Below are 144,179 nucleotides of genomic sequence, written 5' to 3' on the forward strand. Positions count from 1 at the left end.
AAAAGAACGACATAATGCCATTTGCAGCAATATGGATGGAACTAGAGACTCTCATACTGAGTGAAATGAGTCAGAAAGAGAAAGATAAATACCATATTATATCACTTATAACTGGAATCTAATATCCAGCACAAATGAATATCTCCACAGAAAAGAAAATCATGGAATTGGAGAATAGACTTATGGCTGCCTGGGGGGAGAGGGAGGGAGTGGGAGGGTTTGGGAGTTTGGGGTTATTGGATGCAAACTATTGCCCTCGGAATGAATTTACAATGAGATCCTGCTGTGTGGCATTGAAAATTATGTCTAGATACTTGCATCGCAACAGAACCATGGGAGGAAAAAGAATGTATACATGTGTGTGTAACTTGGTTTCCATGTTGTACAGCAGGAAAAAAATAAAAATAAAAATAAAAAAAAGTTCCAGTCATGGAGTTCCCATCGTGGCTCAGTGGTTAACAAATCTGACTAGGAACCATGAGGTTGCAGGTTTGATCCTTGGCCTTGCTCAGTGGGTTAAGGATCCGGCGTTGCCATGAGCTGTGGTGTAGGTTGCAGACGTGGTTCAGATCCCGCGTTGCTGTGGCTCTGACATAGGCCTGCGGCTTTAGCTCTGATTAGACCCCTAGCCTGGAAATCTCTGTATGCTGTGGGTGCGGCCCTAGATAAAAAAGGAAAAAAAAAAAAGTTCCAGTCATATTCTTTGAGATACTTCTCAAAATCTTTTAGGTGGGATGGAGGTATCCTCAGATATTTTCAGCCCCGTTTACAGGATCTAAATAGGTTATTTTGGCGAATGTTAATTACATCTGTTACTTAACCTCATCCCTTTCTGGATGTGCTTAAATGTCACCCTCTACATACTGACTGCAATATATGACTCTGGAATACCTAAACACCAAAATTTTGTCCTATCCATTCTTCTCTTCCCTGTCTCCTTACTCTAATGCACGCACATGTACGCATGCACGCGCGTGTACACACACACACAGTTTCTGGAACTTTCTGGATAGTTTCACTTCTGTAATTCTTTTGGATTGTTTGGATTTGGGCAAAACTGAATTTTCACCTCTTGGTAAATGTCAATACAAACAAGATTTAGCTTGTTTAATGCTCCCAGCCAACCTTGAATTAGTATATGAAACAGGCACATTTGCTATGTTCTGATTTTCTCCTACTTAGTACAGAACATTTAAGATCCCTATGATGCTCTGTAGCTTTCAGAAAAATATGAGCTATTCCTTCAACTTTGGCAGGCACGACAGCCATGAGGAAACTGCCAGCATCTGCTTGACAATTTAAAGGGTAGAAAATGGAGCCCATAAATTTGACAAGCTCTTTATGTTCCATGCATGAGGGTTGATGATAAACAAATCTTGATTAAATGCTTATTTGTCCTGTTACTGGCTTTCAGAAGAGGAAAATATTTAATTCCCTCTGATTGTAGACTACTCTTCTTGGGACTCCTGCCTCCCTTTATCAACACAGGGCAGATTTGATTCAATATTTAATGTGTAAACACATGGCTCAGTCTCATGGGTGACCAATTCTGGTCACCAGGCCTCAGCTGAGTGCAGCATCTCCATTCAACAGAGGTCTTTGTATTAGTTTACAAAGGTTGAGGGACTTGAATACAATTTTTTTTCTCTTTTGCTACATGCTATTTTTTCTATTAAGTAAATGACTTAGATCATATTCAGGTTACCTCGGAATACATGATATAATAGTATTTTACTTGTAGGCCAAAAAAAAAAAAAAAAAAAAAAAAAAGATCCTGAGAAAGCTTATCTGGTGCTACCTTCTTGCTTAAAATATTAATTGGTGGTGCCTCATGACTTACAGGATAAAGATTAAACTCATTTACTTATATTCATGTTTCTCCACCATCTGCCCCCAAGAAACCTCTCCAATTTTATCATCACTATTTGCTATTACAAAATGATCCCTGAATATTAATTTCTACCTCCTTCTCTTCCTCTCTTCTTCTTGCTCTCTTTTCCCACCTTCGAACCCTCTTTCCTTTCTTTCTTTTTTCCCTCCCTCCCTCATTCCTCCTTCCCTTTGCTTCTTGCCAGCACACGCTCACTGGGCACCTATAGTGTGATGAACTCTGCTTGGTGTGAGGGGAAGATGAAGTCAGCAGCACAGCTCCCAGGGGAGATGGACATAGCAGTGATACTTAAGTATTTGTAGTAGTGGATGAATCACCCAACTTTGCTTGAGGAGGTCAAAGAAGTCTTCAGGGAAATGAGGACTTATACCCTGTGCTTTGATGCATAGTCAGGGCTCACCAGGTAGACAAAGCCAAGGCATTTATTGTTGGCAGAGGCATAGCACGAATGGAAGAACAGGGGTAAGAAACACTACATCTTTCCTCCCTCCCTTCCTCCCTGCTTCCATCTCTATCTGCTGAATGCCCATGACCTAATAAGCACTGCTCTAGTACCGGAAAATCCAGCACTAAAAAAGAAAGATGATATCCCTGCCCTAGGGCAATTTTCCTGCTAGTGATGGAATGGCACATGATTTGCTGAGACCAGCATGTCCCAAAAATGTATCCAGGGCACCCTTGTCCCATGAGACATTTCATATAATGTTCGAGAAATGTTGCATTCTGAATGCTCTCTCCTAATGGTGATTCGCAATGTGCAATTTCACAGTTAAGGCCCTAAGTCCTACATCAAGAAACCTGTTATCTTCATTTACTCAGCATTTCCCAAATGTGTTTAACCAGGGGAGTCTTGTTTTGAGTTATAGTTATCATCACACAAAGCTAGTTTTCTAAAGGAGTCTCTGCAGGAGACGTGCGAGTGTTCCATTCTCCCAACCTCTGCCTATCAGTTTCCTATTTTGATAATGATGCTGCATAAAAACAGTCACAAAACCACAGTGCCAAGCAACAGTAAGATCTTAGTGCCCTCATGACTGGGGTGGTTGGCTAGGTAGCTCTGCTGACCTTGGATGAGCTGGCTTCTAGGTCTGAGGTCTGCCTGCTTCTTGGCTGGGACAAATGGGGTGAAATTGGCTTTGCCCTGCTGCTCTCTCAGTCTCCAGCAGACTACCTGGGCATATCTTCCTGGTGGTTGGTGCCTGAGGTGTAAAAGGCAAGCTCAACTATGACAGCCAATTTGTCAAGCCCCTGCTTTGTCAAGTCTTCTAATGTCTCCATGTCCAAAGCAAGCCATGTGGCTTAGTCCAGAATCAAAATAGCCAGGGAAGGGGAGGTGGGCCCCCGCAAGTTACAGGACAAAGGGTGAGGATACAGGGGTGGGGGGAAGAATTGGGGGCCACTTTAGTAATAGGCCACACCTACTTATGGCCTCAGCTCAAGTATCACCTCTCAGGAAGCCTCTTTCTTTCTTATCTTTTTGGCCATGCCCATGGCATGTGGATGGTGAAGTTCTGGGCCAGGGATCAGATCAAACCTGTGCCACAGCAGTGACAAGGCCAGATCCTTAACTGCCAGGCCACCAGGGAAATCCAAGGAAGCCTTTCTCTGACTTCCTCAGATCTACACCCATTTTTTTTCTTTCTGAGATTCTCCACTGCACCCCCAGTCTTCGCTGCAAAGTTTAGTATTCTCTGGAACTCTCTTGAATTCTCAGCTTGCTTCACAGTGGCTTCTCCAATTAGATGACAAATCCTTTGAGGGTAAAGACCATATTTTATACCTCATTTTATTTGCCAGACCACCTATCACAGTGCTAGGCACACAGGGGACATTTACTAAAGACTAACTGAGGTCAGAAGTCTTAAAGATGCACAGAAACCAGGGCCCCAGGTCAGGCTGCTGCTTGGGGGCTACCCCTGAATGCCCCATGCCACCCTGGTGCTACCACCCAGGTCTGTGTCCAACTACAGGCCTGGGCCAGCTCCAGGGGGTTGGCTCCTGCGTCAAAGAAACACCAGGAGGGTCACGCTGCAGAGCCGGAAGTGGCTCCTGACAGTGCTGCTTCGTTCTTGTTGTGTTCTCAGCCCTCGCCAGGACTCTAACCACTTCCCCTGAACTTCAGACCCCTCCGGAACCTCCCCTCTCTTGTGGTGGTGGTCCTCCTCAATTCAGGTCACTCAGCTCATTCCTTCCTGTCTCACTGTGGGCTTCTTGTCTCACTGTGGCCTCTTCCCCGGACGCCTGCTCTCGGTCTCCTTCCCAGGCTCACCTGAGAGCTGGGTAGAAATGCAGACTCTCTGCAAACAGACTCTGCAATTTACCCAGATCCCTGGAGGCCCAGCCAAGGCTGGGAAGCAGCAGCAGCAGGTCACATCTCCCCAGCACTCCAGGTCTGTGACTTGGGCAAGTCACTTCACTTCTCTGTTTTCTCACTTGCAAATGGAGGGGGTTGGACAAATTGATCTCCCTGACCTCAAGTTCCATGTGTTTAACTGTGCTGTGGTAATATGGATTAATTTGTTTCCTTGTCAGATAAGTGCAAAGGTGTGGAGAGTGGCAGGAAATTCTATTCTACAAAAATCCAGAACTTTGAGAGCTGGAAGGAACTTCACTGAATATCTCCTCTAGCTTTCTCTTGTTTTAGAGAAAAGGAAACAGGGAGCACAACCACTCAGGGACAAGCCCCACTAAGGAGAAAGTCTGTCTTCTACTGTCTGGACCCTCGCTGCACAAAGCCTGGTCCCCAGACCAGCAGCATCACTGTCATCTGGGCATGTGTGAGGCATGCAGATTCTTGGGCCCCAGCCCAGAACTTCTGAGTCAGAATATGCATTTACCAAGCTCCCCAGGTGATCCGTGTGCACAGCAAATTTGGAGAGTATGGGACTCAATGATGCGGTCATTGGGAATTCTTGAAGACAAACCAGGCTCAGAACAGAAGGGTCATTTCACAAGCAATAAGAAGAGCACTGGCCCTCAAAGCCAAGAAGCCTGGATCTGACTCTCAACTTGCCACTTTCAGCCTTGTGATTCTCAGGAAGTTACTTAAGCCTCCCTAAGCTTCAGTGTCCTCTCCTGTACTTGGTATGTCATCCAGCCCTTGGGGAGTACTTAGGATATGTGAGCACAACAGGGCCTAGTGATTAGAAGCACAGATTCTGCTGCCAGACTGCCTGAATTTTTAATCCTCACTAGCTGTGTGACCTTCAGCACATCACTTAACTGCTCTGTGCCCTAGATTTCCCCATCTACGAAATGGGACTAACAATAGGGTTGTGATGACACTTTCATGGGCTAATATTTGTAAATTAGAGAGTGTCTGGCATATAGTAGGAGCGAAAGGTCTGTCAAAATTATAATATTGTTATTTTACAGAGTTGGTGAGAGGAGGAAAGGCAGGCCCACATGAATATTTTTAAGCTTCAATCAGAGAGCTGTCTTTTTCTCCCTCATATAAAGGAAGTCGAGGAGTAGACAGCCCAGCCCCATGCTGGCTCTCTGGTATCGTCAGGACCCAGACGCCTGTCTTTTTGCTTTGCTATCCTCATCATGCAGACTCTATCCTTGTGATTGAGGATGGCTTCTGCAGCTCAAAGTCTCATACTCAGGTATTGGGGTAGAGAATGAAGAAGAGGATCTCTATTAGTCACATATCGCTACTTAACAAGTCACGTGAAAACTTAGGGGTTGGAAATAACAAGCATTTATCATCTTGGCTTCTATTTTATCTCACGGATGTTATCATCTCACAGTTCTGTTATCTCACAGTTTCCCACAATTGGGAGCAGCTTAGTTGGGTAGCTGCAGTCACCTCAAGGCTCAGCTCAGGAGGGTCTGCTTCCAAGCCCCACTCACGCGGTGGTGGCAGGGTCCAGAGTCACCATCCACACTCACTTACGTGGGCCTCTCCACGGGACTACCTCACGACTTGGCGGCTAGTTTCTCCCATTAGAATTCCAGCCTGTGCTCAAGCAGAGGGAGTTGTACAAGGGCCTGAATACCAGGAGGTGGCCATCACGGGCACCATCTTGGAGGCTGCCTCCCACCGGCTCTTCCTAGTGACCCAGCTTCCTGGCTAGAACTTAGGCATATGGCCACATCAAGTTGCATGAGAGGCTAGGGAATATCATCTTTCACTTAGATGCATTTGTACCCTGACTGAAAATCTGTTTCATTATGAAAGAAGAAAGAAGGAATGGCTAGTTTGTGCTCCATGGCCTGTCTATAGAGTGGTGGGTTTCAAGTCTGGACTCCAGACTGTCACCATATGGAAACTGGTTACAAATACAAATGTTTGAGTCCTACCCCAGACCGGATGACTCAGAAACTCAGGGGTAGAGCCCAGTCATCTGAACAGGCTCTCCAGGGGATTCCAGCACATGCTTGAATGTGAGAACCACTGCTATAGAGGACAAATTAGCTACCATACATATGGATGTTTTAATAAAACATGCAGTTCATTTACAAGAACCCACAACTTGGGGTTGTCTTTAGTCAGTGTCAGTCATGAACTGGGAGGCTTTTAAAGATGAGCTGGGTACTATCTAATAATTTAATCACAATTCACTTCATTGATTCCATCTTGAGATAACAATTTTATCAGGGATCAGCTCCATTGTACAGAGCAAGGAAAGGGATCCTGAATGAACTTTCCTTTATGATGAGCAAAGAACTACAGGTTGTCAGTGCCTGAAAATTCCATACATAAATACTAGAATCATAACAGGTTATGTAATGGACTCCTTAATTAATTACTTCCTGCAAAGCTGAATGTGTTACTCAAAATGCAGGAATGGGAGCTATGGTCTGAATGTTTGTGTCCTGCTCCACATCCATACCTTGGAAGCTAAGCCCAAGTTGATGGTATTAGGAGGTGGAGCTTTTGGAAGGTGATTAGTCATGAAGGCAGAGCCCTCATGAATGGCATTTGTGCTCCTATAGAAGAGACCAGAGAAAACTCCCTTGCCTCTTCCTCCAAGCAAGGTTACAGCTAGAAGGCCCCGTCTATGAATAGGAACTGGTCTTTCACCAGACAATGAATCTGCTGATGCCTTAAGTTTGGACTTCCCAGCATCCAGAACTGTGAGAAATAAATTTCTGTTGTTTATAAGCCACCTGGTCTCTGGTACGTTGTTGTAGGCGCCCAAGTGGTCTGAGGCACTGGAAGGTAGCTGCATGGGATGGAAAAAAGGACATGGAGGCTGTGGCCTAATTCTATTTGTCCAGGCACCCAAATTTCAGTAAGATTTGGGACCTCCGAGCTCCATTTTTTTCTCCTAAAATGGGGATGGTAATAGCTGCAGCTTTATTTGGCAGATGAGAGTAGATTCTCTGAGATCCTCTATGTGAAGCACAGAACTCAGCCCCTGGCACATCCAACATTGTGATGTGGTTTATCTTCTTTATCTGAATAGTGTGTAGAGACAAGATAGGTAGTCCTAGTACTTTGAAGTAGTTTCAGAACCTACAAGGAAATCAAATCTCTAAATTTGGTTCTAATTTCCTTGAAAATCTGTATTTTCTTTTGTTTTATTTCATTTCTCCTCATTATGCCAGTCTACATCAAGTTACATGATTCTTGTTCCATTTGGTGTTTATTGTCAATCTTCATTTTTTCCTTATTGTTGTTACACTCTTCTTTTGCAAATGGATTTTTCTGTGTAAACACTCTGGTTCTTTTGTTGGTTTTGTTCGGTTTGGGGTTTTTGGCTCTCCTTTTAATTAAATATTCCAGACAACATTTTGCTTCTGAAGACTTGAGGGAGATCAGTAAGAATCCATCATTTCAGGTGTATATCTACCACAGGAAGTAATATGACCTTGTGGTGAGATGACACTGCTGAAAACAATGCCATCTTTCTATTCCTCGTGTGTGTGTGCAGTGTGTATGTGTAGTTCTAGGTGCTTGCATTATGACCCCCACTTCTCTCCCCACCCAATTCTCTTCTAGCAAAATGGACCACACACTCTTCAGCCTCCTTGTTTGAAATGCCCGCCACTGCAAGCCCCCCCAGCAACCTCACTCCAACCCACGAAGGGCACTATTCTTTTTGCTGAACACAAAGCCTCTTCTCTCAGAGTGGGACTAGGTGGCGGTGCAGAGGTGCTGGAGGAAGTTCAACAGTGAACACTAGCAGGCCTTTTGAAGGCACTGGGCCCCTTGTAGGTGCATCCTCTGGAGGAGAAAGGGCCTCTCCTTAAGGGCTGTGTGGTATGTTGTTCTTTTTAGGTTTTCTTTGTGGCTTAGTTTGTGGAATAGAAAGTTGTCAGGTGACCCCATGGAGCAGTCAGTCCTGCGACCAGTTGTGGTGTATCAGCGTGGGATCTGATGACAGGGTCTAGTCAGGGGACAGAAGCCACACCCATTATTTGAACAGTAAGGGTTTCTATGAGGACATAGTTAACTAGGTATAAAGTTGGTAACCGAAAGAGAGAAAGGAGAATTCTAAGATGTCACTGAGGTAGCAACTGTGGGCAGCAGCTCCCACCCTTGAGGCCAAGGGGGCCAAGGAAGAAGCTGGAAATAGGAAAGGCTAGAGTCTTGGAGGAGGGGCACTGCCCACTGGGGCCGACATCTCCAACTTCAGAGGAGGGGCTTGTGGGGCCAAGCTCAGACCCCTGAGGAGGGGGCATCTTGCTGGCAGAGCACAATTGGCAAGACAAAAATGTAGCTTGCAGCATCCCAGCTCCAGTGTCACAGATCAGAGCATGGAAGCGCAGGCTTGGGGCTGAGATAATACACAAATAACTGGACTAAAGCTCAAATAACTGGCCCACGTCCTTCAAGACAATTGAGCACATCTTAAGACAGGATGACTCAACATTTGGGGGCATATGAGTCCCCTGGGCCTAAGTTTCTGCATCCCTGACAAGCTCCCAGCAATGCTCACGTTTGAGCAGAGAGATCCCTAGGGGGCCTTGAAGAACCCAGCACCTGTGCCTTCCTGTTGGGCATGGAGAGCAGCCCTTTACAGGACTCCTTGCTAGTCAGTTGTGTCCTTGCACCACCCGTGGGGCAGGCATGTGGCGTTCCCTCCTTTCCCACCTTCCTTATTCTGGGGCTTTCTCATTTCTTTCCTCTGTATCAAATTTGCCAGGACTCTGCTGGCTGATGGGGATTCAAAGAAGTCCCAGGTGAAAACTTGGCTTCTTCTAAATGGTATTAACCATTTAACATGAGCCATTTCATGCCAGGAAGGGGCCCGTTTGGGCTCATCTCAGGTGATTCCTCCTATGTACTCGAAGTTGATACAGAACATCTACACTGCAATTTCCTGTTCAAGAGACGAGGAAGAATCCCAAACTTATACCCGGTCTCCACAGAGGTTCTCAATATCATATCAATCTTTTCCTAAGGGGATTATCTTACCAAATTAGTTTGAGGAGAAAGTAGATTGTCCTCCAACAGCTTGAATTCTAAAACAAAACTTCATAAATTGAAGGTATAACAGCGTGGTGGTGGCCATAGCCCCAAGTGGAAACCTGGAAACAGGTTTCTTGAGGAAATGATAGCCAAAGAAGGGACTCAAAGCAGCCGTGGCCAACACCAGCTCTTGGCAGCTTGCTATGGGATCTCAGTAGCTCCATAGCTGGACCTAGCTCCTCAATTCCCGCTGAAGTGGGTACTTGATGCTGGCTATATGCTTCTATATCAAAAGGACACTCTCACAAGAGAGGGGATGCAAGGGCCAGCAGGCAGTTAAAAATATTGTGATTCAGATGACTCAAGGTGCAAAATGGATACTTCTTGCCTAGGTCATTTATGCTTTTCATCATGGTGTCCACAGAAAAACTTTCCTCCTCGCATCTCAGGTTATAGTATTTTAATATCTTCCTCCATTCACATATGAGGAGTGTTACTTTACATAGGATCACCATGGCCTTCTGAGATAGGAGCAAGAAGAACTTTTCGTGGACTGATGTTATAAATGAGAGGATTGGACGGAGAGATGTTAAATGACTTCTCAGGGTCCCAAGGTGGCAAAATTGTGATCTAGTCCCTGGCTAGAGAGACAAGTGCTCCAAAGACCCTGGAAATATGGCTGCTCAATTCTGGGGCCCATTGTTTTATACCAGGTCAGCAAACTTGTTCTATAAAGGGCTCAACAGTAAATATTTTTGACTTCATGGGCCATATGGTCTCAGTCACAACTACTCATCTGTGCTGTTGTGACATGAAAGCAGCCATAGACAGTGTGTAAACAAATACGCTTGGCTGTCTTCCAACCAAACTTTATTTCTGAAAACAGGCAGAGGGCTGAATTTGGCCAGAAGGCTGTAGTTTGCCAACTCCTGCTTTATACCAATGGCAAACGTGGAAAGCATAATCTGCAGACCTGATTTAATTCTTATACGAACAAAAAAGAACATGAAAGAGAAAGGAACATGGAAGGTGCTGGGGAGAACTTCCGGGTGGGAATAAGAGAGCTGGATGAGAAGGAGGAAGACGAGATAGATGGAGGATGTCAATGGAAGGAAGGAGACAACAGATGAAAAGAAAAAGAAAGAATAGGTACTAAAACAATTTCAAATTTTTGGAGACCCATAAAAGAGAGTTTTGAGTTTATCCAGGGCCGAGTGAAAGCCAATAAAATTTTTACCATAGTTTTTCCATGTGAGATGAATTCACTTTCCTCAAACCATTTATTTTCAAATGACAAACAGAGCAGGGCACAATGAAGTTTGCGATATCAAATCACTGTCAAGTTATGCCTCTGTAAAAAGAATTGTCCAGCCGACTCTGTCAGCTGGCTAACAACAATTTAGAAATACCTAATTTATGACCAGGAATGATGAAATCTAGAAAATATTTCCTAGGAAAGAAATATGTTTTAGCTGCCCGATAGCAAAACAAGTCCTTTGTTGTTAATGCACTGATGCTATGACGTCTTTACTTTCTCAGAGATTAAAGAGATTTTTTTGTAGATGTCAAGTGCCTGGTATTGAAGCTTTCAGAAGGTTTTGGAGACAATTCTTACTGTTTTGCAAACATATCCTCCTTCTACGTACTCTGAAAGATGATTTCAGATCTCTTTAAAGAAGCTTTCTTCTTCAAACTTTCCTTATTGGCTTTATTGCTTTCCAATGCCAGCAAGAATACTATCTGAGCCAGCAGCACAAAGACTTAAAAACATTTGAAGAAGCAATTTGAATTGCTACTTTAGAGAGTATGTTTTTTTTAAAAAACAGGCACCTAGGGGCTGGGAAATTGCATGACTATGGATAGGGAGCCAAATCAAACATGACACTTATCATGACTGCACTGTTTTTTACTCCTTTACTTTTGAATTCTGGAGTACTCCTCCACTTTTGAATCCATGTGGCCAGAAGTCCTGTGGGTGCCTTCTTTTGCTAGGGGCAGTGGTGTGCAGTGCTTATGGGCATAGACACCCTTGGCTTGATTTCCACCCAGCTCTGGCACTTGTTGGGTGGGCAATGTTAGAACAGTTAATTTGCCTGTGGCTCACCCTTTCCATCTATAAAATGGGCATGGTGATATCAGGCTCTACCTTAAAGAGTCTTTTCAAAGATGGGCACTTAGGAGGATGCCTACAGAAAACACTCAGTATATTACTATTATAATTAATGAGGTATAGAGAAAAATCACAGAGTAAGGTTTTCTTTTGAAAGTGTGTCACCTCTGGAACAGTGTGTGTATGTGTGTGCATATTATTCAACCAGGCTATTAAATGTTGGCAATATATAGTTTTACAATGTACACATTTATGCAAATTGTCATGACAATTTTTGTGCAGAGGTGATATTGTAGCTAATGAGGTTCTAATCAAAGCACAATTATTGGAGTTCCAGCTGTGGCACAATGGGATCAGTGGTGTCTCTGCAGCACCAGGACACAGGTTCAATCCCCGGCCCAGTGCAGTGGGTTAAAGGATCTGGCATTGCCATCAGGCAGTCAAAAAAGAAGAAGAAAAAAAAGCACAATTATCATTGATTGAAAGCTGCCATGATTATCAATGTATTTGTAGGTGAGATTGATTGTACTTAAAATTTAGCCCAGATGTTTCCTCTTAGCTCTAGACTCCTTTTGGATATTAAAGGTACCTCGAACTCAACATAGCCCAAGCTAAACTCAAACTTAGTTCAGTTTCAGCATAACTTAACTTAGTGAAGGCATCATCTATCCAGTTTTGTAAACCAGAAACTTGGAGTCATCTTTGACCCTTCCTTATTTCTCCCTGGATCTAACCCATAATTTTGCCAATTTTACTTCCTAGATATCTCTCACATGTGGGTATATCTTTCCATTACCATTATGGAGAACCACTGTAATCCAAGCTACAAATATCTCATAGACTACTGTGTTAGCCTCCAAGTTGGCTTACATCCACCCGTTCTTTTCCCCAGGAAATTTTTCTTAAAATCCAGATTCAGTTTTATTCTTGTAGCTGACATCCACTTAATCAACCTGCTCGATTTACCAGTGCTTGCCACTGATACCCTCTGTAAAAATACACAGTCCATGGCCACAGCGCACTGCTGGCTCATTGCTAGTAGACTACTTTACAGGATGCTCATATATTTCTGCTCCTACCCATTGAGTTCTACGTTTACTAACCTGTTTTTGTCAGTTTTTGAAATAATTACCTAATTTAATGAAGTATTATGTAAGTTGATGAAACATGAACACATTCATATTTCAGAGAATTTTTTCCCTCTGAAAACTAGGTTGGATGCTTTGGGAAGTCTTAATAAAGACAGATTGCTATAAAGAAAATTGTTCAATTAAGTACAAGTGTGAAATCTGCAAAAGATCTCCTGACATAAAACTCTAGAATAATTCTGCACTCAGAATTCTTTACAAGCGTATTTTAGTTCTTTCTTAAAAGAAACTAAATTGGAAAGTTGTAGTCAACACATTATGGATAAGAAAGAGGCCAAGGAAAGACATTCATCTAAACTCTACTTAAGGACAAAGTCTTGGCTCTTCATGGATAGAATGATGAGTGAATGTATATTTCAAATAAAATGTTAAAGGTATGCATGTGCCATTTTAAATGATTCTTGCGGAACTTTTTCAACCAACTGCTTAATTTTCTGTATGGATTACATAGCATAACTTGAACTTTAAATATTTGAATTCTTCTCTTTTTATCTCAGATTATACATCATATTCCTTAAAATGGCTGATAAGTTCTGGCCTAGATGAAGTGGAACCTCAAGGTCATCTTAAGAGTTGCCTCCCCCTCCCCTTATCTGGAACTAGCCAGTGCCACCTTCTTTCACAGGGACTTTCCATGTGCTGCTCCCTCTGCCCAGAAAACTCACCCCTTCCCTCTTCATCTCTCAGATCATTCCTTGATCTTTCTGAGGAGATCAGATTTTGTGCTGTTTTCTTTTCTTTTTTTTTTTTTACCTCACTTAATGCTTCATCATTACTTTCGGCACAGCTGTGATTTTACATTTATCTTGTGGTTTCTTGACTAGTATCTGCTGTATTAGTTTCCTAGGCTGCCAGAACAAATTGCCACATTCTTGGTGGCTTTAAAAAAACAGAAATTTGTTCTCTCACAGTTCTGGAGGCCAAAGAGGCTTTCACTTCTCAAAGCAATGTGTTAACAGGGCCACAATGACTCTGAAGGCTCTTAGGACAGTGATTGGATTTTGATCTTATTTGGAGAAACTTACCTAAATTGTATCTTCAAAGGCCCCCTTTACCCCCGATAAGGTCATACTCACAAATTCAAGGTAGCCATATCTTTTGGGGACCACTATTCAACTCACTAGATCTACCTACCCCACTAGATTCTAAGTTTCACAGTGGCAGAAATTATTTCTCTCTGCCTATTGCAATGACTGACACCTAATAGGTACTCAATAAATATTTGTTTGAATGAATAAATGGATCTGTGTGGTCTCTAAGGTGATTAAAATTATTAATCAGTTAAATGTAAGTTTTGGACTACTGAAACGCTAACGCTAAGATAGACATGCTGACCACATTTTAAAGTAGACAGAACTCATTCATTTCTCGAAGAAATCCTATTGCTCCCCAAAGTTGGTACCTGCCATTCTGTAAATGTACTAAACCCTTTTTTCAAATGAACTGACCACCTATTTCACAATCTTTTAAAATAAAGCTTTAGGAGTTCCCGTCGTGGCGCAGTGGTTAACGAATCCGACTAGGAACCATGAGGTTGCGGGTTCGGTCCCTGCCCTTGCTCAGTGGGTTAACGATCCGGCGTTGCGTGAGCTGTGGTGTAGGTTGCAGACGCGGCTCGGATCCCGCGTTGCTGTGGCTCTGGTGTAGGCCGGTGGCTACAGCTTCGATTCGACCCCTAGCCTGGGAACCTCCATATGCCGCGGGAGTGGCCCAAGAAATAGCAACAACAACAACAGCAACAACAAAAAAAAGACAAAAAGACTAAAATAAAGCTTTAAAATCCAAGATCTAATTCCTTCTGGTTTATCATTATTCTTTTACAAATTTAAACAGCCTAGTTAGCACTTAGTGACAAACAGATAACTATGGGGATAATAGGAGAAAAGGAGTGACAGCAGGCAATGGTAACAGCTAGGAACCATGGTATAAATATAAATACCCCAAAGCAAATGTCCTTTAAATATAGTATCATAGAGTTATCCATTTCTGAAGAGCATTATTGCTTATTATGACTTTTAGAACTTCTAATAATAAATGGGAGTTTAGTTAGGACAAAGGGAAAAAAATCCTAAACAACCCCCCAAAACATCCCCATCCCAAAAGTTTGAAGTTCAGGCTGCCCATTTTATTAAAGTTTTTGTCTTGAGTTAAATGTGGCACAGCCAGGGTGTTTTTGGCATTGAATTTATACATCTTACAATTATAAAAAAAGTGTATTTATTCTATAAGCTGTACCTAGATTTCCATAAATTACTCAACATTCTAGAATTTAAGAGAACAAAAAGGGAGCTGGCATAATAAATTGATTCTGAGCAGCTACCTTTTGGTATATACACATGTAATGAGTGCGCTGATTTAGGATTTGGGTAAAAGTACCAAAGAACTGCTTGGGAACCTAGTGTACAGATCAAGAATGCTTGTGAAAATTCCACTTAAAAGAGACACATGCACCCGCATGTTCATTGCAGCACTATTCACAATAGCCAAGACATGGAAACAACCCAAATGTCCATCGACAGATGTTTGGATTCGGAAGATGTGGTGTATATATACACAATGGAATACTACTCAGCCATAAAAAAGAATGACATAATGCCATCTGCAGCAACATGGATGGAACTAGAGAATCTCATACTGAGTGAAATGAGCCAGAAAGACAAAGACAAATACCATATGATATCACTTATAACTGGAATCTAATATCCAGCACAAATGAACATCTCCACAGAAAAGAAAATCATGGACTTGGAGAAAAGACTGGTGGCTGCCTGATGGGAGGGGGAGGGAGTGGGAGGGATCAGGAGCTTGGCTTATCAGACACAACTTAGAATAGATATACAAGGAGATCCTGCTGAATAGCATTGAGAACTTTGTCTAGATACTCATGTTGCAAGAGAACAAAGGGTGGGGGAAAAATGTAATTGTAATGTATACATGTAAGGATAACCTGACCCCCTTGCTATACAGTGGGAAAATAAAAAAATTAAAAAAAAAAAGAATGCTTGTGAAACTGCCCAGGCCATTAAGGTTATGCATATTCGAAGCCACAAAATATCTGAAAGATGTCACTGTACAGAAGCAATGTGTCCCATTCTGTAGTTACAATAGTGGAGTTGGTAGGTGTGTGCAGGCCAGTGGGGCTGGGCACAGGGTTGGTGGCCCAAAAAAGAGTGCTGAATTTTTATTGCACATGCTCAAAAATGCAGAAAGTGGAGTTCCCGTCGTGGTGCAGTGGTTAACGAATCCGACTAGGAACCATGAGGTTGCGGGTTTGGTCCCTGCCCTTGCTCAGTGGGTTAACGATCCGGTGTTGCCGTGAGCTGTGGTGTAGGTTGCAGACGCGGCTCAGATCCTGCGTTGCTGTGGCTGTGGTGTAGGCCGGTGGCTACAGCTCCGATTCGACCCCTAGCCTGGGAACCTCCATATGCCGCAGGAGTGGCCCAAGAAATAGCAAAAAAAAAAAAAAAAAAAAAAAAATGCAGAAAGTAATGCTGAACCAAGGGCTTAGATGTAGATTCCCTGGTCACTGAGCACATCCAGATGAACAAAGCCCCCAAGACGCAGTGTAGGACTTATAGAGCTCATGGTTGTATCAACCCTTACATGAGTTCTCCCTAACACATTGAGATGACCCTTACTGAAAAAGAGCAGATTGTTCCTAAGCCAGAAGAGGAGGGTGAACAGAAGAGGAAGGTGAACAGAAGAAAGAGATATCCCAGAAGAAACTGAAGAAACAAAAACTTATGGCCCTGGAATAAATTTCATAAAAATAAATGCAAATAAAAGCAAAAAAGAGAGAGAGAGAGCGCGCAAGAGAGAGCTAGCATAAATAGTAGCAGTATCATTATTGACCCTTTCATAAAGTAGGTCCCTGTCAGGTGAGGTTAAACCTGACCAAAAGTCAGTCACTGGATCAAGGAGTCCTGTCCTCTTCCTGATGAGAAGCAACTATCAATTTCTATGAAGTCGTTTGGCTAAAGTACATGGGAATGGGCTGTTAGCCTCATTTTCATCCCCAAGAGCTACAGAGAGGAGGAGCTTGGAAACCAACGAGGAAAGGCTGTAATATGCATTAGCAGATAATGACAAGAGCAATTTACCACTGATTAAGCATCTAGAAGGTCCTAGGCACCTATATTAGAGCAAGTTTTCATAACCACCTGGTATGGTAGAGATTCCTAGACTCAATTTATAAACAGGGAAAATAAAATTCAGAGAGGTTAAGAAACTGGCTCTAAGTCACACAGCTAGCAAATACCTCTTAACACTGGAACACAGCTGGTCTTGCCTCCAAAGCCACATGTTTTCTATTTTACCAGAGTGCCTTCCAGAAAAGGAAAAGGGCTCTCTAAGGAAAAGGGCTAGCCCGTGAGTGACTTATTGCTAAGACAGCCTCAGATAGCCCTGGGTTTCTTGCCTCTCAAACAGATATTTGCACCACAGGACCTATGTGGTGATATACCAGGATAAAATCACATAATATACCTGATGCATCTTTAATGTCAAGTCATTCATGATACATATTTGTATAAAAATCAAAAACTTAACATGAAACAAGAGATTCAAAATATATTTCCTGCTTTTGGAAACTGCTTTGGGCTAATCATCAGATGCCAGGTATGGGAGAAAAAAAAGAAATCACACTCACCCTTCTCTACATTTTAGAAGGGCTTCTATTGGAAAGGTGGAGAACTACTGCAATAGTCTGGGAAAAGTTAGTTGTGTGGGTATATCAGTCATATCAGTCAGTGCTTGGTCAGGAAGACAGAGTCCATTCTAGATCTTTCAGAGGGAATTTAGTACAGGAAATGGTTTACAAAAGTTTTGCCAAGGCACAAGGAGCATGAGGGGAAGGTGAGGACACTTGAGAGTAGTAACTGCAGGAAGCTACCCTAAAGACTGGGGGAACCATTGATAGAACTGGAGGAACAAAAGGGAAGAGGTGGTGTTATCAGAGCTCAGGGGTATGCTTGTCACTGAAATTGTTCAAACACTCTGATGCTTTTGGAATCCTAGTCATTCCAAAGGCCATTGGAGCCTGTAGCTGCCCCTGATGTCAGATCTGCTACTTTCACTGTAGCCCTCAGTCAGTTGCTAGCAGCCACCAGCAACTGCCCACCTCCACAGCTGCTGGGAAGACAGAAGGCCATCTACTGTGCCAGAGATACCAGCAGAAGCAGGAGAAAGAATACCTCTTCCTTTTTTTCACTTTCCAGTCTTCTATCAGTCTCTCCCATTGGCAGAACCCAACCAGAGACCAATAGGCAAGGGAGTCTGGGAAATGTAGTTTTCAGGTTTCCAATCACTTCCAAGAAAGAATGAGTGAAGAAGCGTGGGAGTGGTGCAATCAGTCAATTGATCAGCCATGGCCTTTTATGTTATTACCAGTCTAATGTATTTCCATGAGGGCTTACCTTCCATTTACTTCCCAAGGAAGTTAAAGAATATGTCTCATTTGAGAGAGGTAAATACCAGTACTCCTTGATTACCCAAATCTCTTTGGTTTCAGTGAGAATTTAGATGACAAGTTCAGATAGTGAGGGATACCATTTGTTCTTTTTAAAGTGACAAGCTTTTATTCTATGTTCTAGTGTCAAGCCTCACACATAGAGGTGTGGAAGTGCCAAAGCCATCCAATGGGTTCACATCTAGGTCCAGCAAGCAATTACAGTTAATATGTACTCTGCAAAAAACTCAAACTTTCGATGGGCCAGTATCTTCTTTTTGGTAAATGATGTGTACTGCAGCATCCCCTCCCTTTTTTGCATTTGCATCACTTCTTCCCCCCACCAGCTTTACTGAGATATAGTTGACATATAACATTGTATAAGATGTACAATGTAGTGATTTGACACACATTACATACAGTTGACCCTTGGACAACTGGGATTAATCTACATATAATTTACAGTTGGCTCTCCGTATTCGAGGTTCCACTTCTGAGGATTCAACCAACCATGGACCATATAGTACTGTAGCATTTACTGCTGAAAAATATCTGCATATAAGTAGACCTGTGCAGTTCAAACCCTCATTGTTCAAGGGTCAATTGTACTGTGAGAGGATTACCACAACAAGGTCAATTAATGCATCCAAATCCATCACCTCACATAATTACCATTTTTTTTGATGGTGAGAAATTTTCAGGTAGACTCTCTTAGCAACTTTCAGTTAAATGGATCACTGCGCTCTACAGCCCCCCCATTTATAGTTTTGCAATACACACATACATTAGAGGCTTTGAGACGTTCTGCAGCAGATAACCTAATTTGACCTCATCTTATTGGATCCTGGAAGCCTCTTTTCACTAACAGCTGGCAGGGGCCCTGTGACCTGCTGCCATGGGGAAGCACCACCAGGGAGGCCTGTCTCAGCCAAATGGTGATGTGTCCAAATTTTGTTTCAGGGAAGCATAAAGTTAGCTCTGCATTTTATTCCTTGGCTCCAGCTCTCCTTGCTTTGTAATATTGGGAAATTATTTTTCAACTTCTGAGCCTTAATTTTTTTTCATCTACAAAAAGGGGTAACTAATATCTAAAGCCTACATGAGATTACATGAAAACTCTATAGTAAAGTGTAAAGTACCACACAGACTGAGGATTCTAGGCTCCTCTAAGGTCTATCTGAGGTCCCTAATTGAGAAGGCTGCCCTGGAGGCTTCTCTGCAGCAGCCCCTCTTGGGCACAGACTCCACTGTGGAGCCCTTTCTTCAGCTTCCTGGGATTCAACGCTTATCTGGGGCTTATCACTCTCTTCCAGCTCCAGCTCTCAGGTGAATCCTGATAGCTCTAAGTGACTTACCTACTTATCTGACTCTCTTCTCTGTTCCCCTCTGAACCATCCTAGACACTGTTGCTACACACATCATTCTATAAGAGATCTATGATCTTTTCAGCACCCATTCGTTTTTTTCTTTTTTGTCTTTTTTGCTATTTCTTGGGCTGCTGCCGCGGCATATGGAAGTTCCCAGACCAGGGTTCCAATCGGAGCTGTAGCTGCCAGCCTACACCAGAGCCACAGCAATGCGGGATCCGAGCCGAGTCTGCAACCTACACCACAGCTCACGGCAACACCGGATCATTAACCCACTGAGCAAGGGCAGGGACTGAACCCGCAACCTCATGGTTCCTAGTTGGATTCATTAACCACTGCACTACGATGGGAAGTCCCCATTCTTTTTTTTTTTTTTGCTTTTTAGGGCCACACCTGTGGCATATGGAGGTTCCCAGGTTAGGGGTCTAATCGGAGCTACAGCTGCTGGCCTACACCACAGCCCCAGCCATGCCAGATGCGAGTTGTGTCTGCGACCTACACCACAGCTCATGGCAATGCCAGAGCCTCAATCCACGGAGCGAGGCCAAGGATCGAACCCAGAATCTCATGGTTCCCAGTTGGATTTGTTTCCACTGCGCCACGACGGGAACTGCAATTTTTCTTTTTTTGATCTTGATTTTTTCCCATTATAGCTGGTTTACAGTGTCCAGCACCTATTCTTAAAGTAGCACTTTCATTGACTTCCTTTTGACATCAAGTCCAACTTTCCTTAAGTAGGCAATCAAGACCCCTTTCTAATTTCATCTGCCCCTCACTTCCAGCACCAAAGTTCTAGTCATACAGTCCATCCCTTGTTCTCTACTAAAACTCTAAGAGACCTGAGTTTAGATTCTGACAGAGCCACTTATGAGCTATGTGACCTTGGACATATTACTCAACCTCTCTGTGCCTCAGTTTTTCTCTTGTGTAAAAAGGGATAACCGTAATACTTATTTTATGGGATTGCTTTTTAGGATCACATGAGGTAACAAATACTAAGTTTTTAGGACTGTGCCTGGCATTGTTAATTGGTCAAGAAATGTCAGCTATTTACTATGACTATTTTCATTACTAGTAGAACCTTATAATTTTCTTTCTCTTCTGTTGCTTCTTCATCTGGGGATGCCCTTCTTCTTAGCCTCACCATTTAAAATCTTACTCATTTGTTTTAAATGTAACTTTTAGCAAATTATTTTAGCTCTCTCAGCCACCATCTCTTCATCTATAAAATGGAGAAAGTCACATATGCTTCATGTCATATATACTCATATATACTATCCATCTCCATTTTGATAATCCCTGAATACTACAATCTCCTGAGACTGTACCTCATTTTTGGTATTTCTCATATCACAGTCTCATTATAACTTGCCTTGTACATGTGTAGATTGGAGACTTCTTAAATGTAAACTGCTATTTTCAGCTGGCAAGGCAGCAGAGGGAGTTTGCTGAATTGAGCTGAAACATAAATTCATAACACAGGTTTAGTTGGTAATGTAGCTTAGTGTATTTTATTTGTATGTTTCTTTATCCCAGGAAAGGAATATCCAAAGGTGAAATTTCAGCCCTCACTGAATAGGTGATCAGTGCTATTCAAAGGGTGGTTCCCAGACCAGCAGCAACAGTAATAACTGGGGGCTTGTTAGAGCTGCCACATCTTGGGCTCTGCCCCAGACCTGCTGAATCAGATTCTCTGGGGGTGGGTAGAAATCTGTGTTTTGACAAGCTGCTAAAGTCTTATTCAAGCTAAAGTCTAAGAAGCACTGGTATAGACAGTTTGAAGGAAGAAATCTTAATTTTCTACATTTGACACTTTACAGAGGAGTGCTTATTTGTAACACCTATTTAATCAAAGGCAATTTATTTCTAGCAAAGTAAATCATGTGTTCAAATAGGCATTTTTTTTTTTAAGAATTCGACAGAATTTTCTCTAGTTCCCCAAGGTGTTTAGAGCAGTAATTTTTATTAGTTTATTTTTGTCTGTGGAAAATTTTAATTTCTAAAAGAAAAAGAGAAAAAAGTTTAAGAGAAAAAAGCCCACAAGACCTCTGGTACTTTGTTAATCGAGTCTATAAAAGTGTTTTTGCAAGAAGGTGTGACTCTATCCTCTTTAAAAGGGTTCTCCCAAACTGTTAAAAGGGAGGAAATATCTTAGGTTCTCTCTTTTGCTTTAAAGGCTTTATCCTTCCATATTGAAATGGGGATTATATATTGACGACGGTAATGGTTTGAGGCTGGAACCTGGTATAAATGTCGTCTTCTCGGCTGTGGGAATAAACACTTCAGAGCTTAGATACTAATTATTGTCACACGAAAAGCAGGGAGACATATTGTGACTTCTCAGGCTGTCAGAAAGCCCTTCTTCTTGCAAATGGCAGCACTTCACAGAGAATTTTACATGGTACAGTTTATAATTTCCATGGGTGATCTGTTATTTTAAAATACCAACAGGAAGATTAAGAATGTGTTGACACAAAAGCGGCAACAACCAATGCCCTTTGGCCCTCCTAAACCTGAACCAGAAAGCTCCCTCGCCTTTTAAGGAAAATTATAATCTGCCAAAATAGAAAAAAGGGTTATGAAAGGATTATGTTCTATAATAAGTTTAGGACAATCCAGAATTTTCCTCGAGCAATTGCAGACTGCAGCGTGATTTGTTTACATGTGTTGGTCCTGACTGGGTAATTTGGGCATAGGTTGTTTCTAATAAAAGAGTAGGACAAAGGAAGGCTAGCTCTGGAAATATTTTTGCCCCAAAGTTTGATCTGTTTCTGAATTCTGGACCTTTTGGGGAGGGTGGGTGTCTCATCCTTCAGTGGATTTCCAATGGAATAAATTATACAAGGCTTTATGAAACATGTATGACCTAAGGATGTTGGACTTCACTGAGCAGACAGAACTAAGTGGGATTAAATGAATTAATATTTGTAAAGCACATTGCATAATGCCTGGCACACAGCAAGTGCTATATAAATGTTTGGCAAATAAACGAGAAGCTCTACTTTGAACTAAGGAAGGTTTTGTTTGTGCTGGAGGAAGATTTTGGATTAGAAAATAAACGGATCTTGGGATCTCGAAAGAACGGGTATACTGGGGTTCAGACTGTAGAGGTTATTGGTTCACTTGGCACCAATAACCTTTTCCTGCTCATGAATGCCACATATGCCCAATTTTGATCTGAAATTCTCTGTGACAATGTAGAAGATCAGAAAGCACATCACATTTGTGGTCTCATTCTAGATAGCACTGCCACTTATCAGTTTAGGACCTTGGGAAAATCATTTCACCTTTCCTGGTTCCTCATCTTTCTTAGATGTAGAGGCTCCTAGGAAATAACATGTGCCAAAGAGCTTTGTGAACATGAAATCACTATTCATATGGATAGTTTTATCCTTAGATGTTCATTTCCAGCACAACTGCGGGGGGCAGCCCACATAGTTGCTGAGTCACTGGGGTTGAATGGCTAAGAGTTAACAGACTTCCCAGAGGAGTGTGAGTGTGGGGGGCGGGGGGGTGCACCATAGCAGGAGTATCAGGAAACTCCCTTTGGGTGAAATGGCATGGAGGGAGGGAAGGGAATTCATCAATTACTATCATTAAAAGGTAGTAAGATATCAGAAGGGTTTTCTAAAATACTTCATAAGTATTTTCTCCACTCATAATAAAGAAAGTTAATGGAAATCATTGATTGTAAGTGTCACTGCTCTTGTCTACCTAGCGTCCATTCTACCTTCTTTCATAATGGAACCCTGAGTTTTCTTAGCCTCGTGTCCCAGGGGAAGCTAATTCCATCTACATCTTCAGGGATAGCCTAGTTCATTGAAGATTATTCCCCTTCCCTTTAAATTGACATGTGACCTAATCTGTCCAGTGAGATAAAGGAAAGCCTACTGGGAATCTTCTGGAAAAAGTTTCCTCACTCCCAAGAGGGAGTCACAAAAGAGATAGTTTCTCTTCTTCTGAGTTGCTGTGCCTGGAGGAGATGACTGGAACTGCTGCAGTCATCTTGCTGCTTGCCTGAGAATGAAGCCAACACCCAGGATGTTGGAATAGAGAGGTGGGCGGGGAGTGTATGTGGGGGTGAAGTTGAAGACACTGTGAGCCGAAATCACCCCAACTGACACAGAACTTCCGATCTGTTATCTCAGTCATCACAGCCATCTTTGAGGTAGGTGGCATTATCCCCACTGTATGGGTTGAGGAAACCAAGAGGTTAAATTGCTGAGGGTCACCTAACATGTAGGTGGAACATTTAGAACTCAAATAGAGATCTGTTCAACTTCAAAGGCTGCACTCAGGTTGTTGTTGTGGTCTCCTAAACCTTGCCTCAGATGAAAAATGGTCAACAGACAACATATTTACTGTGGCCATGAAACTAGCAGAGCCTGAGAGTTAGACGGCCTGAGTTTTTTTTTTTTTCAATGTTGGCTTTGCTGCCCAACATTTGACCTTTCTGGACCTCCATTTCATCATGTGTAAGACAGTTGGACCAGATGTTTACTGAGGTTCTTTTTTGGCTCTAAGATCTTTCGAAATGCTTGGTAAACCACAGGGAGGGATAAGAGAAAACAAATAACATACATTTGGTATCTTGAGAAAGGGCGCTGGGCAGGATTTCCCCTCTCAGCCTGAGGTTCAGGGTGACAACACATCAGTGATGTTGCTGAAGAACAACAGAAGGTTCCATATGGTACTAAAAAAAGGACACGCTTAAATCAGATAAAAGTTCTTGCTATGACAAGAAGGACAAAGCTAAGAAGAGACCAGTCGAGGGCCATTTTCTCAAGGGTCATCTTCAGAAATCCAGCCAGTTTGATTGCTGAGTTCCTGATGAGAAGTTAGCTTCTGGGGGGCATTTCTGAGTGCCTGTCTTTCACTTCTTATTCCAACAGTGCTTAAAACAGGGCAGGGCATGGTATATCAGGCACTATTAAATACTTGTGTTCCCTTATTATTGCTAGAAAAATTATTTCTGTGATAGTATCACCAACAGTAATAGTCATGCTGCTTAAAGAATCTTTAGCCACGAATCATCAGGGAGGGATCCCTTACAGGAGATAGGGAAGGCCCCCATCTGGGTTTAAGAAAGAAGCTGGACTCTTATAGAATGTGTGTAGGTCAAATCAAGGCCCTTCTCTACCTACATAATTTCCTAGGGCTTCCATAATAAAGTTCCACATATTAAGTGGCTTAAAAGAACAGGAAGTTATTATTTCATGGTTTCGGAGGTTAGAAGTCCAAAATCAAGGTGTTGGCAGGGCTATGATCCCTCTGAAACCTGTAGGGGAGAATCCTTCCTTGCCACTTTTAACTTCTGGTGGTTTGCTAGCAATCCTTAGCATTCCCTGGCTTGCAGATGTATCACTCCAAAATCTGCTTCCATATGGCCATGTTCTCCCTGTGTGTGTTAAGGACACCAGTCATACTGGACTAAGGGTGCACCCTACTCCATTATGACCTTATTTTAGTTAATTACATCTGCAGTGATCCTATTTCCACATACAATCTCATTGTGAGATGTTAGAAGTTAGGAATTCAACATATCTTTTGGAAAGACACAGTTTAACCCATGACAAAACCTATCAAAGCAAAGTTCTAACCCTACCTAATCAAGTTCCTGCTATATGAGGCAGCATATTTGCCTACTTGGCTTGCTTTTCTTCTTCAAACCACTTTTTATGTTTCTTTTTTTTTTTTTTTTTTTGTCTTTTGTCTTTTTGGTTGTTGTTGTTGTTATTGTTGCTATTTCTTGGGCCGCTCCCGCGGCATATGGAGTTTCCCAGGCTAGGGGTTGAATCGGAGCTGTAGCTACCGGCCTACGCCAGAGCCACAGCCACGGGGATCCGAGCCTCGTCTGCAACCTACACCACAGCTCACGGCAACGCCGGATCGTTAATCCACTAAGCAAGGGCAGGGACCGAACCCGCAACCTCATGGTTCCTAGTCGGATTCATTAACCACTGCGCCACGACGGGAACTCCCAAACCACTTTTTATGTTTCTTGAAAACGAATTCTGCCTGCAAAAAATTTGGGGGGTTGGAGGAGTAGGAGGAAATGGATGTTCCTGGAGCAGCAGCCAAAGGATGTGATTCCTCAAGACCAGCACCTCTCAAACTTAAGTATGGACACAAATTTCCTGAGGAGCTTGTTCAAAAGCAGATCCAGTGCAGTAGGTCTGGAGTGGGGCCTGAGATTCCCCAAGTGTAACAAGTTCCCAGGTGATGTTGATGCTGCTGGCTCCCAGAGTATCAAATCTCCAGATCTAGGAGTTCCCATTGTGGCTCAGTGGTTAACAAATCCAACTAGGAATCGTGAGGTTGCCAGTTTGATCCCTGGTCTCACTCAGTGGGTTGGGGATCCGGTGTTGCCATGAGCTGTGGTGTGGGTTGCAGATGCAGCTCAGACCCTGCGTTGCTGTGGCTGTGGCGTAGGCCGGCAGCTACAGCTCCAATTTGACCTCTAGCCTGGGAACCTCCATATGCCATCAATGCAGCCCTAGAAAAGACAAAAAGACAAAAAAAAAAAAAAAGCTTCAGATCTAGATGAGATAGTGGTCCCATCTACTTAGTCCAAAAAACTAAAAATCATCATTCTTGGGAGATTTCCAAACTGCAGCTATACACCTCAATGTTCATAGCAGCATTATTTATAATTGCCAAGGTATGAAAGTAACCTAAACGTCCCTTGACAGATGAATGGATAAACAAAATGAGGTGTGTATACACAATGGAATATGACTCAGCCATGAAAAAGAATTAAATCTTGACATTTGCAGCAACATAGATGGACTTGGAGGGCATTATGCTGAGTGAAGTAAGTCAGACAGATAAAGACAAATATTGCATGATATCACTTACATTCAGAATCTAAAAATTACAACTCATGAATAAAACAACAACAAAAAAAGCAGAGTCATAAATATAGAGAACAAATTAGTGCTTACCAGTGGGAAGAGGGCAGGGAGGAGGGACAAGGTAGGGGTAGGGGATAAAAAAGGGATTATTTATTATGGGCTTATACGAAATCATGTGTGTGAAACTTGAAAACCGTCAAGTGCTACAGAATTTAAAGAATCATTCAGTTAAAAAAATGAAAAATAAAAAAACTCTCAGAAAAAAACTTCAACTGTGTATTAGCCAGAAAAAGCTCCAGTAAACTAAATCAGAGTATTCCAGAATGAGAAAGAACAATTCAGTGACGTTTTTTCACATGAGAGTGAAGTCAGAAACATCTGTGCACATTCATCTGGATGGAAAGAGTGTTTTCTAATCCCTGGACTTTGGTGAACCCTGGAGATGTGCATGTCAGGAACCATGATTCGGAGGGACAGACTGACTTCAAGGTTTAGGGAAACCAAGCAACTTCCTGTCTCGGTGTGCCAGAAAAACTGCAATTGAAGAAGTTTTAGGCCAACTTTGACAAGGACTGCCCACTTCCTGCTTCGAGAACTCAAATGGCAAGATTTTCTTGAGTCTCAATTCTGGTGGAGGCTTAGCCTCAGGGCCCACCCAGATGCTCTCTGAAGGCCACATCTGTGGCTTTGCTCCCACCCACATCTGTGACCCTCCTCACTTGCTGCTTCCCTCAGACTCTCAATGACTCCCAGACGCTCCCCAGCCATGCTGGTCAGGGCCTAGCCCAGCATGTAGAAGAACCAGGTGAATGAGCCAGGGTATATCCCTTGGAGGGTCCAGCCTCTGGATGAACTTGTGCAGAGCAGGTTCCAAAGAAGTGCAATCCGTTTGTAATGTCAGGGGCTGGCAAATTTGTTTTCCAAATTCAATAATGACCTGATTATTTCCAGCTCGAAAACACCCATGCATTATTGGCTCTCTGACAATACTTAGTTGGAAGTTTCTAGGAAGATAGCTTTCTGAGTGTTCAGCGTGGTGCAACTTTTTGGTCAGAATGTTAGTTTACATGGTCAGTATCATGACTACAGGATTTGTAATAAGCACCAACTCTTTCAGACTATAAATTTCTGTAACACCTTCTTATAGTTGAAAGAGGGGGAGAAAAAGAATAGCACAGAGAGTTTTGGTTACCGAATGCTGAGTAACAAACTACCCTAGAACTTAGTGGTTTAAAGCAATAGATATTTTACTTGCTCATGATTTTGTGAGTCAGGAATCTGGAGAGGCATAGTCGGGATAGCTTGTCTCTGTTCTGTAATGTCTGGGTCCTCAGCTTGGTGGCTTGAATGACTGGGAACTAGCTGAGATGGCTCAGTTGGACTCATGCATCTGGGCTCTTAGCTCTTTGCCATGTGACTTCTCCATATGGCTGGCTAGCTATGCCATCCCATAGTGGTTTCAGAATAGTCAAACTTCTTTTTTTCTTTTGCTTTTTAGGGCCGCACCTGCAGCATATGGATGTTCTCAGGCTAGGGGTCCAATTGGAGCTACAGCTGCCAGCCTCAGCCACGGTCACAGCAACGCCAGATCCGAGCAGTATCTGTGACCTACACCACAGCTCATGGCAAGGCCGGATCCTTAACCCACTGAGCGAGGCCAGGGATTGAACCTGCATCCTCATGGTTACTACTTTGGTTCCTGACCACTGAGCCACAATGGGAACTCCTCAGAATACACAAACTTCTTAACTCCATAGATGGCTCCCTCGCTGCCCCCATAGTGGAAGCTGCCAAGCCTCTCAAAGGCTTGGCACAGAACAAGCAAACTGTCAGTTCCAGCATGTTCTACTGGTTCAAAGCAAGTCACAGGGCATGCTCAGATTTAAGGGGAAGGGAAACAGATGCCATCTCTTGATGGGAGGAATGGCAAAGAATTTGTGGCCCTCTTTAATCTACCACAGAGGGAGAAGTGGAAAGAAAAAATTTTTTAAAGATGATTTTTATTTTTTCTATCATAGCTGATTTACAGTGTTCTGTCAATTTTATACTGTACAGTAGGGTGACCTAGTAACACATACATATATATACATTCATTTTTCTCACGTTATCATGTTCTATCAGAAGTGACCAGACATAGTTTCCAGTGCTACACAGCAGGATCTCACTGCTTATCCATTCCAAAGGCAATAGTTTGCATCTATTAACCCCAAATTCCCAGTCCATTCCACTCCCTCTCCCTTCCCCTTGGCAACCACAAGTCTATTCTCCAACTCCATGATTTGAAAGAAAATTTTTTATTCATGTTCTATCCAGGTCCTTATCAGATTAAGTCAAGCCCTGGCAGTCAACAGAATTCCCTGTGATTCCTTGCCTCTTCCTCCCAGTGGCCAATTTTTAACTTTGGGGTAGAGAGTCAGCAAGTGGTCTTTGAACCTTCGGCTACAGAGACTCATTTGGTCTTTTTTTTTTTTTAATTTCCATTTTGCTTTTCTGCTTTTTAAGACTTTTCTAGATGAGGTTTAAAAAAAATCTTTCATTATATATTTCTGTTGTCTAATAAAAATAATTTAATACATAAATACATTTTCACATGCAAGATTATGACAATATTGCAGCATATACAGTAAAATGTAAAAATGCCTCTTCACTTTATCTCTCTGGCTGCTCACCTCTCCAGAAGTAACAACTACAGTTTATTGTTTCTCTTTTTATATTTTTTCTATACACATATATTCAAGGATATGTACATATACTCATAGCTTTTTCCCCTTAAATGAGATCCTACAGTATGTATAATTCAGCAAGTCGCTTTTTCCATTTAACAATACATCATGATGATTGTTCCATTTTCATATATCTACCCATAGATTTCTTTTAAATGATTGTATACTATTCTGTTGAATTGACACAGCACAATTCATGCAGTGACTCCTTTGGTAATGGACTTTTAGTTGTTTGTAATTATTTTTCAATGATCACAAATAGCAACTTAAATAAGTATTTTTGCATATATACCTATTTGTACATGTGCAGGTATTTTTTAGATGCCTGGGTGAGAGAGTATGGGCATTTGCAATTTCAATAGTATAGGCAGTTGACCCCCAAAATATGGAGAACCCAATTACACTCCTCCAACATATTTCTCCACACCCTTGAAAATGTTAGATGCTACTGTTTTTAATTTTTCTAGGCTGATTGATGGATGAAAATGATATCTTACCACTGTACTTCTTTCCTATAATAATTGGTTATTTATATTTCTTCCTCTGAAAAATCTTCTGTTAAAATCACTTGCGAAGTAAAAAAGCATGTTCTTTATAATTGTGCTAATTATTTGCGGGAGCTCCTTACATACAAATCCTTTGTTATTTTCTAAAGTTAAATCCCCAAATATCTAATTGCTAGGTCAAAGGGTTTATCTGTTACAAAGACTTTTGATATTTTCTAGTTGAGTTGCAGTCAACTTTCTCATCTTCCTTCAAACTGTACTCTTAGAAGGCAATCATCTCCTCCCACTGATGAATGGAGTCTCATTTCTTGCCAGGATATAAACCCTCCGTGTAAAGGAGATAAAGCTGTGAGCTGTATACTAACACATTCTAAGGTTGTTGGTGCCCAGCTGTGCTGACTTACTTCACATACAATTAGCAAACTTCTTCCTGAATATAGCTGAGGGGATAGGTCTCACTGATCAAGACAAGAGTTGAGAAAGATCTTTCATTCAATGATTATATACTTTTTCTTGTTCCGGAAGATTTATGAGAGGAATATACACTCTAGTTAGTGACTGAGCCAGTTGCTGAAAATCTACTATAAACCAGGTACTGTTTTAGGCACTGCTGCTTATTATGATCTGGAATCTCTAAGGATGAGTTAAATTTCTGAATATGGCAGTACAGTTGAGGAGGCAGTTTCAGATTGTGTGTGTGTGGGACTTGAACCTTATGCTTTACGAGGCTGGGTTATAGGACTGTATCATTTAACTGCGAAGTTTAGCTGACTACTTAGTCTCTGAACTTCAACGTGGCTCTTGTGTTCTCTATTCACATAAGATCCAAAGACAGTTAAAAGTGTTTCTTTGTTAAATGAACCTATCTATGAAACAGAAACAGACTCACAAACAGAGAACAGACTTGTGGTTGCCAAGGGGGAGGGAGGGTAGGGGAGGGATGGATTGGAAGTTTGAGATTAGCAGAGGCAAACTACAATATATATGATGGATAAACAACACAGTCCTACTGTATAGCACAGAACACTATAGTCACTATCCTGTGATAAACCATAATGGAAAAGAATATGAAAAAGAATATGTGTGTGTGTGTGTGTATGAATCAATTTACTGTACAGCAGAAATTAACACAAGATTGTAAATCAACTATGCTTCAATAAAAAATAAAATAAAAAAGTACTTAGACATAGCTGTAAGTGAAAGAGAAAACATTAGTAAAAGTTGAAAAAAAAAAGATAACTTGTGGTGTGTGGACATGCACAGGAAATAAGCTAGTCTTAAAGGAAATATGATTTAGGAGATAGCCAGGAGCTTGCACAAACATCTCTATCATTTGAGAATTTAGAAATTGTCTTCTGCATATATTTCAGATGCATTTTATTAAAAACTGTTTCTACAGAAACAATTGTGGTTAAATGGTTTGTGTCTCAGTTATCCGAAGCCTTTAAAAAATCTACACTAAGTTTTGTACCAGGAGTGACTGAAGAGTGGTTACTACTGGAGACGGTTTTTGTTGTTATTTGTTGAGTAGACTAGTGACTTGTTCAGTTGAAACCTTTGAAGCAAATGTGGGTACACTGCACAGACATAGCATGAGTATGTTTACTGTTGATGCTCATTAGTTGAAGGGACATGGGATTTAAAGTATGAACATTTTATTTGAGTCCTGACTCTCTTCCTAATTGACTGTCACCTTTGGGAAGTCGCCTAAGTCTCAGAGCCTCATTTTTTTTTTCCTTTTAGGACCACACCTGCGGCATATGGAAGTTCCCAGGCTAGGGGTTGAATTGGAGCTGCAGTTGCTGGCCTACGCCACAGTCTTAGCAACAGTGGATCTGAACTGTGTCTGTGACCTACACCGCAGTGCACAGTGATGCCAGATCCTTAACCCACTGAGTGGGAATAGGGATTGAATCTGCATCTTCTAGCATACTAGTTGGGTTTCCAACCCACTAAGCCACAATGGGAACTCCCTCAGAGCTTCAATTTCTTATCTGTAAAAATTGTAGAAGCTGGTGACAGAATTTTGTAAAAACAAAGCAACTTTTGGATGGGAAATTACTTTATAAATATCAAAGTGCTCTTCCAATGTAAGTTTATTACTTTTCCATGATGATAAACAGAAGGAAATTGCATTCACTTATTCATCCATTAACAGTTTCTAATTACCTGCCATGAGCTAGGCATTGGGCTAAGTGCTGGAATACTGAAATAAACAAGACCTGGTTTTCTGCATTGTGGACGTTTACAGGCCAGTGGAGATGGTGGTCAAGATAATGTCTAGACCAGTCAGTGCTGTACTGGAGCTGGCTCATTCAGGCTCACAAGAGCTTTTAAATTTTCAGGAATTCCGCAAGTGGATTGTTAAATACGGGCATTATAAAAAATTAGTTGACACCCATTATTCACAGATTCCATATTTGTGTATTCACTTACTTAACTAAAATTTACTTGTAAGCCCTAAATCAATACCTGGAGCACTTTTGTGGTCACTTGCAGAGCTGTGAAAAACTTGAGTTGCCTGATGTGCACGTTTCCAGCTGAGGTCAAAGAAGGCTTTCTTGTTTCAGTTTTCATAATCTAAACAAGTGCCCTTCTCGTGGTATATTTAGTGCCAGACTTTTCCACATTTTTTTTTTTGCTTTTTGTGAGTGATTTTACTGTTTAAAATGGCTAAGTGTAGTGCTGAAGTTCTGTCTAATATTCCTGAGAACAACAAAGGCTGTGATGTGCTTTACAGAGAAAATACATGTGTTAGATAAGCTTTGCTTGGGCCTGAGTTAGTTCTGCTGGTCATTCACTGTTATTGAATCAGAAATTTACATTAAATGAGGTGTCTTTAAACAGAAACACACATAAAACAAAGTTATGCATCACTTAGTTTACAAAATGTTTTAACCAGAGGCTTGGAGGCACCTAACCCCATATTTTCTCCAGATGCAATGATTTAATATTTGCTAATTCAATGTTTGCATCAACTTTACAGAACACAACTAGCATGGATAATGAGAAGTGACTATATAAACTTACAATAAAATAAATCATATTACTCAAAACAATACAACTCCTCACTTTCTAATTATTTTACTACATATTGCTATTAGCTATGCTCTTAGGTTTATTCTTACACATTGTATCTGTGTAGTAGAAATACTACTCAGTGGAGTGTGCTACTGTGTATCTCTTTCCAAGTCCTCATGTTCTGTGAGATCAACTTGGTAGTTTGACATTGGTCACAATGGGAATATTTACACCACAGAAATTGGCAAATGCCACAAATCAAGGCTAACCCCAAGCAGTTGTTAAGCATTTGCCAGTACACAACTGCCTTCATCTTTCTTTAAGGACCCGTCCTTGGATTACTGAAGCCAGCTTTCAGACACCAGGAGAGAACTCAAAGGTTTTGGGAGTTTCTCTCCTCCTACCTCCACCCCAAATCCATTAGCTCGTGGGTGACTGGTGCTCTCTTGCCTCAAGGTGGGATTTACATTCCAGGGTTCCCTGGGGACCCACATGAGCTGAGATCCCCAGATGCCTGAGATAATACCCTTGTTAGGCTTCCTCCTCATCTCTGTCCTGCTTCCCTCTTATCCTTACTGGTTTCTCCTGGAAGCTCTTCCTTGATCAATCACTTACATATAAACTGGACTGTCAGGGTATGCTCTTAGAGTATCCCGTGTAAGACAGAACTTCAACAAACCTGAGAAGTCAGTCATGGGGTCAGCAACAGGTTTGTAAGTATATGAGATTGGCCTTGAAGATCTCATATTGTTGATTTTTCTGGTTCTAACTCCTCAAGAAGGCATTGCTTTCCAATTTTATCCTTCAATTTATATGTTCAAATGACTTATAAAGAGGTATGAATTAAAAATTCTTCAGGTTCTGCAGTGGCAACTTATGTGCTCAATGCATTCATGTTTTGATAAAATATAAAGGATTACTAGAGTGTCCTTTATTCAGCCTAGCTTGTTGGTGGGTTTGCCTCTGCCGAGCTCAGCTAGTGGCCTTGAACTCTGACATGCAATAATAAATCAAGCTTTCATCAAATTCTTAGCCTGTTGAGAAACAAAAACCCTGTAAGCAATGGTGCAATAGCTTCCTTTGAAATTCTAATTTGTTTTACTGTGATAAAAGAATGTGATACACAGGCAAGAAGTGCCCTGTGTTGTTGTATGGGACTGGAATATGATTTTGTGAAGAGTTAATATTTTCAAATTATTCTTGCTATAGAGTTAGCAAGTGCCAGTTCAGATGCAGGATCTAGGTAATTGTGCAGTAATTAAACGTTTGCTCTAGAAAACAATTTTAGATCACTGAATTGCTTTATTACATTTTGAAAGGCTGAAAGGGGCATTCAATCAGGTAGAACCTGTGTGTTTGTTTTCTAAACCAGACTTGTCATAAATTATTCACACAAGCAAAGACCGAATGTGAAAAGGAAGAAATTTGGGGCATAGGGCAATTATTGCTCCAACAGTCACTGTAGAGTTTAGTAGGCCTCATAAAAGGAGGCCTGTCTCGAAGATTCCTGGCAAGGTTTTGAGGATAAGGAAGAAGTGCCTCCTTAGCAAATCCAATTTTAAACTGAAACCACTCACTGACCTGGGGACGTTTGCTTCCTCTCCTGGATGCTGCCCTGGCTCAAACAGCCCTGTTCAATTACATAATTTAGAGGAAAGCATAAAAATATGATTTTGTAACATATGACATAGGTGACAAATATTAGTATAAACATTGGGCATCACACGTAATTATTGCATACAAGAGAAATGCTTCACTGAGGCTTCTAACTGTATTATTTTACAGTTGCCCTGGAATTTTTTAAATTGAGGAATAATTTACCTACAGGAAAATGCACAAATATTATGAGTAAAGTATGATGAATTTTTATCTATACACTCATATAACTACCACTCAAAAATACAGAAAAAAGTTCCCTGTGCTCCTTCCCAAATAACACCTTCTTCCAGAGGTAAACAGTCTTCTGATTTCTAACATTACAGATTCACCTGTTCTTGAAATTCATCTAAAAAGATGTACTCTTTTTAAAATCTGGCTTCTTTTGCTCCACGTAACACAGTTCATTCCTTATTATTGCTAGGTAGTACCCAATTGTATGGATGTACCACAGTTTGTTTATCTAGTCACTTGCTGATGGATTTTTCTGTGGTTCTTGCCTACTGTGAAAAAAGCTGATTTAAATATTCTTATACAGTATTTTTGTGGACAGTGTACAAAGCAGGGCTGTCTGAATACTTATTTCTTTTGGATATATATCCAAGAGTGGTAGTTCTGGGTCTGTCTTTAAAATTTACAAAGCTCACACACACACAAAATTAAAATTGGTACCAACTGGAAGAGTAAAGAAGAGATTGTCTCTTATCTGTTCCCGGCAAGGTGAGAATAAAACCTTGTACTGCCTGAAAGCAATGTTTCAGTATTTAGGCTTGGAATATCTCAAATTATTGCTTAGCCTTGGGTAACTGGAGAAACACAATACAGATTCTTTCTTGGTGAGATGAACACAGGCACTGAGTGTCTGAATGAATGGAAGTGCTCAGGAACCCTTGCAAAGGAATGCTTAACACCTTGGAAATTGGGTTAATTTGGGATTCATCATTTGGTTGGTTTGATTCACCTTGAAATCACTCATGGCCAAAGATAATCAAACTGTTGGGGGAAGAGAGCCAAGGAGGATTGATTATGAGACCTCTGTGCAGCTGAAGTGCCGTGGGGTTACCAGAATTGGCTTGGTTGTCTGCAGGCAATCACACTGGATAGTTATTCTTTGCTACCAACATGGTGATAATGGAACTGAGCTACAGGCCAGCCTAACCACAGAACGGAGGGTTGTTAGACTTGTGAAGGGGTTATGGCGCCCCCTGGGGGATAGTGAAATGTTCCTCCTGTAGACATAACTTCCTTGACTGAGGGCAAGTCCAAGTTACATTGAGTAATGTCTCAGATATCACTACTTCGATAATTCTCCTCAAAGCTTTCAAAATAAATTTAAAAGTATTTTGGAGTTTTATTGAGAACGATTCAATTCAGGGAAGGCTTAAGAGAATATATGTGATGTTTAAAGCTCTTGCAAGAAGGGAGGTGAGGGACTCCTGGTTTATTTCTTGTAGAAGTGCATCACTTGGTTTGATAGTTTAAAATTTTTCCTTTGTTAATGACAGTGGCAGGATAAGATGACAACTTCATTTTCAAAGTTCTGCAGAAAAAAATGCCTCTATAAGACAGCTGTGAGCCTTTTGTGTCTTGCTAGCTCAGGATGCAAAATGAGCAACTCTGAACCCATGCCACTACCACCATTCCGGTGACCACTTGGAAGAGCGTGGGAGCATTTTTGATGGTCACAATGACTGGGGCTATGTAACTTTCAATTGCTGAGGTAGGGGTGAGAGGGAAAATGTCCAGCAGGAGGAAGAGTTGTCCCATCCAAAATGCCAATAGGTCCTGGTTGAGAAATATTTTTTTCACCTCGGAGATATTTATATGTAATTCTTACTCAGGAAGTTTAAGAACATAAACAAAATATGTCAAGCAAGTGAAAGTTAGCAGACTTATGGAGCTTACTGAGACAGAAGGAGTGGAATTAAGTCTGGTTTTGGACATTTCGAGCATAGGATCCCTTTACCCAAAGCAAAAATGTGGCAGTGCTCAGCACTGACCTTAAGTATGATGTGGAGATGGGGAAGTTTGTTTTCCAGGCTCCCCAGCATCTCTTTCTTCATTCTCCTTCAGGCATTCACTGATCCTGCTGTCCTTCTCCCATGCTCCTCGGGTTAAGGAAGCAGCTGATAAATTCATTAAGTTCTAAGAATTTTCTCTTACTCCTCCCAACAGGATATCAAGAAAGGAAGAAACTCAAATGTTGGAATTTCAGATATAGGGGAGGAAGGTAGGTGTTTTTGGCTGTGAGATCTTTCTAGAACTTCTTAAATTATTCCTGGGCAAGTAATGACTTATTTTCTGGTAAGGCTGGCTTTAGATGCAGAAACTTAAGTGTTAGAATTTGCTATAACCATGGCAAAGAAAGGGAAGGAGGGCCTGGATACCTTTGTGAGTTTATTGACATATGATTGGGTTGAACAAGACTCTTTTGAAGTTCAAAGTCTATAATGTGTCCTGTACTTTGTAAATTTAAAGTACTATGCAATTTTGATGTATTTTTATTATACCACTGTATTTCTCATACCACTTGTTTCACAACCTCACACAAAATATCTGTTCAGTAAATTTCTCCCAGATGAAACACATGATTAGCCATAAGGAGTTGCAGTGGAGATTATGGAATAAAGTCACATGTTGCCATACTTATTGATAGGCTGACATGCCTCAACGTGGAAGAAGTTCTCCACCGAGAAGGAAATTTTGCTGCAGTATTCTTTTGCTTTCCATTAAGCATTTCCTGGGAGGAAATTTTCACTTTTCCTTTGTGAACAGGATTGATAATAGCTCTCTCCCGGGCTACGAAATGACATGAAATTATTCTGTATCTATTTCAGACATGAAGGAAGGGTTGGGAGACTACCACTAGTGTCATCATTATCCCGGGCCTGAGCCAGCTAGTGAACATGAGACTCTAATTACAAGAGCCCCTGGGATTGTTAGATATAAGATTCTAAGAGCTGAATGTTAGGGATATCTTGATCATTTCCTTCCTTGGTTGGAAGAGAATCAGAAATGACAAGATCTTATATACCCACCTGCATTTATCAAGCAACTCTTGTGCTAGCCACTATGCTATACACCAGGTACATGAGGGCTGACTACAACACAGTCACTGACTTCATGGTGCTCACAGTCTAGGGAGGGTGTTGGATAGGGGGATCTGAAACTTGTTGGCGGATTACAGACACCTGGTGTGCTTTAAAAAACATGCCCAAGTTCCCCTCCCAGTTTAATGGAATCAGAATTTCTGGGAATAGAACCCAGACTTTCATATCTTTCTAAATTTTCCCAGGTGATTCCAAAGTGCAGCTGAGGTTGAGAAACACTAGGGAAGGAGGAAAGAGACAAATCTGTGAAGGGAAAATTTAGATTAAAACATGAAAAGTATTATGTAGAACAGAGCACTGCTGGAGGAACACAGAGGAGGAGAAATTAACTCTTACACCCAAGAGAAGATCTCTTTGTCGACAGGAAAATTAGAAAAGCACTGAAAAATGGTGAACTCTGGAAATAAGAATGAGGGTGGGATCTTAATAATTTTCTGATGAAACAAATTTCCCTTTGTATATTAATCTTTATTGGTGATTGCAGGGGGTTGAAAATGAACAGTGATAATTTGTGTAGTGTACTTCCCACTCCTTTCTTTTTCTTACCTCCATGGCCTTTCTTTATTACAACCTTTGGCACACATATGGTACACTGAATGCTAGGTATAGGTTAGTGGCTGCTAAGAGATTAAAATTAAAAGAGAAAATGAAAGCTTATTATTTCTCTCTGCTTGTGAGAAAGCACATTAATACAGTATGTGGTGTGGTCATGTAGCTGAGCCTAGACCTGAAAATAATAATTAAGAAGACCCATTTAATGTATTAAATTGCCAGGAATAAATCCATTAAATGGGATTCTTATAGCACATATCTAATAAAAATATTATTACTTCTGGTAAATGGATGAGGAAACTGAGGCCAAGAGAGGATAACTTGCCAAAGCCACATGTCTTTTGGAGGCAGAGGTGGGATTCAAGTCCACATTAGTCAAACTTGAGAGTGCTGCTTTCCATTTTGCATTTGAACTTGTTATATTTGCCACATGACTTAGTTGAAGTACTAATGTGGCAAATACAACAGGTACAAATGGAATATATCTCAATATCACACTGAAACAATGAAGCTAGTAACTAATTTAATACTTTTTAGCAACGCCATTACCATTACCACCACCACTCAGTGTATAGATCTGTGGGCTGAATTCTTGGATAAATCTCAGTGGAAGGGGGAGATACAGGTAGAAGTGATTTGAAGGTTCACTGAGTTGTGAGATTATAAAAATAATGAGAGTTATTAAGTATCTAACTGGATTTTTAGTGGAAACATAACCCAGAGGACAGGATTTATTTGTGCATTGTAGAGGAACAAGCTTCCAGAATGTGAGATAATTTGGCTGTATAGTAACTGTACTAACCTGCCTGTAGAGACTCATTGCCACAAGATCATTAAAGTGATCTGAGCTTCTGAAAAGTGAAACCAGAATGAAAAACAATTTAAACTCTAAAAAGCAAACAAACCTACAAGACAACAGATGCCAAGGATGTTACCCCCACCCCCATCATCGCCCCCCGAAAATGCATATGTTGAAATCTAACCCTCAGTATTATGGTGTTAGGAGGTGGGGCCTTTGGGAATGATTAAGTCACAGGGATGGAGCCCTCATAAATGGCATTTTTTCCCTTATGAAATAGACCTTGAGAGCTCCCTCACTCCCCTGCCATGTAAGGACACGGTGAGAGGACACCCATGTATGAACCAGAAGTGGGCCCTTGCCAGACAAAGAATCTGCCAGTGCCTTGATCCTGGACTTCCCAGCCTTCAGAACTGTAGGAAAAATATTTCTGTTGTTTTGGACTCACCCGTCTATGGTATTTTGTTATAGCAGCGCGAACAGACTAAGATACCTAGATATGATCCCATCTTCCCCGTTTTCTCTTGAAGAAAACTAGTGAACCTACTTTTTAAAGCTTTGTTTTAAAAGCCTTATAGTGGAGTAAAACTTTGATAGTAACCTGGGTGTTATTCATCTATATGAATTCACATTTACCCCTCTCTTTCTTGTCCCATTCAGGCAGCAGTGAAACCTTTCCATACAGATTTCCCACAAGGTAGGATGGTTAAACAGGAAAATAGAAAATACATGAAATCTCACAGCTTTTTGAGTTTCTAAATAGACTCAGAGAAAAAGCTTTGAGATGTACCATAATAGCTAAAATTTATGCTACAAACCACCAGTTCTCAATATTCTAGCATTAGCATCACCTGGGGGCGCTTTAAAACCTACTAGCACTTGGATTTTACCTGAAAAGATTCAATTTTAATTGATATTTGGTGGCCATTCACTATATATATATATATATATATATATATATATATATATATAATATTTAAAAGTATGTATTTAAATTCCCCAGATAATGCTAACATGCAAGCAGGGTGGAGAGTTGATGCCTTAAAACAGCGGTTTCCAAACTTTGTCTAATGTTAGAATCACCTGGGGAATTTAAAATCCCCAATCCCCAATTGCACCAATTGCACCAATGAAATTGGAATGTGTGGAGGTGGGACCTAGGTGCTTTCAAGAGTAGATTTAGGAAGCATTCCTAATGAAAGTTCTGCTTCATTATACTTAGAAGATTCTACAAGTTAGCAGGTGAGAGGAGAGGTGAAACAGAGAGACAGTAGCTTAGACGTTGGTATGCCTTGAGAAGGGCCTTTGTGACCTCTTCATCTTCCATCCCCATCAAGCCATCAAGAGGGCATTGGCAGTGATGTGGTGGTAAATATGTAACAGATTAAAAAAAAAAAAGGAAAAAAAAAAAACTCCAGATTTGTAGTGTTTGCCACTTTCTATGGTGTCAACACTCCCATTATCCATGGCCGATTTCAAGTTACCAGGACAACATTATTGATTGTGGAGTTGGGAAGAAATATATACAATTGGCTTTACCTAGTCCATGTGAGCTGGCTCTAGCATGCCACTGGGTATGAGCATGATAAATCCTTCACACAAATTTAGGAATCTGAGGGCAGAGGATCTTGTGCTATATTTCTAGGCTTGAACCAGAAAAGAGATTCAAGAACCTAAGGTTTCCCATTATGCATCATTTAGAGTGGAAATGTGGGCACACCTAGGAGGGTCCAGGTAGCAAGAGCATGAGACCAACTGCCATGTCTCTTGTCAGTTCCTAGTGGTGTAAGAGAAGAACCAGGTTCTCCTGAATCCCTGAGAGCATTATGGAAGTGGTTGGACATGGGCTGCAAGAGCTCAAGGAGGTTAGGATGAGAAGGCTATGGAGAGTATTGAATGACTGGCTACTGATGGACACACAGAAATAAGCTGTAGATGCAAATATGGGGGGGTGCCAGTGAGGATAAAAGCCAGATACCTCCTGCTGAAGCCATAATACTGCTAACCTCTATGACCTGCAGTCAGAGAAGTAACAGAAAAGGCCCGAGGAAACAGAAAAGGTGGTGGCTGTTAATCACGGCAGTAATTACAGGTTATTGCAGGGGATACAGCCAGAATTTCTTTCATTTCTTGGCACAAGCCAAAAAGGGAAAAAAGAAACCCTGCTTTCAGGCTCATCTTGTTACAACTATTGAAACGACGCAGCAGGATATTTTTCTCCTTTCTTGCTTCTGGAAGAAATAATGGGAAATATTTTGCAAATTTACTCTGACAAAGAACAGCATGCCCCAAGTTCATTGCAGTGACCTCACTGAAAGTTGATATAAGTAGGACAAGGTGGAACGCCTTATAAAAGCGTGCATGTACAAACATACCACTTAGAAAAGGAGTCTAATGGGAGACTTTCTGCCCTCTCTCAGATGTGCACTACTGAACTTCTCCCTGGCCATTCATAGATGCTCAGTGGATAGTACTCATTGAGTGCCTGGTGGTGTTTAAAGTACTGCTGGCCCTGTACACTGTGATTCTGGCATACTGTTGGTGGTAGGAGCAATTTTATTAGGAGAGGCTGAGCAGCAGAAAGAACACCAGAATGGGAATCAATAGATCTAAATTCTCATCCTGGCTCCATATCAGCTGTGTGATTATGAGCAAATTTGTTTTATAAAGTTTTAATGGAACACAGCCATGCCCATTCATTTACTTAGTATCTATGGCTGTTTTCACGTTTCACGGCAGAGTTGATTAGTTGCAACGAAAATTGTCTGGCCTGTAAAGCTGAAGATATTTGCCATCTGGCCCTTTACAGAAAGAGTTTGCTGACCCCTGATCTAAATTAATGGGATTATAGTTCACTCAATTATTCAGGCTCCAAACTGGAGTCACTTCTGATTTCTCTCTTTCATACTTCCAGCCCAATTCTTCAGTAATCCTCTCAGCTCTCTCTTAGGAAAATACTCTGCTTCTCATGTCTTCTCATTACCACTATCATCTCTTGCCTGGACCAGTATCTCTTCTTTCAGTCTTATCCTGTTTATAATCTGTTCTCAACATGGCAGGTGGAGTGATCCTTTAAAAGTGCCAGCCAGATTATGTCACTTCCCTATCCAAAACCTCCAATGGTTTCTCATTGCACTTAGAAACTGAGAATTCATATCATATGAGGCCCTACAAAACAGCCCCTGCCTCCAGTGGCCTCAGTTTCCTCATGTGTAAAATGAAAGAAAAGGCCATCTGGCTGGAGCATCTGTTACTGAACTGGTTATCAGGATTGTTTCCACTGATCTGACTGGCTAAGTGGGCATCCCTTTCCTCTTTATGTCAATCCCTCCCAAAGCCTAATGTTGGAATGGAGTCTTCCTCTTCTTTGGTCAAGAGTATCCAAGTCCCAAAACTCACTTGCTGGAACCTCAAAACAAGGTCTCTTTTCACTAGGGGCCATCACAGTAATTAACACCTTTTCTACCTACCTCTATAAGTACTGTGAACATCAAATACAACAGGAAATTTGAAGCTCTAAAGCTCTATGTAAGTGGAAAAAGTGAAGACAATGCAACATAAATGAAGAGGGATTCTAGCATCACAAGTCACCCCCCCTTTCCCACAACCCCATGTCCTGGGCTAATTTAATAGGCCATAAGAGACCCAAAAAAGGAGTTGGAAACAAAATAGAGCAGCCCCAAGAACTTGAGATCAGTAATGTATTTGTCACAGTGGTTAAAAAAAAAATCAGTTGAAGAAAACTCAGATATTTCTGGCTTCAAATTGAGACCAATCCCCCCACCTTTCTAGGCTCTAACACTGAAAATAAAAACACCCTCTTACCCTAAAAAAACTTCATTTTAATCATTTTAGGATTCTTAAAAGTTAACTGGTTAGACATTTAGGTAGTAGTAATTCCAAAGCCTAAAACGCTGATAAAATGTTGAGACTAGTGGGACACTAAATTCACATCTAAGTTGTTAATCATTTAAAGGTAACTTTGACCTGCTCTTTAGCTCCTTTCCCCAAATGTAGCTCATGGTAATGATGGGGATTTGTCTCTGGGTTTTGCAGGGGAGACAAAGAGGCAATTGAGTAAAAACATTGGTGTATTTGAAACGGAGCTTTCTGGCTTTTAGCTAGTGCAGGAAGCTAATGATTATTTAACTCAGGTATTTTTCACCTAGGCAACAGTAATGTATGGTTTGGATCATATTTCTGGCTTTATCTCTGTCCTAACAAGAATAAAAGACTGAGTATTTCGAGTATCTAATAGGATAGAGCTGACCGAAAGCTATTTTAAGTTGACTTGTGATGTGAGTTGTATTCAGAAACAATGGAGACACCAGTAACTGAGAATGAAAAAGCCACTTCTTTGATAGGGTAACCAAAAGACCAGGACATGTGGCCTTCTGAGTGTCCCTAGGTCCCTAGTTATTCAGGGCCCTGGCTTTTGCTGTCTTCTTCTTGGAAAATGATACAAATTCATGTGAGGAATAATCATGAGATACACACCAATGAAAAATCCTTGTCAAAATATGATCCTATTCTCATCTCAACCTTCATAGCATGGTGATTAAGTGCATAGGCTGTGGAGTCAGACAGATGTATTAAATCCCACTCTGCCATTTACTAACTTTATCAGTTTATATAAGGTGTTTGATTTCCCTTGGCTTTAGTTTTCTAATCTGTAGAATGGAGGCTAAAGTTATCTGATAGGATTGTTTTAGAATTAAATTAGATAATTACATGGAAAGTACTTGGTTCAGTATCTTGTGCACAATAAACACATGATAAATGTTAAGTAATAATCATATTCTTCCTTTTGAAGCGAGGATTGGCCAGTGTATTAGTTTCCTAGGACTGCTGTAACAAAGCACCATAAATGTGGTGGCTTAAAACAACAGAAACTTATTCTTGTATAGTTCCGGAGGCTAGAAGTCTGAAATCAAGGTATGGGCAAGGCTCTGAAGGCTTTAAGGGAGGGCCTTTCCTTGCCTCTTCCTGGCTTCTGGTGATTTCTGGCAATCCTTGGCTTATAGACACATCACTCCAATCTCTACCTCCATTGCCACATGGTATTCTCCCTGTGTGCACATCTGTGTCCAAAACTCCCATGTCTTATGAGTACAACAGTCGTAACAGATTTAGGGGGTCACCCTACTTGAGTATAACATCATTTTAACTTGATTACAACTGCAAAGACTATCTCCAAATAAGGTCACATTCTGAGTTTGTGAATGGACATGAGTTTTGGGAGGGGGACACAATTTAAACAAGTATACCAGTATGAGGAAGCACTAAGTTCTAGAAAAGATTAAGAGGGGACTTGAAGAGCTCACTCTGAACTTTGAACTAAGCAGAACCTGGGCAAGAAGGGAAGGCGTGTGACAGAACCAAGTCAGAGGGTACTCTCCTGCTCTCCCCCTGCCCCTGGAGAATTTTCCATATTCAGTGGGTGACTGCTTCATTCCACTGAGTACAATACCACTTCTTCTGACCAGACTTTTCTTAACCATGGAGTTGAAAATTGGAAGCCACTAGAAGCAGTTATAAGACAGGGGAATGTGATGGACAAACTAGAGGCTAGGACCCAGGCCATTTGGGGATGGAATGGGAGCACATCAGTGCTCTGGGAGCTGGAAGCAGAAGCAATAGACCTCCTTGTCATAACATTCTGCAGTGGCTTCCTATGTAGCAAGATACATGCAGTACAGCCATGCTTCTCAAACTACAATGTGCAGAGAAATCCCCAGGGGATCTTACTGAAACACAGCCTCTGATTCAATAGGTCTGGGGTGATGACTGAGAGGTTATGTTTCTAACAAGCTCCCGCATGATGCCTATTTTGCTGATTCATGGACCACACTTTGTTCTAGGCTTGGCTTGTGCTGCACCTGATAAGCAAGCTATTTAGTACACATTTTTAAGAATCATCTCGGGCAAAACAACGTTTTCACACTTAAAGCTAAAATTGTGCTCACTTAATCTAATATCAAGCCAGTATTCAAATTTCCCCAGTTACTTCCAAAATGCCCTTTCATGAATCAGAATCCAATACAGGACCACCAATTGCATGTGGTTATTTCCTTTAAGTCTCTTTTACTCCAAAACAGTCTCTTTTTCATGACCCTGACTGACTGATGGGCAAGTTGCCCATAAAAATATTTCGCTTTCTGGATTTGTGTGGTTGCTTCCTGTGTCACTTTGCTGTATTTGACTGTATTTCCTGTAAAGTAGAAGTTGGCTCAAAAAGCTTGATGGATACTTGTTAAATATTTGCTCCGATAATTCATCATAAATGATGAGTACATTACAATGTGTCACATCAGGTAACATGTGGTACCTGCTTGTTCTACCATTGGTGATGCAGAGACTTAACTCTGGATTAAAGTGATGACAGCTTGATCCCTCTGTTATACACTTAAGTTTTACTCTTTAAGACCAGAGTTTGAGGAGTGTTTCATTTTTCTTGGCATCATATGAATGCCTAATTCCTTATAAACCATTCTCCTAATAGGGTTTTTTTTTATAACACCAATTGATAGTCCTTGCCTGAATAAATTATTTCTTTGGGGGCTGCAAAGTAATGATTGCATATTTCTTGCATTCTTTTTACATGTATTAACTGGCATCATATGGAATGAAGAGTTTTTTTTTTTTTTTAATCAAATGGATCTCTTTGGCTACCTTTCCAGGATAAATGTTTAATTCTTTTCCTTCAATCACCAACTTTCAAAGGAAAGAGTTAGTTTAAGAGCTGCCCTTAACGGTGCCGAATGGATTATTCCTGGCTTTCTTTTTTGATTTATGGATTTTCATAGATTCAATACATTTCAAATAACTGCATTGTTCTTTTTGATGCTCATTTGTCACAACTTTGGCCAGGAGGCGGGGCACTTTCAATCTGGCTCCTGTGTCCTTTTGACATGACTTAATTAATCTTCAAAACTCCCTTTCTTTCTTGCCCAAAAAGTGCCTCAGACTATAATTGTACCTTCTCTGCCCCAGGCCTGGAATCAGCCATTTCTCCAAGGATCCTAGTTCCTTTCAATGAGGAATGAGTATTAGACAAAAACAAAAAGTTTCAAGGTTAAGTATGATGATTGGGGTGACATTGCTTCTGGGGCATATTAATGCATTTTAGTTATAGATATACGATTTTTTAAACAAATGACTTCATATTGATATATCCAGCTTTAAACATCAGTTTAAATATTTTTGACTTTATAATTTTTTCCTTATTCTGAAAATCTTGATTCTTAACATAATTACTTGTATTATCTTACAATGTTAAAAAATAGTTTCTGAATAAGAATATCACATTATGTCTAACAATAACATTACCGAATGATTTAAGTTCTCTCTATGACTCTTTTTGACCTTAGATAAAACTTCCCTCTTAGACTGAGCTCCTTAAGATTAAGAACTGAGTCTTGGTTAGATATTAGAAACTCTGTAATGTTACATGAGTGAATAGTTTGTTAAATAAATAGTTTCAATTCCTAAACATTGCATACTACAGAACAAAAATGTGTTGGGAATACAGGTAAGTTATCAAGAGAATTTTTAAAAGTTCATCTGGTAAGCAACCAGTAGCTATTTAACATCCACAAGCCTGTTTTCATTTCCCATTTCAAATATATTGATGTAATTTAAGGTGTACTTAATGTATAGTAATGTATACAAAATCCTGAATTTGGACTGAATCCTTATTAATGGGATCATAGATTGGAATTTTTTCTTCTTTTCTAGTCCCATTAAACATCATGAGGAAAAGGTAAGGAGTCATGGGAGGCTGGGAAAATGAGAGCAAGTTTTTCTCCATGAAAGCATGAGGCATTGAGAATGATCCCAGCCTGCACAGGCTTCAGTTATCCATTTCCAACTTCACAAATTAGTTAATTCTTATCTTAATCCTCCTTTCAAATAGATCTCAAGCATTTAATCATTGGTCTTACATAGACATATTAGCTTTCATGTGATAGAGAAGCAAAGAAACATAGCCTTAAGAGGATCTCCAGAAGGCCTTCTGGTATTTTGGGAGTTTTGGGGATTTTTCTTCCTATCTTATAAGGGGTTGATGATCTAGAAATTTGTTTTTTATTTAACTCTGAGCCAGGAAGGACTTTCATAGTCATATCACTTATGCTTCATTTAACAATAGGGTTTGAAAAAGGAAAGCCCGTTCTAACATGTAATTTAACTCTGTTCCTGACAATAACCAATGGGTACAATTTATTCATCACACATCAATACTCCTAACTCATAACCACAGGAAGGTTACGGAAGACAGTCATTTGAGAATTAAAGGAGTCTATACACGCTGACAGAACAAGTGGCTTGAAGCATTTTCTGTCGATTTGTTATTGACCCAATGGTTCTTTTGAAAATTCTCCACTTAGCAAGAGAAAATAGGGAGATGTGAAAAAGAAATTGTTCATAGAGGCAATATAGAAGCCCTTTTACATCAGGATGTTTTTAGTGGATTTACTGAGCTTGAGGCATCTATCCTTCTCTCCAAACTCTTACTCTCTTCGTTTCCTTTATAAGCATAACCTCGGGTCAGGAGCTGCGCGGCTAATTGGACAATAAGAATTCACTTTATGTATCCCCACATAAATGTCAGAGCCTGACCAGGATAAAAATATCCCTTGCCTTAATCAAAACAAAACAAAGTCTTCATTGTGTCTGAGGGTTGTTGCTCTTTAAGTATGATGCTTACAAAAGTACACTGCTTGTTTCTCATACTTTCAGAATCCTTAGCATTATGATAGGTAATGTAGTTGATTTTTAGAGGCACCAATGTTCAAAAGTGAGAAGCACCTCTCAAAATATAAGGGCAGAAAGAGTGCTACCTTCTTTCCTGAGACAATTGTCCACTCAACCTGAGATTCTTTATCCTTAGCAGTCTTTCTTTAGGAAATTCCTCCCAGGGTAAGATTTGGAGATACCCTACTGATGAGAATCTGGCACTTCACTCTACGTATTGTGACCATATTTTCTAAACTGAAAATCAGCACCGGATCTGGCAAGATGATAAAATATTTGAATTTGGGATTACTCTAGAAACCATCCACATATGGCTGCCATACCTTGACGTCTTCAGAAAACCCGCATTTGATTTGTGTTTGATGTCATCTGGATATCATATGAGATCATATTCTTTGAATCTCCCAAAAGGAAGTTGGGCTTTTTTTGATTTGAGAGTTAACCACCATCATATAGAATTTACAATAAGTGAAATATGGACATGTGTAGTGCCTTTAGTTTTAGTGGTTTTTTTTTTTTTTGGCATGTGTACATTTGTCTTATGTCTTCAGTTATATCTTAAACTTCTTGAAAGGCAGGTCATTTTAAACCTGCTATAGAACCTTGAATGGTAGAATTACTGTTTGCAGATTTAATACATGTTATTTTGCACATTCCTAAATCCTCAGTGATCGAAATTTCTACCCAGAACTGTGCTTTAGGTGATCTTTCTGATGTAACTTCACTGTGACATAAATGCAAGCAGCTTATTGAGCTCATCATAAGGTAAGGTGACTATGAAGCGCAGGCTAAAATGTTACTCCCTTTTTAGGAAAAAGTCTCTACATAGAAAGTTCGGCCTTTGGGGGCAGGTGGTCTTTGAGCACATGTCCTCGTCATCCCCAGTGAATGTACTGCTCTCCTAAGAATGCGTAGATGGAAGAAATGAGCTAGAACTGTTAGTCATCCATCTAAGTGCTTTAGGCGTTTTAGAAATGGCAACAAATTGGGCCCTGTTAGAGCACAATTTTTCTATTATGTGTTTGAAAATGTCAGACACAAGATAGAAGGCAAGGTGTGGCACACCTGCCTTCATTTATGCTCGACACCATTCATTGCTGTCGTTCTTTCCAAGACACTGAATAAGGAACCAAGACAGCAGCATAATGTACCTTTGTGCTGATGCTTTGAGCCTGGATGGGACAGGAGGTGAAAGAGAGACAGGAATCAAACGTATGAAAAAGCCAACTGTCTGTGATGCAGGAAAAGAAGGTTCAGCATGTATAGAAAGAATTCATTCAAGCATGAATGGCAACTTAACATTTCTATTAAACCTTTGAAAGAGATGTGACTGGGGTTTACTTTGCTTTTTATTCCTTGGGTCTTGAAGGATGCAGAGAATTCGCTAGTCGACATTCAGGTTAGAAGGAATTTGTCATTGCCCAACAGCTACAACTTTGAAAGAGAGAGGTGATAAAGACAGGAAAGGGGTAAGGAGAGAGCTTGGTGATTTCACTAGGTCTGTTCAGATTCTGTTCTACAGTGAAAAAGCAAAGTGAAAATTAAGAGACTGTTATGGCTATTACATTGAAAAGAAAACAATTCATCCTTTTTAAACTTTGAGGAAGCATGAAAATACTCATCATCTCACCTGTCACTAGCCTTTGAAACAAAGAGCACTGTCCCTTCTCAGAGGGGGCACATTTGCTTTGCTTTGCCCCGAGCTGGGTGACGTTTCCATGGAGAACACTGATTGATCTTTGTATGATCTTGAGAAAGCAGCGTGGGTTTTATTTGCCCCATAAAAAGTACCAAATGTGGAAAATGCACTTAGCATGTGCAGATGAGCCTGCAGCCACACAGTGCCTGGGTTTTCAAGTCAGAGCAACTGTATTTAGTTCACAGCTTCCTGTGGTGATCAGCAGCTTTAGTTGTGAAGTCAAGAAATCCCACCAGACCCCCAGCTACATTGCACATGTGTTAGAAAAATCTCTAATGAGCACAAGTTATTTCAGGAAAAGGTGGCATGTAAATAAGGTAACAGCAAAATTTCAAGTATTTTTAGAACATTTAGAACAGGGTTTTTCAATCCTGGCACTATTGACGTTTGAGGCCAATAATCCTTTGTTATGGGGCTGGTCCTGCCCATACTAAGGATACTTGGCCTCCACCCACTGGATGCAGTAGCATCCCCTTCCAAGTTCTAACAGTCAAAAATGTTTCCTGCCATGGCCGAGTGTCCCAGGGAGGGCATAACCCTCCCTGTTTGAGAACCACTGATATAGGGAATAAATGTATGCTCCTAAATGTACGTGACTCATCTGAGAGACTTAAAGTCTGGAAGGCTCATCTCATTGACAATGATGATTTGTCTTTGTCCCACTGTGGTGCAACAAGATTAGTGGCATCTCACTTTGTATGCCATGGGGTGACCAAAAAAGAAAAAAACAAAAATTAAATCAGCTTCTTGCCAAAGCAGAAGTCAGCAGATGGATAATTTTCTTTCAAGGGCTGAGGATTGTTAAGAGGCTATATGATTCCATTTGGCAAAGGCAGAACATCATTTGGTCAGGCAGGTGATCTCAACACTACCTTTGACAGAGAGCTAACTCACCTCAACTTCACCTCAAGGTGAAAAGCAATATTAACTGTGCAAGGACTTATGGGAAAAAGTTATCTTCATTTAGTTTTCTCATCTCCCCCACAATTCCTTCTGTTTTTTATTCAGCTCTTTTCTTCCCAGCCTCTATTTCTTGAAGAACAGAAATTGCAGGCTGTGTAATTGGTTTTGAAGAGGTGTCATCTTACCTACTCAATTATTGGAATTGGTGCTGTTATGGTTCACTTGTTCCTTGGGCAAAACTGAGATGTGAGAAAACTCCCTGGTTTCCCAGACTCCATTTTCTTTGCTCTTTAACCTCTCTCACTCATGCCTTTCCTTTCCCACGCGTTACATCCTCTGCAAATCCACCTCCAGGTGCCCCAAATGCCTTCTTAATCTTTCTTCCCTCTCACTTTATATAAATCAGGTTTTTGGAGAGAAGGGGAAGCTGATTATCCTTTTACACTGTAGCTAAATATACGTCTCTCTTTTCTTTTTGAGATTGGCATGTATCGTCTTAATTTTTTTTAAAAGTGACATTAGAGAATTTTGGGGATATATAATTCTATGAATTTTAACACAAGTATAGGTTAGTATAACCACTTCCACCATCAGGATGCAGAACTTTTTGATCACTTTAAAAGAGAGAGACCCCTGGGCTCCCCCTTGGCAAAACCCTGCTCCCCACACCTGAACCCTGACAATGGCAGATCCTGTTCTCTATCCTTATACTTGGTTATGTAAAGGGAATCATACTGTGAATGTGACCTCTGAAAGTGGCTTCTTTTGCTCAGTATAATGCCTCTAAGACTCATCTGTGTTATTGCCTGCATTGTTAGTCACTCCTTGCTCTTCCTGGGTAGCATTCTGTGGTATAGATGTACTACAGAGTATTTATCTATTCACCTGTTGGAGGACATTTGAGTTGTTTGTAGCTTTTGGCAATTATGAATACAACTGCTATAAACATTCCTGCACAGGTCTTTGTAGGAATGTACCTTTTCATTTCTTTAGGGATGGTATTGCTGGATAAATAGTTCTTTCCATTTTCCAGAGGAATTTTTACTTTAACTGGGTTTGGAATGAATTCAACATTTAAACTGTAGTGATTTTGTATGTGAGGGGTCTCAGGCTGTGCTTGTGAGAGATATAGAGTAAGATTGCCTGTGTATGTGAATGAGCACGTGTGTGTGTGTGTGTGTGTGTGTGTGTGTGTGTGTGTGTGTGTGTGTGTGTGTATGCACAGGCTGGGTGCATTAATAGTTGGGAGCCCTGAAATCACTTGAGCTCAAATGGGTGGCCTCTTCTTGCCCACCTTGTGCTTGGGCGTTGACACACCAATCTTTCTCCCAGTGCTTTAATCCTGACCTATGGTATCAGTACAGGAAGAGCTATTTAAAGTGGATCAGTGTCTGACAAACAACCGTCTGTTCCCGATGAGTGGATTTCCTTCCATCTCTAAATCCCATGACTATGACTGTGACTCTTATGCTTGAATCATTCTCTGGCTACATCAATTTCATGGTTGTCAGCAATGCCTAATCCATCTTCCATAGTCTGGAACTACTCAGGCGGCAGACTCCCTTGAGGTGGGAATGCTCCTTACATTCACTAATGTACCTGCCATCCTTGGGGTGCTTCCAGTTTATGTGTTCTAAAGAATTATTTAATTTTTGCTGCAAGAAAAATAGTGAAGGAAAATATGAGCAATGCATCAAACTAGTCTATTGATATTTCTTTTAAAAATGGCCAGAGGTTTTGCTCTAAATTTCCAAAATTTAGATTTCACACACACAGTTATTCTTCATCATAAATATCACTGCCGTGTGTGGCTATTGCTAAGTGTTCCGTAAATGTTCGTTGAGCTGAATGAGTGAAAAAAATAGTTTGGTAGACAACAAACAATAAGGTCTATACAATTATAATTTTTTTCTTTTGTAACTGTTTACACTATATCAAGCCCCCCTCCCTTTTTTTGAATAAGTCTTGGCTTTAAATGCCAAAAATTATCTATGTTTTTTGATTAGCTATTTTGTATTGGAAGCCACACAACTAATTTATCTTAGAAAATAGTGACCCCTCTGAATTTTCAAAGTGGATTGTTTATTCTATAAATTGGGATATTAATTTAACTATTCCAATTACTAGACAATGCATACTCACCCTCTAAACTTCAAATGAAATGCCATATTCTTTAATGAGATTTTCCCAAATGAACCCATGCAAAATTGTTTTATTCAAATGCCACAGTTCTATCAAGATTTGTTTGAGTGCAGGTCCATCTCTCCCAATGAATGATCTATGAGCAACTTGAGGATGGGACACAAGCCCCATTATCCTTCGCAAGCTTAGCATTTAGCACAGTGTAGGGCACGTTTTATGTAATGTAACCACTTGTCACATTAAATAAGACAGTTCAGGTATAAAGATAACTTTGACCAACATTTCAGTTTTTTGCACGCATGTATATGTTATATACATATATATGCATATATATATATATATATATATATACACACACACACACACACACATATATATAAAGTGGTAGTTGGTGGAACTGAATGAAAGCAGAGCTCTTTCCTGGAGTTTTATAGACTGGGTGGATGGATTTTTTTTTAATGAGGCTGATAAGTCAGCCTCGCTAAAAGTTTGGGAATATTTTGTAATTATGGAGGAGAAGGAGGTCTTCTTTGATTAATTTGGCAAGACATGGGTCCCAATTTGCTCTGTTAATTCAATTTCAAGAGATTTATGAATATTCCTTGACAAAATTTCTTTGTGAAATGGCTTTTTAAATTGCAGGAATAATTCTGTTGCCACAACTCAAAACCACTCTGCAAAGTAATGGAAAATCTAGCTATCTGGGAAGCACTGCACCAAAACTGTGGATCCCAGTGATATTAGCAACACAAATCACCTTCTCTTTAGTTTTCTTTTGCAGATCAAGTTTAAAAAATTTCTAGGAAGAGTGCTAAGGGCTACATCAAATTATTTCAGTTGAAATAAGGTGTGAGCCACAATAATTCAGGCCAGCACCTGCATGTTGTTGCTTTTATCACAACCCCTTCCAAGGTGGCTTGCTATGATGCAGACATCTGTCTGATAAGACCTTGGACAGTCAGTGAGGCTCACTGGGTAGCTATGCCAGGCATCTGGCCAAAGTATCTTGGAGAGAAATGGTCTGGTTAGATTCCTTCTGAGGAAGGTGCCCACGCACAGAAAAGCTGATTTTTCTTGCTGGGAAATAATGCTTGGTTGCATGCTATAGTAAACTATTGGTACTCCATTCAGATTCTCTTTACTGGGCTGGGACAGTGTACTATGAGAGTTGGCTGCTCACGGCTCATAGTTGTATTCTTTCTTGAAGAATTATCCCTGGTCAGTTGGAGCTGCTTTCCTTGGAACTGCCTAGGACATTATGCCCTTCCCATGAAGGTTGCCTGCTTTAGGGGAGGGTACAAAATCCTGTGCCCTCTTGTATCTAGGTAGGACAACTCTATGGTACCACTCACATTCCAGAGCTCCTTGTGGGATCAAGCTAAGGCTAGACTTGAGCTGAAACTACATCTTTTATGGCTTCCTATCCTTCTTCCCTATCTCCTTTACTCCTGAGAGCACTCCTTCAGTCACTTGTACAAAAATTTCCACTTCAAATTCTGTTTCTGGAGAAACCAACCTCTGAAGAAACATTCTGTGGAGACACATGCTGATTACTAAATGAGCTGGCAATGAAAGGGCACTAGAAGGATCATCTATGTGGATAGCGAAATTTCCAAAAATTATGAGAGGAGTAATGTTGCAGACAGAGATAGCTATCTGGGTGTTAAAAACATTGAGGATGAGGCTGAAAGGCCTGAGGTTCAAAACAGGACTCTACTTACTCCACATCTGCACTGAGGCTTAACAGGGTTGGTGAAAAAAAACCACAGCACACATAAAAGTCATGTGAGTTCTAGATGCTGCCTGGTCATCTCAGTCAACTTGCTATCAGAATTGTCTCTATTTATGTTGTTCTACCTACTAAAAAGGCAAATTCCCAACATCAGTGGCTCAATCCAATAAAAGTCTCATTCTTTTTATGTAAATCCCCAAAAAGTGTTCCTGATTGGCAGGTGGCTCTACTCTAGGTGATGATTCAGGGATCCAAGACTCTTGCCCTCTTGTCACTTTGCTGTCTTTGACTCCTGGTTTTTATGATTTCAGTTTAGGGAAGGAACATGGAGGATCGCATGTGGGAGGATTTTACGGGCGCACATCATTCTCACATTTCATTGGCTTCATGATGACCACATATCAGATCATCTACTGACCATATGACAATATGTAAATCCCCCATGCATTTGACACAACTGTGGAGAAGGGGTAATGCTGAAGTGACTAGAACTAATTTTCTACCATTGACTGAAATGGGGGTCTAAAAAAGAAATTGAGTTTAGCTATAGAAAGTAAGTTAAATTCCTTGGCAACCTGGGTTTGTATACTGAGAGGGATACATACCCTATATGCTAAAAATGGTATCTGGAGGAGACGGTTTTGGGGTGGGGTGGGGTAAATGAAGTAGAAGAGCATGGAATTGAAAAACCTAATGAGAATGTTTAAAATTGCATAAAATTAGTGGACAGTGATACAGTGGTAGTTTTTGATGCTTTCAGTGGTGAATTTCAAACCAGGCTCCACTAACTCAGGCAGCACTTTTGTTAGAAAAAGAACACAGCCCCATGCCAGGGTGCATGGCTTTGGGGAGCAGAGGATGGGCTGTCTTCCAACCCCTACTACTGGTTTTGCCAGGTGTTGTTGTGCAGGATACACCTGCACATCAACTTGTGGCAGTTCTGATATGAAAGCAACTCCTTCTGCTCTTCCACTGTGGGAGAATGAATTAATGGTCCTTATTATTTTTTACTTCTTCTTGTGTCCACACCCTTTGCCATATGACTTTACAGTTCTTCCCACTAAAGAGGTAGACTATATTTCTCTAATGCTTGACTTTGAGCTTGGCTGTGTGATGAGCTTTGGCCAATGGAATGTTCACAATTATGAGACAACCCCAAAGTAGAAGTGCCTACATGATTAGGCTTGCCTTATTACCTTTCTGCCAACACCTTGAGAGGCACATGCCCAGGCTAGCCTGCTGGCCCCAGGAAGAGGATGAGAGATATGCAGAGCAGAGCCAAGTCACTCAAGCCAAGCCCAGAGAGATCCACTGATATTCAGTCAACCCACAGATGCAAAAGCAAACCCAGTAGGAATCAGCAGAGCCACTCAACTAAAGCCCAGCCTAGATCAGTTGAACTCCTACTGACTCAATCACTCATGAATTTAACAAATGCTTGTTACTATTTGACACTGAGATTTTGTGGTTGATTGTTACATAGCATTATTGTGGCTATAGTTAATTGGTAAATCCTCTTTCTCTCCAAAAGTCAGAGGTACGTATGGAGCATATAGATTGTTGTTTCTGCCATGACTGCCCTATCCCATCAGGATTTTGCTTTCCTTTTTAGACTCAATGACTTTCCACTTTTTCCTTAGAATCAGTCAAAAACACACATTGCAAAAGACTTAGGAATGCTTGATTATAATGTTTCTGATAAAAAAAATCAAAGCTGGTACTAGGTCCTAGACCTGCTAGAGGAAAACAATCAGAACTACAGATGATTCTGATAAAAGAAGTAAAGGTATGAAGAGTAGGTGGGAGGGGAAACAGATTAACCTCTTTATTCTTGGTGATGAAGATTTTTCAGTACAATTGCATATCAGCTCATAACTGTCCTTCTATTTATAATTCCATGTAGGATTTGGGTATATAACATAGTTTTAACAGGCCATAAAAACCTATTTATAGACAGGAAAGATGTCATTTTCCACCTTTCTAGGATATGGGAAATGAGTATGTCTGAGTTCCTATACATAATGATAAAAAAAGTAAAGGTAATCAATAATTCTTGAGGTGATGCATTACAATGTTTTTATTTCCTTTCTTTTTTCTTTACTTGCCTATTCTTGCAAATGAAACAGTTGATGACACTTTTCTTGTCACTATTCATGTTAAAATATATGTCTATCATTCTATCTAGTGACAGTGAATAATTTTGTTAGCTAAATAAACATTTTAGTCATCAGTGAAACTTTCCATCAGAAATCCGGTAGATTAGATTGTTAGGTCAAAAGAGAGCTCATTGTAATAGTTGTCACCACTATGTAAAATTTCAAATAATGACTATTTTTTCTTTTTTAATCTTGACGGCTTTGGGGACCAAGTAGCAAGTCCACCCACAGCTATTGTCAAGCTTATTTCTTTTTTCATCAGTACTGAGGAGCGATCATTCCTTTGCCTAAATTTATCATCTGAGAAAAAGATCTAGAGATTTATGTTGCAGTGTTGAATTCCTGGTGTTATATTTTCTTCTTTTTGAAGTCTCACAGTTTCTAATCTAGTCAAGGCCTCTAATCATAATATTAAATGGGAATGTTTAGATTTTTCTGAACCTAAATATATTTACTACATTGAACCTCCTTTCCTATAAGATTTGTCTGTTAGGATGTATGTATTAAAAATTCCAGTTCTCCCATTGTTTATGGTTATCTGCCAGTATAGCTCATGAGAAGAAATGATTATATCCATAAATGACATTGTGCTCTTCTTGGCTAGTGGGTACTTTGAATTAAATATCCCATAGTCTAAGGTTGGACCACACTCAGATGAAATTATATTTAAGGTGAATGGACATAAACATTTTTATTTTCCCATGCTAAGTACTGTGATACATAGCACTGTTGTAGGTTGTGTTTCCCAGGAAGCAGATCCTGAGATGGAGTTCAGTGGGAAAAATTTTTATTAAGTAGTGTCCCTGGGATCATCACATTGCCATTCGATTTCTCCTTCTGTACAATTATGCTTACCTCCCCTCACTAGCACTCCCATTAGTTTGCATAAAATTTAAAATAAACACCATATCTACAATTACAACTGGAATACAGACTTGCCAACAAAAACCCAAATGATCTTTTTTTTTTTTTTAAACATACAACTTAAAATATGAGAGCTGAGTGGCATGAGTGGGCTGGAATGTGGGCATTCCAAGTATCACGGCCTTTGATCATCTTGTTTTACAGAGGGGATGATATGGCCAGTTAGTCAGTTAAGTGGAGGACTAGTAAGGGGACTTCTTTTCTACCTCCACTTCAGGCAAACTGATATATTTTCACCTGTATTCATGCTTGGACAATATAAAGCACTCATAATACAATTTTACATGTTTTAAAACATTAGTAATTCAAGACACTAAAGAAACTGAAGAAGACACAAATAAATGGAAAGATTTTCTGTGTTCACAGAGTGAAAAAATTAATACTGTTAAAATGTCTGTACTACTTAAAGCAATCTAAAGATTCATTTTAAATCTATTAAAATTCCAATGATATTTTTCACGGAAATAGAACAAACAATCCTAAAATTGGTATGAACCACAAAAGACCCCAAAAAGCTGAACGATTTTGAGAAAGGAGAATTCTAGAGCATCACATTCCCTGGTTTTCAAACTATAGTACAAAGCTATAGTAATCAAAACAGTATAGTATTGGCATAAAAACAGACACAAAGATCAATGGAATAGAACAGAGTCCAGAAACAAACCCATGATATAGAGTCAATTAATGTATTAAAAAAGAGCCAAGAATATACGATGGGGAAAGGACAGTTTTTTCAATAAATGGTGTTAGGAAATGTGGACAGTCATGTGCAAAATGAACCTGGATCACTGGACCACCAAGAGATAGATGAAAAGATCCTGAACATCACAAATCATCAGAGAAATGCAAATCAAAATCACAATGAGCTATCACCTCACACCTGTCAGAAAGTTAGAATGGCTATTATCAAAAAGATAAGAAATAACAAATTTTGGGGAAGATACGGAGAAAGTGAAACTTTTGTGCACTGTTGGTGGGAATGTAAATTGGTATAGCCACTATTGGAAACAGTACGGAGATTCCTCAAAGAAAATTAAAAATAGGAGAACAATATGATCACAGTTTGACTTCTGGGTATTTATCTGAAGAAATTGAAAACACTGGCTTGAAAAGATACATGCACTTCCATTTTTGTTGCAGCACTATTTTTAACAGCCAAGATATGGAAATAACCTAAGTATTCATCAATGGATGAATGGATAAAGAAAATGTGACCCCCCCCACACACATTATTCAGCAATAAAAAGAAGGAAATCTTGCAATTTGTTATAACACAGATGGCACAGATGGCCCTTGGGGGCATAATGCTAAGTGAAATAAGTCAAACAGAGAAAGGCAAGTTCTGTATAATCTCACTTGTACGTGGAATCTGAAAACAGAAAATCAAGCTCAATAGATCGAACAGATTGGTGGTTCTCAGATGGAGGGGGTGAAGGAGGGTAGGTAAAATGGGTGAATAGAGTCAAAAAGTACAAACTTCCAGTTATAAAATAAGTAAGTCTTGGGGATGCAATGTACAGCATGGAGACGATTGCTAATAATCCTATATTGCATATTTGAAAATTGTTGAGTATGCCTTAAAAGTTCTCATCACAAGGCAAAAAATTCTGTAACTATGTGTGGTGGTGGATATTAACTAAATTCTCTTTGGTGATCATTTTGCAAAATACACAAACGCTGAATCATTATGTCATACACTGAAACTAATGAAATGTTATATGTCCATTATACCTCATTAAACCCTTAGTAAATTGTTACTGTTGAATTGAAATTCTTAGTCAAAAGGATTCTAATCTTCTGAGTAGAAGTAAAAGAGAAGTAAAAGTAAAAAAAAAAAAAATCATGGAGTAGAAGTAAAAGAGAAGGAGCAAGACCTTTCATGGAGAAAAGCAGAATGGGGTAGGCTGATGAATGGGTTATGCCTAAAGTTTCTGGTTGAGTTGAGTAACATGGCAGAAACATGCAAGCTCTTAGGGATGGAAAAACTTTGGTGGAGATGTAGGAGGGTGTTGTGACTGTGGATGTGTGAGTGGAGTAGTGGTTTTTTTCGGGATAGCCTTAACCGTTTTTTGTTGTTGTTGTTGTTGTTGTTAAGACTTTACTATTTAAGAGCAGTTCCAAGTTCATAGCAAAGTTGGGGGGAAGTTTACGGAGATTTCCCATAACACCCTTGTCCCTACAGAGACATAATTATTTCCATTACCAACATCCCCTACCAGAGAAGAATGTTTGTTACATTTGATGAACCTGTATCAACACACCATTATCACCTAGACTTCATAGTTTACATTAGGGTTCACCCCTGGTGTTGTATATTCTACAGGTTTGGACAAATACATAGTGACATGTATCCACATTTATGGTAAAAAACAGTATTTTCAGTGTTCTGAAAATCTTCTGTTATCTGCCTATTTATCCCTCCCAAATCCTCTTGACTCCTGCAACCTCTGACAACCACTATTTTTTTTTTACTGTCTCCAAAGTTTTGCCTTTTCCAGAAGGTCACATAGTTGGACATACAATCTGTACCCTTTTCAGACTGGCTTCTTTCACTTAGTAGTAGATACTAAAGATTCCTCCATGTCTTTTCATGGTTTGAGAACTCATTTCCTTTTAGTTCTAAATAATATGTCACTATCTGGATGTACATTTGTTTATTCATTCACCTATGTGTTGGTTGCTTCCAAGTTTTGGCAATTATGAATAAAGCTGCTATAAACAAATGTGTGCAGTTGTGTTGTGGACATAAGTTTTCAGCTCATTTGGGTAAATACCAAGGAACAGATACCTTTAACTTTTAAATTCATTTACTTATAAATTGAGACTTTTAGTAGTGATCTTCATCAATTTTATAACTCAAGTTAAACACTTAGTAGCCATATTGAATTAAACCAAATGAAAAATATCCATTAAGTTGTGAACACAGCAAACCAAGAGTGTGGGATAGAATCATTGCACTGGGTTAGGTAACTGACCAGGAAGCACAAATAGTCTTACAATGGGAAATAAGGCATTATAAGCACACATGATTTAATTTGTTAAATATATTCCCTCAAACACACATTTAAATTAAATGATTATGAATGGAATCATTTTGGTACTGAGCTATTATCTAAGATATTCATTATCACAAGAAACAAAAAGCCCAAGAAAGTGTAAAAATTCTACCACCAAAGGAATTTGCTAAAATCATGGAAGTTTTTATATTTAATAAACAAGCAAATACTTTTCCAGTGTAGAATTAGAAATAACACAGAGATCAAATGCTCCCCTGAAAGTACAGCACTGTTCAGGCAAATGATGCTTGTCAGCGAGATAGGGAGGGAAGATGCCAAGATGGCTACATTAGATGGATGAGCACTTGCTGGACTTTTTGTGTGTGCATTTTTTATATTCTGAGAGAGCAGCTTTCCACAGCTCTTTCCTTCAGGGCTTCCCTTTTCACTTAGTGCCCTCTTTGAGCCATCTTTTTTCCAGGTGGCAAAGCTGCAAGTATTAGCATAGTATTTCCTCTATACTTAGTAACGGTATACTTTTGATGAGTTCATTTAACCTCCTCTCCAGCCCAGCAAAGCAGTACATTTACCAGAGGCAAAATACCAAGGGTACAAAGAGCAGGGGCAGGGGTAGGGTGAGGGGAAACGAGGCATGGGTAGGTAGATACAGAAGGGAAGTAATAATATTGTGTGCTCAACTACACATGCCAGGCATTGCATTTACTTTGCCTCATTTAATCTTCCCAAGAAACCTGTGATCTAAGTATTATCTTTTCTGCATTTTATAAATGAGGAAAATGAATCTAAAAGCATTTAAGGAACATGTATAAAATGCACAGAAAGCATCATAATAATCTATTGCAGATTGAAAATTCTATTTCAGCTGGATTTGTCCTCCAACATACCCTCTGCCACTACAGCAGGATGCTCTGGCTAAGAAACCAAAGGCTGAGAGAGCCGGGATCATGTTTATCTGGACCTGGGCATTTGACAATGCCTCATTTAGAGGCATTTAAAGTCTAATGTTTTAAAAACACGAGGTTAAACTGAACATATGTACAGAACTGAATTTGCACCCAGAATTAGCATGCAACTTCTGCAAATAAGGTTGAAAGAAAAACGACACAGGTATACACCACATTCAATGCTCCTTTTTCTTAAATTATTTAAGGAATGAGATTGGAGGCTGGTGGTATAAATACCCAGGAGAACGAGTGATGGTAGCTTACACTTTTCAAAAGTTATTTAGCACAGAATGATATCTTATTTTGAACATACATTAAGTGATAAAATAAAAGTTAATAGAAAAGGGGTGATGATGTCTAAGTCACTGCCAATGGCTCTCTTATTTCAAGGAATATTTGACATGAAGTTTAAATAAAAATATAATTTTGACCTATGGAACTTGTAGTGAATGTAACTTATATCGGCCAGGGTCACTCAAAGGGTGGTCCTTGGACCGACATTGGTCCACAAACTGTTACTGGTCTGTAATAAGGACAGAGATTGAAAATAAGCATGTAGAAACATCTGTGAAACTTTAAAAAATACTGTGTGATCGGTGGGCTGACACTGTGTATGCTTTTAAGTATTTCCCTAACAATTTATTCTCACTAATTTATAAAGGTATTGGTCTACGACAATAGCTAGAGAAGCACTGATCTACATGACATGTGAATTATGATGTTAAGGTCTATCCTAGTGCATGTTAAGTCAGATGGAGATGCATGGCTTCTGTCTCTGATATTTTATTCTTTACTCTTTTTAAATTCTATGTATTTTATTCTTTAAAGAAAAGTGAGTGTTGTTAGTCACCTATTAAATCTTCTTTTATTGAATGATTCAATCTTAGATGTGATAATACAAAATATAGCCATGCTGGCATACTACAGGCAAATATGATGGGTAAATTGGTTCTCTATGGGAGACAGCATATTTCAGAATAGAGAAGTAATAGCTCTGTGCATATCCTAACAAATATAACCATGATAGCCTTAATTAAAAAAAATCTAACACTTGAATATTCTGATTCTTAAACAACTCCTTGTTAAATGCCTTGAATGTGTTATTGTGTTTGCCTTAAGTTTGTATAGGTTTTACAAAGTAAAGTCTGCCTAGGGTATATACTTCATATTTACTTCTCTAATTTCTTAAGAATACTGAACTCATTCACCAGAATATTAAGTAAAGCCCTCTAACACAGAATTTTGTTATTTCAAATGATTATTTTAACCCACAACTGAGTGGTCCCTAATTACATTTAAAAGTCTCAGCAAGTTGTTCTATAGTATATCTGCACCAATGAAGGGCCTAGCATCAACCATTTCTCTTCCCATTAAATTCTGGAGCTCTTGGCTACTGTGCTGTGCTAATCCAGGGCTGGGGAAGAGGAAGATAGCTCATCCAGAGGCCAATGTGTCATAGCAAGGTCTGTGGGGGATCTTCTCCAGTTACAAAGATGTCCAGTGAGGTCATGGATCAACCACTAGTTCTAGCTCTGGGCCACTTCTTAAGGGACATGATATATCATCCCCTTTCTTCTTTTTCTTAAGGCCTTTTTTTATAAAGCTAGCCTCTTCGAGAGGGGTCTCTCCCAAATTGGTGGAAGGGTTTGATGGGGAATCCTCAGCCTCCGATCTGTTATCATTGAAAGCAAGCAGTCACTTTCTTTGCACTTAAAGGGTCTTTCTTGGCCCAGAACCCATTGCAGGGCACCACCCAGAAAGTATAACCAACCCTTTTTAAAGTCCCTGCTCAGCTTCAGTACCTGTCCTCTTCTGGTCTGGGGGGATCCCCTCCTCTGTAAACCTTCTAATGTGCCTTTGATTTGTATGTTCTCTGACTCAAAATCATGTCATGTTCAATGGATACTCAATCAGTTTTAATCACTGATAATTGCATTATTTCAAAATAGATTTTTCTGAAAATAGTTCATCATATTTTTTGGTATCTTGTGAGTGATTAACAGTATATTTTAAATTAATTTTGCATGGTGTCTGATTTTATAGTACACCTTTCCAACTAGCTTTATAACTTCTATTAACATTTTCATGATGAAATCATGATAAATTTACAAGATAATGAACAAATTAACAAATAGTGTGGTACTATAAATATTATATAAACTGCCATAACTGCAAAGAGTCAATGGGTGTTATTCTAATCAATTCTCTGGAAGGGAGCCTATGAAATGTGAAGGGAGCGTATGAAATGTGATTATACATTGAACTCTGGTGACTCATCAGAGTAAAGGACATTTGTACAGAAGATGTGTGTCAATTGTGGGTCCTCCTTTTAGCAGTCAGAGGACCCTGGTAAAACAGTTTCTGACCTTCAGATTGTCATGTTTTATTTACAAGATCAGAATGTGGCATGCTTGGCTGATATTGCTTCAGGGACTCTGGGATCTGAACACATGAAGACGTAACACAAAGAATCTTTTCTTTTAACCCATGATCTTTGTATTCTCAGTAAGTTTGCCTGGTGCTCAAAGCCACTGCAATTTCTGCGGAATCTGTAAAACAAATTAACTCCTAGTTTAATTCAGCAAATAGGGAAAATGTATGTTTAACATGTAGTGATTCGAGTCAGATTAGAGTATTTATCTTTGAGGAAAAGCTCATAGTCATATTTCTTATTCTCTCATGTTGAAAGGCCCAGCATTTTACAGTCTAAATTCCCGAGTTTCCTTTAATATTCCTTATATATAATGTAAATAATTGATTTCAAGGATTTACAGAGCTAGTTAGAATACCTATTCCCTAAGTTCAACCAGTGTGCATTATTCTAATATTTCACAGGTCTTTTAAAAAACTCAACACATGATATGAAAATAAAGCTTTTTTTTACAACAGAAAATAAAATTTTCACCAAAGTATTTGTTAGCAGAAGTAATTGATCACAGGGTGATTTTTTTTAATCTCAGCCTTTTCAAGGAGCTACAGCTGTGATCATTCTTAAAAGCTTCTACCGTGAGCATGGTTACTTTAAATGGTCTGCTTGCTATGTTTAGCTACAAGATGCTTGACAAAGAACAGTGCACATGCTTGATAAACTCCTCATAAATTTATTATAAGGCAGTATCAATTTGTCAGCCCTTGAGTCATTATTTTTGGCATCAAGCTAAGATTCAAATGGAGGGTGAACATAAAGCCTCTGCAATTATTTTAAATGACTAATATATATGATAAGGAAGGGCTAATGAGAGTAAATAAGATACCATTTGCTGGCAGTATGATGGTTGCTATTATAAAACCAAGAGTGGTTAAAATTTAATGTTGATTAGGATCTGCTAAATCACAGGTGAGTGACATTAAAATACATCTACATGAAAAAACTACTGTCCCTCCATTTTTCCAGATATCATATATAGTTTACATAAAAATCCATCGTTTCTCATTTGAAGTTACTGTTAAAATTACATTCAAATAATTTTACTACCTTTGTGCTAGGTACCACTGAAGATATGATCTAATGTTTAGCAAACAGAATTTTAAATACGTGGCTGTGATCATATGTTCAGTGATCTAGGGAAGAGACTGAATTCCTATTAAAATTCACCTCCCATCTAGATGAGATTTGGTGGTTTCAATAAATCACTTCATAGATTATTGAGCTAATGTGGTCACAAATCATACATCATCCCCTTCTACTGGTCTCTGCCCTCTAGGATCTTAAATATAATTGGGAAGACAAGATATACAGACATGAAAAGTTAAATAATCATTCTAGACAGTGATATAAGAGCTATCACAAGGAAATGCCCGATTGAATGTCAAATGATGCCTCCTGTCTCTGAATCAGTGACATTTATTGCTGTATACAGAAGAGATCAAGCCAAGAAGAGCTCCAGGAGTTCAGAGGGGAGAAGAGGAATGTGGCCTGAAGTGCACAGAGACAGCAAAGAAGGCAAGGAGGGGAGATGGCCCTTTAGGAGTAGGTGGACTTTGCAAAGATGGAGAGAAAGGCCAAGTGTGTCCTGTAGCTCTATAGTTTGAACCCAGGTTCTCAATTATATTTCTCCTTATTTTATCTTTGGATTATTCCATCTGCTCCTGTGGAAGACTCTGCTTACTGCTTTCCTCTTAGTCCTGGGCTAGACTACATCTCCCAGTTATGTGTGGCCATGTGGCTGATTTCTAGCCAATGAAATGAGTGGAAATGTATTGGTAACTACTGTGCATAACAAATTACACAGAAACTTAGCTGCTTTGAACAACAGACATTTGTTATCTCATAGTTCCTGAGGGTCAGGCATTCAGGAGCATATCGATTTGGTGGTCTGGCTGCAGTCAAGGTGTGGATTGCGACTACAGTCATCTGAAGGCTTGCTTTTGGGCTGGTGGATCCACTTTCTAGCTGGCTCACTCACATGGCTGGGGGTGGGAGACCTATGGGCCTCTCTGTGGGATACTTGAATGCCCTCATAATATGGCAGCTACCTTCTCTCAGATAAGTGGTTTGAGAGACCAAAACTCAGCCTTGGAAGTCATACTCTCATTTCCACAGTATCTTCTTTGTTACACAGGTCAATCCTTCAGTATGGGAGGGGCCTATGCATGATCAGGCAGACTGGGAGGCAGGGGTTATCTTGAAGGTTGGCTACCAGGGGAAGAGAGAGCTACTGCTTTCATGCTTGTACACAAACAATTCCCATTTGATGCTTGAAGCTCCTTTCCCCTTCCTGGTGGCTGAACTGCAACGACCCTCAGGGCAACTTGGGATGTGCATGTCGAAGGTAGTAACGCCTCCACCAACATGGGTCCTGAATGACTATATGGAGGAGAGCTCCATGTTGGATCTGTTTACCTGCCAAGCACTAGTAAGGGAGTCAGAAATCCAGTTGTACTGTATATGAGCCATTGTACCATTTCAGATCTATTTGGTTTAGCAGTTAGTCCACCCCAAGCAGCATTTAACTCCCATGCAGTGAATCATTTACAGTGTCTTTTACTGAAGCAAAGTCAAGCACAACAGAATGTTGAGGGAGTGAAGGACTATCTGTATTACATTCACTTGCCCTGTGGTGTTTTTTAAAAATTCTCAACAAGTATCAGTTCAGTGCCTACCATAGCTCAGGCCTTGTTCTAGCTGCAAGGGGCACAGCTCTAACAAGATAAAGTCCTTGCTTCGTGTCGCTCATGTTCTAATGGAGTATCTAGGGGATGCCTCTTGATGAATGCACCAAACAAGTTTGCCAATATTTTTAATCAGGGGTTTACAAACTATAAAGGCATTTGCTGAAGCTCCCGATTCTGTGGGGGCCTGATAGTTTCATGTTTCCCCTAATCATGCTCTACGTCAGTGCTGGTGATTCTCAAGCTTTTATGTGCACACAAGTCACCTGGGGATCTTGTTAAACTAGAAAATATGATGCAGTAGGCCTGGGGTGCTGCCTGAGACTCTGCATTTTTAACAGGCTCTCAGCTGTTGGGCCATGGATCACCTTTTGTGTGACAAGGTAACACTAAGTTACTGGATGTTAAAGACATCATATGTAAACAGGATTTCATGCTGTAAACCTAAAGCTAATACAACATTGTACATCAGCTATACCCCAATAAAAATTAAAAAAAAAAAGAAAGGATTTCACGTTTAAGTAAGTGAGAAGATGTTGCCCTGGTTCCCAATGGCTTTCTAATTCCTGGTGCCAGTGCTATCAGAAGCCTAACAGTGCTTTCTACCATACATCCTTGAGATAATCCTCTATCTTTTTGAGAAAATTCCTGTCATTTGTGGCCCCCCATAAACCTTGAGTAAAGGCCAAAAGACTCAGGCACAGGGAATGGAGGAGAAATTCAGGAACATTGCAGAGCTAGGGACAAAATTAAGAGCAATCAAGCTGCAAGAGGAACATGAGGCAGATGCCCCAATAGCCTGAATTATCACACACCCTCTTGCCCTCTCTCAGCCTCAGTTTCCTCACTGATAACGTAGGATTTGCTATGAGAATCCAATGGGATGATGTGCTGGGATTTCCCAACACTGATAGTCTAGAAATGGCTAGTCATAGTTTTCTTCTGTGAAATATTACCTGTGTCCTAAGGTTTGGGAGAATAAAGTGGGACAGTGACCAAAAACAATTAGCAATTTGCCAGCCCTCAACGAATGTTAGCTATGGGGAACTCAGCTGGATTTAAGATAAGAATTAAATGTTTTTTTCTCCCAGACGAAGAAGAGGAGAGGTCATTGATAGAGGCTGCAGGGAGCAGTGGGGATAATGGAAGGAACAAGGTCATCCACATCTTATCTGAATGCTGGCATCTTGAATGCACTCCAACCACAATTGTTCCTGAAGGAATATTGCACCTCGACTAAACAGTACTTGCTTACCAAGAGGAAAACAATTATTTTTAAGACATAAATGTTCACTCTCTCACAAGATAAAGTATGTCAATCTACTACATTTCAAGTGTCCAGGTAAAGACTGTAATTCTCACTTATTAACTATTTTGCTTATGCGCCTAGAAGAAACAGCTCAATATAAAACATATTTAGTGAAGATTATTAGGTAATAATTTATCCACTATGGCTCAAACTCCCAGGCAAAGATTCAGTCTCAGTTTTCAAGTATTAACTTTATTTTTCACGCTTGTGTATCTTTGCATCCCCAATTCATCAGTTGAAGAGAGATAGGGGAAAAAAAAAGGACAAAAGGTGTTCTCAAGGATACATCCTGGTGGTGATGGAAATGGTTTGTGTCATGATTGCGGTGGAGGTAAAAGGACTGTACGTATTTATCAAAATTCATAGAATTGTACACATAAAAGGGGCAACTTTTACTATATGCAAATGAACCTTAACAAACCTGATTTAAACTAAAACTAAACCAAAAGAAAGAAAAAGAACACATCCTTGAACCACGAAGTCCGATGTAGAGAGCACATAAGCAGATTTAAAAACCTGATTTTACCACTGAATTAGGAAGGAAAACTTCCAGCGTTGTAATCCAAATTACCATAAAGGAAAATCTCCTAGGCCACCACAGTCCTTTGCACACTCAGCCCTGAGCAGCTAGGCAGATATCAAGGGAAGGCCCTCACTTAGAGCTGCCTTGACAAGACGGGAATATACCCCCACCTCCACCCCCTTAGCCACAGGGGCCATGGCAGCTCTGCTCAAATGCAATCCCAGGAAATATGCTATTTTATCTTATTATTATTATTTTTTGTCTTTTTAGGCCCGCACCCATGGCATATGGAGGTTCCCAGGTTAGGGGTCAAATCAGAGCTGTAGCCGCCAGCCTGTGCCACAGCAAAGCCAGATTGGAGCTACGTCTGCAACCTACACCACAGCTCATGGCAATGCTGGATCCTTAACCCACTGACTGAGGCCAGGGATTGAACCTGCGTCCTCATGGATGCTAATCAAATTCATTTCCACTGAGCCATGACGGAACTCCGAAATACGCTATTTTAAAACAGTACGATTTTCAAGACTCTTGATTGCGACTGACAGAAATTCAACAATAGTCCAGTACTTGCCTAGCTCATACCCTCATTTTATTCAGGGCTCTGCTCAAATGCCCCTTTGCCCGAAGGCCTCCCCTGTCAGCCCTATTCCAAATAATCTCCTCACTCTTCACTCTATCCGCTTGCTCTGAGATGATTTTTTTTTTCTTTTTGGTAGCACTTGTTCCCCCACTAGACTGTAAGCTCCGTGAGGACAGAGGGCTTTATTTTTTATATTAACTCCCACAGCCTCAACCTTTGAGCAGTGCTTAGTATACAGTAGGTGCTCAGTAAATATTTGAAGAATAAAGTGAAGAGGAGAATTAATTTCTGAATCCAAACTGTATTAAAAGGGAGGAATCATGACACAAGGGAATGAGCCCTCAAGGCTGCCATTCCATCTGCGTCCCTTCATTCTCTCAATGATTCACAGTGGCCGCCTTTGGCAGCCAGCTTACCTTATCACAGCTCCACAGCCAGAGAAGAGAGGGGTTCTCAGCTCCAAGTCGCAGAGTCTGGGGAGTGTTCTGACTGGCCTGCCTCCCAGAGACGTCCAAAGGAGCCCGGACAAAGCCATGGTGCATTTCCCTTCTCCCTCTCTATGGATTTTGGGGATGCTGTCCCCGTTTTAATTGTGAGGCTTTAGGGCTCTATAGAAGATGCTGTTAGAGCTCAGCCTCTTATCCTCCCAGGTCCCCTCAGCATTTCTGAGCACACCTGCTCCCCGAGTGCATTCGCTTTCAAAAGCAGCACCTCCATCTTCTTCCTGGAGGACTGCCCGGGCTGCTGGCATCTGCTTTGCCCGTGACAAGAGAGCTGGAGGTGCCCCCTGGAGTAGCCCCTGACCAACGACCGACAGAACAAGGGAGCAACTCCAGTCCCTCTGCTCCCAATGGGGACAACTCTGATGTGTGACCTTCAACTGTCCCCAGAGCTCCTTCAGGACCAAGGCCAAATTATCCTCTGTGGGCTTGCTGGCTGCTGCACCCTCACTCGGCCTCCCTCCTGCCCAGGCCCCTTCCCACTCACCTACTTGGGAATGTCTGCTAATAAGTCACTTTCACGTGAATTCTCATCTCACAGTCTACACCTGGGAAACCCAACCTACAACGAGCTCTGTCTGCGCCTTTAGCTCTCCACTGATTTGCCCTAAGTATTTTTGAGAGAAAAATCTTTTCACAGATTTCTGACTCCTTCTGCACATGTGCATTACAGAAATGTTTACTTACTTGCCTTTAATATGTTCCTATCCTTAGAGTTCTTTCCCATTTTCCCTGTTTTAAATTGGGATCCTTTCACTGCTTCTCAGATGTGCTAATTTTCCCACTTTGCTTATGGCTGATGGCTTATCTCACCACTCTAACTCAACATGTTAAAGAAACATTCCTTGTATTTTCCTCTCTTATTTTCCACACTTTCTTCTATACTAGGTTCTTGCTCAAGATACCTCAAGGTCATGTTTGACTTCACCTTAGTTTAACAGTCAATCATTATTAATCATACCACTTTTTCCCAGATTACAGCTGTGAAACAGAAATGTAAAAGAGGGAATGCAATGAAACTGTCAGAACAAAGCAGCAGTCATCTTTACTTCTTAACTATTTTCTAAAACATTATTTAATTCAGTTCAATTGACCAAAACTTTTAGTAATCATTATCACATAAATATATATATATATCTCCATTGTGGAAAATAATAAAACAAGTCCTGAGTATCTACGATTGATACTCAATTGAGATAAACATTAAAAACAGAGGGTTCAAGTTTCAAATAGCAGCATATGAGAAAATACGGGGAAAAAATGTAAGATGTGACACAAGCATTTTTGACAATTCGAAACACCGGGTTAACCATTACTCTTTGCTTAGACAGATAAGGGAGAAGTTTAGCAAATATTTACCTACAAGTTTTCACAACATTTAAGCTAAACCTTTACTTCTATATGTTGTTATTATCAAGTTGAATTTCTAAGGTTGTTAACTGGAAAAGGGCAAAGAGCATTTCTATAGTATTGCAAGGTTTGTTCTAGTAACTCTAGAGACTGTTGACTTGTAACCTTGAGACTATGAATGTTTGTGACGGGAAACTGCATGTTAGAATGTTTGGGGTAGAAAATTCGGCTTGTTTGCTTAAGCTTATAAACTATGTTTGTCCTAGGAGGTTGATTTTACTCACCAACCCTTTGATAACTGATCTGCCATTTTTTTTAATTTTAATATATTTTTTTATTTTCCCACTGTACAGCAAGGGGGTCAGGTTATCCTTACATGTATACATTATGATCTGCCATTTTTGACCTAGCTGATCCAACTCTAAAAAACCCAACAAGTAAAAGAATGTACAGATTAATTTGGAATTAAAGACATTGCTAAAGGTGTTTCTTGGGAAAAGTAATTTTACCAACACAATAAATGACTAACAGAAAAACTCTAAAACATGACTATGGATCGCAGCACTCTGTAAAAGCCGCAAATCAGAAACTCTCCAAATAGTGCCTGATGATATTTGGATAAATATACTGTGGTACATTTACACAATAGAATACCATATAGAAACTAAAATGAACAAATTACAGTCAGACCCAACATAGTTGTGCTGGATCTCATAAACAAAATGTTGAATGAAAGAAGCCAGACACAAAAGAGAACTTATTGTGTGCTTCCATTCAATTTAAAGTAAAGGAATAAACAGGCAAAACCGATTTATAGTGTTGGCATAGTGCTTATGTTGGAGCAGTAATGCCCAAAAGGGGCGTAATGGTGGTGGTGGTGGTGGGAAATCCTACTGGGTAGCTGATGCTATTCTATTTCTTGAGTCATAGGTTTCTTTGAGTAGTTTTTTAAATACTACCCTTCAATAAACGTATTTTAAAAACCTTATGCAGGAGTTCCTATCGTAGCCCAGTGGGTTAAGAATCCAACTGCAGCAGCTCAGGTCTCTGTGGAGGTGTGGGTTCAATCCCTGACCCAGCACAGTGGGTTAAAGGATCTGGCATTGTTGCAGATGTGGCATGGGTTGCAGCTGCAGCTCAGAGTCAATTCTTGGCCTGGGAACTTCCATATGCCATGGGTGTGCCCATAAAACAAACAAACAAACAAACCAAAAAAACTCCATGCAATCTGTATTCTCTATTTTCAATGGCACTTTATCTATTTCCCAGAAGAATCTGATTAGTCTTTCAGATCCAGGAAGGACACTGAGAACACCGAGGTGAGAAACAGATTCTGCACTTAAAAGATCTCGAGGTATGATGAAGGAAGCCCTGACATAGGGTTAGATGTAAGCAGAGGTTCCTCCAGTGGTACAGAGGTGAATTCCTTTCTCAGTCTAGAGATGAGAGGGATCATGGCAGGTTTCCAGTAAGAGGTGAGACTTGAGCCATTTCTGAAAGATTGTATAAGCATTAGCCAGAAAGAGAAGAGGGCAAAGGGAGCAAGGAATTCTCAACGGGCAAATCATAAGAGAACATACCCATAACTGGATGTGGCATGAGTGTAGCATACAAATAAGGTAGTAAAGAGGTAAGTAAGAGCCTGATCCATAAGAAAACTGTGCTCAAAAGCTAAGGGGGTTTGGACCTTACTCTCTGATCAATAGGAAGTCACTGAAAGGATTTAAGCAAGGGAATGCTGTGATTGTTGTGATCCTATTGGTATTTTTTTAGCTTTATTGAGGTATAATTGACGGCTACAACTGTAATATATTTAAAGTGTATAATATGATTTGATATACATATACATGTACACACTGTGGAAGAGTTCTCAAATCACATTAATCACCTCACCAATTAACTGGTTTTTTTTGGGGGGGTGAGAATTTGAGATTTGTCTCAGCAAATTTCAATATATGCTTCAAAGTTGCTAAGAGACTAGATCTTAAATGTTTTCTCTACACACACACAAAAAGATAATTATATGATATGATAGAGGTATTATTTAACGCTTTGGTGACGATCACATTGCAATATACAAATGTATCAAATCAACATGTCGTACACCTTAAAGTTACAAAATGTCATATGTAAATTATATATCAATTAAAAATTATACAATATAGTATTATGAACTATAGTTATGCTATACATTACTCAACTTTATTCATTTTATAGCTGAAAGTTTGTACCATTTTACCAAACTCTCCTCATTTTTCCCACCCCAGCTGTTTCTATGAGATTTTTTTCCCCTAGATTTCACATGTAAGTGACACAACACAGTTTTTGTCTTTGGCTTATTTCACTTAATAATGCCCTACAGTTTTATTCGTGTTGTTACAAATGGTAGGATTTCTTTCTTTTTTTAGGCTGAATAATATTCCACCCTATCTATCTATCTATCTATCATCTATCTATCTATCTATCTATCTATCTTTCCTCTTCATATATATAGTTTTCTTTATCCATTCATCAGTTGATGTACAGTTAGGCTGTGTCCATACTTTGGTTATTACAAATAATGCTACAATAAACATGGGAGTACAGATATATCTTCAAGGTAAAGATTTAATTTCTTTTGGGTATATACCTGGAAATGGAATTGCCTCATCATACGGTAGTTCTAGGTTTAACTTCTTGAGGAATTTCCATAATGTTTTTCATGGTGGCTGCACCAATTAACATTCTTACCAACAGTGCACAAGGGTTCCCTTTTCTCCATAGCCTTGCAAGTACTTGTTATCTTTTGTCTTTTTGACGTCTGTCCTAACAGGTGTGAGATCATATCTCATTGTGGTTTTGATTTGCATGTTCCTGCTGATTAGTGGTGTTGAACATCTTTTAACATACCCGTTGGCTGTTTATATGTCTTCTTTTGAAAAAATGCCTATTTAGGTCATTTGACCATTTTTTAGTTTTTTTCACTTGCTTTTTTGGCTATTAAGTTGTATGAGTTACTTGTATATTGTGTGTATTAACTTCTTATTGGGTATGTGTTTTGCAAATATTTTTTTCCCATTCCATAAGTTGCCCTTTCATCTTGTTGATGGTTTCCTTCGCTGGGCAGAAGCTTTTTAGTTTGACGTAGTCCAACTTGTTATTTATTTATTTATTTTTTGCCTTTGGTGTCAAATCAAAAAAATCATTGCCAAGGATAATGTCAAAGAGCCTTTTCCTTCTTTTCTCTTATGAGTTTTATGGTTTCTAGTCATATGTTGAAGTCTGTAATCTGTTTGCTAATGTTTTGTGGAGGATTTTTACATCAATATTCATCAGGAATACTGATCTATAATTTTCTTTTCTTATGGTATCCTTGTCTGGTTTTTGGTATAGGAGTAATGCTGGCCTGGTAAAATGAGTTTGGTAGTGTTCCATTCTCTTTAATTTCCTATTAGTATTTTTAAATGGTCATTTTGGTTGCTGTGGGAACCAGATAGGTTATCCTAAGTAGGTGGGTGAACCTAGTCAGTTACTACAATAACAACAATAGCAAACATTCAAACAAGAACAAAAACACAAGATATGGAATGTAACAGGGTGGTGAGGTGAGGCAGGGAAAGATTGGAACCAATTATTTAGAGTCTTCTATGATAGGAAAACATGGCTCCTGGTTCCTATCACAAATATTAGCAGTCCAAATAAGCCCACTGGTAGCCACCCAGGACCACAATGTTGCAACGATCGTTTTGCTTTGCCTTAAACCCATAATCATATACTCAAATATATCCATGGGAACTTTCATTGCACAATTCTCCCATAGATACATCCAAAAATCCTGACCATCCAAACTGTGAATAGTTTTAGTCATCTCTAGAGTCTTTAATTGTTTCAGGTTTCCAGGCCATGAGCCTGTGATTTAGTAAAGAGATACTCTAAGCACCTCAGGAACCAGCAGAAGCATGTCATCAAGTACTTGCCCACCATCTAGTTCAGTGGGTAAAGTGTCAACACACTAAGCCTGGGTTGTGAGTCTAGGAGGCTTGGAATCAGTTGAATTCTTTGTTCCAACAGTACTTAGCAAATTGTTATCTGTCAATGAATATCTAGGTGAAGATGATTCCTGCTTTAAATATGAGATGGGGAGCAGACTAGGGAACAGCTTCTTATCCAAAGGCCCTGATGGAATTTAGTTGGGTGCTCTCACAATAACATTTATCAAAGTTTTTTTTTTTTTCTTACAGTGAAACAAAGTCTAACCCACAGGCTTTTAGCTAGGCACAATAAAACAAAACAAAGATTATGGCTTTGACATCCAAGGCAAATGATGTTTTGACTTGAATGCTTTTGCTTTCTTCTACTGACAAAAAGTTTGCTGAAAAGTTAGAGGGGAAGGAGGTATTCCCTAGGTGTTGAAATAGGAAAAATACAGCCCTTCTATGATGTTTTGTTCCTCCAAAACCCCAACACTCCATATGCTTTATAGACTGAGAACCTCTTCCAATTTTTAGTATACCACAATGCTAAAATCTGCATGGAGAAGTATGGCATGAATCAATGTCTTTTGGTTAGGAAGATCCCCATGAAGTCATTTTAAACCAATCTTTGGATGTTTCAATGTGCAGTATGCAGAATGAAAAAAAAATCCATACTTAGAAAAGTTTGATTTACAGCGTGGGATTTTAGAGCCAGATATTTATTAACAGATAACAACTTGCTAAGTTATGTTGGAAAAAAGAATTAGACTGATTCCAGTCCTTTTGGACTCACAGTCCAGGCTTGGTGGGTTGAAACTTCACCCACTGAAATAGAGAGTGGGGAAGTACTTATGGACATGACATGAGGTTGTTACCTTGTCCCATCCACTTCCCTGCACTGTGTGTCCAACTTAAACATGTATCAGCTCAAACTAAGATTTAGAACTTAAACTAACCCCATTTGGCTATATAACCCCAGTGTTAACTTATGTAACTAGAATTTCAGCATCTGGGCAATTGTGTTATCTTTCCCAAACTCATTTTCTGAATTAGTTCGTCCTTGCAAAATGGAATAATATTTAATATTTTTGAAGTCTTTTAAGAAGATGCTGAAGATTCAAAGTTGACATGTTATACAATACCTTAGTTGTAACACATTTTTTTCTTGATCCTTAAAAAGTTGAGACATCAATGATCCAAACTATATGAGCAGAATAGTGTCTCCTAGAGTATGCACTGGGAATAAAATATAGGATTGTACTACCTGGCCCATAGGTGGCACACAAATATAAAGTATCCCAGGCTTCCCAACACCCAAGTGAATGCAGCAATTTCATCACCAAATAAGCTCAGGCTCGCAGTTTCATAGATCCATGCAAAATAGTGATAGCTCTATTGTTTGCTGGTTGAGTTGGCGCATACCTACACATAAGCTAGGAAACAGGCTCACTTCAGGAGGAGTTAGGGTGGGGAAGTTTTGTTCTCTTCTTCTGATAGCCAGCCATGGTTTATCATCCCATTTTAACAAATATAGTTTTAAAAATGGAAGCAAGCCCAGTTTTCATAAGCAAATGGGGGGTATTTTTTCCCACCAGGATTAAGCGTGTGCAAAGATGGTGGTTCAAGGCAGAGGAAAACCGTAGGCAGAAAATGAGAGTGGAAGTGAGGGTGGAAGTTGCACTAGGATAGGGAAACTGTAGGAAGTGGAGGTATTTACAAGACTGAGGTTGAGGGGATCTGTTTCCTTAGACAACTTGCATATTTAATGTTTAGGATATTGCTATCTGTTAACTAACTCTATCTCTCTAGCTATGAGCTAGAGTCATTTTCTAGGAGCTGGGTACCTGCCTGAAGAAAGTGAAGCATAAGCTGGACCCTTTCTCCCATAAATGAAACCCAGACCTTTGGTGCCAGATGATCATTGAAGCCAAGGGTTATACTGGTAAGCAGTATCAGTCCTTGAGTCCTGAATTCCAATTCTTTTTTCAAAACAGATGCACTGTTTCTAAAAGTTATTTGCCCCAGCCTTACTGTTTGACCTAAATCAATCTTTTGGCTTTGGGGGATCTCAGCCATTCTCTTTGTCTATATAATAGACTTACTAGCTCATCTTGAAGAGCTTCAGACTGGATGAATAATTGCCCTGAAAAAACCAGAAGCAGTGACTCATCATTCTAAAAATCCATACTGCTTGGCATTTACAGCACTCCTACTCTGTATCATAGGAGATGAAAAAAGAATTTGCTGTTTGTGCCCTCCGAAGAATGAATATGCTTCCCATCCCTGGAAGAGGAAGTGCATCATCAATGGAGCAGATCATTTCAGACAAAACCTCTAGTCCTTTCAAGGACACTGGGAGCAGGAAGGATACATCACTACAGGCTTGAGGTCTTGGGCTCACGAGAATCTGTACCTTTGGGTAGGATGCCAGGGACCACTGTCTGGTGACAGTGCCATGATTAGGATCCATAGTTTTTACCTTCTTCTCCTCTACCATTGGCTTGTCCTCAGACTCTTCTCAGAGCCAATGAGATTAGTAGAATACAAAAAGCAAGAGAAAAGGCATAGAGATTAGAACGTGGACCTTAAAGTTATCCACTGGGGACACAATGCCCTAACCAGGAGGGTTATAAGGGCTTTTCCATACTTCGGTTGTGGTAGAGAAAGGTCAGTGGAGAAGAAGAAAAGAAATGGACAACAAATGGCCTTGGGTGGTAGAAACTGATGGGCTATGCAAAAAACCCTCTTTTCTCCCCCTCCCTACCCACCCCAGCTCCTGACTACACTACATTTCCCAGCCCCCTTTGTGATTAGGTGATGCCACATGACTGAGTCATGGCCAATACAATATGTGTAGAAAATCCACATCTGCCACTTCCAGGCTTGGGCCTTTTAAATCCTCCTGTGAAAGCAATTTCTCTTACTCTCTCCATCTTACCCACCCTACCATCTGCTGATTGAACTGATCTTCAGAGTAATCTTGGAAGCTTTATTTTGAAGATTTTGAGCCTTCTTCTGCCTGAGGTCACAAATACTGAGAGAAGAGAGCCCTCCAGCCCCAATCCCTGCACCAACTGTACTTTTTACGATCAAGAAATAAACTTCTACTTGATCCCCTTGCTGTACAGTGGGAAAATAAAAATAAAAAAAAGAAATAAACTTCTGTTTAAACCACCAAGATTATAGGGTTTATCTATCATAATAACTAGTTTACCTTAACTAGTAAAGATTTCGACCTAATAGAAGAAACATTTTTATATGGCTGGTGAAATTATTAATCTCATCCACTTGAAGACATGTTTAGATTTTTTTCCCTAGTTTTCCATTGTGATGACATAGTTTTTAAAGTCTTATGAATCCCCAGAAGGAAGGGATTTCAGACACGAGCTAGGCCCAAAGCCTAAGCACCTGGAGAATGGGCAGAGTTCCTTTGAGCACAGAAACATGCCAGAAAGCAAGACAAAAGGTGACCTCATTTCTCCCAATTACAGAGACGTAGGAAGAAAGGGTAGTAACTTTTAAAATTTTTTAAAAAGATGATTCCCATTTGAAATAGCCTATATTTAGAATGTTTGAAAAATGTATATTTTTAAAAAGTTTTAAAAGCCCTACATAATTAGAAACATATGATCTTGACTGATCTCCAAAATTAGGCCAATATTTAGCACTGAGGTTTTGTATTGAATTCCCAGGAATTTTTTGATATATAGTATATTTGTTTTTCTCACCATCGATTATAAGCTGGGTTCTGCCGCTCTTGAATTGTCAAATTCAGACACATCTGTCTATCCTGCTTCAGGGTGCCAGTATGTTGAAGCTAGCCTGTGAGAGCTATGTCAGAAGCTCCATGAGGCCTCTGCAACACCTTTGGAACTTCTCCAGGCCACCTAGATTAGTCTATCCATCCTCATCAGTTTTCCTGGTTTCTTGACCACTTTTTAATTTAATTTCTCAGTTCCTACTCTCTGCCTAGCCCTCTTAGGTCAATCATCTAATATTGTACATCTAGTATTTTACTGGCCTCCAGCATGATCCTAAAACAATGCTCAATTGTTAACCAATGTTCAACTGTCAAAGCCAGAACATGGGCTGGCCAGTGGGGGTATTTCCATGTGGTCACAACAGGGCATATGGCAGCAATGCTGTCACCACGAACTCAAAGAGCATGGTCAGACTATGCTAGAGGAGGCAAATTTCAGTGTAAAGGACACTAGTCATTTACAGATACACCCAAGCCTCAATTTTAGCTACTAACTTTATCCAACGGTTATCACCAGCCTTTTACAAAAGCTATTACAGAGGAGCAGAGCCATAATTTGAGTTTCCTGTGTTATGCCTTTCCATGGCTTACTGTAGCAGATGCTATGGGTGCCCTGCCCATATCTCCTTGGCATTAGTGCCGTTTATCGCTTACTATGAAAACCTGTGACTGTCTGCCTCCACTCTCGTTTTATGGTTGCAGAATATACTTAGTCTGAAGTGCTAAGGAGTTAATGGCCCAGAATTAGCCTTCAACCAACAACTAAATGGGGGAAGTGGTAGATGAGTACCCCAGCTTCCTTAACCTTCAGATGGAATAACTCTGAGGCATGTTCTACACTGGTTCCTAGAATTTCCCTATAAGATCGAGTTCCAGTTGCCCATATTGGTGACTGGTTTGCTAACACAATATGAATTGGCTTTATTCTCTATCTCATTTCCCCACAACCCTACTGATGCTTCCTGGGGCTGTCTTCCAAATAAACCATTCACACCCAAATCCTTGTCTTAGGTCTGCTTAACAGAAGTAACTAAGCTAAGAAAGCTACTCTCCTCTGATTGTAAAACAAAGCAGAGAAACGATCTGCAAAAAATTAGCAAAAGAAGGAAGAAGCAATGAAAGAGGTCTACATATTCCATGGAACGAAACAGAGCTCCTTGACAGAGATTGTTTATTATTGTAGACTTGTGCTGTTCAGTATGGTAGCCATTAGCCTCATGTGGCCATCAAACACTGAAATGTGGCTAGAGCAACTGAGGAAATACATTTTAGATTTTACTTAATTTTAATTATTTAAATTTAAACAGCCACACATGGCTAGTGGCTACTGGAATAGACAATAAAGGTTATGGAACACTTTCATCATTTTGGAAAGTTCTATTGGACATCAGTGGTGTGAAGCAAGGCCAGGAATATTTTTTCTGTGCCAGGGAGTAAATATTTCAAACTGTGGGCCTTGGGACCTCTGATACAACTACTGAACTCTGCTGCTGTTAAGTGTGAAAATAGCTATAGAGAACATGTAAGTGAACAAGCATGGCTGTGTCCCAGTACAACTATGAACACTGAAATCTGGATTTCATATAAGTATTTTTTTTTAACAGCTGCACCTATGGCATATAGAAGTTCCTGGGCAAGGGGTCGAATCTGAGCTGCAGATGGGGCCTACGCCACAGCCATGGCAACACCAGATCCTTAACCCACTGAGCGAGGCACGCATTCTCACAGAGACAACGTTGGGTCCTTAACCTGCTGAGCGACAACAGAAACTCCTCAAATAATTTTCTCATGTCACAGAAGTTATTATTCTTCTTTTGATTTCCCCCCAACAATTCAAAAGTGTAGCTCATGGCACTGTACAAAAACAGGTGGTGGGCTATTGTTTAGGTGCTGGCCCTTTAGACTATCATCATTGTTAACTGTTACTGAGGGAATTATCATTTGGATGCCCCATTGACACAGTGCAGATTGTGACATCACTGACCAAAGTGTCAAATGAGCTGATGATGCTAAACTAAATCAACCTTTGAAGACAAAAAAGCTTAGCTCAGAGTGTGAATTACTGTTAAATGAAGATGGTAAGGAGAAATATATTTTTTTGTGATGTTTCTAAAGTTCCTTTCATGGTGGTCACTGAGAATCATTAGGGTTGCTTTTAAGAAAATCACTGAAGCCCAGAATGTTCCTGTGTCCCTCTCCTGGCCCATTTTGCTCCGCACAATGGCACTTTCCTCTCAGAGAGGAACCCAGTGGTGTTTTCTAACCTCTTGACTCCTATTCGTTTGCCCTGTCTGGTACATTTCTTTCCCCACCTCCAGCCCTTGCCACAAAGATCAATACGTAGGCCTGGCAAGATTCACTCAAAGCTTGCAAATGGCTCCCAGCATGATAAAAGGTTAGTTTTCAAAAACGTAGTGTTCATAGAATATGAGCCCATCAGCATTCCTAATTTAATCTCGAGACACCAGGAATTAGAGAAGTGTTATCTGTATGACACAGACAATTCTTTATTATTGAGAGCTGTTTCAGAGCCAGCTCAAAACGAAATGGGGAGCTGATGGGAGCGGGACTGGGAGTGTTTCCAGCTGGACAATTTAATACCACAGTTCTCCACTGTAACTCAACAGAGAATTGGCCACATCAAGTGAAAGGATCAAAAGTGAGGTACCTGGCAGGGATCAATAAAGCAGTAGGGGAGAACCATTGCTGGAAAAGACTGAGCTATCTGCTCAATCAGCTCTCAAGAGCTCCCGGAAGAAATGGTGGGCACTGACATTTTGTCAGCTTTGCCAACAGAGCCCAGAGACCCAGCTGGTACCTCTGATGGTAGCTCTCACCGCAGAGTCAAAGATCTTGAGGCATGGAGAAGCAGGCTTTTTTTGCTTCCTTTTAAAAAAAATGATGCATGGTGTTTCAGAGAAAAAAAAAAAAGGTAAAAGTAATATCCTCTTTGGCCAGGGTTTAAAACAGCTACCGGAAGCTCTCTGTAATCAATAATATAAATCTAATTATGGGGCCTACATTAAAGAGGTAGGAGTTACGTTAACTTTACAGCTTCCTTGTGGGAAAAACAAGCCGAGATAGACCCTATGTGTTTTTATATCTCTTATACCGAATGCACATACATAGCATCTGTAGAGGACTTCACCCATTATTATGTTCTCATGCAACTGTCACAACAAAGAGTGAGAAGCTATGCTTCTTTCCTTCTTTAGAGGTGGGGAAACAGAGCCTCTGAGAGGTCGGTTTGACCCAGACACTCAGGATGGATGGTGGAGGCAGGAGGCAATCCAAGTCTTAATCCTGATTCCAAAGCCAGCCCTGGCCTGCGCTCCCATGCCGGGTGCAGGTGCTGGTGAAAGGTCATGGGCAGACCTAGAGAACCTGGCTGGGGTGCTTCTCAGCTAAACACTTTAGTGTTATGGAGAATCCATAAACAAAGGAAACTGTTTTCTTTGAAGCCCTGACCAAGGCCAGAGGCCCAGAGTGACCGCCTGCTAGAGGTCAGCCAATCAGTTTGCCCATAAGTGTGCAAATGAAATCCCTATCCCTAGAATATCTGCAGGTTTTCCCTCCACCTCTCTCCCCTCTCTTACAAATCCTCTTTTGGCCTTCTTTAACTCAGTCCACCCACTGATTCCCTCACTTGTAAGGAAACAACCTGAATATAAAATAATTCAATATCTCTAAGTTCTTCAACCATGCCAGTGGCAGTGAGACTGTACATATTCTAGAACTAGGTAGTGTTTAAGTTTGTTTACATCAAGCATGCATCTTTTTTGAAATTAAACACTTGTTATTCTGAGATAAATGTAGACTCATATGCTCTATAAGAAATAATAGATTTCCCCTGTGCCCTTCACCTAGTTCCCCCCAGTGGTACCATCTTGCAAACCTATCATACGATTCTGTATTTTCTTTTTTTTTTTTAAACTGTCTTTTAAAAAATCAGCTTTTTTTGAGGTAATATAAAATTGTAAGGTATTTACAGTATACATCGTGGTGATTTGATATACGTACATACTGCAGAAGGGTTCCTTACATCTAGTTAATTAACACGTCCATCGCCTTACATATTTATCTTTTGCTCTTTTTTTTTGGTGAGAACATTTAAGTTCTACTCTCTTAGTGGATTTCAATTAGAATATACAGTGTTATTAACTATAGTTTCCATGTTTTACATTAGATCCTTAGACCTTATTCATCTTATAGCTGAAAGTTTGTACCCTTTGACCAACCTCTTCCTATTTCTCTCACCCTCCAGCATTTTTCTATTCTCTATTTCTATGACTTTGATTTTTTTTTAGGTTCCACATATAAGTGACACCATGCAGTATTTGTCTTTCTCTTTTTGGCTTATTTCACTTAGCGTAATGCCCTCAAGCTCCGTCCATTTCACTGCAAATGGGAGGATTTCCTTATTTCTGCATTAACATCTATAATAGCTGAAAAATTGTTTCATTCCTAAGGAGAGGGGCATTCCCAAAGAAGGGGCAGCCGGGGATGAATGCAGAGTCATGGGGATGGATCTGTTCATTAGTTTAATGGTGGGTGAGAGTAAAGCAAGTTAAAATGATGACAGGAACTAACGGGAGATGAGAGAGGAGGACAGAAGAGACTTAATCCTTCCTCCAGGCCAACTCACCATGCTCTCCAGGAGTTTCCTGCCACTGTGTATTCAACACATCTCTGCTCCAATGGCAGAGAAGAGAGAGGGTATTTTGCTTCTTTCCTGTTTGAGAAAAGAGAGATTTCCTGATTGGGGCCTTATAATTGGATTCTCCAATGGACAGAAATATGGATGGGATAATACATCTGCTATGCTACCTTTATCATCTCTCTTCTCTGTCCTCCTCCCTGACATTCTAGCTCAGGTATGAGTTCATTTAGCCACATCATGAAATGGGCAACAAAGGGCTGACTAACTTTATGTCACTGAGCTGTTTATTATCCCCAGTTGTCTCCTAAACTATATCTCAAAAAAACACCACATTTTCTGCAATTTCCTTTTCTCCTTCATCTTCACACAGACTATTTCATTAACTTTCTTTATCATTCTGATATAAGAGCAACCAAGAATAATGCAACAATTTTGTTCTTAATTTGCAAAGAAGACATGATTCTGTTTCATTTGTTGATCTTCAGTCCTAACTCAAGAAAACATTCTAAAAGACCATAATGAATAACTCTTTACTTTTCAGATGCTACCTTAACAATTACTCATCACTTATAGCATTTTCTTATTTAGAGGGCATGTAAATATCCCCTCTGGGTATATAAATATGCTGAATAAATATTCTATCTCAAAGGAGGGTCACACTGGATAAGAGTCACTCAGGAAGCTTTATTCTGTTCTATTTTTGTGGATTTATTCCACATAGTCTACATTCATTTCAATGTGACAACTCCCCTGTGGTTTAAAATAGGATATGCTTATTCTTCCTAGAATTGAGGGACACTAAAATAAATTTGATTTAAATAGTTCCACCTGCGAAAAGTGCAGCAAGCTATCCAGCGGTAGTGCCATAGAAAGGAAATTTTGAAGCAAATCATATAACATGCCTTTTTCTTCTAAAATTCAATACGGATGAAATATAGAAGACATAAAGACATTCCACTCCAGGCTCTGGAAACATCATCCTTGCTTGATAATTAGGAGTACAAGAACCCACCTCTCTCTCTTCACCCCTCATCCCATTTTGCTTTCCTCCAGTCTAGACAAGTGGTCACCCACAGCATTGGCGTGGTGGGAGGTACAATCAGATTTTGGTTGGAGGAGGACAAAGGAGAAGCATCTTAATTTACAGAATTATATGAACAACTCTGATATGCATTCTCAAATTAAGGCTTCAAATACGCTCTTCTTAACCATGGTCTGCAGCTTATAGACAAATAGAAGAGAAGTAAGGAGAAAATTATTGTATCAGTTAGGACTACATTGGAACTGTATGTAATAGCAATTATTTTTCCTTTTTTTAAATGGTTGCACCTGCAGCATATGGAAGTTCTTGGGCCAGGGATTGAATCAGAGCTGCAGCTGCTGGCCTACACCACGGCCATGGCAACACTGGATCTGAGCCGCATCTGTGACCTATGCTGCAGGTCACGGCAACACCGGAGCCTTAACCTACTGAGTAGAGCCAGGGATTGAACTCACATATTAATGGAGACTATGCTGCGTCCTTAATCCTATTAGCCACAATGGGAACACAGTAACATCTTCTAATGTAAGAAAAATAAGAATTCTGGAGGTGACAGTACAAATGCTACCAGGGACACAGGTTTCTTTCATCTTCTACTCTACCATACTTGTGCTGTGGCTATCATCTTCAACATTGCAAGATGGCTGCCCTACCACCACAGCATGACCACATCCCAGAGAGGAAGAGGGTGAAGGGTGAAGGGAAACACTGAGTTTGCCCTTCCTAGTTTGCTGCTTTCTCTCAGGAGAGCAATACCTATTGGGAAAGCCTTGCCCATTTGACATCTCCTTACGTTTCACTGGACACAAATGGGTCACATGGACACTAGCTCTAAGGGAGTCTGGGGACATACTGCAGCCTTGAACAGTAATAGGCTCCCATCGGTAGAACTCATGAATGGATTGGTAGCCATCACTATCAGCAGAATATGCAGGGAGAATGGATGGACATCCATCGGTATCCAGTGAAGAAGTTAATATTTGCCTTTATGTTTACAAGTCTGGATGGTCAAAAGAGAACTTGGTCTCATCCTCTACAACTTTCAGGAAACATGCAGAGCAGTATAATGCATAGCATCTACAAATAAGGCTTTAAATTCTGGAACATGTGTATTTGAATGTTAGCTTTACTTGTTATCAAGTCTGACTTTGAATAGATCACTTTGTTTCTGTTTTGTCATGAGCACATTTCTCATGCCTACATGAGAGAGCTATTTAAGGATTACATAAAATCATGTTTTCAAAAAGCCCTTTCCTCCATTCTGCTACATTACAAATCCCAGCACACAGACACAGCAAGCACACTTGCATGGCTTTAAAGAGCAGAAGAAAGTGCTCGGCAGCCCCAGAAACAAGAGAGGATTTAGATAGAGCAAAGTAGCTCACCCCTTATGTTACATTCTTGTGTAGCATCTACCCTACAATGTCTGTTGTGATGTCAATGTGTGTTGTGATGCCATGTGGAACATGTTTAGCTGAAGATGATAAAGGTGCTAAACCCCAAATGGGCCAGTTACTCTAAAGTCCAGAACTTTCAGCCAATAACATATACTTTAACAAAACTGTTTTAAATAAATATTATGGCATAATATAGTGCCCAACTTAAGAGAACAAACACTCCCCATCAGCTTCCATCCAGTTTTTGAGCATCACAATGAATGGGCAGGGGAACATTATCCAGGGAAACAAAAAAGTTAACATGAGCTTTGAAATGCCCCCCCGAATGGCTTTGATCCTCAGTAACATGTTCTGTACTCAAATACAGGGGAAACCTTACTTAGACTGCTTAGGTAGGTATAATTTCAGCATTTCTAAGCACCTTATATTATTATATCTCTATTAAGGCAATTTTATTTGACATCACAGTTCAGGAGATGGTTTGATATGCATTTTAAGGAACAAACATTCTTTGATGGTATCATAAAAGATTAAATACATTTATAATTTTGAATAGTCTTGGCTAAAGTCTCCACACCTAAAGAGCTGCATTTGTGGGTCGTGAACTGCACAACCCTTCCACAGTAAAGAATGATTGTACCACAACAGCTATTTGCTGTCAGCTATAAACTAAACACTGCTAAGCTGCTCTAATGGAAGGGTCACATAGTGTGAGTTCTGTGTGTCTGTCACGCCAATGAATCATACTGTTTTAAGGACTGGATCACACTTTAAGAGTTTTATTGGTTATTTTGAATGCATATGGGCAGGACCCAAAAAAACTGTATCAGGAAACAATGATTTTAGGAACTAACGTTGTTTAAACTAGGGAAGCAGAAATTAGTAGGAAATACGACCACTGTCTTCAGATATTTAAATGGCTCTCAGACTCAAGAGAATACGGTTTTACTCTACATGGCTTCAAGGTCAGAAGGAAGAGTGCTGAATATAAGTTACCCAGGGAGGGCACTTAGTTCAGTGTAAGAAAGAACCGTTCCAACAAGGAAATGAGTGGCCTCGTAAGAATTGAGTTTCTGTGCATTAAATATCTATCCAAGGATAGTGATCATCTGTCAGAGATATTGCATTAGGTGGGAGGATAGATTAGGTTAAATATTGCTTCCAACCCTGAGTTGATTCTAACTCTCACAGTGCTTGGTGATTTTGATTTTCTGAATTCAGAAAGAAAAACATCTCTAAATCTGACATAGGAGCCATAATGATCTTCATTTGTTTTTAGTATACTTTAGGCTTTGAGGATTTTAGTGGATTATTGTATTCTAGTGGTGTAAATAAGCTTTCTTACAGAAGTACCCAGAGCCTGTTAAGAAGGGCTATTCTGTTTCAATGAGTTTTTGGTAAGTACTCCTCTTTATCATGTGATCTATCAACATTAAGGTCAAAGTCATAGTTCCAAAGTTGTCCCTATCAAAGAAGAAAGGATTTCTTCTATCTACTGCTCGCATTTCCATGCTGACTTTTCTCTTTGCTATCCTTTTCTCTGAAGAGGGAGGGCAGGGGCCACCTCACCTACTAGGGTTTCCAAATCTTACTCCTTGGTCCATAGATCCCTGCCACAGATGTAGGTCATTTTCTTCTGATCTATGATGTAATCCACAACAGGCCAGGAAGGACTGCATGAAATAGAAGCTAGAGGTTGTCAGATCAGAATGCGGACTGTTGCCTCACTCTCTCTTCTCCTTCAGACTCAAAACGTTTTTTGCAGAAATGGAGAGGAAACAGATTCTCAGTACATTAACATAGAATGCCAAGCATGACATGTATTATACATGCCTCTATTGCATGTGAATATATGAAATCAGTACAGTATACAAAGCAGAAGTAACCTTGTCTCCTGCCACCAAAGAAATGAAGGAGGGTAAAAAATCCTTTAGTGGTTTAAGCCAGATCAATACTGAACTCTCAGGCAGGAAATTGTGGTGCTCTCACACAGAAAGCTATTCAGACATCGCGCGCACCAGACTTGGAGCCAGACATCCTGACAGAGGCTAACATAATGGCTCATAAGTAGCGAGTGACTCCTTAAATTGCAGCCTAAATTCTCCCACAATATCTCCAACTCAAAAGACCCCCTGCAAAGGAAGTCTGAGATGAAAGAGCACTAAATATTTCCAAACAAGTTTTAAATCTCCTGATTTGGGTGAATTACACCCCAGAAAACTAAGACAGCATGCAAATGAGGTGAAAGAATAATTATTTATTTCTTTGTAGGAACTGGCAATATAAAAAGTCACAAGAAACTGAGATAGGGAAGTAGAGTTCCCATTTCAAAGGGTAGAAGAAGACAGCTTTCACATAGTGTGGCTAGGTAAACTTGATAATGATTTTCAGAAATGCTCTAGAACACATTATTAAAAGAAAAATTTACATGTACTTAGAAAATGATGTATCAGTCTCTGGGACCCGGCATAGATTCATGAAGAACGGGACTAATTTTTCTTTAATCAAGTTATTAGATCATTATGTGGTAAGCAATATTATTTTTAAAAGATCATCTTTATCGAGTATAATTTACATAAAATAAACTGCATCCATTTAAAGTGTATAGTCTGATGAACTTTGACGAATGTGTATACCCATGTAGCTATTACCATAGTCAATATATAAGCACCTCAATATGTAAGGCAACTGCTAACAGCAATAAAAGGAGAAATCCACAATAACACAATAATAGTGGGAGACTTTAATACCTCACTCACAGTAATGGACAGATCATCCAGACAGAAAATTAATAAAGAAACACAGGCCTTAAATGATGCATGAGACCAGATAGACTTAATTGATATTTATAGAACATTTCATCTGAAAGGAGCAGAATACACAATCTTTTCAAGCACACATGGGATATTCTCCAGGATAGATCACATCTTGAGCCACAAATCAAGCCTCATTAAATTTAAGAAAAGTGAAATCATATCAAGAATTTTTTCTGAGTACAACACTATGAGACTAGAAATCAACCACAAGAAAAAACTGCAAAAAACCAGAAATCTGTGGAGGCAAAACAATATGTTACCTAAAAACCAATGGATCACTGAAGAAATCAAGGAGGACATTTTAAAAATATGTAGAGACAAATAACAATGAAAACACGATGATTCAAAGCTTATGGGATTCAGCAAAAGCAGTTCTAAGAGGGAATTTTATAGCAATACAATCTCTCCTCAGGAAATAAAAATCCCCAACAAAAAAACCTAACCTTATACCTAAAGTAACAAGAGAAAGAAGAACAAATAAAACCCACAGTTAGTGAAAGGAAAGAAATAATAAAGATCAGAGCAGAAACCAATGAGATAGAGATGAAGAAAACAATAGAAAAGATCAATGAAACTAAAAGCTGGTTCTTTGACTCCAAAGAAGATATACAAATGGCCAAGAAGCACATGAAAAAATGTTCAACATCTCTGATTATTAGAGAAATGCAAATCAAAACTACTATGAGGTACCACCTTGCACTGGTCAGAATGGCCATCATTAACAAGTAAACAATTAACAAATGCTAGAGAGGGTGTGGAGAAAAGAGAACCCTCCTGAACTGTTGGTGGGAATGCAAATTGGTACAACCACTATGGAAAACAGTATGGAGGTACCTCAGAAAAGTAAATATAGAACTACCACATGATCCAGCAATCCCACTTGTGGGCATATATCTGGACAAAACTTTCATTGAAAAAGATAAATGTACCCCTATGTTCATTGCAGGACTATTCACAATAGCCAAGACACGGAAACAATCCAAATGTCCATCAACAGATGAATGGATTAAGACAATGTGGTATATATACACAATGGAATACTACTCAGCCATAAAAAAGAACAAAATAATGCCATTTGCAGCAACATGGATGGAACTAGAGGCTCTCATACTAAGTGACATAAGTCAGAAAGATAAAGCCAAACACCATATGATCTCACTTACTTCTGGAATCTAATATATGTCACAAATAAACCTTTCCACAGAAAAGAAACTCATGGACTTGGAGAACAGACTTGTGGTTGCCAAGGGTCGGGGAGGAGGTGGGATGGACTGGGAATCTGGGGTTAATAGATGTAAACTATTGCATTTGGAATGGTAAGCAATGAGATCCTACTGTAGAGCACTGGGAACTATATCTAGTCACTTGTGATGAAGCATGAAGGAGGATAATGTGAGAAAAAGTATGTATATATGTATGTGTGACTGCATCACTTTTGTACAGTAGAAAACTGACAGAACACTGTAAATCAACTATAATGGTAGAAATAAAAATCATTAAAAATTTTTAAAAAGCTGGTTCTTTGAAAAAGATCAACAAAATTGATAAACCTTTAGCCAAACTCATCAAGAAAAAAAGGGGGAGGGCTCAAGTCAGTAAAATTAGAAATGAAAAAAGAGAAATTACAACTGACACCAAAGAAATACAAAGGATCATGAAAGACAACTATACACAAGCAACTACATACCAATAACCTGGGCTACCTAGGAGAAATAGACAAATTCTTAAAAAGGTACAACCTTCCAAGAATGAACCAGCAAGAAATAGAAAATATGATCAGACCAATCACAAGTACTAAAATTGAAGCTGTGATTAAAAAACTCCCAACAAACAGAAGTCCAGGACCAGACAGCTGCACAGGTGAATTCTATTCTCTATTCATTTAGAGAAGAGTTAACACTTATCCTTCTGAAACTACACCAAAAAAACAAACAAACAAACAAACAAAAAAAAACTGCAGAGTTAACAACCACCAATGCACACACTATTTTTACACCCACCAGGTGGAAACTGCTGACCTCAAACACATAGATGGTAGACTGGTTGTTATCAGAAGATTGATTATGAGATTCCTGAGATACTACCTTGCTCCTGATCACCAACCAATTGGAAAATTGTCCACAAGGTGGTTACAAATCCTTGAACCCTTTCCCCTGTCTTTAAAAAACCCTTGCCTCATGACATCAAGGAGTTCAAGTCTTTTGAGCATGAGCTGCCCATTCTCTGTTCTTGGCACCCTGCAATAAACACTATACTTTCTTTCACCACACACACACACACACACACACACACACACACACACACACACAAAACTGCAGAGGAAGGAACACTCCCAAGCTAATTCTGTGAAGCCACCATCACCCTGACACCAAAACCAGACAAGGATATCACAAAAAAAGAAAAGTACAGGGCAATATCAATGATGAACATAGATGCAAAAATCCTTAACAAATTATTAGCAAACCAAATCCAGCAATACCTTATACACCATGATCAAGTGGGATTTATCCAAGGGATGCAGGAGTTTTCAATATATGCAAATCAATCAATCAGTGTGATACACCACATTAACCAATTGAAGAATAAAAACCATATAGTGGATGTAGAAAAAGCTTTTGACAAAATCCACCATTCATTTCTGATAAAAACCCTCCAGAAAGTGGGTATAGAGGGAACCTACTTTAACACTTCAACATAATAAATGCCATATATGACAAATCCACAGCTAACACCATTCTCAATGGTGAAAAACTGAAAGCATTTCTGATAAGATCAGGAGAAAGAGAGAGAAGCAACTGGAAGACACATGGAATAACACTCCAGCTATTAGAATGGTCCAAAATAAAATGTGTTTTCCTCAGGATATACTGAATTACTGGTCACTCGAGGTGTTCAAATACAAATCCAGTGACCGGGAATGCTACTTCACCTGTATAAAGGGCATAATAATGTTAATATATGTTAGCCAAGGATAATGTGAGTAAACATACCTCTATTAAAATAATCATCATATTTTATTAGACTTATTGATTGACATGTCTGTTTCAATTAGCTAAAGAATTCCCCAAATCAAGGACCACAGCCAATTCATCTTTTAACTGCAACATCAACTATTCTATCTAGCTTGTGAAGGTGTTCAATAATTTTTTTTTGAATAGGTGAATGAATGGCTGGAGGTAAGAGATATAAGAGTACTTTAGAAATGAAGAAAGCACAACATCAAGGTTGTTAATTAATTTATTCCTAAATTGCCTGGCAACTTAGGTTGTTTATGTTCATAATTATAACAAAAATTTGTACTTACCATGTGGCTTACTGGTGAGTTCTTTCTATCCAGCAAGAAACACATAATTTTCATGCTATATAAACTGTTCAAGAACAGAAAAAAACAAAAACATTTCCCATTCATTTTTATTACCAAATTTATTTTATGAAGTTAGCATTAAACTAATTTTGAAACCTGACAAAAAAGCCTCAAAAACAAAAATTGTAGCCTAATCTCAGTATGAATATAATGCAATAAAATAATATAGCTGCAAATCAAATTTAATAGCATATTAAAAGAATAACTCACAAAGTAACATTAACCCAGGGATATATGGATAATATAATCTTAGCAAATATATTAATATAATGCATCATATCAGGATGACAAACAAGATAAATCACAAGATTGCTGTAATAGATGTTGAAAAGGGAGTCGGTAATTCACTAGCCACCTGTGATTTAAAAGTAGTTTTAAAAAAGAAAGAAAAACCAGCATAGCATTAATAATATCAATCTCAGTATAGCAGTAAATATCTAATTAATTGTGATATGCCAAAAGAGTCATTATTTAAAGCTAAAGTTCTGAAAAACCAAAACCAAAACCAAAGCAAAAACCCCAAACAACAAAAACAAAAGTAGTAGAAGTAGATATGAAAGAAAGGAAGAAATCAAAAAGGATCAACTAAAAAATTATTATAATTTATGAGATTTCATCATAGTGGCCAGATAAGCAAATGCACAAAATTAAATAGATCTACCCTATAACAGAAATAACCAGTCAGAAGACGTTATGAAAGAAAAGAATTCATTTGAAATATGAAGAAGAACATAAATACTAGCATAAAATTAATAAGAAAAGTTTAGGAGCTCATTTGACACATAAAAGAAGAGATTAATGAATTGAGAGACCATTCATCATCTTAATGTATGGAAATACGAAATACTTTTAATAGATCCTTTCTTCTCTAATTAATATTTAAATTTGATGTAGTCATGATAAATACACATTAGCATTTTTGTAACCTGATAAAATAATTCTCAATTTCGTAAAGAATAATAAATAGATGAGAATAGCTGAGAAAATATTGGGAGGGGAAGGATTACAGTACTCCTCCTATGACAGATATTAAAACCTATTGTAAAGCTTCAATAATTGAAACATTGTGACCCATTACAAAGGAGATATCATATAACAATGGGGACAAGAACTCAATAAGTAAATGCTCCCTTAAATGCTAGCAGGCACTGCATTTAAGGGAGTGGGGAAATCAGTTTCAGGTAATTCTTTATGGATTTAAAGGAAATGTAATACAGAAATACAAACCATAAGCTATTAGAAGAAAAGATAGGTGAATATTTACCTACTATTTGGATAGGAAAAGACCACCAAAGCTCAAATACAATAGGAATAACCTCAAAGAGAAAGGTTAGATTTAACTTCAGAAAACAATTAAATCATTTATTTTTCTTTTTAAAAGCTCTCCTGTCGAGGTCTGACTTCCAACAGATGGCAGCAAGTGAGCTGCTTTGCTACGTCACTTAAACTATTTTATGTAAAAAAAATTGAAAGGACAAATGGCAAGATGGGAATCTTTCTAAAAATATAACAAAGATTTATCACTACTTTGTAAGTGATAAGAAATACCACATGACTTGTAGAAAAATTTGCCAACGGTGTCTACAAAAAGAAAAGATAAAGGTCAGCAAAGAGGTTAAAAAAAAAAAAAAACATAACTCCATTGGAAATTGAGATGATCAGTGTGGAACCAATAAGTGAAATTTTCTTTTGTAGATTTAATAAGTTTCTAAAGAGATGAAAATACCCATTGCCAGCAAGGGTGTGGTGGAAGAAAGACACTCTTACATTCTCTTGGTATGAGTGTGAATTGGTATAGCCTTTCGGGAAAGCAGGATACATACTTTCTGGAAATCCTAAAAATGTTATTGCCCTTAAAAAATGATTCCTTTTCTGAAAAGAATCCATAATGCAGATGAAGACTTAGGTACAGAAATATTGATTTCAGCATCCGTAATAGGAGTAAAAAAAGGAAGCAATACAAATGTTCAATAATAAGGGAAGAGTTAAGCAAATTTGGTACATCTGTATGTCAGGAAAACTATGTAGCCTTTAGAATGTGTTTGTAGGGTTTTTTTTTAATGGCATGAGGAAATGCTTATAATATAAAAAGCGATATGCAAATTTATAAACACAGAGTATATCCTCAGACATCTTAAAAATACAAAGACAATTGGTCAAAAGGAGATGCCCACATTGTTAACTGTGTGGCACAACTATGGAGAGTTTTATTGACTCTTTATGCTTCCCCATATTTTCTCAAATCCCTATAAAGAGCATATAGTTCTCTTATTTTCAGAAAAAATTATTTTAAGATAAAAATTATTCCTTAAGTGCTAAAAATCTGTCAAAAGGGGGAAAGAATCATAATCTATTTAGGTTCCTTCAGACTTTCTGATAGGTTCATTTGGAATGTGTTGCATTTAGGATGATGGTAGAAACCTCATGACATCCAGTTAGCAAATGGAAATAATAGCGCTTAGAGCAATATGGGTTGTAAGTAAGTGCAGAGACATCAGAACCTTGGATGATTTAGCTCCCGTGATTCTTGGCTTCATCCTCCTCCTCCTCAAAACAAAACAAAACAAAACAATGGGGATGATAATGGATGGTACCTCAGGAGCTGTTGTAATGATTAAATGAGCTAACACAGGTAAAACACCCAAACTAATACTTAAATGTTAGCTATTATCACTGATAATTTTACTTTCATTGATGAGAGTAATCAAAAGATAACGGTTAAGATGAATAAAGAAGGTGACTGATGTTGTTGGTGCCCCACCCATATCCCTTAGCTCTTGACATTATGCTTTGCATGGCAGCCTGATTCCAACTATGATGCCTGCAAATCTTTGCCTGAGGTCAGGCTTGTGCTAGAGAACTAATACAACCCTCAGCCAATTTATTGGTGAATAAATACTCTAGTTCTCTCACTCCACAAGCAGGATAATTCTGAGGCATATATTCTACAGTGGGATTTTGCTGCAATTGCCCACAGTGGTAACTGGCTTGATATCACACTACCAGCTTCCTTCCCTTACCTGTCTCAATTTCCCACTCCCCTCCTGGGATCATCTCTCCAATAAATGATGTGCCTGTAAATTCTTATCTCAAAGTCTTTTTCCAGGAGAACCAAAATTAGAATAACTAAGGATGAAACCTAGTCTACAGTAACACTCAAGGGATGACTGGGGAAAAAGAAGCCCATGATAGAACTAGAGAAGAAATAGAGAGAGGTACCAGAAAACGGTGGAAAGTGTGGTCTAAAAACCCAAAGTAAAGGAGAGTTTCCCAAAGGAGGTAGGAGGAAACAGCATCAAATGCCATGGAGATGAGATGCAAAAAGAACTGGAAACTGTCCATGTGAATTGGCATCTTTGAGGTGTGAGGTGACCTCTGCCAGGAGATTTTTGGTACAGTGGTGGAGGAAGCCAGATGGCAGTGGGATGAGGAAGTGAATGGGAGGTGAAAAAGCAGAGGCAGCAAGTGTAGGCTATTCATTTAGGAAGTCTGGCTGTAAAAGGAGAGAGGGAGAGATAGGGAGAGATGGAGAGAGGGAGAGGGAGGGAGAGATGGAGGGAGAGGGAAGGAGAGGGAGAGAGAGGAGAGAGGCAACTACAACTATACAGGAAAATCTTTAATGTACACAGGAAATCTTTAATCTCCATCTTTAAGATGGAGAGACTTGGATATACTCTAGTTTGATGATGAGAGAAAAAGAATCTGTTGAAATGTGGTTGAAAAACCTTATCATTCTTGGAATTCCCGTCGTGGCTCAGTGGTTAACAAATTCGACTAGGAACCATGAGGTTGAGGGTTTGATCCCTGGCCTCGCTCAGTGGGTTAAGGATCTGGCGTGGCCGTGAGCTGTGGTGTAGGTTGCAGATGCGGCTTGGATCCTGCATTGCTGTGGCTCTGGCACAGGCCAGTGGCTCCAATTCCAATTAGACCCCTAGCCTGGGAATCTCCATATGCCGCAGGAGCGGCCCTAGAAAAGACAAAAAAATAACAACAACAACAAAAAAAAAAAAAAAGCAAAAAAAAAACCTTATCATTCTTGATATAATGCTTTAACTACTATCATATTCCAAGAGTTTCCCAACATCCTCATCTTCATCATTTCCCTTTTATTGAGCACCTACTGTTTGCAAAACATTGCTAAATACTGAGAAAATAAAGAATGTGAGACACAATTCCTGATCTCAAAGACATTATACTCTAGTAGGGGAAATGAGACATCAATATATGAAAAAGTTATTAAAATATGACATAATGATCAAATGAGAGGTATAGTTAAAAGTTTCTTTAACCATTCAAAGGAAGATAGGACAGGTGGGGAAGGCTTCATGGATTTGAGGTATAGATGAATTGGTGGAAAAACCTGCTGGGGAGAAAGATTCAAGGGGGGAAATTTAGGAGAGAGGTAGGAGCTGGTAATAAACAGGGCTGGAAGGGGTTTGAATGCTCTACTAAATTTAAAAACTTGCATTTCATTTAGTAGGCAAAAAGGAGCCATTTGGTTTGTGAACAAAGTGAAAAGCAGAATTTTGGAGAAAGTAATTTGAAAAAGGTATGCAGCATGGTTTGAAAAATAAAATAGAAGTAGGAGGGCCAGCCAAATAGGAAGGAGAATCAAGCTTGGACTAGGATGGGGAGGATGGAGGGAAAGGACAGAGAAGGGACCTTTTGTATTGTGGATACTAGGCTTATCTTATTTCACCATCTAGATTACAAACTACTTGTGCTATGCTTTAGTCATAACTGGAACCCATATCATGCCTCAAAAATATCTATTACATAAATATCCCTGAATAATCAAATAAATGAAGTAACATATGAATAAAATGAATAAATGAATGCACATCAAATGAATAAGCATTACAAGAGATGAACCACCAAATGGATCTTGGAGGACAAAGAAATCAGAGAAGGATTGAGAGTTTCCAACTGTGGTTGATTAGGGAAAAAACGGCATCAATAACTGAACTGACTGGCACCTAGCCAATGCTCAATGAGTGTAATCTTAAATATCAACATATGTAATCCTATATATTCATGATATATACTTATGATATTTGTCTTATTTATATGGTATTTATCACATATATGATATTTATCACATATATGATATTTATATGATATTGAAGAGACAAATCTGGAAGGCACTTCACTCCAATGGTAGTTGAGCAGAGAGGTAGCCCAGCAGGTCTGAGTTAACAAATGCCAATTGCTAAGTTCCACAGGCTCCCCTTTTCTAACCAGGCCACTTCCTCGAAGATCAACCTTCTGTTTTTATATAGTTCCTGAGAATTCCCTACTCCCCATTAAAAAAAAAATATGTATGGTATAATGGGAGATGAGATCTCTCTTTTGGAACCCTGTCCAGCCCAGCCTGGCCAGTCTAAGTACACCTTTCTATGCAGGCAATGAGAGCTTCAGGGATATGCATACTCCCTACCTCTCTGGTGTACGTTTATCTTAAAAAAAAAAAACCTTAGGTATTTACATCATGTGGTCATAGTGTGTGTGGAACTGAAAAACCTAGCATATCATGAATAATAAGTAACAGACATATATAGTTCAGATTTTACAGGGAGAATTTTTTGAGGGAAATTTTAATTTTAGACATGATCCAGAGAGTTATCATCTGTAAAAACAACTATAAATCTGATAGAAATAATAAAATCCTTTAAAAATCAATTTGTAAATGCATAAATCTCTTTAATAGAGAAATACCATAAAACTTTTTGATGAAAAATAGTCATTAAACATGAACTACAGATCAAATCAACTGATACTTCTTTACTGAGTGCGAGCTTATGTGTGGTAGAGTTTCATGGCTAATAAATGCAAAAAGAATGATAGAATTAGAAATTACCAATAGAATAGAATAGAAAATTACCAATTTTCAATTTCAAATTAAGTGACAGATCTAGGAAAAATGATAATCAATAGATACCTAAATCATCAGGTCTGAGGTTATCAATTTTGGATGTCATTGGAATCACATAGGGGATTTAAAAATGCTAATACCAGACACAACTTAGAATAGATTTACAAGGAGATCCTGCTGAGTAGCATTGAGAACTTTGTCTAGATACTCATGTTGCAACAGAACAAAGGATGGGGAAAAAAATGTAATTGTAATGTATGCATGTAAGGATAACTTGATCCCCTTGCTGTACAGTGGGAAAATACAAAAATATATATACAACTTAAGAACAAACAAACAAAAAATGCTAATACCCATGTCACATCCTCAGTGATTCTGATTTAAATGATTATGCATGTGGCCTTGTCACTGTGACTATTTAAATTTCCATAGGTGATTCTAATGTGTAGCCAAGGTTAGGTGAGAAGTTGATGGAAACCGGACATTATATGCCTCATGAAGTAATGCAACGGAATGTTCCCAGCATCACTGAGAAAGGCTTCTTGCCTAGAAAATCACTGAAATCTAATAATATTTCTAGATATAACTCCCAGTTTATAAGAAATAGAAATAATAAATAACACTGAAATTCATCTGTAGCTATGTGAATCAGTGTTATATAGAAATTATATAGTGGATAAAGGAAAAACTTAAATAACCTCAAAAGGAATTAATCAACCAAATCCCAAATGTGGGATAACCTACAAGACAAAAACTCAGTCTCTCTATGAATGGCATGTTAAATAAATAAAAGGAAGGTAGGAACTGTTACAGAACTACAGAGTCTTAGAAACAAAACAATCAAATCCAATGTGTAGGACTTGTTGGATTCTATGCCAGAAATTTTCTCTTTGCTCCTCCAGATTTTCTGTCTAACCTTCTCTATGGCCTGGAAAGTTTGACCTATTAGCTAAAGCTGTGCCTTTAGACTCCCTTGCCCTCTAGCTTTTGGTTGGGTTTGGCAGGAAATCAGAGTGGGGAAGAGAGGGCAGACTGGGGACTTATTCCCCCGGCTTCCTCTCTTTGGGATTACCTGGGCTGGCTGGATCCCTCCAGAGAAGGACACCGTTCCTCTCAAGAAGGTTTACTCTACAGACTTTCCTGGAAAGGTTCAGTAGCCTCCACATTGTCCTCCTTATGCCTTCAGACCCAAAGATTACTGCACTGTTCTCCATGATTCCCCTACACCTTACAGGGCTTCGTAAATAAATCCTCCTTCAACTAACCTAACCTAAGAGTGCTGTTTCCTGATGGGACTGATATAGATTCTCACTGGACCAAATCAATTCTCCTTTGCAACAATGGAGAGATTTTGAATATGAAGTAAACATTAAAAACTATTCAGGGATTACTGTTAATTTTATGAGGTGTGATATTGCCACAGTGCTTATATAAACAAAAAGTACCAGTTAGACATACATACAGAAGTATTTATTTATTTATTTGAAGTATTTATTGATGAAATGATAATGTCTAGAAGTTGTTTCAAACATACTGCTTTGGAGATCTGGGCAGGGAGGTGGAAGGTAAGAAAAAAGTACAGGAGGAACAGATGAAACGAGATTATCATAAGGTTGATAACTGAAGCTGGGTGACAGATATATGTGGGTTCATTATACATACTATTTTCTTAATTGTGTGAACAATTCAAAGTAGAATATAATAAATTCTATTATAAAAATAGAATATATAATAAAATATAATAGAAATATAATAGAAGGTTAAAATGGAACAATCAATCTCTTATTTTTTCTTAGATGAGACCCAGTTTGCAATCTTTCATTAAAGAGAGAGGCACACAAAATCTGAATTTATAGCAAATGAAGGGTGTGTTTAAAGCATGGAAATATAGGAGTTCCCATCATGGCTCAGTGGTTAACGAATCCAACTAGGAACCATGAGGTTGCAGGTTCAATCCCTAGCCTTGCTCAGTGGGTTAGGGATCCTGAGTTGCTGTGAGCTGTGTCTAGGTTGCAGACTCAGCTTGGATCCCATGTTGCTGTGGCTCTGGCATAGGCCGGCAGCTACAGCTCTGATTAGACCCCCTAGCCTGGGAACCTCCATATGCTGCAGGAGCGGCCCTAAAAAAGGCAACAAGACAAATAATAATAATAATAATAATAATAATAATAAAGCATGGAAATATAAAGATGTTTCTACATTTTATTCTTTCCTGGAGAGAAAAAATGGATGAGAAAGATGCATATATTTACTGGATGTGTTTTCTTTTTCTCTTTAGACATTCAGAGGCCACTTGAAAAGGGAGGGGGTGAAAAGGGTTTGCTATTAATGGTCAATCTGCAGCCTAAGTGACAAAGTCTTAATGCTTGGAACGTCCTTTTTGTTTTGTTTTGTTTTGGATTTTTTCTAGTAATAGATACTAGTAATGAAGCAAATTTATGCATAAAAATTGTCATTATTTATAATCCTTTCAGGGGATTTAGGTGCTTATGGTGCAGCTCAGAAGCAAACATAATTTCTTCTGCAACAAATTCTGCCTTAACCAAAGGAAGCAAGGTGCTGGATTGGTTCGGCTTCAGTAGCACTTTTGCTTCTCAAACACCATAGATAAGAGAATTTTGTAGATATTTGAGAAGAATGAATGAATACAAATTGATAGATGTAACTATCTTGCCACTAAAATAAACTTCCTCTTATATGAAGCAGGTAGCAGACAACAATAAGGAAAATCTGAGTGCAAAGTATTCTATTGCATGCTCCAAAATAAAAATAAAAGCCATGCATAATGTCTGTTGGGTTAATAAAATTGCTTTGTTTTCTTATGATAATAAAAGTTGGCAGGGCTCCACCTACATTAAAGTATTTCCTGGCATAATGTTCTTTACTCTGCTTCTTCTACCCCTACTTTGCTAAGCTTGTTTTATTGACATTACTGTTAATTGATGGTTACTAGATATAACCACAAGGCAGACAGATGAGGAAGGAAAAGTTGAAGCTTGTTTATAAAACAGGAAAATGCTGCTTTTTAAATTGTAGTATTAACATAGGAAACTCAATTTACCAAAATAAATGTAGTATTAATACAAGAACCTCAAGTCACCAAGATAAAAGTTTGACTTATTACAATGTAAGTTGTATTAAATGTTGAAAACAAGAATCAATATTGGGGAAAACAATTTGATTCAAATGTGTTTTAAAAACACCCTCCTAAAATATATCTGAAAGAAAGCCTCTATCTCTAAATTATTTCTCTGCTAAGTATCATTTGCAAAAGCTGACTAGGTTATGGGAATAGATAATTTCAACTGAGGCATCTGGTGAAGTCAGTAGTCACCAAACCCAGTCTGCCTGGGTTCAAATACTGGGTCCATGACTTTACAACTCTGTCATTGCTGTCAAGTTCCTGGATCTCTCTGAAATGCTGACTCAAATTCCTCCTATGAGAAATAGGGATGGCAATAGGGGGTTGCTGGGAGAATTCAACAAAATAACTAACTTAGATAATATGACTTCAGATCCTCATGAAGGAACATAGTCCTGAAAGGAAAGAACTAGAACAACTTAAAGAGTTGGCTACTTAGTTGTTCACAGGATAAAACTATTATTTGGCCATCTTAAATAATTTATGGAACATGCTAGAGAGTAGATGAGTAGCTAACAAACCAATAGGACAAGAGAGATTAATCAGAACTATTAATACAATAGCAACATTTCTAAAGGCTGATGCCATGGGAAAATCTACTCCTCTCTCCAAAAGAAAATGGTCAGTTGCACTCATCTTGAAGTTGTTTGGCATCAAGAATTATTGAGTCTCCATTCAGGAGAACAGTATGGAGGTTGCTTTAAAAACTAAAAATATAGTTATCATATGATCCAGCAATTCCATTCCTGGGCACATATCCAGAGAAAACTCTAATTTGAAAAGATACATGCGCCCCAATGTTCACAGCAGCACTATTTAAAATAGCTAAGACATGGAAGCAACCTAAATGTCCATCAACAGATGAATGGGTAAAGAAGATATGGTCAATATAGACAATGGAATACTATTCAGCCATAAAAAGAATGAATTAATGCCATTTGCTGCATCATGGATGGACCTAGAGATTATCATATCAACTTAAGTAAGTCAGAGAGAGAAAGAAAAATATCATATATATCATTTATATGTGGAATCTAAAAAATGATACAAATGAACTTATTTACCAAATAGAAATAGACTCAAAGGCATAGAAAACAAACTTACAGTTACCAAAGAGGAAAGGGGTGGGAGAAGGGATGAATTGTAAGTTTGAGATTACCATATTTACACTATTATATATAAAATAGATAAATAAGGGCCTACTGTAAAGTATAGGGAACTATATTCAATATCTTGTAATAATCTATGATGGAAAAGAATCTGAAAAAGAATACATACATATAACTAAATCAATTTGCTATATACCTGAAACTAATACAACATTGTAAATCAAATGTACCTCAATTAAAAAAAGAATTATGGAATCTCATCAACTCAGTCATTATTTGGGATTAGAAGTTACTTTTATATTAGGGTTTAATATGCAGAAAGATGGACATTCAGGCTGATTCTGAATCAGGAATGAAGTCATCACAGTGACTTTGAATATCTTACCATCATTATTTTATTAAACTGAAAGGAGGGTTAACATTGAGTCAAATTACATTAATATTAAGTACATACCCCAAATGAATTCCAATTCACATTAATTTTCAAGTGCTGCATTCACTCTGCCTTTCCACATCAGGACCAAGCCATGATTCAGAAGCAGCCCACTGATGAATCATGCCCCGCTGGTATTTGGATGGGTCAGAACGCCTTATGTGGGTTGAGGAGGAGGAGGCAGAGTCCAAGGGCTTCCTTTGATGTGACATGGCAAAACCTACGGGTCAGGATCTGAGTCCTAGGACCCAGGAGAAGGACCCAACAAGCCACGTCCCTTGTTCTCAGAGAACTCAACCTCTAATTGTCCCCTGATTGAGGCTTCCATGTGCCCAAAGGATGCATGAGTCCTTTGACAAATATGGAGGTTTTATGGGCAGAGAAAGATATCACTTCCAGCCTAGAGGAACAGTCTTCTTCCCAAATAGTCCTGGTTCTTGATGTCAAAAAAAATGGAAGTGTAGAACAAAGAACACCCAAGACACCATAGCTGAAAATCCCCACAAGGTGCTATATCCCACTTGGTGCTAAAACATCCAAATGAGCTCTGAAACAAAATAAAAAACAAACCAAAAAACCTCCCAAACAAAAACTAACAAGGTTTCTATGAGAAATATTTCAGTTGTCTCAGATGCCAGCTCAGTATTTTATCTTTCCTCTTCCATCCCTCTTGTCTTCTCTTTATCATATTCTAGCCCTCTGACCTCTGCCCAGTGGCTCTATTCTCTGATAGACGGATCATATCTCCGTCTGTTCTCATGGTGAAGGCTTCCAAGGTCTACTCCGTGCCCACCATCTGACCACACACGAGGCCAGCCTCTCTCACATATCTGTCTTTACCCAGGCTTGTGGGTATTTCCCATTCCACCATGGTCACATAACTTAACCAGTCACCTCTACAGAAAATCAGGGCAAGAGGTACTTCCTGAGCCTCTACTGAATCAGGCAAGAGAGAGTTCTTGCCACACTGGATTCAGTGTTCAAGCAAAGGCCAAGATGTTACAACATCTGGGTGAACCTTGAAAAGACAGTTTTATAGCTTCCAGTTTGAATGGCCTTTGCAGCTGAGGTTCCATTTTTTCAGTTACTAGAGGGCTTATACCAATGTCTGAGACTTTGGGAACTACTTCTATATATTCTGTCCTGTGTACCAGTACATAGCAGAGCAGTGAGCCCCAAACTGATAGGTGGTAATTTTTTTTTTTTGGTCTTTTTAGGGCCGCACCTGCGGCATACGGAGGTTCCCGGGCTAGGGGTCAAATCAGAGCTGTAGCCGGTGGCCTACATCATAGCTACAGCAACGACAGATGGTAAATTATTTTTTGATGTGTCATAGAGAACTAAGCTTTCATTGAGATAATAGTTGGATAATAGCTTCCCTATTAGAGAAACTTGACCTGTTCTACAATATATGTATTTATAGGTCACAATCTAGAGAACTCAAGTCAGTAACTGGTTATAGAATCATGTGAATTAACTACTCCTGCATCATTAGCCACCCCCAAATGTTGGTGATTTAAACAATTATTTGTTATTGCTCACAAGTCTGCAGTTGCCTGGGGGTTGGCTGATCTAGGATGGGTTCTACATGGGAGACTCAGCTCCACATGTCTTTTATCTTCAGGCATATTATTCTTAAGGGAAGGCAGAGCCACAGGAGGCTAAGCAGAAACATGCAAGCCTCTAAGGCTGAGGCTCTGATGCCACTCTATACTTCAGCCCACCTTCCTTTGAGTGAAGGACATCATGCGGCTGAGCTCAAAGACAAGAGGTGGTAATACAAACTCTGCCTTTAGGAATGAGCTCCAAAGTCACGTGACAAAAGGTATGCTATAGGGAGGGGTGAAAAATTAAAGCCAACAATGCACATTATCATAATTACAATTCCTGAGAACATGGGAAATTTGACTGTGAGGAGTACCTTGTTGATGTTAAAATAAGAATCAGTTTTGGACATCAGTTGCAAGGTACTCATTTTTTCCAGATGCTTATTAAGTTCTTAACTACTTTTAGGAGGGTCACAATGGTTGAAACTAAAAATTACATGCTGTGTGCATGTAAATGTGTCTTGTAAGAAAGCAATGAGGTACCTGGTTTTTCATTGCATTTTCTCCCATCACCCCCGACCATGCACTAGAAAATGCAAAATTAACTTACTTACTCCAGAGAGATGGGTTTAGCTTAGAATCTCAAACCGTGTACAAGTTCCATCTGATAAACTAACTATAATGGCTTTTCTATAGACCTCAAAATTTGTTTAATCAGAAACCCATGATAACCAAAACCCTTAAAATATTTTTTATTGATCTCTTCCTTGTTTAATTAAATCAATTTCCCTCATGGTCATCTAAATTAACAATACAAGTTTATGCTTCTTCTTCATCTTTTTTTTTGGCCATGCCCATGGCATGCAGAAATTCCTGGGCCTGGCATTGAAGGTGAGCCGTAGCAGTGACAATGCCAAATATTTAACCACTAGGCCACCAGGGAACTCCAAGTTTATGTTTCTTGAATCTATAATTCTATTGAATCTATAATTCTAATATACAAAAATCTTTATGGAAGCATGTATCAAAACACAAAGAAAACTTATCCACAGAGAGTTTTTGTGGATGGCAATTTCAATTTCATGATAAGATGCAATATGAAACAAACTCTAAAGTACCTTCAGAAACGTCTTGTTTGGACTCTGGCAATTACAGAGCTACCTTGCTTCTGGTGGCAATTATAATTTTTGTGTATACCAAAGAAAAAATGTTTTCCCCTTGCTCAAATTTGAAAGCTCTGTGCTCTATATGAAACAAGCAAAAGATGGTCTATAGTGATTAATTAGGGGTTAGGATATTTAGATGCACTAGTGAACAAATTACCAGGGCAGATTTTCCTGTAAGAATCACGTTTATAAACATCTTGCCTCATTTGTACACATAGCAAAAACAGTACTTTAGCTCCAGCAGTACCCATGTTCTTCCCTTGAGAAGAGTGCTTTCTGCAACAGCACACAAATTTCAGGTAATAGTAAAAGAACATCAAAGTCATCTTTTAGCAGAAAAACAAGCCAAAATACCCACCCACTCAGCTCCTCCCAGAGCTCTTTACTTCAGCAAGATACACATGACTGCAATAAGAAATTCATGTACTAAAGATCCTACTTATGTTACATTTACAGCCAAACCCAGGGAGACAGCTAATGGCACTCTAAAAATGGTCATTTTGTCAGAGCTTTGGTGTCGATTACTGATTACATACAGGAAATGGTGACATAAAAAAACCCCTAGTAATAGCGCAAACAGCACCTGGCCAGCGCCTCTGCATGAGCACAAATGTTTGGTACACAGTTATATTTGGTTCATTTGATTAAAACTCTGGGTATCATCAGCCAGCAGGAAGAATTAGAACTAGCCAGCTCAATAATTTTTCCTTTCTGTTCAATATCTAAAAATCTATTCCTGTGGGTATAGCCATGAGGGATGAGGCAAACAATGATTAAAATTCAGGAGTGGTTTATACAGTGTGGCAGAGGTTTGGAAAACATGCTGGTCTGTGAGTTGGAACATAGCTAACAACAATAGCTAGCATTTAATGAATGCTTATGATGGTGCCTGGAACTGTGCTGAGGGCTGTGTGTGCCATAATCTATTCCATTCTTCTTTCTGACAACTCCATGAGGTAGATGGTGTCGTCATCCCCATCTCACAGCTATGGCAGACAGACAACATCATAATGTCAAAATGTGCTGGACTCGTATCCTGATATTCTACTAGTTAAAAGTGTGTCCCTGGACAAATAATTCCTCTTTCCTGTGCCTCTGTGTTTTCATACAGAAATGAAGAGGTTGGATTAGTTCAGTGGTTTGCCCTTGCCTGCAAATTAGGTTTTCATGGAATGCTTTTATAAGGCAGTTTGTTGAATATTTACTGCATGCCAAGTTTTTCATATATAGCATCTCATTTGATTCAACAGTAGCCTGAGCTATCTTTGAGGAAATGAGAAATGCCTGATCGCATGGAAGAAAAATTGAAGTTCAAGAAGTTTAAGAACCTGCCTACATTATAAAGCTTGAAGATGGCAGCTGGATCTGGGCTCAGGCATTTCTGGTCCAGGGATGAACAACTCTCAACCTTTGTTGACTGAGGACTGCTCTTCCTGTTTCCAGGTTCATGTCCTTCTAGCCTGTCCTCCTCAGTGTTTCCTAAATGCTCTTTCTAAAACATACAACTTACTTCCACCTTGAAATCTGATATTAGAGCTTTCAGACTATTTCAAACTCCTTACTGCAGCACATGAGGCACTTCAGGTCTGGTGAGTTCTCCAGTCTCATTTCCTGTCAGGCCCCTGCCACCCCTACTTTGTCCAGGCAAAGTGTATCATCCAGATCTTCACATTCTTGTCTTCAGTTATGTTGCTGTTTCTTCCCAGAATGTCCTTTTCCTCTTTTCTCCCTCACCACCCAGCTTAATTCCCATTCCTCCTAAGCTCTGCTTAAGCATCTCCTCTTGAAGACTCCTCTAGGTATGACTGGCTCGGCTGCCCTTATTTGTTCCCAAGGCACCTAGGGCCCTCTTTAAGGGAGCTGATTGGAAAGGCCACTTCCTTCTGAAGCATTCTTTAACCCTTTGACGTATAACTGACCCATGGGCCTGAATCAAAGCTGAGGAAGGGGAGCTGGAGAGGAGGAGATGGGCTGGAGAGGTAGCAGGATTAGGCCATTTGCTCAGGGCTGACCACCCTGGCTTCCTGCACCCTGGTCCCAAGCCCATCATTTTACCCTTGGATCATGGTAAGCTCCCAACTGCTCCCTTGGCTTCTATCCTACAGGCTCTTCCCAACACATAGGCCACAATGATGCTTTTAAACATAAGGCAGAGCTTAAGAATCCTCTGCTTAAAACCCTGCAATGACTCCCATCTCCCTCACAGTGAAAATCAAGGTGTTAACAAGGGCCTTTAAGGCTTGACATCAGTGCTTCTCAAACTTTCATGTGCATATGAATTAGCTGAGGATCTTGTTAAAATGCAGACTATGACATAGTAGGTCTGGGGTAGGGCCTGAGATCCTGCATTTCTAACTAACCTGTAGGTGAAGCTGATGCTGCTGGTCCTCGGACCCCTTTTTTAGTAGCAAAGCTTTCCTTGACCTGGCTTCCCATTTCCTCTCTGATCACCTCCATCATCTTGCACTCTCCACTCCAGCCCTACTGGCATCCCTACTGTTCAAAGAACACACAAGAAATGTTCCCTTGCCTTAGGGCTTGTGCACTAGTTATTACTTTTACCTGGAACGCTCTTGCTCTGGATCCACTTGGCTTACTCTTACTTTCTTCCCATACTTGCTCAAATTTCACCTTTTCCATGAGCTCACCCTGACCACTTAATTTAAACATTACAACCTGTCCTTTGCTGCTCAGGTCCTGCCCTTTTGAAACTCTTTATCTTGCTCTTCTGTGCTTTCTTTCTTTCTTTTTTTTCCTGCATAGCTCTTTTAATCTTTTAACCTATGCTATAAATTTACTTAACGTTATTATAGTCATGATTTTGTTAGCTAGCTCCTCCTTGATTCCACAAAGCCAGGTCCTGAGAGCTCCCACTTTGGGTGTTCTGTTCACGGATGTTCCCTAAGAGTCTAGGACAGCTGCCAACAAATACAAATTTGAATTTTGAATGTGAATGTTGTGGGTGAATGAGAAGGAGAAATTAAGGTAATGTGGTGTGACTGTGCGTCCTCCACTGAGTATTTCCCCTAAGTGCATTTTGCTTGGTGCTTGGCATACTGAAGTGAGATATTGTTTGGCACATTCCAAAGACTTTTTTTGGTCAAGACACAGCAAAGCATGTTGTGCTGGAGACATTTCATGTTTTCCTTTCTTTATTTCCAGATGATACCAAATAAAATGCTATCTTCTAATAAACTTGCCATCATCCTCAAAGACAAATTTCAGAAAAGAAATAAGAAAGAGTATTGCAATTACTGTCTTCCGTCTTAGCCATGACTCAGACAGGTAAGTGCTTCTTCTGTACTTCATCATCTTCAAATTTAGTAAAGCAGTCAGGTGTGTCTTTTATGATGGTAGAAGTTGTTTCCCTTTTAATTCTACCAGTCACTTTATCCTCCTTCTCCCTTCATTTTTCTCAATCCTCCTACATTACTAAGCTTTCACGAGGCATTGTTTGACTGACATTACAGTCAGCATTTTTTATATAACTAAGATATCATGGAATAAGACATAAGCTAAATTCTCCACTGATATAGCTCTTGAACTGATCTTGAGCGGCATGCACAAAGATCAATAAATTGCTTTTTTTAATAATTTATTTTTTGGATAGTCTACTCTTCCATCCTCAAGAAGATAATCTCTGAAATAGGAGGTTGAATCACATGAAACTGCTAATATTCAACCAATCTGACTTAGAAAAATATCAATTTCAGGTGGTTCAAACTAAATATAATTAGGAGAGTTCTTCTCTTCATAGAACAATCAATTCCTTAAAAAAGAAGCAAGACTTGTGGGTTGCAAAACAAAAAGATTTTTGGAAAATAGGGCATTTAGCCTTGGAGAAGAGAGAACAGGCTTGTTCTCATCCCCATGCATATGCTCCATTCTGACCATCATGGGCCCTCTGAGAAAGCTCTGGGATGGGAATGAAGTCTCACTGACGATAATGGGTAAGCAAGGCAATAGGGGCTTTCAGGTGACCATTCACACTGGATAGAAATATTCTCAGTCTCTTAGCCCACTCAAAGAAATTCATCCATATAGCCTTTTCTCAATCCTTGCCACCAATTTTACTATTTTGTTTCCTTTAGGTTATGTTCAACTACTCAGACCTTTAGTCAGTGCCAAGGAATTTGTGGAGATGCTGATCTCAGGCCACCTCCCTTTCCAAAGTAGGCAAAGGGATGTGCTGCCTGAAATTCTATTGTGAGAGGATTTCTCTTCTTCAACATCCTTTTGGGCCATATCTGAGGTAAGCTATATTCTGGTTATCTACCAATGTGTAACAGACGACCTCAAACATAGTGGTATAAAACAACTATTTTATTATGCTTATGGATTCTGTGGGTCTGGAGTTCAGATGGGGCACAGCAGAGATGGTACCACAATGTCTGGGGCCTCAGCTGAAACACTTAAAGGCTGGGATTGATTCTATAGCCAGAGTCTGGAATTGTTTCAGGGCATCTTCACTTACGTGTTTTGTGGTTATTGCTGGCTTTGGTGGGACCTCATCCAGACTATCAGCTAGAACATCTACACATGGCTCTCCATGTGGTCTGAGTAAGCTGGGCTTCCTCCCAACATGAGCAACTAAAGAGAATCAGGTAGAAGTTGTATCATCTTTTATGACTTAGCCTCAGAGGTCACCTAGCACTACTTCTGCCATGGTAATAAGCCTGCCCATATTCAAGGGAAGGGAATATGGATTCCCTACCTCTCAATGAGAGGAGTTTCAAAGGCCCATCATAAAGAGAGTATGTAGGATGGCCAACATTGTTGCAGTGTATAAATGCTATCTATTATTATTAGGCAGTCCCAGAGCATTTTATTGGATGCAGATTATTGAAATAATTATTCCCAATAGTTGAGTTTCACTTATCAAATCTTCTTGAGCAATCTGGGATGATTTTTGCAAACTTTCATGTGACTTTAAGCATTTTTGTTCATTTTTTCAGTATTGCAATATTTTTCACTCTATTTATTTTTAAAATTTCCAATTCTTTGAGAGCCTAATACTGTGTGTAGCAGTATCAGCTGTCAGCTGGAAAAGTGGCCTTCCATCAAAAGAAAACTGAGGTTTATTTTTCATTGGCCTCAAACTATAACTAGCTACAATGATTAATGATGGCCCAAAGCCCATGAAAATCATATGAGGATCAATGCTAGTTTTTCTATCTTTCTTTAAAATCTAGGAAGATATTTCTGTCTCCTGTCTAGCAGCAAGGCAACCAGAAGATCGATCTGCCTTCAGGCCAGCAGTGCAAGCAACCTTAAGCTTGTCCTTGCATTCACATTGCGGTTGCACATGCTTTGTATTACAGCTTCAATTCTGACAGCAAACACTGAATGCTGGCCACGAAATGTCAAATACAGCTAAGGAACCTTTAAATATAAACTAAATGTTTATGCAAAGATAGTAAAAACATGTTAAATTAAATTAAGTGATCGGTGATGGTTGAAAATTACAAGGATGAAAAGGCTAATGAGGAGGTAGACAAAATTACTTTGATGAGTGTGTTTAAATTTTGTGCAATTATTCTAGGTTGCATACAAGTTATAAAAACATAAACTGAATACTGTACATGTTAATTATTACACTAATTTGCTTATAGACAATTCATTTAGAGCTAGAGGCAAATATAAAAGTTTATTAAAGCATTTGCAAACCAGCATCGCAGGAATAAGTGGATGGGAATAAAGTATAAATAAGAAAATAAAAAAGCAGTGTGTGCATGTGAAGACTCAAACATGCACACACTGCTGGAGAAGAAATGGATACATATGCCTTAAAGCATTTAAAGGACCATAAACCTACCCTGTGCTGTAATCTCTATAAGGGAAGATGACATCATATTTATTTTCCTCAATATTTTATTTCCATTCTATAAATATTTCTTAATTATTAATGCTGTATCAAATTATCAATATTTGAAAAAAGAAAACTTGGAATATTAAGCTTCATTTTCAATCAATTTGTTTCTTTGCATAGTTGTGTTCAACCAAAAATTTTCAACCAATTTATTTTCTGTCAGTCAACCTGGATCCATGCTAGGGAAAACACTATCATAAGCAAAAAGGCCTATGTGTAATGTATTTGAGGAGAAAATATGTGAAAAAATTTCTTAAGATTTAAATAATAGGTCAAGACAAAAATAGGAAATCTGTCACAAGGTTCTCTACAAGTAATTATTAAAACAATTTGTAAACTTCCTCTTTTGTTTTTGGCTGTATCTGAGGCATACAGAAGTTACCAGGCCTGGAATTAAACCCGAGCCACAGCAGTGACAATGCTGAAACCTTAACTGCTATCCCACCAGGGAATTCCTAAACATCCATTTCTTAATAATGTGGTATATTAGTAATATTAACCATTCCAACACAAAATACCAACAAATAATTGATGAAATATAATAAACATCCTTTTTTAAATATAAAACTGAGATAAGAGGAGACTAAAGGAATTCCCTTCAAGAACCAAAAATGGAGAGGAAAACTGAAACAGGAGAATCGTAAGGGGTGGGAGTTGAAGCTCTTGCTGTTCGAAGTTTGGGGGTGGTGGGCTTTAGTGGTTTCTGTAACCAAGGGGATTAGGTTTTAACTGCCAAACATGAATAAGCTCTTACACATGAGTCCAGAGAAAAGCAGAAAGAAAATAAGTGCATAAAGCTATGCCACAGTGAAAGAGTGGAACAGAAGCAAAATCTACCACTGCCAGGAAGACAGCTATCCTGTCTCCCAGGTCCCACACCTGAAAAGTTGGGAAACAAGTTTTGCACTCAGTTGTATTTCTGGTGCAAATACATACTCCCTTTGTGGTCTGGTACATCCAACCCATGAAATGAACATAAAATGTGGTCCCCATACAGTGACTCCCCTGGGAGAAATAAATACCAATCTTGTCTGTGGAGTCACCCTCAACCCAGACCTCAAAGGATTTTTGCAGATGAAGCCTCACTAAACATGAGTCCACCAGCCAAAAAAAATTAGATGTTAGTAGCCAACACAGCCAACCATTAGATTAGACCAAGTCCCTTAGATGATGAGATTATTATGTACCATGAAATATGTCTAAATATATTTTCTAGAAAAGTATGATAAAATATCAAGGTACTATCAAAAACACTAGACAGGCTAAAAAAAACCCCAACTTATTTGGTTTGAAATGAAAAATATAGTCATTAAAATACAAACTCAGTAGATAGATTAAACCACAGATCAGACAGAGCTAAAGTGTGAATTAGTGAAATAGAAGACAGAGTTGAAGGATTTTTTTTTTCCTTTTTGGCCCGACCTGTGGCATATGGAAGTTACTGGGTCAAGGATCAAATCTGAGCTGCATCTGTGCAACACTGGATCCTTAACCTGCTACACCACAGCAGGAACTCCGAGCTGAAGGATTTACTCAGAAAGTAACACATTCTGGGACTCTGGGATCAATTCCCTTTAGATTGACACAATCAGAGGAAGCATGGTGAAGGAGGTGAAATTTTAGCTGAATCTTAAAGGCTGTGTAAGAATGGGTAAGAGAAGATATTTCAGAGGAGTGGCAGGACAGAGCCAAATTTCAGAGACTAAATTCAAAACTTATTTAGATTACAGTGAGTTGGCCTCTTTGGCTGAAATGGAGAGTTTGTACAGAGAAGTAGAGTGAGATAAAGGCTGGTTATGAATGTTAGGGCCTATCCCTAAAGCTACATATGAAATGCTATAATAATCACATACAATTAATTGGTTTTAAAACAAAGCAGACATATAAGGTATGATATACTGACATTGTGATCCCTTTGACATACAACATTCCAGCTTGCCTAGCTTCTCTCCAGTGAGCATGCATCATGCACAGTGCATACCTGCTTAAAAGGGAGGGTTCCTGAAATCACTCCCCCACCTCCCCTCCGCCTTCTATCTCTCCACACAGAGGTACATTTCATAAGATTTCAGGTTGAAATCTTTTTTTTTTTTCTTTTTAGGGCTATATCTGTGGCATATGGACGTTCCTAGGCTAGGGGTTGAATCAGAGCTACAGCTGCTGGCCTATACAACAGCCACAGCCACGCCAGATCCAAGTCTCATCTACAACCTACACCACAGCTCACAGCAACGCTGGATCCCCAACCCACTGAGTGAGGCCAGGAATCGAACACCCATCCTCATGGATTCATTTCTGCTGCACCACAATGGGAACTGCCAGGTTGAAATATGAATGATAGAGAAACAGATTCCATGAAACTTCTAGTTGTGCCAGGCTTTTTTTTTTATTCAAAAAAAGAGGCTTTGTTATCCCCTTAAATTGATTCTCCAAAGTATAGAAGGCTTTGTTACTTCTAAATTCCTTTCAAATATGATAGTAAAATGGATTCCAGCACTGTAAATTTAATAAGGCCTCAGAGGAAAAAGAAGATTTCAGATTTCCTAGCAAGGAGTGAACTCAGTTCCTGGTGAATTATCTCCCCTGCCTTCTTTGCATGGCTTCCACCTATATAAAAGAATGTAATATCCATCCCTCCAACAGGGAAAAGGACAGACTCACCCTGTACAAAGTGGGGAAGGTATCAATTAAAATTACCCATGCAATTTTTCTTTTTTTTTTTTTTTTGTCTTTTTAGGGCCACACCTGTGGCATGTGGAAGTACCCAGGCTAGGGTTTAAATTGGAGCTGCAGCTGCTGGCCTATGCCACAGCCACAGCAATGCAGGATCTGAGCCGTGTCTGTGACCTACACCAAAGCTCAAGGCAACACTGAATTCTTAACTCACTGAGCTAGGCCAGGGATCAAACCCATGTCCTTATGGATGCTAGTTGGGTTCATTACTGCTGAGCTGCGATGGGAACTCCCCTGTACAATTTCTGGGCAGACATATTTACACAAAACTACTCATATTCACCATTAGCAAGATGAAATAAAATTTCAGGGAAACTATGGAACCATATTATAGCTAAATAAATGGGTAAAGGGAGATATATAAATAATAGAAGGAAGGTAGTTGTAAACAAAAGAACAGTAATAAATAAATGAATGAACAAATAAAAGACAGAAGGCCCCCTTCCAGAATCTGGAATAAGGAGGCTGTTCCTTATATGTACTACAAATTATAAAAGAATTTGTAAGATAAATCCAATAAAACAAACAGTAGTAGATGAGATAAGAAAACAATAGTGAAGAAAGGGAGATTGCAGAGGTAAAATATTTGTTTACTACTGGACTTGTAAAAATTAATTTGATATAGCAAGGAGAAGAATATTTAGGGTTGAAAATTGGCATGGGAAAATATTTGAGATAGTCTCAGTATGTATATACAGAGGCAAAAAGATGAATAGGAAAGATAAATATGGAAAACAGACAGGTAATCCAACACACTAGACAATTGTGTTCCTGAAATGCAAGTAAAAGGAAATATTAATATCAAAAGGGTGTCCTTTGTACCAGGGAAAAAAGAGAGAACAAATGATATTCAATATTGAACTTCAAGTTTAAAAAAGAGGAGTTCCAATTGTAGCTCAGCATAAACAAATCCAACCAGTATCCATGAGGATGCGGGTTCGATCCTTGGCCTCGCTCGGTGGGTTAAGGATCTGGCGTTACTGTGAGCTGTGGTGTAAGTCGCAGATGTAGCTCAGATCCTGCCTTGCTATGGCTGTGGTGTAGGCTGGCAACTGTAGCTCCTATTCAACCCCAAGCCTGGAAACTTCCATGTGCAACGGGTATGGCCCTAAAAAGCAAAAAAATTAAAAAAAAAAGAAATTTCGGTATGTAGGTAATAAAAAAAATATGCAAGTCATCTACCAGGCAAGGAGGTAGGAGAGTAATCAGACTTTCCTTCAACTTTTCCACAGCTTCAGTAAGGTTATCGAATGCAGCAAATAAAAATACATGATGCATATGGAGAACAGTTTGGAGATACCTTAGAAATCTATACGTAGAACTTCCATATGACCCCACAATCCCACTCTTGGGCATATATCCGGACAAAACTCTACTTAAAAGAGACATGTGCACCTGCATGTTCATTGCAGCACTATTCACAATAGCCAGGACATGGAAACAACCCAAATGTCCATCAATAGATGACTGGATTCGGAAGATGTGGTATATATACACAATGGAATACTACTCAGCCATAAAAAGGAATGACATCATGCCATTTGCAGCAACATGGATGGAACTAGAGAATCTCATACTGAGTGAAATGAGCCAGAAAGACAAATACCATATGATATCACTTATAACTGGAATCTAATATCCAGCACAAATGAACATCTCCACAGAAAAGAAAATCATGGACTTGGAGAAAAGACTTGTGGCTGCCTGATGGGAAAGGGAGGGAGTGGGAGGGATCAGGAGCTTGGGGTTATCAGATACAACTTAGAATAGATTTACAAGGAGATCCTGCTGAGTAGCATTGAGAACTATGTCTAGATACTCATGTTGCAACAGAACAAAGGGTGGGGAAAAAAATGTAGTTGTAATGTATACATGTAAGGATAACTTGATCCCCTTGCTGTACAGTGGGAAAATGAAATAAACAAAATACATGATGCCCAGTTAAATTTTAAAATTTAGACTCAACATTTGGAACAAACTTATGCTAAAAAAATTCATTGTTCATCTAAAATGCAAAATGAAAGGAACGGATTCTGAATAGATCAGGGGGGCAACTATTTTGTACACTATATTGTTATTTCCCCAACTAAAGTGCAAACTTCTTGAGAATAAGGTCTCATATTACACTTCTTTTTATTTCACACAATGACTGCCTCAGTTCCTTATTATAATGTAGTGCTCAAAAATATTAATTTCCCCTTATATAACTTCCTTTATTTACAGAATGAGGAGTTTTGAATACATGAAGTCAAGGTCCCTCCAGCTTTAATAAAGCCCTGCGAAAAATTCCATGAGAACATATCACATGGGGCCCTGCATTAGGCATTTTTGGTATACTCCATAACATTTGAAGATTTATTTATAAGTATGGCTCACAAGAGACATTTTCCATCTCGGAAGTGTCAAAGGTTTTACAGAGTCACATTAGATTAGTGTATGCTCATATGCCTTCCTCAAGTCAATGATTCACAATATGAAGGAATAGTTTTCCTAATCATGCAGAGATTTCTTCCTAATGCTCACATTTTTCAGTGAAATATGTTTACTTCTCATTGCTTCTAAGCCTCTAGCCAAGAAATGAGAGTCTTATCTTCATTTGTTCTCCTCCCATGTATGCCTACTTGCACTGTCTTGACTCATTACCGTCTCCCATTTTGCTTAGCCAGAAACTCTACCACCTTCCCTCCACCTCTCCTCCCCATTCAACTGTCCACAGAAGCCTATTAATTCTACCCCATTAAATATGCTTTAGATCTCTCCCTTACTCCAAATTCTTGCTCCCATCCTCACTGCCATGGCTCATGTTCTAAAGTTACTATCTATTCCTTCCAATATATTTGTCATACAAATATATGGTGGTAAGAGAACAGGCTACAGCCCGTTGGCCTAGTTCAAAGCCTGGCTCCAGCATTTCTTCTCTGTGATTCTAGGAGAGTTAAATAAACTTTCTGAGCCCCAGCTCCCTCTTCTGTAAAATGAGGCTAAAAAATAGTACCTCATAGGGTTAGTATGAACATTAGGTGAGTTAAAAGAGGTAAAGCACTTATATCCATGGCTGGCACATAGTAGGCATAACATAAAGACTTTCATTATTATTCTTGGTTTAATTTATAGCAATTAAAGTAGCTGCTTCCTCCACTAAGAACTATTCCACTAAGAATGTATCAACAGCAGGGCAATATCATTGTTAGCAGGATTTTAAAAACAACAGCATTAATATTTTAATCACCAGCTTTCCGCACAGTGTAGGGGCATTTTAAAGATCTAGTTCAATGGATTTCACTTGTCAGAACAAGACAGTTCTACCTAATAACCACTAGATGGGAGCAAAACCTTTTTATAAAATCAATTCTTCCCAGAAACTGCTGCAGTGTACAAAGACTTTTATCCCTTTTGTCTCCTATATTTGTACAACCTCTCGGTCGGTCGTCAACAACAAAATACCCCCTCAACAAAAAAATACCACCATCGCTACCATCATCAACAACAAAAACTACAACAAAGGCGGCTCATAAAGAGGTTCAGAACTTTGTGTATTGAATACAATTCAGAATTAAGGTTTTGGAAATTCTTTGCTGCAGAATTTAGAAACTATTAATAAAAAATGCTGAAAATATCGCCATTAAACCAAAAGCCAGATGCCACCCACTCACATTTACAGAACAATCATCTCCAAAGGCTCCTCGAGGGAAAGGTGTAGACTCCCAGCTCTCTGCAGAGTGACTGCCACATAATGACCAATTGTCCCTGTGAAAGACACACTTCTCTTCACTAGTAACAAGGAATTGTTTTTATATATTGTTTGGGACGGGGTACTGTAGGTATTCAATGACTCAATTACTGGGTTTTCTTTCCTTTTTAAGGGTTTCTATAGCTCATCTTCAAATGGGTTTTTGGTGTCTTTCATTTGCAGTGAAGGGATTCATTTCTTTCGCCCTCGCTTATTTTCAGGGGTCCTTAGCCTGTTCTTTCTCCACATGATTCTCATATATGACATCCTCACATCAGTGACACGTCCCATTATATCACTGTAAGTGTTATTATTACATCACTGTAATGATCCTCAGCGACCAGGGGGCTGTGTTGAGTCGAGATACCTTCAATCTCAGATTCTGATGAAGTCCCAGAAACCCTCAGTTTTTTCTAATTAGCCCTCTCTAACTGATGATTTTTTTTTCTAACTGATGATTAACAGCAAGTGAATTGACCCCACTCTTAGAGTGGGACTTGCTTTCTCTCAATACTGTTAAATATCCCTGGAATTTTTCACTTTCTGCTTACCTTTTTTCCCCTTTCTCTTTTCTCCCCTCCCCATCTCTATCTCCTCTCTCTTTGCTCTTTCTCTTAAAATTCTAATCTCTTTTCTACAGTGCAATGCTATCTTAAACCTGTAACAACAAGAGAACATCCACACAATACAAATTTGATCTCAAAAGTAAGAGAAAGGAGTTTTCTTGCATCCTAAACATGTCTGCCATATCGTGGTAGGAAAATAGTATTTCTACTTAAAAGCAAGGCTCAGTCACTGCTGCCACCAGCCCATAATGGAATGAGCATCACCTGAATGCAGTACCGAGGCAAAGTGCGACGACCTACTTAGGACCAACTTCAAATCACAGTGGATGAAAAATGACTATGATTCCAGTTTCTTTTTTCTTACCACAATCTCTTTCCGAGTGGAGAGAGATTTTACTTGTCTGCTCATTTCTCAAACCAAATCTCCATTTGAGATTTAGACTTCTTTAAATGGAGTCCGGAACCTGAGCAGCTATGATTCAGGTTATCACAGAGGAATTCAATTTCTCGCGATGCCCTCTTTTCTTCCCACAGAGCGGCCAACTGAGAAAGCTCAGGCACGGAGCAGGGAAAACGAATTTGGGTTACCCTCCTGTGATCTCAGCTGCTCTGTTCGCCCTAGTCACTAGACACGTGCTGACCAGGTAGTAAAACAAATGAGCTAACGCCACACCAAGCACACTGTTATCCGTAATAAAGAATTGAAGAAATTTCAAAGGAGGAAAGCACATTTCCGTATCCCCTGGGGCTACAGGAATTATGCTAAGTATTTCAGTTTCAGAACACACAATGGAGAGATTCTGCTCTATACCCGGTGCTTGCCGCCTGGCATACAACGTACGCACGCACAGCTACAGACGTCTGGGTTTGTTTCTCACAAGGGGCTGGTGGAGATTCTCCAAGAACGTGGGTGAAGCTGTGGCGGTGTGATCTTCCTTCCCAGCTCACTGCTGGCCTCGCGGATGCCTTATGTAACGTGGTCTGTTTGCTGATGGGCTCCTGCTTGATTGGCTCAAGAGTGGGTACTGCAAAACTTGTGCTCGGTCCCCGTGAGTGCTACACTCAGGCAGCTGATTTGATTTTGTATTTCTCGCGCACCAAGAGGTTAAACTGAGTATCGCTAAGGAAATAAACGTGGATGCCTGTGCACCGCGTGGGGAGGAATGATTTAGATGAATAATGGAGGCAGTTTAGGTGGTCTGAATTAGGAGTAGGTGGGAGAGTGAAAAAAGAGAAACCGGGGAGTTGTGAGGGAAAATTCTCTCGCTCCTAGCAGCTAACCGTAGATCATTGGAATTCGTTCCTTATCAAATGTAAGCAGGAACCAGGGAATGGAATATGGCTGAGTGGAATGCCTAATAAAGGAGCTGGCTTTCCCTCACTGCCCTTTCCATCTAAATACTGAAGTAAAGATAGGCAGCAGCTTGTAGGGCCTTTACAAGGAGGCAATTAAAGATGAAAAGACAAGACTCATCGGTGGAGGAGGCATAGCTTATTGTACTGGGTTTTTTTTTTTTCCCCAAAAAACTTGATTCGTTTTTAGTCAAAACACTTTTTAAAAAGTATTTCTATTTGCTTTGGCATTCTTGTCCATCTTCCCAAATTGAAGCAACCTCACACTGCTTCCGACTATTTCGGTGAGGGTTTAAACGTAGATAGCCAAAGTCTTTACACTGCTGCCCCTTTGGAGTTGCTTTATTTTTACTTCTCTATAAATACGCCCGGCAACAAGGTATTTGGAGAGCTCCCCAAGTAGCAGAAGTGTTTTGAATTCCTCTTGTGCAAATCTCCAAGCGAACCAACACAGCTCTCCGTGGGTTCTCCATAATCGCTAACTTAGGACTATAAAGTTGAACATTAATGAGTTCTCTATAGATCTTCCCCCCTCCTCCTCACTAAAAAATTCTTTTTGGTATGATAATTTTGTTTACTGCTCCCGAGAGCCAATCGTTACCTAAATTCCTCACCAGAGGGCGGACTTTCACAGAAAATACACCAGTTCCCTGCTCTGGCTGATCTCTTCCCGTTTGCAGGATGGAAGAAACAGGTTTTATTCGGAGGTATTTTCAGTTCAAATTCAAGTTCTAGAACTTTGGTTTATTATTAGCCCGTTGTCTTACTTGGGTGGAAGGCAGGAGAGAAAAACAGGTCTGTCTGTTGTATCCCACCCCACTTCATGGATGGCCTCAAACTGCAAAGATGATCAAATAGAGCCTGGTCACGTATGGATCTGAGAACACAGACTCTGGCCTCCCTAAAATGACAAATCGTTTCATGTTACTCAAGAAACCACAAAAGATTCACACCCACCCTCGCCTCCCCCAGGGCTTGTCCTTTTGCAAGTGATTTGCAATCCCAGACAAGTATTATATAATGATGAAGCAGAAGCCTGGAGCTTTGGCTTGTTATTTCTTTCGGAGAAAAGACATTAAAAAACTGTTATTATAGCACTATCCTAAATGCCTGTGAGAAAAACATTCCTGAGAATTGTTAGAAACGTGGGCAGTGGAACTGATCAACATTTGCATCAGTGCTAAAAACTGACCATTTGCAACTGTCCAAGGGGGCAATTTGAATGAAAAGACACAGTTTGGTGGGGTGGACGGAAAAGCTAAGGACCTGAAGTTGGGAAACCCAGAATCTATCCCTAGCTGATGGCCAACTAGCTAGCTGAAGGTCACTTAGTTACTTAACTTCTCTGAGCCTTCTGTCTGTGAGCCGGCAATTAGATCACCTCAGAATTTCTTTATTTCTAACAAATTATTCTTCTTCCAACAACAAAGGTAGATGATATTATTAATTTGACTCCTCATGGACAATACAGTAGCACTCATTACTAAATCAAGCATTTTGCAGGATGTTATAATATTTCAAGCTTTCTGAACTACTCTGTATTTTCTATTTATGAAAATAGCCCATTATTTAGCAATCATTTCTTTAGTGTTTTTATGGCAATGCATCCTGGGGCATTTCAGTCCAGGGAATACTAGAAAAACACTGTGGTAGGGCAGATAAAAAAAAAAAAAACAGACTTAGGTTTGGACCTTGGATCTGCCTTTTATTTACTATGTGCATACTTCTGATTATTATCTTCTTTTTGGGGAAGGAGGGGGAAGTGATGAGAGGACTAAAAAATTGTTGGAAGGAAAGTTTGAGGAAAATGATGCAAGTGGATGTGACAGTAATTTGACACTCAGAGGAAAGAGAATAAGACTAATTTTGATCTCCCCTACCTGCTTGGGTCAGCCTAGAACCTTCTCTCCCAGATCTAGCTATTATCCATCTAACTGAGCCACTTTCCATTCCTCTGTATGTCTGGTGTCTGAAGCCTATAAAACTTGGGGTACATAGGAATGGGTGCTCAGGAAGTGCCAATGAACATACCTGTGGGCTTTGGATTTTTAAACTGCAAGAATCTCTTACAGTTATGTGGGAAATGATGGGCCAACCAAATGGCTGGGCACATAACGAATCATCAATATATGGGGACTCTTTGGTATTCTTTAGTATTATTAATATTTGTCATTACAATTAAAATGCCCAACTTGTAAAATTATTTAGAGAGTTCATTAGCCCCAAAGAACTATGCCAGTATTTAGTTTTCTTGGTTATGTTTACTAACTTAGGAACTTTAGAATTACAAAATGGAGGTTCCCAGGCTAGGGATCGAATTGGGGCTGCAGCCGCCAGCCTATACCACAGCCACAGCAACATGGGATCCAAGCAACATCTGCGACCTATACCACAGCTCACAGCAACGCCAGATCCTTAACCCACTGAGTGAGGCCAGGGATTGAACCTGCATCCTCATGGATACTAGTCAGGTTCTATACCACTGAACCATGATGGCAACTCCTTACAAAATCTTGAATGAAGAAATTTAAGGAAGGGTTTTTCAGAGACAGGATGTCTTTGAAAATGACCTTATCTTGGTCTTCAGAAGTTGGAGTTTGGGTAACTATTAGAGTATCCAGTCTTGGCAGCCAAAGGAGAGAGTGTGAGAAACCTGTCACTGTGGGAGGGTGCAGATTTCCACAGGATAGGGTAGTGCTGACAAGAAGAGAGTCCTGGTGTTTTGTGGTGGGAGGGTAGGTGGGATCCCACTGTTTCTGGTGGTAACAGCCTCACAGTCATTCCTGTGACTCCTTGGATGTTCCTACTGCCTAGCTGGAGATAGTAAAGAGAATTACTGAAGAAAAATGGTGAAAGCCAGTACTGAGAAGTCCCAGCTGGTTCAGCTGAGTGCAGAGGGTGATGTGTGAAGCAGTGTAACTGAATGTGGGTGCCCAGGGGATGGGGATTTCTCTCCTTCTTTCTTAGCTCCCAGGGCCATATACACATATAGCAGACACCCCTCATGCTCTGGCCACATCCCTCAGTATTCACCTCTACTTGCTGTAGGCTGCTTTCTGTGGAATGTCTGTGACTCTCTGTCTGGAGCCTTTTTCTGATTGGGGAGCATACCCAGTCTGTGCTCAGAGCAAGGTGTAAGTGCCCCCAACAGCAGCTGTCAACCAATAACAGACATAGGAGTTGGTGGAGAAATATCTCAGTTTCCTTGCCCTCTGGTTGGATTAACTCTGAGACTTGTTCTAGGCTCTCTCCCGGAGTTTCTCAGAGGATGCACATACTTTATCGGCTCCCTTCCCTTCCCAGTAACACTTCTTCCCTCCCCTCCTGGTGCGTATAGAGCACTGCCACACTAATTCTTGTTTCTGGGTCTGCTTCTGGGAGAAGCCAACCTAGGATACTGGATATAAGCTTCGATTTCAAAATTTATATATGATTTTTCTGCAGAAACAACATGAGTTATGGTGCCATGCTGATCTAGATCTGAATATGAGCCCTGCCACTTAGCTTTGTGACCTTGGGTCAAGTTCTTTAACCACCTCCAAATTTTGATTTGCTTGTCTGAAAAAGGAGTGTAATAATACCTAGTCATTTGCGTGATGGTTATGTATGATTAGACTTGTGATGTGTCTGGCACAGTGGCTGGCCCACAGTCTTAGCTTTTAAATAAATATTGTCAATCACTGACTATTATTGTTCTTATTTCCCCTCCCAATGTACATAGGAAAGCTCCTATATGGGCTGCAAAAGATATCTTCTGGGGCTACTGTGGAAATCAGAAGAGAAAAATGATTTGTAGCCTTTTCATTCTCATGGGATAACATCATTTCCTCAGGAGTATCAGCTTCACTAAAAAAATGCTATATGAGCAGGAAGAAATGGAGACACACACACAAAAAATGCCAATGAAAGTGATCTGTCCCAGTCGGGCTCTGACCATGATAGGTGTGCAAGTGGGAGCTAAAACAGTGAACAAAGCAGCATCTGAAGTGTTATTTTTAGAAGGTGGAGAAGCTGGAAGAAGTAAGAGGGGAAATATGCAGCATTTATGTAACACATTTCCAAGTAGCTCTGAAAGGAAGTTTTATATTTAATGGAGTTGTTAACAATTGGGATTGAAAGCTTAAAATAGAAATAAGAACACTTAGAAAATATGGGAGTATTTTGCTGGGTCTGCTGTAGAATATTAGGTTTGGAGAATCTGTATGTAGGGATAGGTAATCTGCATGGAAATTAACATAGCATTGTTTGATATATATATATATATATATTTTTGGCTGCACCTGCTGCATGTGGAAGTTCCCCAGCCAGGGATTGAACCCACGCCTCAGTTGCAATCTGTGCCACAGCTGTGGCAACATCGGATCCTTAACCCCCTGTGTCACATAGGAACTTCCTCATGTTTGATTTTGTTTTAAGACTCTTACTAATGGTTTTTCTCCATCCTCTTCACTGACCCATATCTCTCTCTATGTGACAACACCAGCCTTCCTTGCCAATTAGCTTATCTCTTCTTTGTCTTCCCTTTAATAAAAGACTGTTTGCGACTTTAGTGCTTTTGCTCATGTTACTTCCCTACTTGAGCATGCACTTCTGCTTATTTCCTCACACAGGAGTTCTATCTTTCCTCACATTTCTTTTGTTTCTGGAAGCCCCAGAGCCTCTTAAATTTGACTAATGAGGCTAGAAAGAGAAATCGGTGCCATATCATAAAGGGCTTTAGATACTGCTGTCTTCAGCCTATAGAAATGGAAGCCACTGGAAGTCTTTCAAGAGATAGTCACCTGACCCAGTGTTCATCTTACACAAGTATTAACAACTGTGGAAGCAGTGTGAATGACAACTTTAGAGAGGAATAGATTGGCAGGCTACTGAGATGGTTTGGGTGCAAAGAGGTCGGGATATAAACTAGGTAAAGTAGAGCTCAAGGACAGAGGAGATGGCTTTGAGAGACCTCTGGAGTACTAATTTGAAAAAACCTGATGATCAGTTAGATGTGGGGAATGGGAAGAAGTGAGGGTTAAATGTTACTGTGAGGGGCTTGAGGTTTCCACTGATTTGTGGAGGGCAGTGATAGAAGGCAAGCAGTAGAGGGGGGAAGACGTAAGAATTTTATTTGAATGTGGTCTGCTTGGCCACTCATTGGTAGCTATCCCAGTGTACAACCAGAGATGTGAGTCTGAACTCCCAGACAAGGGCAGAGGAATGATGTAGATTCGGCAATCTTCTCCCAAAACCTGGTAACAAAATTATTTGGAAAGAGTGCATAAGAAAAGAAGTCTTTAGCAAAAGCAATAGGAAAATCCAGTATTTCAAAGGTTAATAAGGGAAGAGAAAACAGCAAGTGAGAATGAGAAGCAGTATGAGAAGTAGAAGGGTGATCAGTGTGTAGACAGATATTGAGAGAGATGTTTCAAAAGGAAGGGACTGCTCAACAAAGTGAAAACTGTAGAGCCATTGCATGAGATGAGAACTGAGGAAAGCCTATTGGGTTTGACATGTTGGTGACCAAGAGCAGTTTCTAGGTAGAGGTTAGGGTACAAATCAGATTGCAGGAGACTGAAGAGGCCGGGAGATGGGAGAAGGGGAGAGAGTGGAGTTAATCAACTTCTCCAGGAGTTCCCAATGTGACTCAGGGGAAACAAACACAACTAGTATCCATGAGGATGTGGGTTCCATCCCTGGCCTTGTTCAGTGGGTGAAGGATCTGGTGTTGCTGTGAACTGTGGTGTAGGTCGCAGATGTGGCTTGGATCTGGTGTTGCTGTGGCCATGGTGTAGGCTGGCAGTGGCAGCTCTGATTCAACCCCTAGCCTGGGACCCTGCATATGTCATGGGTATAGCCCTAAAAAGACAAAACAAAAATAAAAAAACCAAAAAAAACCCCAACCAACTTCTCCAAGGACTCTCGACAGTGAAGGGTCACAGCTGGACTAAAGCTAGAAACGATGAACCAGGATCTTTTCTATATGTCAAACCAGTTTCTATTTTGACTTCCACTAAATGCTGATTTGGTCCTATTGTCTAAATCTGTCAAAATCAAGAGAGAGGCTGGAGTGTGGCAAAACAGGATCAAACCCCCCCAGGGCAGTGAGTCCTGCCAGGTACTGTTACAATGAATTGTTTAAAAACTAGAACAAGAGAATCCAAAAGTGTCTCCTCCTTTGTGTGAACCAAATTTCCTTTTGTTCCTTATCACAGAGGGGAGGAAAATACATTCATGCCCTAAATGCTCAACTATGTAAGCAGGGATATAATTTGCATACACAGCCCAGGTAATGCTATTGGGAAAATTGTACCTAAAGTCTTAATGAGGAAATTTAAGCAGATGTGATGGAAGAATTAAAGCTAATGTTAGCCTTTGCAGCCACTCACTTCCAGGTATAGCAATTTCTTCTTTTATGAATGTGAGGAGAATTTGATGACTAAATTAAAAGGAACAGGCTGCCTAGGTATTGGGATAGCAGTGAGGCCCTTGACTCTATAAGAGCTAATGATGAGAGGAGAAAAGCAAGCACTCTTGGCATAAATTACATTTTAGAGGAAATATTGGCTTTCCAATTTAATTTGACTAACAGTTTTGGAGTGCCTGTGATGTCACAAGGACCATGCACTCAGCACTGAGGGCAGAAAGAAGAATGAGATACAGCCTCTTGTCGAAAATGGCTAGATCTCTGCTCTAGATGTCCAGTTTCTCATCAAGTCAAATCTAATTTCTAAAAAATATTGGGATAAACTAGAATAAAACTTGTTTGTAAAAAATTGAATCTGGACAGTGATCATTGATGGATACCATATCAAAAAGAGAGGCACACAGATATTGTATGCCTCTTAAGGAAAGGGTAAATAACATATATGAAGTTTTTCTTGTCAAAATAGTAAAGTAGAATACGATCAAGCCTGTAGATTTGACGACCTGTTTTTGTTTTTTGGGTTTTTTTAGGGTTGCACCTGTGGCATATGAAAGTTCCTAGGCTAGGGGTCAAATTGGAGCAGTAGCTGCTGGCCTACATCACAGCCACAGTAACACAGGATCCAAGCCATGTGTGTCTTCAACCTATACCACAGCTCACAGCAACGTGGCAACACTGGATCCCTAACCCACTGAGCAAGGCCAGGGATTGAACTTGCATCCTCATGGATGCTAGTTGGGTTTGTTTCCGCTGAGACACGATGGGAACTTCTGACGACCAGTTTTTATAGGGAACAGAGGATCACATTAGAAGATACCACAGAGATTCAATTAGCAAAATATAGACTATCAAACTCTAAGGACAAGCAACATGCTTTCTTCAACAACTAAACTGCACTGAAAAGTGTGTGTGTGTGTGTGTGTGTGTGTGTGTGTGTGTGTGTGTGTGGGAGAAGGGGTGCGGGAATTAGAAGGTAAAGACTGAGAGAGTCTTAAAAGACATATCTACTAATTGCAAAGTATGGACCTTGTTTTGATTCTAACTCAAATTGTAAAAAGTATGAGATTAGGGGGAATTTGAATACTTACTAGATATTTAATATTATTAAGGAGTAACTGTTTTTTAGTGGGAATAATGACATTATGGTTATGTTTTAGAAAAGGAATACTTCTTTATAGTCATCTGCTGAAATACTTAGGGATAAAATGATTTGATGTCTAGGACTTGTTTCAAAAGAATCTAAAAGGTAGGGGCATGTAAGAAGCACACCTGGTCATGAGTTGGTAACTTTTTAAACTGGGTTATGGGTACATGCAGGTCCCTTTTAACTTTCATTTCAATTTTTCCATAATAAAAAGTTCTTAAAAGCTGGCAAAAATAGGTCTAGCATCATTCAAGATGATTAAAAATTAAATTTAGATTCCCCCCCAATCTGTGTACTAGTTATAGAGCTACTGTGTGGCAGGTACAAGGCACTTTTGTTCACATGGGATGGGAAGGATGACAAATTTAGCTGCATTTCCCATGGCTTGAATTGAGACATCACTGGCATTCTTTTATCTGTTTTTACTTTCATCTTGAAGATGTTACTTCAGATGGTGATGTGAGTTTTGGCATTGAGTGGGCTGAGAGCAGTGTTAATGTGTGGCAAAACAAACTCAGAAACAGGGAGAGTGGGGAAAAGGAGGGGATGCTCTGCTCTCTCACTGCCCAAGTCTCTTTCCCCCTACCTCCCATCTTCCTGGGAGAACATTAGATCCTTTAAATGCAGTGAAAAGGGATACTCCAGTCACTTAAACTTGGGCTCAAGATGTTTATAAAATAGAACTGAAATAATAGTAGTAATAATAATAAAGTGATTTCCCACATGCTAGCCTGTGCTAAATACTTTACAGGCATAGTCTGGTTTACTCCTCATAACTCCTCTATGAATTAGATATTATTACAGTTATATTTTATATCTTATAGACTTGAAGAAGATGAGTGTTCTGTGCAGGGTTGGACAGCGAGTGGCAGGGCCATGTTTCTAACTCTAAAGCCTTTGCTCTCTATTACAACAGCAAAGGCCTCTTAGCCTTTCTTTTCTAGATCTAAGGAGTTCTGAAGAGGCAACATGAGAGATTTAGAAGGTCATCATTTCTCTAACTCTTCTGCTTTATATACTTTCTAAGTGCCCCCAAATGTTATTTCAGTAGAGACAGCAGCCTGTAGAAGCTCTGCATTGTGCTTAGCCATTGTGCACACATGACTTGCACTTTAGGTGTGAATTTTCCAAATTCATCTTTGGGCCATGATGGGGCTTACTGCTCAGGATAACATGTTCATCTGTGGCCTTCTCAGTGAGCAGGGCTTTGGAAATCAGGATGTATAACATTGGGTATAGAATTATTACGCCAGAGTACTTCCCTTGTGAAAAACTGTTCCCCATAATCTGCACTTGAGTCTGTGATGTATTTTGCACACTTAGGTTTAGAGAATGAATGTAAAGTGTTATCATTAGAGTTATCCCATCTAAAAATGCAACTGCAGGAGATGATAGGGCTCAGAATGCAGGCTTTGTAATCTGACAGGTCTAGTTAAAACATATAACGTAATAGGTCTCTGGCCTTAGGAAATTATTTAACTTTTCTGAGGTTTAGTAAAATGGAGATAATAATCTAGTGCATTATTGTTGTGAGGATAAAAGGGGATGGCATACAATACATATAAGGAACTTAAATGTCCATTGATGGATGGATGAAGAAGATGTGATAAATACATACAATGGAATATTATTCAACCATAAGAAAGAACAAAATAATGCCATTTGCAGTAACATGGATGCAGCTAGAGATTCTCATACTAAGTGAAGCAAGTCAGAAAGGGAAAGAAATACCATATGATATCATTTATGAAAGAAATACCATATGATATCACTTATATGTGGAAACTAAAATGTAGCACAAATGAACCTACTTACAAAACAGAAACAGACTCACAGACATACAGGCTTGTAGTTGCCAAGGGGGAGTGAGGAGGGAGTGGGATGGACTTGGAGTTTGGGTTTAGCAGATGCAAACTATTACACTTAGAATGGATGAGAAATGAGGTCCTGCTGTATAGCACAGGGAGCTCTATCCAGTCTCTAGGGATAGATCATGATGGAAGATAATATAAGAAAGGGAATGTATATATGTGTATGACTGGGTCACTTTGCTATACAGCAGAAATGGTCACAGCATTGTAAATCAACTATACTTCAATAAAAAAGGAGGGTGATGGCATGAAGCTTAACACGTAGTATGGACTCAATAAATGGTTGCCCTTGTTGGTTTAAGTATTACTCTTTACTACTATTTTTGTTACTTCCTTGGTTTTTAGCCATTGAGTTAAAGGTTGAGAACGTTCTCTGTGCAGAGCCAAATATCCAGATGTCCAGTCTGGGGATGGAGGACAGGTTTGGGGAAGTGGAGATGGGGAGGATGAAGACAAATTTAAGAGAAAGTTTAATTTAAAAAAAATGTGGTTCAGTAACACTATGGATTCTGATTTAGCCAGGGAGAACAAGCTCAGTGGTGAAGTCCTGCCCCTTCTTTCAAAATTGTTCCTTAGGAAAATAGGAATTGCCACCCTCTATTTGAGTCTTTATAACTCTGATTAATTTTGCTTGAATGATAAAGTACCATTTTTGCAGGAACATTAAAACAACCTCAATCAATATTAATTTGGGAAGTTTATATAGGTCTCTGCACAGATTAGGTCAAATGAAAGAAAGATATATAACAAATTTAGTAATTATAACCGGGGTCATGACTCCACCACAATCATTTGATATTGTAGTAAACAAGTCTTTTAGTCATTGCTTTATAGAGCAATATATTAAGATGCTCCATTGAAGAACGGCGATTATAATGCTCATAGTGTAAATTAATTTTTATAAAAGTGTGCAAAGGGGTACTTTAATCTCACATAGAATTCCCCAAAATCTTATCATATATGAAATCAAAAGATGCTGTATGTCAATAGCTCAGAATGAACTGAAGCTGATGCTGTTAAAAATAATTAGGACAATGAAGACACTGAGGCATAGTTACATATGAACCTGTCAAAGATGAATAAAGTATTTCCTGACCCATGAGTTTTGAAAAAAAGCAGTATTTTAACAATATATTGCTTTATGCAATTTGAGATATTATTTATGTATGTGAAGTGTTAAAAGTACAATATTATAAGTAGGCATTTGACTACTTGATCTATGACTCCACAAGTTTATTATTTACATTGGCTCCAATTTTGGGGAGTCGCAGAATTTTCTCTCTTGAAAACTAAGGGTTTGCTTTAGGTTTGGGCATATGAAGTAAGCAAACTTGGTATATTTAGGGGCAAATAAGGAACACATTAGACTTATTGAAATTCAGGGCGTGAGTATTCCAGAAAAATAAAGACAGCATAATGTGAGGTCAAGAGCACAGCCTACGGAGCTAGCCTCGCTGGATCAGAGTCACTAGTCTCCTCTGAAATTGGGCAAGTTACATAACTTCTCTGTGCCTCAGTTTCCTCACCTGTAAAATCATCAGCATCATCATTATCATAATATTTACCTCATATGTTGTAAGAACTGAATGAATCAATATTTGTAAAGGGCTTAGAATAGGGCCTACACATAGTAAGAACTAGTGTTAGATAGATGGATAGGAAAATAGGTATGTTTTCTGTATGTCTTCTTGAGATAGCTGGCCTTTCCCAAGAAGAATTTGTGCTTCTACCTGGTCTCTGTGTTAAAGGATATGTATATTTATTTATTAGTTTATTTATTTATTTACTTTAGGAAAAGCAAAGTAACTTATTTTGCAATGGAGAAGACTGTGTGCGTTTGGTGACAATACAAGATGGGATATGGAGAAGAGGGGAATTATGCTTCTTTGGTCCGACTTGTGCCCTCAGTTTTGGGTGCTCTCTTTGAAGGAAGAGATCTCTCAGCCACCTGGAGGCTGGGCCTTAAATTCCTGGTAGCCTCTGCTCAAACCCATGCTCTACCCTATTGGTGTGTTGTCAAAAGCTTGTCCTGCAGAAAATACTAAATGTTGGCAAGGATGTGGGGTGGCCCAACATTCATGTACTGTTGGAGGGAGGGTCAGATGGCATAACCACTTTGGAAATCAGTCTGGCAGTATCTATGAAAGCTGAGGAAATGCCCTCTGTATAACCCAGCAACCCCATTCATGGGTATATTCCCAATAGAGATGTATACATGTGTTGACCAAAAGTCATGAACTTGGATGTTCATGACAATACCACTCATCATATCTAGATGTCCATCAGCTGGGAAATGGATAAAGGCATTTTGTCAGACATTCCCAATGGAATAGTCTACAGCAGTGAGAATGAACTATAATTCACAACAATATGTATAACTCTCTGAAATGCAATGTTGAGCAAAAGAGACCAGGCAAAAAAGAATGTTTCTATTTACATAAAGTATAAAAAGAAACAAAACCAATCTATGGGATATAAGTCAGGATAACAGCTACCCTCAGAGGAGACTAGTGACTGGAAAAGAGCAAAGGAGGGGCTTTCTAGAATGCAGGTAATGTTCCTGTTCTTGATCTGGGTGTTGGCTACCTGGGTGTGTTCCACTTACACAAATTCTTGAAGCTATATAGTTACAGTATGTGTACTTTTCTGTGTGTGTATTAGATTTTGACACGTTTTAAAGAGGGAATGCAGGTAAATTTTTATATTTTGCAAACTGCCCATTAAGCATATGGAGTTATTAATGCTACTGCAATCTAAACCTTGTATTCTAATTTTGTAAATGGTTTTTGTTTTCTTGTGTTTATGCCTTGTTCCCCTAATTAAATTTTAAACTCTTTGATGGGGATGACTGTGTCTTGTTTTTCTTTGTATTCCTGCAGAGGAGGAACAGTGTGCATGTTCATTAAATATTTGTTCATTTATCAGGAGGAAAAGCAGTCTTGCCTAGCTACCTCATGGAAGGGTATGGTTTTCATGTCCAATTGTAGCTGATCTTTTAATAATTATGTTTCTTAATTTAAGACAGTCTTGGAATAGAGTGGCTATTTTGAGCTCTTAACCTTGTGTTTTAGACAATCTGATGTGCCAAATGCTTTGACTAAATTCTCCTGAGGTAACGTGCCAGCTTTGGAATAGATTTTTCTGAGAAGCCAACTTCGAGTGCTGGCAGAATGGAGTGGCCGACTGCCAGCCGTGGGTGGGAAAACTTGCTCTGAACTTTGGTTGACTACCTCGTTAACCTAGTGTGTCATGGATGAATTCTCTCTGGTTCATTAAGGCCTGGAGAGAGAGAGAGAGAGGGAGAGAGAGAGAGAGAGAGAGAGAGAGAGAGAGAGAGAGAGAGAGAGAGAGAGGAGAGCAAGAGAGAGAGAGCAAGAGAGCGAGAAAATGCAGCTTATCTGAAGAGCAAGTCCAGGGCCTCATTCACAGTGGGAAATGGTGCTGGCTTAAGACACCATTGGTGAAATGAGTCAGCATGTCAGCTCAGACTCAGGACGAAATCTCCACAAGCAGCTATAACTGGAAAGAAAATCTACATTAAACTGAGAGCAAGCAGTCATCTTCTTCCTTAAAGTGAAAACAGCCCTTGTTGGAAAAATTTTATATCATAAATAATGCACATGAAATTATACTTCAAAACTTGTGGGGACCTATAGATATTTTTTTTAAATCTTTTTTTTCCTTTTCATTTTTTTTACTTTGTTCTGAAAATAAAATAGTTGATTCATTTTAAAGAGACATGTGGAAGAATCTTTCCAGACCTTAGATTACTAAAATATTTATGCTGAAAAAAACTAGACAAATACAGATCTTTCTGAAACTTGTATTTCTTTTAATGCATTCCCATTTGGGATGCTATTGTGACTCTCTAGTATAGTATTTTTCCACTTGGCAACTGAGAGCTAATTCTGATTGTAGCAGAAGGAAAAAGAATGGTGTCCCCAGTAATTCTGTAGAAGGCTGCATTGGTTTCTTAGTTTTATGAACATCACTTTTGGGGGCATGGAGATTTCCTCACAATTTACTATTTTCTTTTCCTTTCTTGAACACACACACGCACACACTCTTGAAGGTAAAATTAGTCTCAGCAAAAATTCAGTGGAAGTTGGGCTTCCTTTGTTTGGGATCTGGGGGGAATTTGCTGCGTGTCAACATCATGAACAAACTTCTAGGAGTATGGAAAATTGTGGAAGCCATTAGACCGGGCAGAGAAGCACCACAAGTATAATGAGAGAAGTATAATGAGAGTGTGAGCTGTTAATTTCCTTCCCATTCTTTCACAGCCGAAAGTACAACCTTGCCTAGGCCCAGACATCAATGCTGATTGAAGGTAACTGGTCCTCCAATCAGAAAGAAGGAAAACTTCAGCTGATTCGGAAACACTTATGAACTCACATAGATTTATTCCTTTTAGGGAAAGTAGGACAGACTCTTTCCTGAAACTTCCAAAGCTTATTAGACTTGTGCCTTAAGGTATAGATTGGATTTTGTTGTTAGAGCCATATATTTAAGGAGCTGGAAAGCTGTCTTTCAAGATAGCTTATTGTCACATCACCTCTGTAGTCCCAAATGCTAATGAATGGGGCAGTTGTGTGTTCCAAATAGTTGAATGAATAGTTCAGTGATGCATAGTTATTTAAAGAGCATTGTATAAATAAGGCAAAAACATGACAAATTTACCAATTTAGACAGCTAGGACTATGAATGTTCAGTAGTTAGTAATGAACTTCTGTTTTTGTGGGTCTCGATGTAGGTAAAAAAAATGAGATGAGAGCATACAATTTAGGGTGGGGATGGTGGCAAGTTTTTCTTTATTTCTAGGGGCTTTTGAAGTGGGGTGTGGGACAGAGGGTTTCTGTAATCATAAGGGTAAGGAACTTAGAGCAACAGGATGTCTATTGCACCTTGCACAAAGGCCTGTATGGAATGGTCTGGAGTCTACTGGTATCATGCCTGCTTTCAACTCCCTACCACGTGTCATAAGAAGGAATACATCCATCTCCGGTTACCTTGTATGCTCTGCTTCTGTTTTCATTTCCTACCACCTCTTTCTTCTATAGCCCCCCCCTCTTTCTCCTAGTCCTTGTCTCTTCTCAAACTTACCTCCCTCACCCCTATTATTCCAATTGAGTATTCAAGCATGTAGCAGCTTCAGAATCATTTAGATAGCTTCACGATCTAGTTTCCTTGATTAGGAAATCAGATGTTGCAGAAATGTTTCTTAAAAATGACTACTACATCATATGAGTTTTTCATGCTACTTTAAGATTTGGGTGAGATTGAAGCCCATTCCCTGCCATGAGGATGTCAAAAGCAGGCAACCCACATGATCCTAGGGGTTTTGGATCCACTGTTATGGACCAGTGAATGTTATGTATTTATCATTCTTTCTCTTTCTGAATGGGAAAGTCTATTATGGATGTTCTATCTCATTCCACCTATCCCTATACATGTTAGAGCAGAGATAAAGCAAACTTTTCTGTAAAGGGCCAGATAGTAAATATTTCAGGCTTTGTAGGCCTTATATCCTCTGTAACTACTCAATCTGCCATTGCAAGATTCAAGTAGCCATAGAAAATGTGTAATGGGTATGGCTCTACTCCAATAAAACTTTACAAAACAGGCTGGATTTGTCCTGCAGGCTGTAGTTGGCTGCCTTCACATACATTTTTCTTTTCATTCTGAGACTCCTATTATCAGGATTTTGTCACCTTAAGCCTCCATACCACTTGGCTTTTATTTTACAGTTTTACAATTTTTTTCCCTTATCTTTTGCTATTGTCTTATGGCAAAGTGCTCCAATATGATTTCTAGCACAGTAATTTGGTCTTTGGCTAGGTCCATTGTGATACATATCCTAGCCATTAAGATCTTTATTGCTATGATTATATTTTTGATACTTAACATTTTCACTTGGTTCTTTTAAAGTCTTCCTTTTACTGCTATATAATTCAAATAACCTTCCTTATCTATTTGAGAATATTTAATATGCCATCTGTTCCAGTAACTCTGCTTCATGTGGTATACATTATTTAATTTGTTTTCTTTGTAGATGCTTTATTACTCAGAGATAAAATTCTTTTGGCCAGCATGGCCATGTTCCTTGGGTACCAGCTACTCTCTCTAGTGATGTAAATTTGGAATGGATGAAACCCAGGCTCCAGTTGTTTATATCCCTCATGATGATTTAAGGAGAGAAGAGTGGATGAACCCAAGACTGCAATACCTCAGAAATCACAGAACCACTTCCATTTGCTGCTATAGCACAAGCAACTCTTCTAATCCTTCTAAATCCTTTCTTTAAATACTTAAAGAACTCACATTGGGTGGTGGTGGTCTCCTGAAATTGCAATCTACCAGGTTGGGGAATTAGAGAGTATTAGGGAAGAAGCAACTGCTTGTATGGCCCAGAACAATCCATATATGTTTATCAACTCCTTATGCAAGGATGCTTTTGTGTTACACTGAGAGAACCCCACTGACACTGACATTCGTCTGCGACCTACACCACAGCTCACAGCAATGTTGGATCCTTAACCCACTGAACAAAGTCAGAGATCAAACCCACATCCTCATGGATACTAGTTGGGTTCATTACCACTGAGCCACAATAGGAACTCTGAAGCTGTCTTTTATACCCACCTTAAGACCTGTTTGGTCAAATAATTAAGGGATGTGTAACAGCTACACTGAGTTACATTGGTAAGTAGGAAAGGAGTAACAAGAAAAAAAATAAAGGCATTAAATGGATAACATAAAATATAAGCAGAAATAAGTTTTAATATGGAAGTAACTAATACATGTAAGTGTTCTAAACTCACTGTTAAAAATCAGAGAACATTAAATTAAATTTAAAAATAAGATTCAAAAATATATGATCTACCTAAAACAAATGAAACAAAAGAGTAGAGAAAGATTGACAACAGAAAGGATGAAAAGATATGCCAAGTAGATAGGAGCCAACAGAATCTGGAGCAGCATTTTACTACCTGATAAAATCAAATTAAAGCAAAAAGTATAAGGAATAAACAGGCCTTTGTATATAAGGAAAAGTTAGAATCAGAAAGAAAAAAAGAGGCATCCCCGTCATGGCTCAGTGGTTAACGAACCTGACTAGTATCCATGAGGACTCAGGTTCGATCCCTGGTCTTGCTCACTGGGTTGGGGATCCAGTGTAGCCGTGAACTGTGGTGTAGGTTGCAGAGGTGGCTCGGGTCCAGTGTTCCTGTGGCTGTGGTGCAGGTTGGCAGCTACAGCTTAGATTCAACCCCTGCCTGGGAATTTCCACATGTTGCAGGTGTGGCCCTAAAAAGACAAAAAAAAAAAAAAAAAAAAAAAAAAAAAAAAGAAAAGAAAGACAAAAGAATCATGAATATATATATGTATCTAACAATGTAACTTCAAAATATATAAGGCAACTACTTATAATATTGGGTAAATTCAACAATAATTTATTTAGATGTTTAAATCTACTCCTTTCTAAAACTGACAGATCAACCAGTCAAAACCAAACTGAGACAAGGTTATCTCAATTTACAAATTAATAATATTCAGCCATTTTATATTAATTAAATCCAAATCAACAATTCTATTGAGCACATTTTAAAAATTGACAGTGTAATAGGCTGCAAAGGAAGCCTTAATAAATTCCAAAGTATCAATATTAAAAACCTATGTTCTCCTATAATAATAAAATTGGAACATAAAATTAAAGAATTGCTAAAAATTCCTGTGAGACTAGAAACTGAATAGCATACTAAAACCCCTTTTGGTTAATAAGTAAAGCATTAAAATGAAATTGAAGTGAATTACAATGAAAACACTACTTGTCAAATTTTGCGGGGCACAGAGCACTGTCCTTACATAGAGGGAAATTTATAGCTTTTAATGCATTTATCAAGAAACAAGTAATGTTGAAAAGAGCTACACTTTCAAGTCAAGAAAATTTAAAACTATGGATAAAATAGGGACTAAAAATAATAAATGAGCCTAATGAATAACTCTAAGTAATTAAATTTGAAAACCTAGATGACTATATTCTTTTCTGGAAAAAAAATTTTAAATGCTAAAATTCACCTAAGAAGTTGGTGAAAAAGAACAGGAAGCATTAAAAAAATTCATGGCAATTAAAGACTCCCTTTCACTTTTCAGGACCTTATGTTTTTATAGGTAATTTCTACCAAATCTTAAAGGAATAGTTAATTTTTATCTTAGGTAATTATTCTGGAAGATAGAAAGTATGTCCATTTTATATTATAAGGCTAATGAACTCTGGCTTCCAAGAGATGAATGGTACAGGAAAAAAAATATTTATACATCTATCTAACTTATAAATGTAGAGGCCAAAATTGTTATGGAGGAAAAGAATATTATTCTCTCAAATGATGCAGAAAATACATTTGATAATTCCAAATCTTTTTATGATGTAAGTCTTCACAAACTAAGAATAAAAAGGAATTTTTTTATTATGTGAAAGATTATATACCAAATCACTAGAGAATATACCATATTTAATTAAGAAATCTCAAAGAAACTTTTAAGGTCAGGAACAAGGCAAGAAACCTCTATCACAGCTACTGTTGAACACAGACTGGGACCTACAAAGTAATAAGAAAGAAAAGCAAACTAAGTTTATAAAAATTGGGAGGTAAGCAATAAAACTATCATCATTTGTAGATGATATAGATAGCTACCTACAAAAACCAATAGAATCCAAGAAACAAGTTGGCTAAAAACAAGATCAACTTATGGAATTAATAGCATTTCCCTACACTAGGAACAATGGCCTAGAAATGATGTTTTTATAAAAAGTTATCACTTATAATAGTAAAAACAAAACAAAACTTAAAAATGCACAACAACCAACCAAACAACAACAATAAATCCCTGAAAAGCTAGGGTTGACAAACTATGGCCTATGGAATAATCCAGCCAACCACTTGTTTTTGTAAATAAATTTTTTTTGGCACATAGATACAGCAGTCTATGGCTGCTTTCATGCGACAATGACAGAGTAGTTTGAACAGAGACTGTATGTATGGCCTACAATGCGTAAAACATTTATTATCTATACTTTTACAGAAAAAAACCTACTGACTCTTGTTCTAATGTATACAGGAATTAACATAGCCCCAAATATATAACACCTGTGTGGGGGAAAACAATTTTTAAGCTCTATTAAAGGATAGAAAAGAAGATCAGAATGATTGAGGAGACATTCTTTGCGCTTGGATTGAATGACTAAATTTTATTAAGATGTTCTGTCACCTCTAAATTAATTGAAATCAATTATTTAATTGATGTGAAATAACTGTTTATATTCATTAATTACAAAATGTAACCCAAATCCAGAATTAACCTGGATTTTTTTAGGCACTCGATAACTTTAAAATTAATATGGAAGAATAAAATTCTGCAGATATCTAAATCAATTTTGAAAATGAAGAACAAAGAGGGGAGTTACCTATTTAGATATTAAGGCACAGTATAAAGCCATAGCAGGAAAAAGGTATGTGGTACTAGCACAGGAACAAACATCAATGGAATGGAACAGAGAACTTGCATATATAAAATTAAAAATATGATTAAAGTGGCACCAGAAATCAATGGAAAAATGATGGACTGTTTAGCAGATGGTATTGGGGAAATTAGCTCACTTTAAGGAGAAAAAGAAAACTAGGACCCTACTTAATATCACGTTCAGAAGTGGACTCCAGATGTATGAAAGAACTAAATGTGAAAGATTAAGCTATAAAATTAATAGAAGAGACTGAATAATAATAATTTAATAGCTGGAGATTTGTTTGTGGCCAAAAGGAACGATATATTTTTTCTTTTTAGGGCCACACCTGTGGCATATGGAAGTTCCCAGGCTAGTGGTTGAATCAGAGCTACAGCTGCAGGCCTACACCACAGCCACAGCAACATCTGATCTGAGCCACATCTGTGACCTGTGCTGCAGCTTGAGGCGATGCTGGATCCTTAACCCACTGAGCAAGGCCAGAGATCAAACTTGCATCCTCATGGACACTATTTCAGGTTCTTGACCCACTGAACCACAACAGGAACTCTGAGAATTCCTAAATAAAACTCCAAATCAAAAAAGAGAGCGAGAGAACAGAAGAGAGTAATTTGTCTAAAAACTTAAGGATTTCTCTTCAATGAAGAAAATATGGACAAAGTAAACAGTTAGGTGATAGTTTGGGAGAAAATACTTTCAGTTTCAAACTAACAATAAACTCCAGCAAATAAATAAGAAAATGATACTTTAGTAGAAAAATTGAGGAGTTCATGTTATGGCTCAGTGGTAATGAATCCAACTAGTACCCATGAGGACTTGGGTTTGATCCCTGGCCTCATTCAGTGGGTTAAGGATCTGACATTGCCATGTGCTGTGGTGTAGGTCACAGATGCAGTTTGGATCTGACACTGCTGTGGCTGTGGCATAGGCCAGCAGCCACAGCTCTGATTCAACCCCTAGCCTGGGAACTTCCATATGCTGTAGTTGCAGCCCTAAATAGACAAAAGAAAGAAAGAAAAGAAAGAAACAAAGATGAACAAAAGAAAAAGAAGTAGCAATTCATGCAAGAGGAAAGCAAATATCTTCATCAAATATATAAAGATATGCTCTAAATCATTAGTAACTAGCAACTGGGAAATGCAAATAAAACAAGGGATATCATTTTGCTTCTATCAGGTTGACAAACATTAGAAAAGTGGACAACACTAAGCCTGTGGGGAAATAGGAACCATTATACATTGCTGGAGGGAGCGTGGGGGTATAGACTGTTGCAACCATTCTAGAGATGAATATGGCAGCTTTGAGCCAAATTAAAAACATCTGCAAACATTATAACCTAGAAATTCCATTTTTCTTTACATATCTCAAAGAAGGTGCTCATCACAGTATGCCGTGTGGTAGTGAGGAGTAGGGGAGCAATCCAGATAAGCATCACTGGAGAACTGAGTTAAGAAAATGTCAAGGGTGCAACTCATGGAATATTGTGCCATAATTAGAAGCATCTGGCCAGTTGTACACAGTCACATGAATATCTTAAATTAGTGCTGAGTGGGGAAAAAATTAAGTATGGCATGTAAGTGAGAGTGAGGAATAGGACTAAAGAAATAAAACAAGAGCTGAACATTGCATGGATCAACGATGACAGAAGAAAAGAGGAATATAATTAACTCAATCCTCTCCCAACCAATGTCCTTAGCCGAATGCCTGCGCCTTCTGACTTTGTTGTTATGCTGAGCTTTCACTGGGAAAAGTCTCCTTGAAAAGTCCTCACTTTTGCCCGTGCTGTAAAAGGTTAGGATTTCCTCTGCTTCCCAGCTTTTTTGGGTGTCACTGTCAGTCTCAGCCAACTGAATTTATAACTGCCAGATATTTCTTTTTTTTCTGGTCTATTGCTGACACCCATCACAGACTCCCAATAGGCTGTGGAATGATTATTTTTATATTTCTTCTTAAATGGTTTTTGTAAGAAGGAGAGGTAAAATGTCTGTGTTCACTCAATTATCTTGAATCAGAAGTCTGAAAGATTTATTATTTACTTTTTAATTTTGTGCTTCAACACTCCTAATCTAAATTTCAAACCCAGGGTTTTTGAAATAGCATTCTTCAATATTTTAAGCTTGGCTTCTGAGAAAATTGCTTTAAACTCAGAACTCCAACAAGTTTAGACAGATCCACTATTTGTGGGTTTTTAATATGCCCTCACGCTCAACATTCTGAGTGCAAATTTGAGAACATGAAGCTATCTTTAAATTGCTTTAGTACTTGAAGTGAAATTAAATTCATAAATCAATAAAGAAAAGAAAGCAAAAATGCATAAAAGCAGTGATTTATTTATGCATTAAATGCTAATATTGACACCTCATACTTTTTTAAATTCTAAGAACTTTCTAAACTTGTTGATTAATCTTATTGCTACTGTGCTTGTAAATGTAATTTTTAAATTAACTTTTTAAATTAAAATATAACATTAAAAAAGTGCACAAATCCTAAGTACACAGCTTGATGAATTTTCAGAGTAAACAGACCCATGTGTAATCACCAACTTAATCAAAAAGAGCTTGGTGACCCAGTTACACATACACGTATACACTCTTTTTTCTCACATTATCATGCTCCATCGTAAGAGAGAGCAGACATCCTCTAAAAAAATAAAAAAAAGAGAGACTTTGACCACATCCTGAGAGGGCCCCTCACTCAAATTCCCAGTCAAGGCAGCTAATATCCTAACTTTTAAAACCGTACATTTGTTTTGCCTGTTTTTGAACTTTAAATAAGTGGAATCCAACAATACACATTTTGTCTGGTTTCTTTCATTCAATATATGTATGGTTCATCCAGGTCACTGTAAGCAGATTTAGTTCAGTGATTTTTTTATTGCTGTGCAGTATTCCACCATATGAGTATGTCACAATTTGTTTATCCTTCTAATACTAATGAATACTTGGGTCATTTCTGGTTTGAGGTTATTAAATACAGTGCTGCTTAAATGTTCTTGAGATGCCCATATATGCTCTCTTCTGTTGGTTCTAGTGAGAGTGAGAGCTCTAGGTTGTAGGCAATACATATGTTCAGCAACTGCAGATGCCAGTTTCCCAAAGTGGTCGTACCAATTTATATTCCCATCAGCATTGTATGAGAGTTTTTGTTACTCACATCCTTGCCAATACTTGATATTATTAGTTTTTTAAATCACAGCCCTCTTATTAGGCATGTAGTCATATTCCATTGTGGCTTTAATTTGCTTTTTCCTGGTGACCAGTACAACTGAGTACATTTTTTATGTCTATTGATTATTTGGATATCCACTTTTTGGAAATGCTTATGCAAGTTTAATGGTCCTTTAGCCACTGGCTTGTCTTTTTTCAAAAACTTTTCTTAAAAAAATTAAAGTATAATTGATTTACAGTGTTGTGCCAATTTCTGCTGTACAGCGTAGTGACCTGGTCATATATATATATATGACACATACACACATATACATTTTTTCTCATATTATCTTCCTTTATGTTCTATCCCAAGAGATTGGATATAGTGGATATGCAATGAGATCCTATTGTATAGCACATGGATTGTCTCTTTGAAAGGATTTGTATAAGTTGTCTTTCTCTCCCTCTTTTTCCATCACTCTTTCCCCACTCACCCTTCTTCCTTGTTCCTTCTTCTTTAAAAAAAGAATAAATCCTTTATCATTTATATGTGTTGAAAAATATTTTCTCCTGGCATACGGAATTTTTTCACTCTTTTAATGATGGATAAGCTCTTAATTATAATGTAGTCCAATTAATGGATAGTATAGATATATTTTTTCCTTTTTAGGGCTGCACTTGTGGCACATGGAAGTTCCCAGGCTAGGGGTCAAATCAGAGCTGCAGCTACAGGCCTACACCACAGCCACAGCAACACCAGATCCGGGCTGCATCTGCAACCTATAACACAGCTTGCAGCAATACCAGATCCTTAACCCACTGAGCAAGGGCAGGGATCAAACCCGTGCCCTCATGGATCCTAGTCAGGTTCACTACCACTGAGCCACAACAGGAACTCCTGATGTATAGCTTCTTAACTCTAGTTTCCAGTTCTGAGAAGATTCTCCACTTGTAACTTAATCTTCTGAATACATTATTTGGTGCATTTTAAAATCTGTGTCTTATAACTTCATTCTATGGATTTCCTGTGAATCTTTTTCTATTGCCTTTTTTTTAAAATATGATTTTCAGTTACATCTCATCTTCTTAAATGTCTGATTGTTTTTGACCAAGTGCCAGATATTTGCACTAAAGATTTTATAGATGTTTTGATGCTCCATATAACATAAACTTTCTCCAGAGAGGATTTACCTTTGCATTGGTTAGGTAACTAGGTATGGGGATGATAACCTTTTTCCAGCCAGGAATTGAGATGACTTAAAGCTGTGTTTTAGTCCTTCTGAGGACTGTTTTATTTCCAGTTCACCCTTCCTCTAGGGCATAGCCCTTTGTGATCTTGACTGACAGCTTGAGATAGTTACCAGGGCCTCTTCTCCTGGGCAGTTTGAACTCCAATTTTTCTCCCTTTATGCTCTGTTATGCTTAGCTTTTCAGCCTCTCAGCTGCTGCTTTCAAGTTTGTAATTGGCAATCACCTCATTGGTAAAAGTATTCCCAGATGCCTGTCTCAAGAGTTTTGGCTTCCATCTTCTTCTGAATCTTGATTCTGAAAATTCTCACTGCCTCAGTAGTTCTTTGATTCATTCAAGCTAAGTTCTTTTTTCCCCAATCATTTATTCTCCAAGCTTTTCTAATTGTTGTCAGCAGAACTGTTGGTTTGAAACACTTAGTCAGCTATGGCTCTGGAGAAAACTTAAAAGTAAAAATCTGATCATGCTACATCCCTCCTCAGAAACCTTCAATATGTTCTAATTTCCACCCACTACCCACTCTTGCCTTTATTTTTGCACTTTCGCCTTAAACCAGAATACTATTTTATACTTAAGTGACTTTTCCTATATTTTGTCCTCTTCCCGAAGGTCTTTTCTGTCCTTTCATTGCCTCAAAAATGAAGTATCTTTCTTCACAGCCCATGTTCTATTTTATATTCCTCTCAGTGTTTGGCCTCTTATTTCATACCTACTATTCTAGTTGTACCTTACATGCAACTATATAATTATTTGTTCATATGTCTGTCTTCCTCACTAGAATGTGAGCTCTTTTTTTGGCCCAGACCACATATGATTCATCTTTTTATTTCCAAGTGCCTAGTACAGCATTTGGCATCAAAGAGGTATCAAATGAATATTTCTTAGACTGAAATGAATTGGGCTGCAAAAACATGTATGGTTCTAAGTATGATTTGGTTCTGATGTTACCTCCCTGTCTGTCTTGTCTCAGGAGCTGGTAAGGGCCTTACCTAGGAATGACCAACTTAAATGTCTCAGGCTTCTTCCTGCCAGGTTGGTGGTCTTCATTTACAGACGTGGTTAATTACTATCTCTCATTGTCTATTGTGTCTAAGGATATCGCAGACTGGTCAACAATACTAGGCCTGATATGAATTTGAGTCACCTCTCAGCCCCTGTCTGAACTGTTCAAAATCCAAAACAAAGTACAGAGTAATTAATTTCTGTTTCAAACCATTTGTTCTTATTAGGTCTCCATGGTTCTTCACAAATATTTTTAGCTCGTCCTGGTTTTCATTAGAAAATGGACATCTTCTAGGTTGAGTGTTACCTCAAAGAATCCTTCTTACTGCGTAGAAGTCATTTTCTGTGAGCCTATCCCCAAGATCTTGTTAAATATGTCTGCTCTGCACCCCTCCAGCCTGAATGTGTCTGGGGATTTGTTAGTTCAGTGTTTCATGGCATATGGGGAACATAGCTCTCAATAAACTTGGATGCTCATTAAAGCAGTAATAAATATTAAAATTAGAATGTGATTCAATATATTAATATTGACTCATTTATAGTCTTATAATCTTCAAAAAATGGTTTGAGACAGTCTAGGTAATATTATAAAACAATGACAAGATAAAAAGAAAAGAATTTTCAAAATAAGAAAAGGAGAAAAACCCTAACAAGAACTCCTTGCTACATAAGAAGCTATAGATTTCACTTACCAAATTTAGCTCTGTGTCTCCCAGTGGCTAGGGGAGAAAAAAAGAGAAATAGAAACACAACAGGCTTTATATCTCTCATTTTCTCTAGTTAGAACCAGTTCAGTTTCTCCATAGAAATTAACACTATCTTTATGAAGACACCTGAGAGAAATTTATAACTGGGTTTTTTTGTGTAAAAGCATTTTTAGTATCATTAGAAAATATGTTTCAAAATTTTATCGAACTAGTATCTTTAAAATTTAAAAAAAATTACCAAGGGACTAATCTCCAAAATATACAAACAACTCATATAACAACCAAAAAACCCACAAACGCAATCAAAAAATGGGCAGAAGACTAAATAGACATATCTCCAAAGAAGACATGTGAATAGCCAATAGGCACATGAAAACATGCTCAACATCACTAATTATTAGAGAAATGCAAATCAAAACTATAAT

At 39.1% G+C, this 144,179-nt stretch overlaps 1 long non-coding RNA gene across 1 annotated transcript; it reads left to right on the top strand.

The window, feature by feature from the left end:
• Nucleotides 22,859-111,856, top strand: LOC106506918. Its single transcript, XR_002340658.1, has 4 exons — nt 22,859-23,493; nt 75,957-76,089; nt 105,706-105,898; nt 107,618-111,856. It is a non-coding gene; the product is annotated as an uncharacterized LOC106506918 (long non-coding RNA).

This window comes from Sus scrofa, chromosome X (genome assembly GCF_000003025.6).
Source record: "Sus scrofa isolate TJ Tabasco breed Duroc chromosome X, Sscrofa11.1, whole genome shotgun sequence".
Lineage (NCBI taxonomy): Eukaryota > Metazoa > Chordata > Mammalia > Artiodactyla > Suidae > Sus > Sus scrofa.